Source organism: Plutella xylostella, chromosome 29 (assembly GCF_932276165.1).
Source record: "Plutella xylostella chromosome 29, ilPluXylo3.1, whole genome shotgun sequence".
In the NCBI taxonomy this organism is placed as follows: Eukaryota; Metazoa; Arthropoda; class Insecta; order Lepidoptera; family Plutellidae; genus Plutella; species Plutella xylostella.
The window spans coordinates 7,237,395-7,365,557 of NC_064009.1; the positions used below are offsets into that span (position 1 = coordinate 7,237,395).

Consider the following 128,163-nt stretch of genomic DNA (forward strand, 5'->3'; position numbering starts at 1 on the left):
TTAATATTGAAAGTACCTAACCAAGGATCGTGTGTGCTAGGCCTCGCCCATGATGAAATCGAAACAAGTGAGAACGTTTACTAATGAAGCGCCGGAGCCAAAACCCAATTAATTAGCCAAAGTGATGACGTCACCCGTGACGGTCGCCATGATTGATAACGTTTACGTGCAGATTAAAAACATGTTTTTTGGAGAAATACGATACCTGCTTAAAGCTCTGTTCAGACTTAAGCGATATCACTGTCAACGTCGTCGGTTGTGCTGCTGAGTCGGTATCTATGGTTAGACTATTGCGATATCGCATTATATACGGATAGGCTTTACCAATGGATACTAATTCAACATACAGAAACATATTATAATTTGTAAATATCTGGAAAGATACATTAACAGAAATAACGAATTTCATAAAGCTCAGATACACGGCTAAGTTTATTGGTACAGAAGTTTTATAAGAGGTGCTCCACTTTTATCATAATAATGAGATTATAATATCGAGCAACAGCTTAATAAACAGATAAAGCTTGCCAAAATAAAGCAAAATTGACCGCCTCTGGTGTGTAATAAATAAGTTATATTTTAACAGATTTTCGTGTCAGATAGGCAGTCGATGTCTGAGAGTAACGGATATAAATGAAAACCAAAGTCGGCTCAGCGCGCGATAGGCGAAACGAGAATAAATGGATAGCATTACATCACGATGGCCCGATACAATATTGAAAAAAAAAAAATCCGCGCACTCTTGAAATATTTGAGAAAGGTGTTAAGGTCATTGTTGGACTTGGTGCGGTGTCTTGATATACGAATAGTCTTAATACAATAATTATAATTGTAATCCTGCCGTACATTTATATAATATATTTAGCTATTACTTAGATAAGATGTATTTTTTGATAAATAAATGGTTAATAAGGTATCTTAAGGGTCGGTACTGGGGAATCGAATCGCAACTCAAGCATTCATGAAATGAATTACCTAATGCAAATCTCTATTACAATATTTATTTACCATTTAGTAGTTGACTCGGTTCGTTTAAGTGATATTTTTCTAGCTAATGCAAACGTCTAGTTACTTAATAAGTGGCTAGTTACATTTTTAAAATTAAAAATGGTACGTAAAACTTTGTATACTTAGAAGAAGAAGAAGGTTACGATGTATGCGTAGCAATTATTTGTAGCCGCGTAGCATATTCGTAGCAGGCTACGCGCGCTACGACGCGTCGTAGGCATGACCGTAGCACGTCGTAGTCAATACTGAAAACACTTTAAATCACGTTAATTTTATACTTCATACACGGTTTTGTTGAAAATATTATGCAGCAGTGGACATTAAAAATGATAGAGTTTTCGTTATTATAAAATTTAAATCAATAATATACATATATTGATGATAATATTCAAATTCGGAACAGTGGACCCTTAGCTATAATAGCTACTCAAATTTATTATTAGGTGATTCATAGCTTCATCTAAACTACTAGTTTCTATAGTCAAAGAACCCAAGTTTCTTGTGTTACAAAACTAAACCCAAAACTTGGCAGAAAATCTGGTCAAACATTACTCAAACTTGAACTTTGCGGCTCTGCTATTTATTTCAGTAAAAAATAGGGCGTCTCTGAATTACAGTGGTAGTCATTTATATTGTTAGTAAAATTTATGCAAACACTTTTTACTTCTAGGCATTAATGTTCTAGCCTCCTGACACCTGGCGTGCTATGAGTAGGACATTGAAAAAAAATATAATATATAGTTTAAAAATACCAATATTAAAAGTTTTATGGAGTATCCCTGTTATTCCTTTAAAGTTTTATAAAGTACCTATCCCTTAAACAATTTATACATTTATACCTCTCGGGGTCAGGAGGCTAGAGCAAGTCTGTGCCAAATCTGTTTAATACATAAGTTTTGTGTGTGCATAATTATGTAAAGAAAACCTTTTAACCCAATTATTACGGTAAAAATCAAAAAAATGCCAATGAAATATAAATTTTAAATACTATCTATATTTATGTAACTTATTTGTACACGTGTGTGACATGTTGGTACAGTGAAACTATAAAGTCCTGAAATTAAATGAGGGCACTGCTATCTTTCATGTAGCAACCCTATATAGCGAAACATAACTGACTTTGATACTTGAAATTTTGCCTGTTAACTTTCTACCTATTTATGTATTTAAAAACAACTTACCAACCACAAAAAAGCTCTTATACAAGCTAGAAGGTGTTAATATGAAGGCTAATAGTGAAACCAATAAATATTTATTTAGATAACGTTATTTAACTGTATAAAAAAACTGGATCTGTTGACGAAGGGCACACATAGTAAAGACATCAATTTCTCTTTTTGGACGGCCAATTCTGTTTCTTCCAGGAGTTAGAAATATTCCATATTTTGCCCTCTTTGGCACGCTGGTCCGATATAACTATAAAATAAAATAAAAAAATCTTTTTGAGTTACACAATGCCCCACAAATTCACACAATGTGAATTTAGTCAGTAAACAAACATATATCTTCAAGTATCAAAATGTTAAGGTTTGACTCAACTGAAACCAGATGAAACCTACAATCAGTGGTATGTAAACAATGTTCGACTTGGGCTCTAAACCTAGGTTTATCGATAAATGAAGCGTTGGTACTAATAAAAAATGAGTTTGTACAATGCTACATACCCGTCATAGACGCTGTACGAGCGTAAACATCCTCCAAATTCGACAAAATGTGTCCAGCTTGATGTTCCGCTAAACATTGTATTAAAACTCGATAAATAACTTCACTAGCTTGACTTCGAATTTTTTTCTTCATCTTCCTAATTGCAACCAAGCGTAAATTGTTGCTTTTATCTAGATTATCCTTATAATTAATAAGAAAATTCAAAAAAACAGCCAACCGCCTATTGACATAAACAATTGTTATGACTTTTATGTTTCTTTTCTAATGGTGCCAGGCTCCTGAAAATTTTAGTTCCTCAAACATTAATTTCAGGACTTTATAGTTTCACTGTACGATGCTCACGCGGAAAAACTTTTGTTTATATACTAACCCCCTTATTCATAGAGAAGTTACAAAACGTTTTAACTGATAAACTGTTTTGTCCCTCTCTGTCAAAGAACAAATTGTTCTTTGTTGGAGAGGGACAAAACAGTTTATTAGTTAAAACGTTTTGTAACTTCTCTATGAATAAGGGGGTAAACCTGTAGGTATAAAAAAAATATTTTGGATAAATCGCACCACACCATATTTTCTCCTCCAATTTGAAGAAGGAAGTTCATCATTCAGTTCAGTGGAAATTGGCTGCGCCACATTTAATAAATTTCTTGCCATTAACTTAAATACTTCTTTTAATATGACTTTTATGTGCTTTCGCTGAGTTTTAACTTTATCCTAAAAATCTCGCTACTATGCGTAGGTACTTTATAAAGTGTTGTTTACGGACTTTTCGAAGATTATGGCAAATGTTATAAGGACATCAATGGATCCCACGTCTATCTACCGCAAAAAAGATTAATTGTGTATGATAAAAATGATGCCATAAGTATAAGTTATTTTTTAATCATTTACAAAGTTATTAGGGAATTCGTTTTAAAACAACAGGACACGAAGCCTACTTGACCTCTCCTTGACTTGATGATTAAATGGCATTCGTAAACGGTTTTGGACAATTAGGGTAATTGTGGATTACGTTGGGCTTATTTTATTCCTAGTTTAGGTAGAGTACCTACAGGACTACCTTAACTGCCAAACAAAAGTTGACGCTTATTTTAAGTGTACAATAATTGACATGGATATAAGTAGGGCTTCAATGCATAAGATTAATATGAGAGTTATTTGTGTTCTATTACGACCTTCATTTCGTTAAATGATAAACAACAACATAAAAAAATGTACCTAGCTACTACATATATATATATATATATAATTTTTGTTTTGAGTGTTAATAGGAAACAGTGTGCCCAGTTATCAGTTCTTCCGCAAATTAAGGTAATAGCAGCAGATCCCTGTCAGAACGACCTCTAGAGAAAGTAGTTAATCTAAATTCGAGACAATCCCAAGGGATTGAATTAACCGACTGTACTAAAAAGTTCACTACAGAAGTAGGTCAGGTGTTTAACTAGGGTCTATCGGCGTAAGCACAAAACGTTGTAAAAATATTTGGAGTGCCGTTTTCATTTCTTAGAATACATAATACTTGAAACACTACACTTTATTGCCACGGACGAATTTTTTACACTTTAAAGATAGGTATAACTACCTACTTCAAATATTATAAAGCTAAACCACTTCCCGCTAGCTGTACCAATCTACATAAGTACATTTATTACTTATATGCAGCAAGTAGGTTAGTGTGCTTTGATTTATTTTTGAATTTACAAAATGTATTTTGATCAGCTTTTTTATAAATGGAAGAATTGATTCGAGAAAAGAATAATTTATTATAATTGAGTCCATGCGAAGCCGGGACCAGTCGCTAGTTAATTACTAAATATAAAATATATTATGTATCACGGATAAATGAAAAGCTGCTTACAACTCGTTAATATCCTCGTCGACAGGCTCATTATTTTAATGTGGTTTTATGTTCCAAAATACGGTTTCTATTTATAATAATGTTTACTTATTTAAGTAAGTTATTATTTTGACGAAACCTAAAATATACAATAATAATATTATAATCATAAGCAAAAACTGTTCTCCAAGTAATTGAAGCAGTTAAGAAGTTAATGTTCCGCCTACATTAACGCATATTTAATCTAATCTATAATTAGTAATATTGAAAGATGGCCACCAATTACCTTCAGGCTACAGACACGGCCGACCCTCAGGTTACAACCCCTAATCTGAACCATTACGCACAATTTGCGAGGATAGAGGATAAAGGCTTATGTATTGTCACACTACACCTACTCTTCTGTTCAGATATATAGGCTGTTAATTAAGGGCATAGTAAGCCGAAAGGGAGTGTGCCAGGGGGTCATTCTGAACAACTTTGTACTGTGATTTTTATAATATTGGCTATTCACTCCCTTTGCTTACTATAACTTTTTGCAACACCTTGTAGATAGAGTATAGACCACACTCGAAAACTGAACTTTTTACTGTACTTTACCCTTACGTCGTACATATTAACAAGGTTTAAAAGTACTAACGAGTTCCTACACTCTATGTTCCTCTGGCTCAATTATGTATCAGGGGTCGAGTTCTATGGTCTAATGGGGACAACGGAGGTAGGGTGACATTTAATTAAGGTTTTGCACGGTTATGAAGCTCCGTGATAAAAGAGATTTTTATTACCTTTTTATGAGGTTATTAATATCTATCTTCAACTCTGTTCGTTTTGTGGCGAATGGAATTGTGCGGGGAAAATATAATATGATTCATTTGTGTTACTAAGTCTACAATATGAGCATTGAATTGAATTTTGCAGCGTTTTGGCTCTACCTATAAAGTTATTTTTTTTAAATAATAGCCAGTAAAAGTAAATGCAAAGCTTTTATCAGTTTCAGCAAGCTAAAAACATTAGTTGCTTCAATGAAAACGTGAATTAGATTAAAGCACATGTTTGTTTGTCCCCGGTGTATTGTGTAGCGCTATTCTTGCTAACTATACTAACACAGAGTCTTACGGAGCTTTTGTGACTAATTTAGAAATTAGATTGTGTTTTCCTGCAAAGTGCTTCTGGCATATGCTTACAAAAACGTTGGGTGTAAGCTGGGAAAATGTACATTTAAACAATAGGTTTATAGTATAGCATTTGGTTTTGTCTACTTCCAAAATGAAAGCTCCTGGTGCCTACTAAATGGATTTTGCATTTATATTTTATTTTTATTGAGATGAATTCACCCATTTAAGATTTCTGACCTATTTTTATCAGTGCAGTAGTTTAAGGGATAGCTGATAAACTTTATTAAACGTTCGTCTCAGACGACGTGTTAAGGTTTCCTCAACGCAGGCTTTATCGTCCGTCCGGGGGTTAACCCGAGATCCGCGGTTGTTCGTGCGATGTAATAAAATCTGTTGGAGCCTCTCGCCGCGGGCTGACGACCCTGAGCGGGGCAGTTTGTAGAGAGGTGGTCCTCCACGAGGATGTAGCAGACGAAGAGGTTCGGCTAACTAAGCGATACATTGGTAGACGCTTGATGCTTGATTAAGAAAAATAATATTTAATGGAATTTGATATTTTCATACCGGTAACGATACAATGCAAACGTTTTAAACACAAATGGAAAAGTTATCGTGGAGATGATTCTGCGTAAATACCTGCCAAATGCTGGTATACTTACCAGCATTTGGCAGGTATTTACGTTAACAGAGAAGATTTTTTTAAATTTATTTCACACAATAACTAACTGTAAGTGCTGCTATGTAGCCAAAACATTCCCACCCTGTATTTAATAAATTAATACTTAAAAAATAATCGAAGTCCAGTGAAATTTCTGGCCGAAATCCGTCTCATGACCCTAGAGATTCGGCCAGATTCGGCCCGGCACTGACCCCGCGGTGGACTTATTTGGATTTCACTTTATAGCCGCAATTGGCCCGAGGGCTAAGGGTGACATTTTCTAAATAACCTCAGCTCCTCCAAATTTGGCTAAATACGCTTGTTTCAGCAACCCTTAATTTTAATAAAGTAGCGAGTATCTACCCAAAATTTAAACATTACTTTATTATTTTCACAAGAAATTCAAAACAAAATAATATGCTTTATAAATAGGGTGTTTGCAAAATTTAAGTACGAATTCAGTCAGTCAAATCATAACCCAGGAATTTTATGGAGAACCATGGATCTTTGAAAGAAAATTTTTAAATGAAGGAATCTGCCAAGACTAAGCGAATAGCGACTAGCGACCTACGCACCGAATTAACACTACATCAACACTTATAAGACCTGTCGCAAAATAATAGGCCAGTTTTTATAGCATGAAATAAAAAAAATACACTTACGAGCAATGAAAAAGTTCCAGGCATAATGGAACGTCAATCAGATGGAACTTTTTCATCGCTCGTGAGTGAATAAAGGCTCGTTGACACAGTGCGAGCTGCTGCCTGGCCAGTAGACAGCTACTCGGTTTGTGTACTCGTACGCCAGTAGCTCTGCTCGCCTTTGCTGTCTACACGACACCCAGTCCCATGCCGAGTCGAGTCGCGGCGTAGTACACAAAAAACACGGGTTCCACTGACAACTGTCCGGCTGGCACTGGCAAGCTACTGCCGAACGCGTCCAAACGATGCGAGCGACGGCCGAGCCGCTGTCATGGGCGAGTAGCTGCCGGGCGAGCAGACGAGTGAAAACAAAAAATGTTGAAGTAACTCGGATGCGAGCTACTGACCAACTCGCACGTACGAGTTACTCGTAAGTTACTTCCAAACAGTGCGAGTTACTGCAGTGCAGCTACTCGGAAGGCTGACTCGTACGCTAGCTCGCACTGTGTAAACTAGCCATTAAGCGACGGCCGAGCTGCTGTCATGGGCGAGTTGCTGTCGGGCGAGGCGAGTGAAAACAAAAAATGTTGAAGTAACTCGCATGCGAGCTACTGACCAACTCGCACGTACGAGTGACTCGTAAGTAACGTCCAAACAGTGCGGGTTACTGCAGTGTAGCTACTCGGAAGGCTGACTCGTACGCTAGCTCGCACTGTGTCAACGGGCTGATGCGAGCTACTGACCAACTCGCACGTACGAGTTACTCGTAAGTTACGTCCAAACAGTGCGAGTTACTGCAGTCCAGCTACTCGGAAGTCTGACTCGTACGCTAGCTCGCACTGTGTAAACTAGCCATAAGTAACTTTCGGTCCTCTCATATTGTGAGGAGTGTAGATGGGTATTTAAGTCCCAAGACCTGCAAACACAACATCATCAGACAACCGTACACTCATCACCTCCGCAGCCTCCCCGAGTATCGTCAGATAAGGTGTACGTTAAAGGTCACTTCACATATAAGCGTATCGAAAGGGATCGCCTCTTTTTCTTCTATCAGAACGCGAGCTCGCGAACGCATGGTGATACCTAAACGTTATGCTTATATGTGCTGATACCCTAAGGACCACGATTACTGTACGATGTACGTTGCTAAACGCACCAACTGGTCGTCACTTGCTCAACTGAAGTAAATTAATAAACGAAACGCCACAGTTATTAGTCCGGAAAGCGGCCATGCACGAAGTGCTTTCTACATGATGGATCACTTTAGTTATTATCGGATGCAAGTGTGTTATGCTCTATACTGCCAGTGTAGTTGCGGTGCTCAGCCAACCCAAAGCCAAAGCCAGTTCACCTTTAAGCCAAAAGCTCAAAGTTGAGCATTTGCCGCCGAATTATTGAGAAGGTTATAACTAGTTGGCGTTTGTAGGCGAAGTTTGTTAGCTGTATAAGTAACGAAATCTTCTTACGTACATCTGTTGTTTATTAATGTTAATAAAGATTGTTACTGTAATCTTTTTTTTGTTCTAGTTAAAACCTTATGTCTCATGATTACAGTGTTCTGTTAAATATGTTTTTCAAAAGCTTTGATAATTGACCTATAGACTAAAGTTTCCCATTCCTTTTCTTATTGCTAAATTTCACTTCCAATAAGGACACCGTATTAATTATACCAAAACACATACTTCTCAAAATATTAAAGTCCACCATTGGACGTACACTTCAACTAATGGTATGAACATGGCAAAACCACCTTCGTGCTCACAAAAGTTAGCAAAACTAAAACGGGTATTTTTTCCTATTGTACAATGTACATAAAGTATTGCTCCAATATTACCTTATAAGGTAAATTCTATACATCGAGGCTATGAAAGCCGACATAGCCACGTTGCAGCACCAAAGGCAATAAGTTAATGAGCAAAAGCGATGTGCATATTGTGCATTGTGCACACGAGGAATGTGCAATCAGTGGCATATTGCAGACACGGGCAATTTCATTTTTCATTTTCAGTGACTAACGATAACCGCCCGTCATTATTGTCAACCCTGTATAACTAGGTCACACAGGCCACTGTAGGTATGTATAGGTAGGTTTTTAAAATTCTAGTAATATTTCTAAGGAATTACGTAAACTAATTATTAGATTCATGTTTTTTGCCTTTTACAGTCCACTGCTGTAGTTTTGGAATGAAATATATTATGAACATTACATTCTAAAATCGAAGCGGGATAGTCTGTATAAAGAAAATCAATATCTTTATGATTTCTTTGAGAACTGAACCCAAATATTTTTTAATAATTTCATTTAAAAACAGGAAGAGAGTGCATAATAAAATAACGGAACCGAATTAACGCCAGATGCGCGCGGGAGTGACTGCTGGCGCCTACTGCTCAATTAGAATATGAGGAACAATCTAGTTTAAAATAGCTCTAAGTTAATCATAGTTCTATTTTGTGAATACACCTACATACCTATTATGCTCCTATTCCGAGATACCTTCTCACTCTTACTTACCTACTTCAATTATTATCCCCACTACTACCTACCTACCTACCTACTGTTTATTACTTGTATATATGTAGCAAAAATATGTGCAATAAAGGTAACGGCCACGTTCCTGTTTTGCTATCATGTGCTGTAAAGGTCCCGTAATTAGTCGGATTATGGTCGCGGCAGCGCTGTCTCGACGCGAAAAGGGCACAAATTATACAGCAATTCAGTGCTAAGACAGTCGAGTAATTGTGACCAAGAAGCTTAAATAGTAGGTTAAAAGTCGAGTAAAAGTAAACTGCACCCAATTTAGGGCTGTCATAGCAATTTTGTTGCAGCTTCTACACTAAGGGTGCAGTTACAGCGATGTGGTGCTCATTAATCGACAAATAAATAGAATTATAGCTGCCGAGTTGCTACAACTCTTCATTCTTGTGCGATAAATGCAACAAAATTACTTTCTCCCTACTATTTAGCTATATTTTAGCCACGCTGTTGCAGAAAAATATAAGGAACTAAAACTGTGGATTGTGTCTTCTCTATCATTTGAAAGAGATAGATATAACCGATTCCAAAAGCATATTATCTTTATTTTTTACTAAATGAGTTATTTCGAGTGCAATTTCTTTGGTTGCATTTTACACATTCGTATACGAAAAATCTTAAACGCATTTAACTTTATCGATAAAGTAATATGAATTCCTTAACATATGTTTAAGGGCTATGTTAAATCTTTCTGAAAAAATAGTAAATTTGATCAAAATTTATTAAATAATTTATAAAAATAAAATCATAGCCATCTTTGTTCGTATATTGCTATTACAGCACTGTTAATAGATTTTTGATAGAATAATAGTTACAATGTTGCACTTATAGCATAGCAAGCAGCCATCATTAAATAAATTTAGGGTTCCTCAATGTAAAACCCTTAACTTGACTAACCCGAGTTGGGATTAATCTCATTCGATGTCTATTATTAAATGTAATTTAATTACCGTTTGGTTAATTATACATACATATTTGCTTCATATAATACTTAATGATAATGAAATGAACTACTAATGTTCCCATAAGTCGGTTATATATCGCAAAGTTCCGTTCCCGTGGTAATATCGGAAAAAAAGTATCCTATGTGATATGTCCCAGATAAAAATCTCGGGGTAGATCATCTTCATCGAACGCGAGCGCAACTACCTAAATGACACTGTAGTTTCGAAACTCGAATCAACCTAAAGGAGTCTACACACCAAACCCGCCGACCCGCCGACACAGCCCGGCGGCTTGGTGTCGGCGACTTAGTTTCAAGAATCATGCCGGCGACTCGTACCCGCGCGTGCAAGTCGGCGGCATGGCCGGCGACTTGCGTACGCGCACGCCTAGTTGCCCGCCGACACTCCACGTTCGTAGACACTGCCATCACTAACTAAAAAAGTTGTACTGATTTCTTGCCGCCGACTAACTCACCATGACACATGTTGGCGGGTTGGCGGGTTTGGGTCGCCGACACCAAGCCGCCGGGCTGTGTCGGCGGGTCGGCGGGTTTGGTGTGTAGACTCCTTAAAAGCCATGCCGCACAATGTTATCGTGCTGGCTTATTACACCTTCCTAAATCAGTCGTCTTTCTTATTTGCCTTTAAAAATAAAAATATATTACAATAAAAATTTTATTTTCTTTACACGATAAAAAAATATTATATTGATTTTCAGAATAGAATATTATAGCAAACATAGGTCATTAAAATGGTGAATTGATTAAACAATTAAGAGTGATTTATTGATTGCAAAGCAAGCATGCATACTAATTAAATAAAGCAGAATAAAATTGTGCAGACATTCGATTTCTTCAGTTGTTTTCTGTGGAGCAACGGAAGTCGGAACCACTTGACGTTTCGGCCATCGCACTTGACGAATTTTGAGACAAATACTTTGTTTGACCTTTAGTTTTCATTTCTTCTATAAACGTAACCAAAATGCTATTACTGAATTATTTATCGAATTAATGTGCCACAATAGCATTTCAAATAGAATATTGAGCTATTACAGTTATTTGAGAGCTTTTATTCGAAATGTCGATTAATGAAGCTATAAGAGTTACAATGATGCAGTATAGTGAAATAAAATCTTTTATTCAGCTAATTAGATCCAAATAATACAATGATGAGTAATAGTTCTATAATAGCAACCTGAACAATCAATAAGCGAATTAATAACTCCTATAGCTCTTTTTCAGCACTAATGTGTGCGTTAATAAAAATAAACTAGCTTTTATAGAAATGTCGAATAAACGGGCTATATAGGTCGAATATTGGTCGAGTAGATGCGTATTCCACATTGTTACTGCGCAATTTAGATAAAAATGCTTATTAATAGCTGGACCACTTTTATAGCACAATCTAGTAAAATTTCAGCCATTAATCGATATTTATTCGATTTTAAGTTCTATAAATGGGCCCTTATTCGACCATTTTGCTTGTTGGCGAGTATACCTGTGCCTCTGTCTAATAAATATGATTTGATTTGATATTATGGCGTAACGGAACGTAGCGTCAATCTTCTGCACATAGAACAACGTGGTTTCGGGTACCTACAACGAGAATTCGGTGTACTGGTCTGGACCGACGACCTTTGACAGGCCGATGGTAGCTTTCTTTGGGTCACCATCTCTGGTCACCCTCGATGAATTCGTCGGTTGCTTTCAGTCTGCATCGTAGGTATACATCTGCGTATACATAGTAAAACCAGTGAAACAACAAAATGAATTTATCCCTGAAAAACAATGGCAGAAATCAATTAGTCCGGATGAAATATCCGCGGTGATTGACTACCAATGAAATTACGAGCAGGGTACAATTGCATATCACGCAGTCGCATGAGTCCCAGATGCTGAATGCGCCACAAATTACAATCGTCAGACATGCAAATGAAGTTTTCCCCAGAGCGATGTGCTTATATTTTCCCGCGGGAATACTTGTCTGTCTTTCGAAATTCGGTAGCTCAATTTAGGCCATCTGAGCGAAAATCAGTTGTTTGGTAAAATAAGCTAATTATTTAATTCCATTATAGCTTTTCTTAGCTATTTCATAAAGCATAAAAGTAGGTGCTATACTCGTACGAGTATAGACTGACACATTTTTACCGTCCATGCAAAAAGCAATTTACTTTCACGAATTCGAAGCAATCAAGTGATTGATACGATTTTAATAATATTTATTGATTTACAGGATATTGCTTGCGGCTCGATCGGAAATTTTCAATTGGAAGAAATATACGAGTACATACGTACTTATTAGGTTCTTTTTTTCATCAAACAGTTAATATTGCTGCTTTAGGGCATAATATTATGTTAAATATTTTATCAATGAAAATTATCTATATAGCTTTTCCATGAAATTTTCCTTACGTTTTAATTCAACTTCTCTCTCTCAGCCTTCTGTAGTCCACTGTTGGACATAGGCCTCTCCTAACGATCGCCACCCCAAACGGTCACCCGCCATCTGCATCCAGCGGCTTCCCGCTACCTTCCGCAGATCATCAGACCAACGGGTTGGGGGGCGACCGACACGCCGTTTGCCGACACGGGGTCTCCACTCCAGAACCTTTCTACTCCAGCGGTCGTCGGCTCTGCGGGCTACGTGGCCAGCCCATTGCCACTTCAGCGTGCTAATCCTTTTGGCTATGTCGGTAACTTTAGTTCTCTTGCGGATTTCTTCATTACGAATCCTATCTCGCAGGGACACGCCTAACATAGCCCTTTCCATAGCACGCTGAGCAACTCTGAGCTTGTGGATAAGCCCTTTGGTGAAGCACCACGTCTCGGCTCCGTAAGTCATCACTGGCAACACGCACTGATTGAAAACTTTTGTTTTCAGACACTGAGGTATGTTTTCAGTGAAGATGTGTCGTAATTTCCCGAACGCTGCCCATCCGAGTTGGATTCTACGAGCTACCTCTTTATCGAAGTTGGATTTACCTAATCGGATCACTTGTCCTAGGTAGGGATACTGATCGACAACTTCGATGGTGACACCTCCTACAGTTACGGGCGATGATGAAACATGTTCGTTCGACATGACCTTTGTCTTGTCCATGTTCATTTTCAGCCCAACTTGTTTAGAGGCATCATTGAGGTCTGTGAGCATTTCGCCTAACTCCTCCAGCGTTTCCGCCATAATAACTATGTCATCAGCAAATCGTAGATGAGAGATATATTCGCCATTGACGTTAATGCCTAGTCTTTTCCACTCTACAAGCTTAAAAACATCTTCCAGTGCACAGGTGAACAGTTTCGGAGAAATAACATCTCCCTGTCTCACGCCCCTTTGCAACTGGATCGGTTTTGTGCTATGTTCGTGTAATCGAACTGACATTGTGGCAGCATTGTACATACATCTCAACACCTCGATATAGCGATAGTCTATATGGCACCGCTGAAGGGATTGAAGCATCGCCCAGAGCTCAATAGAATCAAAGGCTTTCTCATAGTCCACAAACGCTAGACATAAAGGTAGATTATACTCCTCGGTCTTCTGTATAACCTGCCGAAGCGTGTGTATATGATCTATGGTACTATAGCCTTTTCGGAACCCGGCTTGTTCGGGTGGCTGGAAGTCGTCGAGTCTTTGCTCGAGACGATTCGTAATAACTCTCGAAAACAGCTTGTACACATGGCTCAGAAGTGCAATGGGTCTATAATTCTTCAATAGGGCTTTGTTGCCTTTCTTGAAGAACAAAGTCACTACACTTCTGCTCCATGCCTCCGGGCTTGTGCCTTCGAGTATGACGGAATTAAACAGCCTCCGAAGTGCTATTAAAATCGGTCTACCGCCGGCTTTCAGAAGTTATTATTCAACTTAGTTATAGGTATTTAAAGAAAAGTTCTAATTTAAAGTTGCAATAGCGTGAATTATATTAATGTTTAGATGCGATTGCGAGTCATGCCACAAAATAGCCACGACTCATGAAATTGCATGACACTAATCCGAAACTTCGTCCATCGTCAAGCTAGAAGTAGTAAAAATAAGTTATTGAACTAGGCTACATATAAGTTATGATGATTACTAGGCGGCGTAAAGCTAGCCGCACTTTCTGATTGTAGCTGCACGGTGTGATTTCTAATTTATCCGGTCGACAGTCGAACAGCGAAATGGCAGAAACACCATCACTAATTCGCGTAACGCGCTTATTAGCCCAAAACCGGTCGATGCAGCGATCCAATGTATATTTCATCCGAAATTAGAGGCCGCTTCTGAATAATTAAACGGTATTTGTGAGGCCCGCCGCGGTGCACGAATAATTGCGCAAGGATGCAAGCCGCTCTCGGTTTCATCATTTATGTTGTTTTAGCATGTGTGTAGGTATTATAAGGTAATGGTAGCAATAGCAATTAAAGAAACGAGTGACACGAGTGTAATCTCCAAAGAGGTAGTTAGAGGACTCAGAGGTAACTAGCGAGCGTCAGTCGCTTATCGTAGTAAGAAAATTAATCTTTTCGCCGTTGTATTTTAAAAATACCTTATTGATCATCTAAAAAGGAAGTATCGCCCACTTTCGTATTGTAAAGATTATCTGTAAAATCTGTTTTAGATACAAAACTTTCAATCTTCGGTCGTCGATTTAAAATTTAAATCATATCAGTCCGAGACTGTATCTCGAGACGATATCATCGGACCTTAATGTTTTATTGATGAGTTCTTTGATACTGTTTGCCTCGAATATTTTAAAACGGTTTCAGTATGATAGCATATACATATCACTTATTTTGAAGATATTTACCCCCGAATTCATAGACCGTATTGTACCTGACTAGTTATACATTGTTAAACAAATACACAAACCTCATTGTTTAATTACACGATTACTGTAAAGTAATGGTTTTAAAAGAGTTGAGGTACTTATTTTCTGACTCCGTGACGCGTAGTCAAGATGAGCCACGGGTAAGCTAGTATATTACTTACCTGAATTTATTTTTATTAATTTTAGACAAATTTTAATGTAATAATTTATTTATAATCAGATTTTTAGTTTTCCTTTAATAAATTCATAATGAGTAAATTCAGTATTTCTGTAATGAACTTTGGGCAGGCACAGTCAAAAAGCCTTTGATCGTGGATGAGCTGTGTTTCTTTGAGAGCTTACGAGAACTTATGTTAGGTATGTTTATACTTTGGTTTCAAAGGTTGAGAGGATTTACGGTGTACTGTCACATGAAATAACATTGTGAAATTGAACCCCTTTCCATTCAGGGGTGATTATAATATGTACTAGACGTGATACAGTATAAAATCACTACAAAATCAAAAGCTAGTACGCAACTACCCAGTAAACTTTACTGAAATGCATAGCTGGATTGCACAGGAGTCATTTGACGAACTGAGAGTCCTTATTTTGAATGAAGCCAAATATATACGTACAACTGTAGTACCTTTGATTTACTTAAGCCGGGTCCACATTTTAATATTTTTTTTCCGTATGAGATATCTGGACGCCAAAATGACGTCAAATTAGCGATTATACGCGCCGACACTACGATACGGATATCTGGTACTGGGAAATGATATACCAATGTGGGCCTGGATTTAGTAGTATCTATAGTCTTCCTGATCCATCACCATCGATATCCGACCTTCTTGTCATAAAGTGTCGCATGGCCCGTTGCAATGAAGATGTAACACATAAAGACGGAAAGGGGTTATATTTTATGAGCACGACTCGTTGTGAGCGCAAATGAAACTATAATAAAATCACTATCATAAAAAAATATAAATTTTCTCCTTGGCATGAGCCATTTTACTATGCATGTATTCTTCAGTAAACCCGTAATTGGACTATTTTGTAATCCTCCTTGCGACGAGCTTTAAGCTCCTTCGATTTAATTTAAAAATAATAACATTTCAGAGATAAAAGCAAGTACTTACATAAATAATAATATAGGGAAACACCAGTTGCAGGTTGGAGCAATGTGTGCAGTTGTGCAGTGTTGCCACTCCACCCAGTAAGGCCCGGGTCTCCTATTTACTCCGTAGGTCGCGTCAAGTGTCACCGCCGTAGGCCGCGACGCGATGCTCATACATCTACGCGCCAAACGTCGGCGTGTGAGGGAGACCGCATCAGTACATTTCTATAGTGAGCATCGTGACGCGGCCTACGGCGTGACGTTGGACGCGACCTGCGGCGTAAATAGGAGACCAAGGCCTTATACCCCACACACGCTCGGATGTGTGTGATGTGAGCTTCAAGTTAAAATACGCTGCACAAATGAGCGCGGGTGTTTAGCTGACGTGTTTGTTTGCTTATTGGCGTGGGCACCACAAACTAGCGTTTAAACCGCCTTTGTGACTACAATAAACGTTTTTTTCGCATCAGCTTTTGCTTTGAATGCTTTTGCCATCGCTCGCTGACGAACCTTGTGTTTATGGAATTCTGATGTTCGGTCAATGACCACGAGAAAGTCTAGGCATAATACACGTGTTTGCGATTAAGCTTTAGAAGGTGTTCTTTTAGTTTTATGATCTGTGTTTTCCTTACATAAGTTTATTAGACTTTAGACAATAAAGAAAATCGCCGCGAGTACTAAACCCAAATTTGGAAACAGCACTTAAAAAATCTTGTGATGATTGGATAATTCGATGGCGTATGTGTATCGTTTCTGAAGGAGCATAGTTTGAAGGTGATAAAATAAATTTGGATGAATAACAAACATTTTGTGTTTATTGATCTTTTCCAGATACTTTTTACATAGAATATATTATTGATAGATTATAATCTATCAATATCCTCAATTCACACTTGCCCACCGGAATTATTCTCTGCATCTCTTCGTAAATAAAATGAACACCATTAAAATTATACCTTGATCTTTAATTCGGCGGAATTCTGACAGTTATCTACTTTTGACATGTCAGAGATCACAAACCTTTTTTGGCTGAGCCCTTTTTTCAATACGAGTCTGGAGGGCCACTACCAAAATCGAACGAACGAACAAGAGCTCGGCTCTATCTCGTTGTATTAAGCGTGCCAATTGCGTGACAATTCTTGTTCGTTTGTTCGTCGATTTAGAGAGTGACCCCCCTGAACATCTAAGTCTAAACTACTCTATACATTTTATTTGTTAGTGAATGTATCCATTTTATTAAGTGCGGTGCTCCAAATTAAAAGGGGATTTACCTACGGTAAGTAATAATTACGTCCCTTTACATCACAAAAATAATATACTTAATTAAAGTATAAATTAATAAATAAATAAAAAATATAATTGATTATTAAAATATCTAATCGATTATTAAATAATAATAAGAGCGGTGGTAGCTCAGTCGGGTAAGCGCCCGCTTCTCACGCAAGAGATGCGGGTTCAAATCCCGGCGCTGACATGTACCAATGAGTTCTTTTAACTTAAGTACAATGTATACCATCGCTCTTACGGTGAAGGAAAACATCGTGAAGAAACCTGCATATCTAGATTTAGCACATGTAGATAATGTGAACCCAGTGAACCCACCAACCCGCAGTGGACCAGCGTGGTGGGAAATGGTCCAAGCTTAGGAAGGCAGTTTAGACCTTGGAGATATGCACAAAGGTTCCACTCGAGAGAGCCAGGTGCAGGTACTTACATCCCCAAAGAGAATAGAATAGAATATCTAATCATTATTAATACTAACCGATTATGATGAAACTGAGACTGCTCAATGTAAGCCATTAAAAAAAAAATAGTGGCAATCGGTTCAATCGTTTCGGAGATATGCGTGGACAAACATTATAAACATACCTACATCTATAAAATTTTGGAAATATATTTGTTTGTTGTGCAGTTCCAATAATCTTACATAAGTACATACGAGTATGTACCGAATAGAGAATCTTTTTTTTGAAATTGATTAAAAAGGTTTACTATCCCTGAATTTAGTAAGAAGTGATGCCAGCTAAAGAATAAAATAAAGTAATTAATATGAATTCGATACATTATCTGCCATTTTATTTTTTTATTGCCCAGAAATGGATCCAAATTTTTCTTTTTTTCGGTTAAGAGCTTTTTAAGTAGCATCACTTTTGAAATGTCAGAATTCCGTCGAATTAAAGATCCAGGTATAGTTCAGAGAATTAAGTATTTAAATCGGGCGTTTATAAAACCGCTTGTCTGTATGCCCCGGGCGTGTTGCGTGCACACATCAGCTGTTTGTCCGCCGGAGATTGGTGCATCGACGTGATAGACCAGCGGCTTCTGTTTGTACTGATGATGGGTAAAAGTCAAGTGCTTTGTCAGTTACGTACGTAGCTTTGGTGTTACCTTTGTACTTCGAGTTATAGAATAGATTACTTCTCTGATTTAGAGCTGTTTTTAGGGTTCCGTAGCCAAAATGGCAAAAACGGAACCCTTATAGTTTCGTCATGTCCGTCTGTCCGTCTGTCCGTCTGTCCGTCTGTCACAGCCGATTTACTCGGAAACTATAAGTACTACAGTGATGAAATTTGATGGGAATATGTGTTGTATGAACCGCTACAAAAATATGACACTAAATAGTAAAAAAAAGAATTGGGGGTGGGGCCCCCCATACATGTAACTGAGGGATGAAATTTTTTTTTTCGATGTACATACCCGTGTGGGGTATCAATGGAAAGGTCTTTTAAAATGATATAAAGTTTTCTAAAAAACATTTTTCTTAAAGTGAACGGTTTTTGAGATATCAGCTCTCAAAGTCGTAAAAAGTATGTCCCCCCCCCTCTATTTTTATAACTACGGGGTATAAAATTCTAAAAAAAATAGAGGTGATGCATGCTAATTAACTCTTTCAACGATTTTTGGTTTGATCAAAGTATCTCTTATAGTTTTTGAGATAGGTTGATTTAAGCTACGGAACCCTTTGTGCGCGAGCCCGACTCGCACTTGGCCGGTTTTATTTTTTTAATATACCTAAAATCTTGGGAATAATTTTGATATTTTCGTATCGGTTGTCTTAGAAAAAGCTAAACGTATTTAAATTTAAACTCATTTTATTTGAAAAGCGACATTTTTTTTATTTAAAATATATCTGTTTTTTAGTTCTGCGAACAGGTTGTTTGTAGCAGTAGTTGGAAAAATGAAAACAATAGGTAGTTAAGTACTTCCAAGAAAGGAACAACGTTCATTGCGAATTTATCTCTGAAAGGCATCAAAGTTACGTAACTTTGAAATACATTTAAACCTAAACAGCCTCTGGTCTTTCAGACATGATACAGGGTGTTGCAAAAAGGGATATATTTTATCTGTTCTTATGTCTAAGCCGAAATCAGCATGCGTAGCATGTTATATCTAAGCCCGAATCTGAATTCAGAATTTTGAAATTCTGATTTCAGTTTTTGCAACATCCTGTATATTATATCTGTTCTTATGTCTGAGCCTAAGGCGTGTATGTTGATACTCTTGACTCTGTCTGAAACACATATCAGCTGGGCGATATCTAGCGCCGCCGTCGGTAGGAGGTCGTAGTGTTAAACCAATTTTCCACATTGTTCACACCAACCGCTTCCGAACTAATATTTAGAGCCGTGTTGTACCACTGCCAATTTCAGGCTAGGAAATGGTCGGATACCGGAATTGTTTATTGAAGAAGGTAACTCATAGTACACGGGGGTGTAAATGAGTATCATAATAATTAGCCTATAGCAGTCCACTGCTGGACGTAGGCCTCTCCCAAAGCACGCCACTGGATGCGATTTTTAGCTTTCTGCATCCAATCATAAATGAGTATCGAAGAGATGTATTTCAAAGACCAATTTTATTATCAAGACACTTTTTTGGTGTGCGCGAGTAGCCGGCTCTACTCACCGACGTCAACAGACAAACTAACGTGATCCGTCGGTCTAGAGGTTTTTGTTAACCAACCCAGCATTGATGACTATTACACTACTGTCACTACTCCAAAGACTACTATTTAACAACGGGAGCACTACTCGACGTAAATTTGAATGCCGCGCTAGTGTAGCGCATGTACCGGGTAGCAGCTTTTCTGCGCCATAAAAAATCGCGTTTTCCTCCTTGTCACTACATGTAGTAATTACAAGACATATTGTAGAGATTATTATAATATCATAACTTATTTCTATTTCGCGTAGCCCATTCCGTGCCCCCAAGTAGAAAGGGCGTTTACCGCCATTAATTTCAGCCTCTTGCTCGGAAAGTCATTAAGTAATGTGGCGCTGGCACACGAGAGCCCTTGATAGAACACATAATGATATATATTAGGTATATAAGGTAGGTAAGTATATAACAAACTTAGCGCCTCCGGCAAAATAAGTTAACAACCTTTATAGGCTTACGGGAAGATAAAAGAAGCTCCAAAACATTAGATTTTTCTGCTTTATGTTCTCTGTTGAGAGAGATTTTGTGTTAATGATAATGTTATGTGTTCTTTTTATTGTTCTTTTTAACAGCACATCTGGTAGTGTCTGACCAGGTAGGTACTTACTTTAAATTTATTCATACAGGATGTTGCAAAAGCGCTATTATAAGCTGAAAAGAGATAACTCAGGGTGCTCTAAAAAACTTTTAAAAATTCGTAAAAACCAATCAACTTACCATATATTAGCAGGTATCCCGTGACCATAAAAATACTATTAAAAAGGCATTTTTTAAGAACCAAAGTTCACTTTTGTCACTTATGCCTACTACCACCTTTGGCCTTCTATAAGTATTACAATATAATTAAGTATATTATAAGTAAGTAATTATATTTATACCTATAGTTATTATTTTCCATGTTTTTTGTAAGATCTGAGTAAGATGAGCCACGGATATAGCCCAGCGAACGCAACTCATCCCTCGCGTATGAAAGTTTTCCAGAGCAAGTTAAAATGTAGGTAAATCTCAAGTTAGTTTTATAAGTGCACGTTATTTTTCCCCGTCACGACCACGATCGTTGCCTTAACTTTGTTGTACTTAGGTAAGTACTTAGTTGTAAATGTATATTTTTTTCAGATTGAAACTTTGGAACGAGAAAAGTTTGCTCAGACACCTGTACATTATACCGACCAAAGTATCTCTACTTTGGTCGGTAGTGGTAGTTTATTCATATTATACCTCCTACCTACCTATTTGGAAATTGCTTACACTTACTCGTTTTATTTGGCCTCCTGCCCGTATTTTGTTATTGGTCAACTGTAACTACAACTGCTTTAACCCTAACTAAAAAATATTTGTCGGATCAACAATCCTCTCCTAAATGTTGCTCATTATGTCCTCATAAATGTTTCATAGAAATAAAATAGCTCACCTATAATTAATTATACCAAAGGCATAGTGTACCTAACACATAAAAAGGAAGCCATACACAATAAACACACATACCTACAGTACCTAGACTACAAACTTATTTTAATACAAAGAGCAGGTTAGGTATGTAAATGTTCACCCCAATAGTATGCTCTACCTCTTGTTAAAACACGACAATGAACCCTTCTAAAATTGTACATGCATTTATAGCAGCATACATTTCAATGCCTTTTACCTGCAACTGAGTTGGATCTGCACACGAGTCCTTTGCAAACGCGGTGCCGTTTGTCAGGTAAATTTACGTCTAGAACTTTCGACGAGCAGATTCAATCACACACACTCAGATACGTTCTTCAAAGTTAAGATTGCAAACGAAGTTAGCGAATACACCGCTGCGCTTCGTGGGCGTGGGAGGCCCTGTCTGCTGCCAGACGGACGATGTGTTCGGAATTTTTAGATTCTTTAGTAATAAGTTTGTGGATTTTTGAGTTGCCCTAACTTTTTAAGTTGGCTCTATTGGTTTCAGTTGACAACCAGGGATTTCTGGAGACACTGTGCAGCATATCCATTAGAGCGTGGGACACCCTCTTTCCTATAAGCTTCGCATGTGTTATACATATACATAAGTATACTTTTTTAAATATATATGTATAATTCTCTATGTAATGTATTTTTCAGGTGGTCACACGGCATCGTCACCATTGCGGAAAGGCATAGTGGCTTAAAGCTGCTGCTCAGGACCGGTAAAGTCTGATTTGAAAATTTGAAAGATGGCTGATGATTTTGTACCTTTCTATGACGCATCCGCAACTACGAAGAGTAATAATACATAATATATTATGTTACTGTAATTATGTTACTCAATATTATTTTCATAAAGCAAGAGATCTACGCATGAAAACCACTACACAATGTGCATTGTAAAATATGATACATATTCGCAGTGGCTTTGCCTTTGGATATCCAATGTATTCCTTGTAACAGGCTTGAGTGCATTGACCATATTATTCTTCCTTCAATCTGGAAAACCCCTTTAAATCATGACAATAAGGTGCACGTTCGAATGAAAGTAAAAGCACTGTAGGTGTCGAATGGGAGTGTTGTGAAACTAATCTCATTTCCTTAGCTTCGAATGCAATTTATTCCATTGATGTCAGGTCTACAAGTTGTGCGTGGCGCGACGTCGCCGTATGTTTATTGTGCCTAGCGCATAATGTATTTATTTGTAGGTCACAAGTGTGAATATAAAGCCTAAGGTATTCATTTGTAGGTCGCAAGTGTTTATAAAAGTGTCTAAATCGTATTGTTCGTTTAGTTGTACGTAGTAAACATTTCCACGCATCTTGTTATCATGCCACGTGTTGAAATCGTCAATGGGAGAATAATATTTATTGGTTTGAAAAGTATTTACTGCTATTATATAGTAAGGGTTGGGGATGAGTCGGGATGACTCAGGGGGTCATTCTCATCAAATGTTGTTTTGTTCTACCACTGTAGTAAAACCTTGTAGTTTTTTGAATTCAAAAGAGGATTTTTCTAAATCACAGGTGAAATATTTGCGGTAAACTTATCTCCTTAATTTTAGTACTCTCAAGAGAAATGAAACACATATTTCAACATAACAATCCGTTTATTTCCCTCCTCCTCACTCCTCACAACACATTGTCGACGCACACCTCACAACACATTTTCTTCCTCACAAGACATCGTCGACGCACAGCGGCACGGGCTCGCAGCCGGGGCAGTGCGGCGGCAGGAACGCCGAGCACACCTGCCCGCCGACACACGCGTGCGTCGAGCACACGTCCAGCGACTGCAGGCAGGATCTGGCCGCTGGAACAGGAGAGTATGAGTTAGTGACTATATCAGGGGAATGTACGGTGGGGTAAATTAAGGGTCTGTTTAACAATGTCTGGATATGCCTATGGGATAAAAGACATGCGGTCACTCTCTGTAATTGTGTTTTAGACAGTGAAAGTATGTCTTTTACTTTATCCCACATATAATCAAAGCCCGCATGAAGCCATTGATGTCGATTCTGAAGGCAGAAATTCCAATTATAGAGCTGTCAAAACGTTAATTTCTTTCGACTCTATGAATGCCATTTTTTGTAAGTAAAATTTTAGCTTCCCAGCGGAAAAAATACAATTTTCTGCCTTCAGAATAGTTACCATTATTCAGACATTGTGAATCAGGCCCTAAAAGAGCCTTCTCGAGTGACATTTCACCTGTTGCTTGTAGACGTCCGGCGCACCCTAGCGAGCTGCCTAGTTAATCCTTTCACCAAGGAGTCGCATCAAATGTCGGTCATAGAAAATTTTCGGCTTTAGCCCTCGTAAGATGTTTATCTGTCACGATTTGCTTTTAGCATAGACATGAGATTAGTGAGACGTGTGTACTGTGTAGGTATTATAGATATTGATGCCGATGCCGTGCTCTGGGACTCTGGAATAATTGCATCTCACGCATCCATCTATCTCTTATCGATATTACCTACTATGGGCTTCTTCACAAAGTGTCGTGACGTGAATGCTAAGTATAAGCTAGACCATAAAGAATGAACTTTGATAGACTTTCTGGTTCACCTCTAGTAAATCTTAAATTGCTGCGCAAAAAGTGGAGGGGTAAGTCTAAACGTTTATTTTTAGTTATAAATATGAGTATGCAGTACCATAAGTTTAATGATTTTTTTATTCAGTTCGTTGTTTATAATACTCTTTTGTTTATTGCTAGGAAAACATACAATATACAAGACTTATAAATATACAATAAGTACTACAATTATAAATTATTATATGGTGTAATTATACTAATTATCAATATATCCACAACAGTAGATACTCATAACTGAACGCGATAATGATAATCTAACATGATTGGTTCAACAAGACTTGCAATGAACACAGTTATTAAAATTAGCTAGTTATTCCAAGTTTCCACGTTAAGAGTATGCTCCGTTTTAGCTATTGTTCGGATGCCACTCGTGACAGTGTATACGCGTGATCCGAATAGTCTCGGACAGCGATAGCCAATGGGCTCACTAGGATCACGCTCTATTTTCATGAAAACCTCACTTTAGTTGGCCACTGTCCAGGGTCCTCCGGGCGTTATTTTGAGTGCCAACGGTTGTAGGTTTACCTCAATTTACGCTGCTCGAGAGGCTTTTTTCATACACCCGGCATGTTTACTAAGTATAAGGAACATAGAGATCGATTTAAGCTCTTATGAAATCCCTGTATAAATAATAGCCACACATCAAAAATAATAATTGTAATACGATTGCCTCTCGGCTTTGTTGGCGGATTAGTTGCCGACAATTAATTGGGTTTCATGCAAGTACGTGTGTGTATTAACCTACCTCAGCGAAGTCAAAAGGAATGTACCTACTTATAACTTTACGTCACTATTTAGTAAACTATTATTTTGTGACGTATCTGAAAAGAACTAAATAGAACCAATAAAATCACCAGTAATAGCGGCTCGCCATGTACCATCACGAACCAATATTCTATGGTAACACGTTGGTATTGCTTCGATATAAAATCGGTCAGCATTCAGCTATAGTTGCGCCGACTCGGCTAGATACGCTACAAAAAACACATACCGACATACATACAAATTGAGAACCTCCTCCTTCTTTCAAAGTCGGTAAAAATAGGTAACACTGTAATGTTCCATCGATGCCGAAACATTAACTATTTCGCAAATAATGAATTTAAACTACGACTGGATGTTCCGAGGGATTTGTTGCGCTTTGGAAGGGTTTTCCCGTGGGATTTTTGGAAAAGTTGTCTATTAAATCATTCAGGGTGTCGGCTAACTTCGTGCCAAGCTTCGTTGTACCGATTTCGGATCACAGAATAATCAAGATAATTATTCTGAGTGTAGGTGAGCCTTAATATTGATATCGGCGAGTTGAGGGTAGAGGATAATATCCACGTAAGCGAGCAGCGCGTGGGCACTTTTGACTTTTTTGTGAGCAGCCGTGGTGAGCAGACGGTCAGATGGAGGGAGTGATCGGTGCCGTGGGAGCTTGAGGACCAGGCGCGTGGAGCCGAGGCGGAACACCGTGTGCGAAGCTAAGTCACCTTTCTACTCGTATTTACTTTTTGTCTCTCGTATATGATTGAGAAGTTATACCTACACTTTATTTCTTGAAGGACGCTAACCCACGGCTGCAATTTCCATCACACTGGTATAGGGATTAGATAGGTACACTAAAGGTCTTCTAACTCGCTCATTCAGTATTTAGCTAGCTAGAGAAAAACCTACACATTACACATTCCCTTATTTTAGCTTTGGTTCAACTTATTTTAGTTTAGAATAGGGACTTCTGGATAGATACAAATAGGCAGAAGCGGGCTGGTGATGATGATGATGATGATTATCAAATAACTAAAACCTGACAATAGATCTCACTTCAAAAATAATAAATTCTTATCAAATAAAAAATATACACCTACCTTCAAATTTGTTCTATGGTTCTTTGTTCAAATTATTGATTTTTCATTAGGTAAATAAATACTTCTATAGAATCTATGCTATAGTAATTATTCAAAGAATAAAGTAGATACATACTTAAATAAACTTTTCAAAGATGATTTATTGTAGTATCTATATGGCAGAGAAGATTATTTGACTTTGAGTTTAAAAACAAGTAACAGCGCAGGGAAAGAATTGATTGACGGAGAAATTTACTCTAATAAGTGTCAAGATATCACAAATAAGGGTTCTAGATACTTAAACTAAATCATTTCTGGTCCTATATTGCTCAATAAATACAAATGGCTTGAAGGTAGATCAGATTCCTGTCCAATTTGCATATTTTCAGAAAGTTATGTAAATTCTTACCCATAGAAGTGTTTGTTTCCTTGTTAAATCAATAAATTCTAATGTAAATAAAGATAGCACGGATATAGTAGGAATAAAGTTAGCTAGGATATATTTATTACAACTATTTATAATATATTTGAATAAGATTATATTATATTCACTATTATTACGGAAGCGTCCGTAGTCGAGCGGGCCTCAGTGATCGTAACTGATCGCTGAGGTTAAGCAACAACTGACACGGTCAGCCATTGGATGGGTGCAGTGTACAAGTACTTCCACCCAACCTGTATTGAGTTTGGCAGTAATAAACGAGTCATCGTAACTAGCGGTTGTTTCATTTACTACATTGGCTAACGAGGATCTAAAAGTACCCGCGCATTTTGTTAATTAACTAAAATTTAATTAAAAGTGTTAAAATGTCTTTTCTCGGCAATATTTCAAACTTCGATTATAAAAATGGTGATTGGTCGATATTTAAAGGACGATTAAATCAGTTCCTGTTGCTAAATAAAGTGGAAGAAGATAGGAAAAGTGCGTTACTAATCACACACCTATCTGACGATACCTACCGCTTGTTGCGAAATCTACTGCATCCTAAGAATATCGAGGAGCAGAAGTATAAAGATCTCGTTTCTGTACTCGACGAACATTTCAAACCAGCGCAGTGTTCATTTGTGGACAAAGCTAAATTCTATGGAGCTACAAGGGGACCGAGCGAATCCTTAGGAGATTGGGCAGCTCGACTGCGAGGCTTGGCCAGCTTCTGTGAATTTGGTACAGCGTTGGATATGAATCTTCGTGATCGTTTTGTTCTGGGCTTGGGGGCAGGCCCCGAGAGAGACAAACTCTTCGAAGCGGACGTCAACACTCTAACGCTGACGAGGGCGTTGGAGCTGGCAGGACAGGCAGAGAGTGCGAGGGAGGCCAAGGCTATGGTCACCAACGGAGCAGGCGTCATCATCAAGCAGGAGCCGGTGTACCGGGCGGCGGGCGAGGCCACGTGGGCGCGCCGCGCGGCTCCCCGCGCCGCCGCCGCCTCCGCCGCCGCCGGTGACCACGGCGATCCAGGTTCCCGTTGTCGAGTCTGTGGCTTAAAAAATCATAGTGCCGAAAAGTGCAGGTTTAAAACCTTTAAGTGCCAAAAGTGCGGTATAAAAGGCCATTTACGTAAAGTGTGCCCAGTGCGAGTGAATAATTTAAATACCGAGGAAGAAGATTCCGATGCTGGCAGTTTTGATTGTAAAGAATGCTCATTGTACAATATGAGGTATAGTACTTATGCTCCTATTACTTTGTCAGTTAAAATACTTGATAGGTGTTATTGTATGGAGCTAGACTCCGGCTCTGGAATCTCCGTTATATCTGAGGCATATTATAAAGAAAACTTTTCATCCATAACGTTGTCTAAATGTACAATTAAAATGTGTGTTTACAAAGGACACAAAATCACACCTCTCGGATATTTTACTATTAATGTATGTTACGAGAACAAAAGTAAACCATTATCATTTTACGTCATTCAAAATGGCGGTCCGCCGTTGTTGGGGCGTGATTTTATGTCTAAATTTGGTATAAGTTTTGTCTCAGTAAATAATAATAGCATTGATATTTCAAAAGAATATGTAAAAGAAATTCAAACATTGCATAACGATTTTCCTGAGTTATGGAAGGAGGAATTAGGCGAGTTTAACCAATTTAAAATTAAATTGCGATTAAAAGAAAATGTCGAACCAAAATTTTTTAAAGCTAGGACTGTACCGTTTGCTTTGAAAGAGAAAGTGGAGGGAGAAATCGATAGATTAGCCAAGTTAGGTATATTGGTTCCGATAACTTTTTCAAACTATGCCACGCCAATCGTACCGATTTTGAAAGATAATGGTAAAATAAAAATTGCAGGTGACTACTCGGTTACATTAAATAAAGATTTATTAATCGATAAATATCCGATGCCGCGAATCGAAGAAGTGTTTTCTAGGATAGGTGGTGGGGAGGCTTATACGAAATTGGATCTATCCAATGCCTATAACCAGTTTTTACTGGATGAGGAGTCGCAGGAGCTCACGACCATCAATACGTCGAAGGGCTTATTTAAATATACGCGCTTGGTCTATGGCCTGGCCAATGCCCCGGCAATATTTCAAAGAACAATGGAAACTCTGCTATCGGGTATTGATGGAGTGAGCTGTTGGATTGATGACGTCTGTGTGACAGGTCCTAATCGCGAAATTCACTTATGTAGGCTGAGGGAGGTCTTGACTAGACTTAGGGACGCCGGCCTCAAGCTCCAAAGAGATAAGTGTGAGTTTTTCCAACCGAGCGTTACATACTTAGGATACGTCATAAGTAAAAGCGGAATACAAACCTGTCCAAAGAAAATTGAAGCCATAGTTAATTCACAGAGGCCACAAAATATTCAGGATGTAAAGCGATTTTTAGGTATTATTAATTATTATAGACAGTTTATACCTATGGCTGCTACCGTCCTGAGTCCATTGTATGAATTACTGTGCAAAGACGCCCCGTGGGAATGGTCAGAGCGGCATGAGCAGGCATTTAATAAAGTAAAGCGCGAGCTGGTTTCCGATAGGATATTGACTCACTTTGACCCGACAGCACGATTAGTGCTGAGCGTAGACGCGAGTCCCACAGGGCTCGGCGCGGTGCTATCGCAGGGGGAAGAGGGATGCGAAAGACCAATTGCTTACGCGTCAAGGTCGTTAATGGCTAGCGAAAAAAATTATAGCCAAATTCACAAAGAGGCCGTTGCTATAATTTTTGGGGTTAAGCATTTTCACCAATATTTATTTGGCCGGGATGTACCATTCATTCTAAAAACAGACCACCGGCCATTGCTAGCCATATTTGGTAATAAAAATGGGGTGTCTGTGATGGCAGCTTCGAGGTTGCAGCGATATGCTATATTTCTATCGGCATACAATTACGAAATCCAATACCTAAGTAGTGAAAAGAATGCAGTAGCCGACTATTTCTCAAGAGCGTCCATAACAAACAATCCGAGTGAGCCGGAATGTTGCGAAGGGGGTTCTTATCTCAATTTCATTGATAATGACATGTTACCGGTATCATTTCATGATATAAAACAAGAGGTCTCTAAAGATAAAGTTTTGCAAACAGTTATAAAATATGTGAAAAACGGTTGGCCACGAAAAATAACGTGTAAAAATATTCTTCCGTATTTTAGATGTAAAAGTGAGATAGACGTCGAAGACGGTTGCGTAATGCGTGGTCACCGCATCGTAATTCCAGCCGTATTTAGGAATCGTATGATACAGGAATTACATAAAGGACATTTGGGAGTCGTGAAGACTAAGAGTCTGGCCCGGAGCAAGATGTGGTACCCCGGGATAGACGCGGACATCGAGCGCTGCGTGCTGGGCTGCCCCTCGTGCAGCGCCCTGCGCGCCGCGCCCCCGCGCGCCCCGCCCGCGCCCTGGCCGCGCGCGCGCCAGCCCTGGGAGCGCATCCACATTGATTATATGCAGTTTGGTCAGAAAGTGTATTTAGTTGTTGTTGATAGTTTCACTAAATGGGTTGAATGTATTCCGATGACGGCGGGTTTATCAACTAAATCACTAATACAAAAATTAAATAAAATATTTTGTATGTTTGGTTTACCCCGTTTATTGGTTTCAGATAATGATCCCAAAATATTAAACGAAGAGTTCGACATATTTTGTAAGTCGAACGGGATTAAACATATTACGTCACCGATATATCACCCAATTAGCAACGGTCAAGCGGAAAATTCCGTAAAATCTTGCAAAAAAAATGTTGAAAAGTATAGTCGAATCTAACGCGCATTTGTCATCCGAACAAATGCATGAGGCTTTAGATATGTTTTTGTATGAATATCGTAATTGTAAACATTGCGCGACTGGTGAGTCTCCCGCCAAATTAATGTTTGGCCGTGAATTACGTGGCAGGTTAGACTTAATTTTACCAAGTAAATCGCCAGAGGTCGACGCATTAGGAACAATAGCGGCTCGCAACTTCGTTATCAATCAGAAGGTGTTGACGCGATGTTATGTATCTAGAAAACCGGTTTGGTTACCAGGAACGATCGTAGGTAAATTGGGAACCCGAATGTTTAATGTTATTATCGAAGATCACGGTACGTGCAGGCGTCATGTAGATCAGATAAGACCATTTTATGAAGATGTTCTGCCCGTGGCACAACCTTCGTGTCATTCACAGCCTCTGCAGGACAGTGAGCAGAACATCCCATCCACTTCCTCTTCCAATGCACAAATAGATATGACAGAAACACAAATTCCTGAAATTATAAACGATGATTTTTTTGAGTGTGAATCAGATGACGTAGTAGCCCCCGCCACAGTTCACACGGAGCCGGAGTCTCGACCTTGTGTAGGGACAGATACGGATCATTCGAATTTGCTATCAGCTGATGACTTAGATAATAATAATTCGAGTGGAGCGTTGACCGAGCCCCGCTACAACTTGCGCCCGCGCCGTAATCGTAATTATAAAGAGTAGATAGGTACTAGTTATTTTATTTGTATTAGGATATCAATATGTAATATGTATATAATGTTAGTTCTTAGTTTTTTTTTGTGTTGTTAATTACTATGTAAATAATTAATATTAGAATATAGAAAGAGATAAGTACATGCACATATAAAGACAAAGTAAGCAAGTAGGTATTTGTTATTAAAATCATGCATGCATTTAAGTACATGGTTATATCAGTAAACTTGAATAAATTGCTGTAGATACCTAAGTTTATATACTCATACTCACCTACCTACATAAATAGTTCTATATGTATAGACTTATATGGGTGAATGATGATATTTGTTAACTTATGCCATCTGGTTATACCTACCTAGCTTTTAGTTAGTCATAGCTAGCTATGTAAGTAAGTTTTTTTTTGTTTGTTCTTACAGATCTGAAAATTAAAGGGGAAGGAGTGCAGTGTACAAGTACTTCCACCCAACCTGTATTGAGTTTGGCAGTAATAAACGAGTCATCGTAACTAGCGGTTGTTTCAATGGGTGACCAATTTCAAGTGGTGCTTTTCTGGACGCTTCCGTGCTTCGGACGGCACGTTAAGCCGTGGGTCCCGGTTGCAGCTTCGGCAGCAGTCGTTAAGCCTAGTCAGAGGCCTTCGGGCGGCTTGAAAACATCTGACAGTCGGGTTGCCCACTTACCCGACAACTCTCTCAGCACAAGCTTGCTTGTGTTGGGGTCCACCAACCCGCACTTGGCCAGCGTGGTGGACTAGGCCTAAACCCTTCCTTCATTGGAAGGAGACCCGTGCCCCAGCAGTGGGGACGTAATGGGTCGTGATGATGATATTCACTATTTCATAACAATTATCCTATATTCCAATAAGATCAAAGAATATTCACTATTTCATATTATATATTTAATCTTTTAAAATAATACCTAAATCACTTCCCACTTGGCTACAAAATTAGAGTCATATTATTATATTTTCAAATACTTATCTATAATGAAAATTCATGATTTAATAAAGTTACTATACTATAAATTATTGAACTATTCTAGTTTCAGTTACTTTATGATTATAAATATGATTGTCCCCTTAGCTTTGACAACATGTACTCATGTTGAATTATTTACATGAAATAAAAAGAAAACATGTAAATATATAAGGTTAGGAGCAAGGGAAGTGATTAATAAGTTGGTCGGAGGAATGTCCAAGTCAATGGTTGTGTTCCACGAGGGCTCTGATTGAATATTTGCTATTATTTATCTATTTTAGAGTCTTATATATTGATTCAATCGGGTGTAGTGATAAAGGCCTACAAAGCGTATGGAGGGGCTTCCCTTATTAACCAACTCCAAAAAACATTATTATCTATATTATTATATTTATGTACTTACCTGTAAATATGTATTTATCGTACAAATAAAAGTTATACATTAAAGTTGTAGTATATAGGTCAATAATTATAGACAGGTAGGATGTATGTAATCAGTTCTAGGTCATAGTTTTATTTAATTCACTATTCTTTCGTTTATTGGGTTACAACACAACGTAGGGTTTCCCTGGATGTTTCATGGCCAATCTAAATCAGTATTTGTTTCACTTTTATTTCACTCAAGTAAGTTTTGTTGTAGTTTCAAATATCTTCTTAGTAAATCCAATAGGTAGGAGTTAAGTAGGCAGGCGGTAGGGCGAAACGTTACAATTTGGTGCCGTGACCAGGATATTTCATCTCTTCATTTTAGGTGTCAGGCAGCTAGTTTTCTGTTCTTTTATCTGAAATTTTACAAGAAAATTTGATTAACATAGTACTTATTTACAAATAAATCACAATATTGAACACTCTTTTGCATAGTATATAGGTAACTTACGTTTGTCTCGAAAAAACATTAAGTTTTGTTGTTTGCCTTGCGATTAGTAAGTAAATATTTACTTGTTATGGTGGTTTTTACATAAAGGCATTTCTTTTAATTAATGTTACGGCTAGAAGAAAGTTCCAAAAGTTTGTTTTTTGTTGGAAAAACTTTATACATTATACAGCATTGCACCATAAACAATATATAGACAAAAGTTTTTTTTTTACAGAGTAACTTTCATTGCGTTCACAGACTAAGTAAAACTCTGGTATAATATGGCAGTGTGCATTATTTTACGTTCATGACAAAATCACTGCAAGTTATAATTTTTAACTTTACTAATACTTTCAATATGTTTACATTATAATAAGTCTCTTGCGTTTTGTTCGTAATGATTTGTTACATACTAGGGGTAGGAAAGTGATTATATCCTGGATATAATCACAATTTGTTGCCGTGGAGTGATCGAACTTATAAACGAAAGAAATTTAATAGGAAGCGCAAGAGACTAGGTTTTGTATTGGAACGGAACGTAATAAGGAAGCATTTGTGAAGATAGGTAGGTAGTTGATAAAGTTAGGATGAGGAAATGGAAATAATACATTTATTAAAATGTACTTAATAAGTAGGGGTTGTAGTAATGTTATGTAGCTCATTAAAAAATTACAAAATATTAGGGGTTGTATGTGGCTATGCTCCTCATGGAGAGGAAATAATAATCATCATCAGCAGGGGTTGTATATGTAGGTATTTAAGATATGCTCCTCGTGGAGTAAGGGGAAATAATCATTATCATCATCAGGGGTTGTTTGTGTATAAGACTATGTTTCTCGTGGAGTTAGAGGATATAATCATCAGAAGTTGTATAATATAATGGATTCTTATTCAGGACATTATCTATAAAATTTAATAGGTTACTTAAGGTAGGTACCTACTTACCTTTAAATAGAATAACATAAAACATAGTATGTAGGTCATAATTAGTGTTGCTCTGAATCACTATGAACGGTTCCTCTGATTATGTAGCTGATTAGGGAATTATAAGTGAATAGGGGTTGTAGGTAAAATAATGATATGGTTTTATTTTAGGTAAAAGCAGTAAAACATTTATTAAAATCAAAAATTATATTTAAAAAAAAAACAAATGTAACGAAAACGCGGCGAATTTTAGTCCTTATGAACAACCTTAAATGATTAGAATAGATAAAGAAATTCTGGCCGAGGTAGATGAGGGGTGGGGATTTTGGTCTGGAGGTGCGATCGGCTGCATCGGTGGATCGAGGAGTTTGCGTGGCGGAGCTTGTATGATTATTGCTGGGCTGGACTGGCCTGGTTGGAGGGGGAATCGGTAGTTATAGCAACTAGTCTATAATTATTAATTGTCCTTTTGGCTGGGTTGGTTCGGTTTGGTATTGATTGTATGAGTTTTGTTGTGCGGGTTCTTTGGTTTGTTAATGTGGTTGTTTGTGCTTCTGGATCGGATCTTTGCTCGTCATCGACTAGGCTACTTTAACTAGGCTCTTAATTATTATACTTGAATGTCTGAAAGAGTAGATATATTATACAACATTGATCATAGGAGTTGGAATAGAACTGTAACACTATCTATGCTATCATCCTAACTTAGAGTAACCGGAAAAGCCCAAATGTCTAATTATCAAATTCCAGAGAGCCAATTAGTAGCAGATGTTATCGGACATTTCCCTAAACAAATACAAGTATGAGTTACAGTCAATAAAGAAAAGAAAATTTAACAATAATCTCATTTGAAAAAAAAATTGCGATGAAAAGGTAGCGGTCCGACATAACAATAAATTTAGAAAACAATTAATGTGTAGCAAGTTACTGTTCTTGATTAAGTGTTAGACCAGGTGAAGTAGGCTAGGACCTCATTTAGTGTCAATATATTGTTTGTAAGTTAAGAACTATGTGGGTAGTTTAGTTGTTCCTATTTTGAGCGCGGTTGCAATTCACTTCTTCATCTGAGTCAGGATGTTTACTTCATAGTATATAATCTCAGAGTTTGGTTGTCAAATAAAGAACATCATCATCATCATCAGCATTCAAAAAGTATGTCATATCCTGAAAAGAAGAATAGAATTTAATTAGAAAAGCTAAGTATTGTGATGATTTACATAATAGGGAATATGCAAGTGGTTCAAATAAAGGTCAAATATTATTTATAATAAACTTTGTTATTTCATAACTACGACTCCATCAATATTTTTGGTTATAATTTATTTTTGAGCAAGTAAATGAAGTTGAAAAGTACAAAAAAACTTCGGTAAATTCTAACTTCAGAGAAACGTCACCCATTTTCTTAGGGCGGATGTGACGTCAAAATTCTTTATATATCAATCTCAGAATAGTAACTTCTTTGCGTTTACGGCGGAAGTTAAATAAATGTCAAGTGTAAACAAAGAAATGTTAATGTCACCGAGTGTTTGTGATGCTCGTTGTGATCAGATACGATGGATCACATAAAAAATCTTCCAATAGATCCTAGCCTCCTATAACCTCTCCACTTCTTGTTTGATATGCTTGTTTGTTTGCAAAGTTTAGCACTTTTTACATTTTTTGTTGGTAGTGTATGGGCTGCTACTAGTTGTTCTATTGTAATGAGGCGTAAACAGCCATTCGCTAGTCAACGAGCCACTCAAATATGCTCCATATTGCAACACAATAAAATTAAATTTGTATTGTAAGTATTATGACATGAACAATTAAATTCGGGGATAATCATGTAGCATGTGAAGGAAAGCATCGTGAGGAGGCCTCAGTATTTGGATTAGGCACATTTGGATGTGTGAGCCCGCCGATCCGCGGTGGGCCGGCGTGGTGGGAGGTGGTCCGGGCTTGGGAGGGGGGTTTGGACCTTTGAGATATGCGCGGTGGTTCCGTTCGGGGGAGCCGGGTGCGGGTTCTTGCGCCCCCGCAGATAATAGAATAGAATGACCCACTAACCCTAGTCTCTTTTACTGAGAACCAAAGTTACAGTAAGTACTTACATACAATTCAAATGTTACTTTATATTCATATTGCCATAATAGCGTAATATTGTGTACAAAGGTCATCTGGTTTGCGCGCTCCCATTTCAAAAGAGCTACTAGTAGCTATTTACGAGCTCCCATTACAAAACAGCCACTGGTCACACTTTATTACCATTACAAAACAGCCACTGATCACACTTTATACACTTCCTTTTTCGTTTGTTACCATGACAACATTGGTTTGTTGAAAATACAAAAGTACTCTGTGATTACTTGATTAGGTAAAAAATCTATGCCGACTGACGGGACTCATTATTCTGAGCCGTGAAATTAAAAGATTGTGACGTCACACCAGCCCGCCATCCTGACGGGAATTTCAAAGTGGTCGTGATGGTTGTAATTTTTTAACTTTCTTTAAAATACCTTAAATTAATTATTTTGGCGTTGAATTTTTTTTTACTATAATAAAGTGATGTAAAACTATCCAATAAAAGTATTAAAAAAAATTAAGCATAGTCCCTATTATAAAAATTCAGGAAATTACTATTTATTTCAATATAACTTAAGTAGACTAATAGGATAATACATTTAGGGAATGGTTTTATGAATGGTAATCAATATTGGATCTACAGGGGTATGATTTTCATAGCAATCTAACAAAATCTAAGTACAGGGTAGTATAATTAAAATTGGATTACAACATATGTAGAAAAGAAATAGGTACTTACTTATTGTAGAATAGTAACTTTGGTATATAAGTAGTGAGGGATTGTGAATGTTTTGTCACAGTGGATGGTTTGATCAGTGGTTTATCATGGGTTTTAGTTTAACAAAGAGTGTAGTTGGGTTTGCATTGTTATGTTTGGTCCTGAAATAAAACAAATAATGATATAGGTATAATTCAAATAAAATTATGTAAATATAGGAGTTCGAGACCAAATGATTAGGATAGGTACTTATTTAAAAGGTGAGGGGTTGACAATAAGTTAAAATATGTTGGTTAGTCTTGTCAGTATCAATTAAAAACTCTATGGGAGATATTTAATTGAGTTAGATTTTTATAACAATAGGTCTATTATAAACACAAGATCCGTAAAACAGAGCTATTGTATGTATAAATGACTAACAATTCAGAGGTTGTTTATTTTGAATCACGATAATTTGGGCATGAGGACTTAGTTTAGTAGCATGTATACAGGGTATTTGAAAGAATAATGACGCTTACCTGTAAGATTCACTCATTATTTTAGAGTTTCGTAAGTTTAATCGGGTAAACTTTAGATTTCTTCGTGCGATCGTGTTGTTGAACACAACGACGCATGCTTTTGTTTTGATTAGTGCGGAAAAAAAAAACAGCCAAACAGGTTAAGGTTATGTCAGGTTGACATTGACAGTTTAGTTTTAATAAATTTGACAGTTAGACAGGTAAGGCACATTTACACAAACAGCCTAGAATAAGGATAATGGAGACCGTGTTTTTAAAATAGGGGTTGTGAAGGAGAGTTGTAAATCTCAGAAATATTTTTAGTTACCTAGTAACATTATTTTCGACTTAGGTAGTTACTGAGGGTAGAAAATGGTTGAAGTAGAAGTAGTAGTTAGACATATTTGATAAAATAAAACTATTTATAGTATTAGTATTAGTGTAATAGGTTGTAGAAAAAAAACTAGATGGCGGTATTTTAATGTTTTGGTATCGATGGAATATTGGGGTGGATTTGTCTGTTACATGAGAGTAGGAACTTTCAATTTTGGTAAAATTGATCTGATATAATTTTCTTTTACAGAGAAAACAAAAGGGTAGGGTATTTACATAGCCATTTCCCGGGGATTATGTCGTGATTATAATGTTTCGAAAAATTGAAAGGGCAAAGAATGTGGAATGAAGAAAACTACTTTAAACGTCATTTTAAAGTCTGAATGATAAGAATGTTAAAGGTACCTGGCCAGGTCTTACATAGTTGATTAAAGGATGATGAAGAATGAAGTTTTACTTATTTAATATTGAGTGCGATTTATAATCATGACAAATACAACTGGGAAATGAAGGGTTTATTGATACTTCGTTCAGACTCACACACACACATTTATAAGGGAAACTTTGGTATATTGTTTCTGTAAAACTTGATTGAGTTACCTATTATATAGGTACTTATTTAGCTAAAAAAAAAAAGAAATTTATTCCAAAAGTTACCTTTATTTCACAAATATTTTCCAAATGATCAACTAATGTAGATACAAGAACTATTGCTACTTATGTAATAAGTATTTTAATAAAAATTTAAAAATAATAATATTGAGTAAAATTTTATAAGAAAAAAAAATATAATATTTTTATAAAAAATAGTTAATTTCATTTTAAAACTACTAACTTAATAATATGTGGGGACATCTCACACACGGCCATCCGACCCTACATTAGGCAGAGCCTGCAATATGGGTATCGGACCGTCAGTTAGTAGTGTGCAAATTGGTTCAAGTAATTTATAGTGCCACAATCTTATCTGTTCCGGTGGCGACGTCGCAGAGATCGAATCCAGTGATGCCATCGATAAAATTTTGCCTATTTCTGGTTTAAACGACAATGCATTTCTGCTATTACCTATTGTTTTAATTAGGTACATTCATAAGCATAAACAAATCAAAATATGGGGTTCATAGTAAATGAAAGTGGATATAATATATCAAACGACATTTGTTGTACCTATGGAAAATATGTGCACGGCGAACAGAAATAAAATTAGTTCTGATTATGTTCTACTTCTGATATAGGAGATTAAATCTAGATTACAATGGTATAAGTAATATATGTGGGTCGTGGGAATAACGAGATAGATAGACTTAAAAAAAACTATTAATTAAGTATTATTTTTGAACACTTTATTTTACATTTTCTAAAGTAACAAGAAACAAGAGCATACAATAAAAAGAAATTCAGACAGTGTGCAAAGGCTAATTCATCATCATCATCAGCACGGGTCTCCTTCCAAAGGCTAATTGCCAAAAAGCAATTTCTTTCAACCAACTCTTGATAGGTTGGGAAAACAATGACATGTCATAAATCATCATTATTTCGTCTAAAATCGCTGCAGGTGCGCGAAATTCTTCTTGGTATATTGCCTAAGATTTAAAGTATCATGTCACGTTCTCACACCTGTAATCAAAGAAAAATAAAGATTATACACTTTTCATCACGAGTATCACGACCCATCCCGTCCCCACTGCTGGGGCACGGGCCTCTCGGGAAAATATTTCATAAAATTACATGTGAGTATATGGGTAAAATTATTCGTCATATTTGGCAACACTAACCTGTAGCCGCTGCAACTCGATCTTCCAATTTTTCAAACGGAATTAAAAGCGCCTGAATACGTTATTCTTCCTGTATAAAAGCCAACATATATAGTACTACTTTTCTTGCATCACATTACAGCGCTTTTGGCAGTATTTCACCTAGAAAATCACAAAACAAATTAAATAACGTAGCGTCAGCTTCTTCGAAGAAATTGACAACTCAAATAACGCACAGAGTATGAAATGACGTTTGACAATGACGTCTCGTTGTTGCACATTTTGACCACCGGAACAGATAAGATTGTGGCACTATACACACCATACACTCTTAGTCTTGCTTTTGTAGTAAATTGGCGAAGAAAGGCGGTTCTACACGGGCACAAACGTGTACAAGTGCTTTAGTCGATTTATTATTTAAGTTAGCTATGCACGCATTAACACATAAGACGTCTATACAGGCTATAGATGTTTATACAAAGTACCTTTTACAGACTCCACACGACACACTACACTTTACACAAAAAAAAAATACAATTACTTTGAAACAATTTGCTTAGAAAAATACCTACATACCAAAAGTTGATCATGACGAAAAACAAATACACTTTACACTAAAACGCGTGGGCACTTTTGACTTTTTTGTGAGCAGCCGTGGTGAGCAGACGGTCAGATGGAGGGAGTGATCGGTGCCGTGGGAGCTTGAGGACCAGGCGCGTGGAGCCGAGGCGGAACACCGTGTGCGAAGCTAAGTCACCTTTCTACTCGTATTTACTTTTTGTCTCTCGTATATGATTGAGAAGTTATACCTACACTTTATTTCTTGAAGGACGCTAACCCACGGCTGCAATTTCCATCACACTGGTATAGGGATTAGATAGGTACACTAAAGGTCTTCTAACTCGCTCATTCAGTATTTAGCTAGCTAGAGAAAAACCTACACATTACACATTCCCTTATTTTAGCTTTGGTTCAACTTATTTTAGTTTAGAATAGGGACTTCTGGATAGATACAAATAGGCAGAAGCGGGCTGGTGATGATGATGATGATGATTATCAAATAACTAAAACCTGACAATAGATCTCACTTCAAAAATAATAAATTCTTATCAAATAAAAAATATACACCTACCTTCAAATTTGTTCTATGGTTCTTTGTTCAAATTATTGATTTTTCATTAGGTAAATAAATACTTCTATAGAATCTATGCTATAGTAATTATTCAAAGAATAAAGTAGGATATATTTATTACAACTATTTATAATATATTTGAATAAGATTATATTATATTCACTATTTCATAACAATTATCCTATATTCCAATAAGATCAAAGAATATTCACTATTTCATATTATATATTTAATCTTTTAAAATAATACCTAAATCACTTCCCACTTGGCTACAAAATTAGAGTCATATTATTATATTTTCAAATACTTATCTATAATGAAAATTCATGATTTAATAAAGTTACTATACTATAAATTATTGAACTATTCTAGTTTCAGTTACTTTATGATTATAAATATGATTGTCCCCTTAGCTTTGACAACATGTACTCATGTTGAATTATTTACATGAAATAAAAAGAAAACATGTAAATATATAAGGTTAGGAGCAAGGGAAGTGATTAATAAGTTGGTCGGAGGAATGTCCAAGTCAATGGTTGTGTTCCACGAGGGCTCTGATTGAATATTTGCTATTATTTATCTATTTTAGAGTCTTATATATTGATTCAATCGGGTGTAGTGATCAAGGCCTACAAAGCGTATGGAGGGGCTTCCCTTATTAACCAACTCCAAAAAACATTATTATCTATATTATTATCTTTATGTACTTACCTGTAAATATGTATTTATCGTACAAATAAAAGTTATACATTAAAGTTGTAGTATATAGGTCAATAATTATAGACAGGTAGGATGTATGTAATCAGTTCTAGGTCATAGTTTTATTTAATTCACTATTCTTTCGTTTATTGGGTTACAACACAACGTAGGGTTTCCCTGGATGTTTCATGGCCAATCTAAATCAGTATTTGTTTCACTTTTATTTCACTCAAGTAAGTTTTGTTGTAGTTTCAAATATCTTCTTAGTAAATCCAATAGGTAGGAGTTAAGTAGGCAGGCGGTAGGGCGAAACGTTACAACACCCCTTTTTTCAGCATAGGTTTGTTCTCACAAAATGCGTCTATAGCGTGAAGCGTAACGGAACATTAGAAGCCATAGACAAATGGCATAAAACGGAAATGGGGCCGTTTCCTTTTTGAAATTGGAGTGCCAGACTTATGTAGCTGCGTTACTGTCGTGCCGATGGCATTAGCGAATTAATTGGAGCTAAGCTCTGTTTTACTGCCGTGTTAAAGGTTAAAGGCTTTGTAGCATCATTGCTGACTAAACAATAACCCTAGTAGATACTAGAACGTTGGCATAGCTTTTACAAGTTTTGTTGCACTGCACTTCAAACAGCCATATTGTAGTGTCTTACCCCTTTAATTCCCCATGTTAAATTTAAATTATGTTGATGATAAGACGTGTAGTTACTTCAACAATTTCAATATTAAATACCTAAAAATAAGTTTTACTAGGTACAAATAAATATCGACAAACTCAAAAACGTTTGTAAAAGGTCTTATAAATCCGCAAGACACGAAGTCTTAATATCTCACACAATTTTACCGACTTATGTAATTTAATTCTTTGACTGCATGTACCGCATCAGGGCGTATTCGATCCTCATTATAAGCGTATGTTGTACAATTAAATACTTTAAAGTTAAAAAACTTACGAATGTTGAATGAAGGACATAAGTACCTATATATATATATATACAGGGTGGCCCAAAGAGTGACGTCCAAAGGAAAATGTTTGATTCCTTAGGTCAAGGGGTAGCCAAATCACCCCCATGTATGTTCAGCAATTTTTAGTACTTTAGGAGTTATGATTTTTTTAACTAATTTTCTACGAAAATCGACCTCAGTGGATCAATTATGTTTTATTATTTTTTTGGGTAACTTTTTGAAATATTTTTTTATTTTTGTGTCATCCTCTTAAGTTGTTATTTTAACCATAACAGTTTCAGCTTCCTAGCTGTAATGTAAGTTAGTTATTTTTATATCGAAAGTTCAAATTATATCATCAAGCTAGACTGCTCTGAACTTTCAACTTGAAATTAAAAATAGAAATAGATATTCTCATGGTCCCTTATTAATTTTAAAAACTCCGCAAGGTTCCAAAATAACATAAATATAAAAATAAACTATTGCTTAATGGGGTATTATTTGCAGAAAACAGCCTTCAAAGGTACTTGGGTGGAAATTACCTAATTAGTAAATTGTTTCAGAAAGTTGAAAGATTCCTGTTATGTCATTACTAAGGACTAATTCAGTTAGAAAAAGTATCAAATTAAAGGGAAAATAAAATTATTTACTATTTTTATTTATTTAAGTTACATTTTTGAATGTAATTTCTCAGTAAAATGTTTATGCCTGAGTTGTAAGATTTATGAGATAATTGTATTATTAATAATAAATAAATAAACTCAAATAATTCTTTTACAAATTTACTCACAATAAATTTTCAAAATGGCGACTACCACAGCAATACTCTACCTACATCTACGCAAGAAATTTTCTTTAAGTCAAAAAAGTGACAAATGTAAAAAATATGACATCTGTCAAAAAGTTAAACATGTCAAAAAACAACTTTTCTCAAAAATGTGACATCTGTCAAAAAGTGACATCTGAATGAAACAGAGAAGCGACTTAAAGAAAATTTTTAATATTCTCTACTCTTTCTATAATTATTTGAGTTTATTTCGTTAGTATAATACAATTATCTCATAAATCTTACAACTCAGACTTAAACATTTTACTGAGAATTTACATTCAAAAATGTAACTTAAATAAAAAAAAATAGTAAATAATTTTATTTTCCCTTAAATTTGATACTTTTTCTAACTGAATTAGTCCTTAGTAATGACATAACAGGAATCTTTCAACTTTCTGAAACAATTTACTAATTAGGTAATTTCCACCTAAGTACCTTTGAAGGCTGTTTTCTGCAAATAATACCCCATTAAGCAATAGTTTATTTTTATGTTATTTTGGAACCTTGCGGAGTTTTTAAAATTAATAAGGGACCATGAGAATATCTATTTCTATTTTTAATTTCAAGTTGAAAATTCAGAGCAGTCTAGCTCGATGATATAATTTGAACTTTCTATATAAAAATAACTAACTTACATTACAGCTAGGAAGCTGAAACTGTTATGGTTAAAATAACAACATAAGAGGATGACACAAAAATAAAAAAATATTTCAAAAAGTTACCCAAAAAAATAATAAAACATAATTGATCCACTGAGGTCGATTTTCGTAGAAAATTAGTTAAAAAAATCATAACTCCTAAACTACTAAAATTGCTGAACATACATGGGGGTGATTTGGCTACCCCTTGACCTAAGGAATCAAACATTTTCCTTTGGACGTCACTCTTTGGGCCACCCTGTATATAGACTTATACAGACCCCGTAAAACAAGATAAACCCCGTAAAACAAATAGAATAGGCGCCGTCATCATAGCCCAGTAGTCCGGAAAATGAGCAAGAAATTCCCGGCCGTGGCGTCAAAACATTTTCACATTACGGACCCACATGTAGATAAAACTATGGGGTTAACTAAATGGTAGCAAGAATTAGGATATTGAGGCGGATCTTTATGAGAATATACCTTGTAAAAACTTTTATTTACGAATTATTATATTTAAATTTAACACAAAATATAGGGTGTTGAATTAGTAGTGGCATTTCTGATCAACATTTGCGCTGCTCTTTATTTTAACAGCCCTGTATACAGGGAGTCTCAAAAGGTAGCGGGGAAAGGGGCTGATAGGGGTAGTCACAAGGGTCGTTGATATGGTTAATCAAGTAACTTTAGCCCTTGTAGCATACCGCATAGAATTGCCCTGGTGTGCTAATATAGTCTTTCGGTATGAAAAAGTATTTACGAATGGAAACAAAATTATGCTTAAAAAAACGTACTGTCAATGCATTCTCCATCGAAACAGCAGCCTCCGCAGCACTGCTCGTGGTCGACACACTGGAAAAAAATAATTATATTACATAATTAATTTTAATTATTCATCTAGTTTAATAACTTTTAGACGTTTAGTCTAGACGACCGAATGGCGTAGTGGTTAGTGACCCTGACTACTGAGCCGATGGTCCCGGGTTCGATTGCCGGCTGGGGCAGATATTTGTTTAAACACAGATATTTGTTCTCGGGTCTTGGATGTGCCCGTAAAATGGCAATAGGCCCGCCCCCTATTACATTGGGACTAACATAACACTCGCCTGCCAAGCGTGGAGATCATGGTCATAATCTTGGAGGATGCCTAATGCCTATGTCATACAGTGAATTACAGACACATTACAGACGATCGTTATGATGTGTATATTTAGTAATATTTACCATTCAAAGGACTTATCCATTCAACGCATTGTGATATTTCCAGGAAATCCGTTCTCTAGTTTTCACTTGAAAGAGTCTACGAGTAACAAACATCCTTTCGAGTTTTTAATATTAGTTGGATCCATCCTCTAGTCATCCACACCTCTGGGAACCAACAATTAAACTTTAACTTAATCAGTGATCAAATTCCTTGCAGTACAGTTTAGGAAATCATTTACACATATCAATAATTTACAATTTCCAATCCGTTAGCATCATAAACGCTGCCATTGCCTCTGGAACTGTCCTCAATTTAGTCACCGAGGCGACTAGGACGGCCACAAATGTAAATTAATGGCCACAAATGGCCACAATTTTCCGTCCTAGAGCACTTTTGATACGTCCCGACAGTTAAAGGTATTACTGTGGGACCCTGGCTTGTAACAATAACAACAAAGGAAAAAAGTCATTACTAAAATAACTCGGCCCGAGGGCAGTCTGTGGAGAGATTGCTGTAAGCTGCGCGGCGCTATTTTGTTAACCATCGAAGAAACTCTTTTAATTAAAACACCCTGTGGATTCATTTTTGTACAACATAATGAACAATAAAAAAACTAGAAAAAAAGATTAGAATCCAATCTCTGATTACGTACTTACATCCTAATCCTATCCTAACTAATATTATAAATGCGAAAGTAAATGTGTCTGTCTGTCTGTCTGTTACTCTTTCACGCCAAAATTACTGAACGGATTTGAATGAAATTTGGTATACATATGGTCTAGACCCTGAGAAAGAACAAAGGCTACTTTTTATCCCGGGATTCCCACGGGAAAACTTTTTAAGGCGAAGCGAAGCTCGCGGGAACAGCTAGTTATTTATAATAATTAAGTTTGTAGGTAAGTGTGTGTTACTTGATAACGCTGTTAGTTTTAATCATTGTTTATTTGGAGATTAATTTGTGAATACATATGCTGCTGACTACTTCATATTTCATATCGGCGAAAAAACACGTGCGCACGCTTAATTCATACAAAGTAAAAAATAGCTTGTACTTAGATCGTTTAAAAGAAATAAAGACAAATATATAAAAACGGATTTTAGTCTGATACTTTCAGTGTTTTTACTTAATTTGATTTGAAATTAAAATATCATACCCGTTTCCCTCCAACTTTACAATCCTGCGAGATGGAACAAGCAATCACAGCACTTAATAAAACCAAACATTTCAACATTTTCAGGTATTTTCATTAAGTTTCTTGTCATGGAAAATAAATGGTCTTTCTGATTTTATATTAACTAGATGATCTCTCGCAGTCGTGGTCAGATATGGCACTGTTAAAGGTGAATGCACACTGTTTATCACGCATGACGATTTCATGGTTGGTCTCTTAATTCAACATTTTTCTAATTAAGCTCTTTGAAAATTTTATTTTAAGGCTCTCCGTCCTCTGCTAGAGTCGAAGCGATATCGAGGCAACGACGGCGTCGCGGTGGTGTGCCATCGTATTTAAGACACAGGGAATTATGTCTCATTGATAATATCGATAGGTTATTTTAAAGGCGGGATTCTACGGGATTAAAACGCATAAAATTAATTAAACGCATTTAATTACTTCCCAATGTTATCTCTCTCTCATATAAATTCCCGTAAACTGCCTACCGAATAACCTATCGACAAGTTTAAACAATATTTAACATACAGCCACAGTGTGAATTGCCATTCCGTAAAGTACATAATGTAAACATGTCGAGTTGAGAGGAGCCAATAGCCCATATCCTACACCTGCGCGCGCGCAGCGGCCTCGCACATTGTGACCGATATAGCACACACACTGACCAGCATAGCTGGGACCCTTCGTACGTATGTATGTGGCACCTTTAGTACAGTAATGACCTAACTCAAAAAACGTCATTCATATGAAATTACAAAAATCAAGAGTACCACTTACCGACCGACCTAAAACTTAGTCCGATTTAAAAATTCCAAACTCCATATTTTTTTGTTGGGTTGATACTGTTAATAATATTCGATGTGGTGGATAACATATTCAATAAAAAAAATACATTATAGTAAAAAAATATACACTTATACAAAATATTTCAAGACATTTATTTTCATACTGAAAAAGATATAAGTAGAAAAATATCCATAGAAAAACGTCTGAAATTGTCCCAAGATTTCATGATACACACTGGGAGAGGTCATTTTAAGTCGGTCATAAGATTTACTTCAGTAGACACAAATGAATGGCATTGTTTGTGTGACGGAAACACATAAATTGTAAAATGTATTAGCATCATTGTTCTAAATGCACTATTTTACCGTCACTTAGGTATACCATCTGAACCCTTGTTAGCACCAGTCCAAACAAAGGAAATGTACGAAAAATTACCTTGTAACCAAAATTCTACGAGACATCGATTCACGAACCATTACGTCCCCACTGCTGGGGCTCGGGTCTCCTTCCAATGAAGGAAGGGTTTAGGCCTAGTCCAGTCTACTAGACATAAAACTTGTTAAAGAAAGACACTTACAATTTCATCTGAGTCCGAATCCTCACAGATTTGTGTCAAAACTCCACTAAAAGATACACAAACCACGAAAACAATTACAAAGACAAACAAATACGAGCGCGACATAGTTGCAAATTTCAGTTACAGCGAGTCGCGAGCGGTGCAATCAGACTTCTAGAGCAAAATCACAATGTTACTATTTTTGGAGATCCCCTGGTCATATATTGGTTTGAATCCAAGGATACTTAAATTCAAGGTTCTTGCGATTCGCTTTAACACTTTTGTAAAATGAATTCAATGTAACTGTTGTTTAATTGATTTGATACAACATTGACTATTATCCCATTAAAGGTTGAAATATAAGGGCATTTTAGTGCATTACGAGTACGTTGTGAATATGAAGTATCATTAACAATATAATATGATATAAATTACACGTAGAAAAGAAAATGATAACAAAATAAATATGGATCTTGAAAACCAACTTCGTATCCTGAGTTCACAAAAGAATAAATGAAACCATCAAACATATATGTATTTCAACAGATACTAACCCGAGTTTATAGAGTGAAAGGGTGCGTCAACCACTGACTGTATCAGTTATGTCGATTCATCCAATTTCTGCTTTACGCTTGACCCGAGGACCTCCGATAAAAACCAATGATCATTCACAAGGATCTCATTCTACGACTGACAAATGGAAGAGCTTACGATGTCTGTCGAGATCTAAAATATAGAGTCCTGTTTTTGCGATTTGTCGAGGAAATTCTTAAAGGTAAGTATGCCTTCGTTGTATTTCATAAAAAAAAGTTCCCTTATTCGAACAAGTTTATGTAGAGTCTAATATTGCTTAGCACTTGCTAAATCTATTATGTGAAATAAAGTAGGTACTTACCTGATTAACCTCAGCTCTCTGAGAAATAATTTAAAAAGACTATGTCTATTTTGAGGTTTCTGATTGGTAGAGCTATCTAAACGAGGATATTAATTATTAACTTGCTAACTACCTGCGAGTAAAAATAGAAATATGAAATTACATTTTAACAAAAGCGCGCCTTCGAATTGGTCCCTTCCCATAATAATGTCATAGAAGCCAACAAATAGTTAATAACAATCATATTTTGTCATTAAAGGGTTAATGAAATTGATAAAGTTTTATCCCTAGGGTTATCCATGCCCTACATAGCAAGTCGTTTACGTATGTTTTAATGTGTTTAAGTAATAAAGCATGTTGGCCAGCGAGTAGGGACTATAATACTGTCAAAGTTTCTGCAAATGGCTAAATGGAATAATGTTAACTTTGCTACGAAGCCGGTTCTTCAAGAAGTCAGTAACAGTATTACAGTAGACGGCAGGCGAAAGCAAACAAAAGTAAAGCGCAAAGGTAATCTACGATTTGAGGTAAGTCGTATGCAGAATGCACATGTGAATGTTATAAAATGCTCCTATGATATATTTACATACTGTTAGAAGGAATTATTCACAACAGCTTTGTGGCCGCACTCTTATCTCGAGGAATAGCACAGAATAGAAGAAAGTTGTCTATGACATGTCTTGTCTATGGACTGAGCGTTTTCTGACGTTTACCGGCATCTTGTTCACGGGGGGGACTCTGGCTGTATAAATCCTTTATCTTAGTCAATTAAAAAAAAAAAAAACCTTAGCATGCTGATTGGCTAGACGAAAACGGCTCCGCTCCCATTGGCTACTTGTAATTCGAGTGGAAATGATAGAACCAAAAACAATTTTTTTTTTTTTTTAATATAAAATATTTTTTCTGTTTTATCAATTTTTCAAGCTAAAAGACCTTTTGATTTTCAACTGTTGAAAATGTCCTAACTTTTCATCCTATTTAAACTTAAAACGGTGTATTTTGATATCAGTTGAAAGATCAGAATCGATCCCATAAAATATAATGTATTAAAAAAATACATGATTAAATAATAAGTTAGGTAAGTTATAATATTACAATATAATTGTTAAGTTATTTTTGTAAGTGAAAATAATTTATTCAATCTTGTAAGTTATTTATACGACTGCATCGAGAACATACTTTCTTTAATTTGTTCTGTGTACAAAATCAAATTTTCGCCGTTATTTTTCTATCTGACTGACGCTTGAATTTTCCTGGCTTTCCCGCCATTTTGTTTTGTCTCACTATTTCTATAGCGGAGACTTTACGAAAAAATTACAATTTGCTTACAATATTCACTTATTGATGCAAATTTTAATTCTTTTTATCATTGAAAGGACACTGTTCTTTTGCTACTAATCTATTTGTTTTGCTTGTTGTTTTTTGTGACTGATTACAGAACTTCGTCCAAAGTCAGCGTGTTAAGGTTTTCCCTCCGTTTGTGACCTGCGTCTTCCCTCAGCCATCATCAGCCTTGTGACCAGTCTTACACCTCCAATAATTTCCACTTTTCCGTAAGTTATCACCAAGTAAACAATACCCTCATAAGTTTAAGTAACCTTTGTATGTATTCTTGATTCTTATCTTTGATTGTCTTTCAGCTGTCTGACATGATTCGGATTCGCAAGTGCGTCGTAGATGGCTGCAAATCTGATGTGGGATCTAAAACCTCCCGGTGGCCGCATGACCCTCGAGTTTCAGATGTTTGGTTGGACACTCTCAAACCATATTGTTCCGGGTTGATGGGCCTACCTAGATATCGTCTCAGGGAAAAAGTTGTAAGTTTGCATTCTTATCAGTACCTAATATAACACATGAGGCTTATTATCTACTTATCTTATACAATATATAATGTATATTCATACTTACACAATATGCTGATGACTGTAGTCCCCAAAGGTGTAGTCAGAGGTGACTCGAAAGCGAGCCACCCGCTTTTCGCTGAATATTTGTACTAAATAGCCGTCTTTGAATGACTACAATGTACTTAGGGTACACAATCTAGACATATTATACAGGATTCCTCACAGTGTTTTCCTTCGCCATAAGATTATACATTGTATTGAAATTCAAAGAACTCATTGGTACTTACCTACCTATACCTATTGGATTTGAACCCACATCTCTGGTGTGAGAAGTGGGCGCTTACCGGATTGAGCTACCATCACTCCTTATCTTTTAGGTATATCAGTAAGATACATTTCATACTGGTTTTGGTGTTAGTGTCACATGTCCCCGGGGTGAAAGGATTAGCCAGTCAGATAATATGTTGTCACTGACTGCCCAGGGTGTTCTAGATGGCATGGATACATTTATTTAACATTCAGTTGGTACATCACCCTTGGATACAATCAATTTTTATGTGTAATACTTATGTCTAACATGATTGAAAATTTCAGGTGTGTTTGAAGCATTTTGAACCCAAAAGTTTCACAAGAGGAAGGAGGCACTACATGGCTGTACCATCTTTATTTACAGCTGAGGAAATTTCATCTGGCAAGCCAAAATATGAAAGTAAGTAGTAGTAACCTACTTACTAATATAGAGTCAATTAGAGTGAAATTGTTTAGTTAAAATAATAAAATGACTCACAGCATCAGTCTGCCAACATTAAAAAAAAACTCAAGTTTTGGTTAATGTAATAGTTGCCCATATGCCACTCACTTTCAAGGAGCTCCTCATTCATCACTTCCTATGATTCTTCCTTCATTATCATACCCTACTTGTAAAAATTTCAGGCTTGAGGGTGTCACATACTACATTTACCAGTATTTCTTTATAGAGCATACCACCAATGCAGTTGTAGATTTTATAAACTATGTTGAATCTTGTTTCCTATTGAATGATTATTATAATTATCATTGTTTTACATTTTATTTTATAGATTTCCACTCCATGCATGCTAAATGGGATCACGATTATGCAAAGAAAATACCTCTCAATGCACCTCTGGAAACTACCAAAAGACATCTGTCAGGATCAGAACGTATGTACTCGTAACATACTATTTATTACTTACATTATACCTAATTATTATCTAAGACATACCCTATCTTAATTTGAATTTTTGTTAAGTAATTGTTTATATTACAGTGGAAGACATTATAAAAGTGTTAAATACAGTGAACCTTGAGCATTCATATGCACTGCCACCCAATAAAAAAAAGAAGTTTAATACTGGTACTTCACTTTAATTATAATTACCTAGTAGTTGTTATTTTATTGTGTGTATGTATATATTTCTAGTATAATCCATTTGTCCTTACTTGGCACTAAAGGTAAACAATCTTAGTGTGTCTTTTTATTAGAATTTATTTAAAAATTAGGTTTTAAAATGAAACATAACAAACAATGGAATACTTACTAGCAAAAATGATTAATTTCGTATTTAACCATTTATTTTAATGTAGAGTACTTGTTTAATAATATTTTGATTAAAAGACACAATCAAAGTATGGTGCAATCCGTGCAATCGAATGTATTATTGTATGATAGTTATTGTAGTAAGCAGTGCATACAGTAGTGTAGTATTATAGTTAGTATGACCATTACCGCCCTAAGGCATGCGCGCGGCGAGACGGTAGGAGAAATCGGCTACTTCGTCTGGCACGCTCGTGGCGGCCCCGCCCCGCACATCCCCCGCAGTGCACAGCGGTAATGGTCACACTATAATAGTAGCAAGTATAATATAAAGTATATGCACTGAAAGAAAACTAAAGTACCTTAGAAAGTTTTAGAAACCTGTTTTTTAATCTCGGATACTAAGTTCAGGTGAAATATCGTTCGTTCGGTGACATATCGGCAGGACAATCGGCTGTTGATGAACCGTTCAGAATTTGAATCATTGATGAACCGACAAATCAGTATCCGAGATTTTAAAAAAAATATTAGTTGTAGCAATAGTTTTTAGCAAAAGACTTATGTTAGATAGAACAAACCTATTATTTTGATGACATTTTAGAAAAAACCTATTATTATAATCTTAATTAAAAAAAACTATTTCTAATTTTAGATGGTAACGACACTAATGGCTCGTGTGGTTCTAACTCGCAGAGAGAGTTAGATAATTTTAACATATCCGCAGCAACAGACAGTAAGTAGTTCATTACATTTTTTTTTTAGGTATTGCCAATTTCATATTTGATAATTAAACTATTGATTCAACTCAACTGCAACTATTCTAGGTTTTGCCCAAGAGCTTTGTTTCGAAAATCCTACATTAAAATTTGGAATTCGACATTCTACTTCTGTCGAATTGAACAATTTATTTCTTCCCAAAAGAGAGATTTAACTCTATTACTTCTGAAAATCACTGTTTTCAGTTTCAGGAACCATTCCTGATGATATTACGACCGCAGAATGTACTGTTCGTATTCCGGAAGTCATATCTCCTAGCTGTTCAAGAAGGTCCAATGTGACATTAGGTAAGCCTACGACGTAGAGTGATTTAAGTTTTTATGCACTTTTTATCCCAGAAGCGAAGCTGGCGGAGAAGTTAGTGTATTATATTTATTTATTAGAAAAAAACACTCCCCAATTTAATCAAAAATACTCTTTCAATTTAAGGTCCAGGTAGGGTATCGTTTTTTTTTTAAGCTATAAATCCGCCTATTATTAGTTCTTAGTTCGAATAATACTATCTAAAGGTATTTATTATTTTAAGTAAAATACTAAAATATTTTATTTTCTACTTTTCAGAAACCAAGACGGCAAGGAAAAGACTTATAAAAAGTGTACAACAATTAACCCCCAGATGCAAGAAAATGTACCAAAAATGCTCGACTATACTGAAATCCCGTCGCCGTATAGTTCAGTCATACCAGGAGCGAATAGAAAAAGCTGAAAAACTAAATCAGAACAAATCTTTTTCTGAGCTTGTAGAGAAACTGACTCCTCAAGCCAAGACATTCCTTAAAATGCAGGTCACGCTCGCCAATAAACACATAAAAAGACGGAGGTTCACAACTGAACAGAAACTCTTGGCTCTATCACTCCAAAAGCAAAGTCCGAAAGGATATAAATTGCTGCACAAGATATTTATCTTGCCTAGCAGGCGCACTCTAAGAAAATTTACTCATCATATTTCTCTTGCACCGGGAATAAATGAAAACATATTTACACAACTAAAGGAGTCAGTTCGGAATTGGGATGACAAAAAAAAGTGCTGTTCCATTGTGTTTGATGAAGTGGCGTTGACACCTCATTTGACATTCTTAGAATCTGAAGATCGCATTGACGGTTTTGTGAATTTTGGTGCCGAAGTGGAAAGGAAACTATGCGATCATGCCCTTGTTTTTATGGTTCGAGGTATATGCACTTCATGGAGACAGCCCATAGCTTATTATTTATGTGAAGGAACAACTCCAACTATTAAGTTGAAAAACATTTTAAAGGTACTTACGTATTTATTTTGAAGTTTAATCTTTAGTATTTTTAATTAAATTAAATTTTAATTTAATTAAATGACATCAAGGTTAAATTAACATTTAAGGTAGTTTCTCTCCAACCCGTTCAATCTTTCCGCCCTGTTAAAATTATGTATTGTAACAATCAGGGATATGAAGATACAACTTTAAGTTGTAATATTTAAAAACATTACTGCCATTTATAAATAAATATGTTTCCAATATTGCAGGAAGTAGTAACTGCTGTCTCTCAAACGGGACTTCTTCCAAAAGCGCTAGTATGCGACCAAGGGTCGACGTTTCAATCCTGCATGAACAGTATGCGAGCAGATACTCGCAGATGTCAATTGCTCCGTAATGATCCCCCAAGTAAGTACCTGGAATTCCTAACTGTCCAAAATATGACTATACACAGGTGTCTTACGGCCTCGATGCCACATGAAGGGTGTACAATATCTAGCAAGAATATAGATGTAGGGTACTAACTCGCGATAACCTCTCTTATTCCATAATTGTTAATATTGAGAGTGAGCGACAACTCTGTTTTAAAGTGGGATTTTGAAACTTTGCTGTAGTAGTTAGTGACCCTGATTGCTATCCCGAAGGTCCTAAGTTCGATTACAGACCGGGCCGGTAATTTGTTTTAATGTCAGATACTCTGGTCTTGGGAGTTAATATGTACCCATGTATCTGTTTAGATATATCAGCTGTTCGATACCTATATTACAGTCTCTCCCTAGTTTAGATGAATGGCTGTGTGTGAGATGTTCCTACACTTTAACTATAAAAAATCCTATGTCTTTTTCAGATAACAAAGTGGAGATTGATGGTCATGCGCTGAACATAATTTTCGACCCTCCGCACCTCATTAAAGGGATACGGAATAACTTTTTAAACAAAGATATGATGTTTAAAGGAAATATAGCTAGATGGAGTGACATTGTCGAAGTGTACAAAAATGACTGCCACGTAGGAGAAATTAGAATGCTTCATAAATTAACAGATGAACATGTCATCCCAGATAAAATAAGGAAAATGAAAGTTAAAAACTGTACACAAGTCCTCAGCGAGCGAACCGCTGCAATGCTCTTGTTTACATCCAATTATGGTTTGTATATTTTCGTTTATTAAACTACTAAAGACTTGTTATTTTCATCACGTCGATCAAATATCTGCAATAAAAAGTGTTGTTGTCTACTATAGGCTATTTTTCAAATATTATTCTAGTGCTAAATGGTTATTATTAGTGTAAGATAATAGGCAGATCATTAAACCTAGTCAGAGAAGGCCTTTGGGCAGCTTGAAAACATCTGGTTGCCCACTTACCCTGTAACTCTCTCAGCACAATTACCAACCCGCACTAGGCCAGCGTGGTGCATTAGGCCTAAACCCTTCCTTCATTGGAATGAGACCCGTGCCGGAGATGACGACCTGATGCGCATTGGTTTCTAACTTTTGACCGCTGTGCCAAGGGTTCTGAGTTCGACCGGCAGGGGTACATATTTGTTTAAAAAATCATTTTATAATTAATGTTAAGTAATTTCTCTAACGCGCCCGCCAAGCGTATGGACCACGAAAATTGGGTTATTTTCGGGGAGGCCCTAATTTCACTGTATGAAGATCAGGTATCATTATATGCACCTCGGTAGTGCTGTGATGGATGCTTTAGAGGGCATAATGTCATCATCATCGTCAGCTAATCCACTGCTGGACATAGACCTCTCCCAAGGAGCGCCAAAACACTCTGTCCCCGGCCTTCCGCATCCAGCCACTACCGGCTACCCGCCTAAGGTCGTCGGTCCAGCTGGTAGGAGGGCGTCCCACGCTGCATTTGCCTGTTCCTGGTCTCCACTCGAGAACTCGTATACCCTAACGGTTATCGGTTTTTCGGCAGATATGACCAGCAGACTTCAGATTGCATATTTGACAGCTATATCGGTAACCTTAGTCCTCTAACGGATAACCTCATTTCTGATACGATCCATCAGAGAAACCCCAAGCATAGCTGTCTCCATAGCACTCTGAGCTACTTTAGGAGCGCTATTAATATGTTACGATTAATAGCATACTAATTAAATTATATTTTTTCCCTCAGGCACGCATGCAGATGGTTCGTTGGTTAGTTCAACCATGAAGAATACTGCGGAAGCAGTCCTATTTTTTGATCGAGTATTTGACAGCGTGAACGGGTAAATACCTATATAAATATTAAAAATGCTATAGTAATAAGGGCCTGTTTCACAATGTCTGGATAATGGCCTGTCTTTTAACCTATCGGTTAAAAGACATGCTGTCACTGTCTAAAAAATAATGATAGAGTGTGACAGCTTGTATTTTAACCGACAGGTAGCCATTATCAGACATTGTGAAACAGGAAACATTTAAAAACCTATATCGCTAAAACTATTATAGATATCGAAAATATATCATAACATTGCTTTTGTATTGCTTTAACTTCAAATATTATTTTGCGCGAATAAAAAATATATGATCATACCAATTACAAGTTTCCTCATGGTGTTTTCCTCTTTGCCCACGTGGAAAAAATTCATAGGTAAGGTAGAGCGTCAAAATTTCATGAATCATGTACATGGATATAGTTTTGATATTTATCTGAACAATACCTACACTTCAAATATTTTCGAGAATAAATATGTAAGTAAAATTTGATAAATTACAGGTCCCGTGGTGGCTCGGCTCCCGGCAAGATGCGAGGACCGGTTAAAGAAATAAATGGAGAGTGCAAACATCTGGACTTTTGGAAGGAGAGTATTAGAGTTTTGCAGGATCTATACTATGTAGATACTAATGTTGGTGATCGAAAAAGGGTACCCAGTGTAAAAAACTGGATAACAACATTAGAAAGTTTTATAAATTTGTGGGTTGAGCTTAAAGATATGGGTGTAAGCTTTTTTTACACTCGTAATTTAAATCAGGACCCGTTAGAGAATTTTTTTGGCCGAATACGCGCACTTAATTATAGGAATGTTAATCCTGACCCTTATTCGTTCATCTGCTCCTTTAAGTCTCTGTTAGTGACTGATGTCCTCGGCCCACATTCTCCGAACTCTAATTGCGAGGAGGATATGGGGGAGGCTATCTTTAATAAGGGATTAATGTTCGAAGTCCATGGTGCTCCAGCTAGTTTGCCTGTTGCAGGCCCTTCCCGTGAGCCGCGAGCATCTCCGTCGCCGTCGCTGCTGCAGCAGGCGCGCGAGGAGACGCAGAACGTCCGCTCTTCTGCCTTCACTGCCGGATTTGTATCACGCCAACTTATTAAAAAGATACCTTGCACTGATTGTCGAAAAACAATGTTGACTACCGAAATTACTGATGTACATGACTGGGTTACACAAAGAGAGCGTAGGCTTTTAAAGGGAAGAAACTTAAAGTATCCAAATACTAAATTTATCATTTTGTTCCGGAAATTAGTAACTTGCATTAATCAATATTTAGAATATCATAGTCACCAAAAGAGTGTAGTAAAATATATTAAAGTAGAATTTCTAAAATCAGCAGATGTAAGCTGGTTGGGATGTAGTCAGCATTGTCGAGAACTACTAGATATGTTTGTCAGTCTGGTGTGCCGAGTTCAAATTCACAATTGGTGCAATTGTATCAATAAAATTATGAAAGGGTCATTTTTAGGCAAAATGTCATCATCATCTATGACCCCTATGCAAGAAATTGCATTTAAAAAATATACTACGTTAAGAGTTAAAAAGTAGGTTGACTTTATAATCATTGTTAAATCGTATTTTTTGTTTCAGATCGCCTAGCAGTATTAGTTAGTTGATATATTTTATAAGATTTTACATTGTTATTATTTTTAATTCACTTATTTAACATGAATTGTATTTTTTTAATAATAAGTTAATGATTAATTAGCTGTTATTATGTTAATGAATTTGAAGTTGTAAATTAATTTTAAGTGACTTTGTTAATGTCTTAACTGTATTTTTGTTTACTTACTATTTTGAATAACATATAATATATTTAAGTTGTTAATTCATTGTAAAAGGCACTTATTCAGTTTTTAAAGCTTTATTTTTGTACAAGCACAAATCATAAGTATTTATTAAATTTTGGTAAATATTGGCAATCGCTGAAGAATGTATTTTTTATAATTAGGTGATGTATATTTTTGTTTGTGCATTGTAAGTGGTAAATTAATTTTAAGTGCTATTAATTTAGTTATTTTAAAACTGTTTTAGTTTACTTAAGTTGTTAATTCATAAGTGACCGATATTTAGTTAAATTTAAAGCTGTATTTTTGTACTTGCTCTATTAATAAATTTAATTTAGGTAAATTGCACTATGGATCTTTAATATACCTATGTAATCATTGTTTTATTAACTGTTTTAACCTTATTGTACAAAATAATACCACAACGCTTATTTTATTATTGTATAGAATATTGATAAGTTAATTATGTACCCTCTTGTACAAAGAAAAGTTATATATTTTTGTTCCTTTTGTAACACTTATTCATGTAGTGATAGTAACATTTGTTATATTATTTATAATAAATTGTTGTATAAGTTGTACCTACTTTCGTTTCATTTACAGGAGATTTACAGCTTTGTTTTATTACTGGGTATAATAAAAACTGAAACAGAGCCATCTAGCGGCCACCGTAAAAAAAATAAAACAAAGAGTATATAATGCAATCATTTCAATGTGAGGGCTTAAAACTGACATCTGTCATCCAGGGTGGGGTGTACAAGCTCACTAACGACCGGACTGTTCTATGGCAGATACCTATCTGTACTATAGTACATAGGCTGTCTAATCTGTGATCTTGTTCTCAAGCATAAATTGCGCATGGCTTCATGATTTTAATTTAAGCGAATCCTAGAAAATATAACATAGTAAGTAAATATTTTAACGCTTAAAAATACCAACATAGGTATACGTGTATAATGTATACCTTTATATAGGTAGTAAATAAATATTACGTATAATCGTTAAAACGCAAAAGCGTCTTCTGTAGCCTGCTCTACCTAATGCGGCAAGTTACTTGGCGACCCTCCTTGCGGGGTGAAAGAAGTGGCGGGGGCGAGGTAGCACGACATGCTACACACGTAGAAAAGTGTGCCCGGATTAATCTCGCGATAGCTTGTAACTATTTCTGACGTAAGTAAAATTTTATTCTATGAGTGTTCCCGTAAATGTCATATTTAGCTTAAAATTTATAGTTTGACAGCATTAAAATTTGGATGTTTACCTTCAGAATATCTACCAATTTGAATTTATTTATGTAAAAGTGTTTTATTTTATAAATCAATTTCCATGTCACTTTCATGTTCACTCTCTGTTTGAACTTGTTCATCATCGTCGTCATCCGCATCTTCATCATCGTTTTCATTAACTTCAATTATAAATCTAAGACAAAAACCAATTTATGTTTAATTTACATTAAATTATAAATAAACAATAACATACCTGTCCAATACATCGTCAAATACTGTATCACATTTATAATATTCGTCTTAATTTTTTATGACATGGTCGTCACAATTTCTCCACTTTTCAGGCGAATAATTAGAGAAAAGCAACTCTAAGTCTTTTATCTCTTTATCTAAGTTAGAGTCAATCGACGTTCTTGCGAGCTCGTCTTTCACGTACCGCCACACAAGTTCAATAGGATTTAATTCCGGGTGGTATGGGGGTAGGCGAAGCACGATATGACCATTTTCTTTCAAAATTTCATCAATTTTGTAATTTTTCTCTGTGTTTTGCTCATTAATTACTTTCATTAAATCACATAAATTTTGGTTGCTTTCCTAGTTACAAGAACTGACAACTGACGCACTGTCATATGGACTCTTCGTCTTTGTTGTTTACTTTTTCGTATCTGACTGCGCAGTACCAACCTTTAGCCGCGTAGCATGACTGATCCGGTACGCTGTTCTACAAGAAGCCCCTATATTGAGACATTATACGATTTGTTGTTTTTAACGTTATTTTGTTGACGAATTATAGATACCTAATAATAATATAATGATAATATTAAAAAGGCCTCAACACTCATCCTAAGACTAATGGTCTCAGGATCAATGATCTCATGTGGGTCGCACTCAAATTATGACAGACTATATAAGACATGTGGCCGCCTCGGCTGCGCGGCCGAGACTGCCGTAACAATGACATTCAATGCACGCGTTGCCCTTCCCCGCTACCCTCCCGCTTCCCGCTGTCGTCTTGGGTACCTCGTCCCCTCCGCGTCTTTCACCCCGCAAGGAGGGTCGCCAAGCAACTTGCCAATCTATAGTTATTTGATTTGACATTGTAACCGTGTTAATGTAACCTAAATATAAAGTAAGAGCTATTAGGAATAATCTATCACTATCAAGATGCGGCGCGGCGCGATATGCCATCGCGAGACAAGTGGAAATATCTACTCCAGGACGAAAGCAGAAGATCAATCTTCTGTCTCTGTCACACAAGTTTATTTTTCACGAGTGGAAGTAAATTTTCATTGTTTACATTAGCTATGAAAGTAACAGCTTTATTGCATTTTAGTTATTCCCCAAGAGCTTCTGTTTGGCGCAGGATATCAGGAGTAGAAATTGACATTGGTATAGTTACTCGACAATAAAATCTATATACAGTGAAACCTGGTTAAGTGGGACCTGGATAAGTGAGAAACCTCCATAGCTGGAACTCATGCTGAGGTCCCAACACTTTGGCACTGAATTACCTCTCTGTTAGTGGGACGGAGCCTCTATAACGGGGATTTGTTCTTTCGATTTATCATAATAGTTACCTCTATAACTGAGACAGCGAGTAAATTTTATATACATAAACCTCTGTAACTGAGATAACATTGTTTGTATTACTCATTCTTATTCTACCCACAAATTCCACACGTAATTCCAAGTACGTAATTTGAGCTTCAGTTCAGTTCAGTTCAATGTATTTATTAATCAATTACCTACAGTTTTAGTTTCGCTTTACTATCATACAGATTTTTTAATTTTAAAATGCCAAAACGAAAGCTACCATCGTTATCATTACGTGAAAAACTGAATTTAATATCCTTTTATGAAAGTGCTGAATTTTCTCTTCGAGTGACGTATCCAGTAGGGCGAGCACAGGATTCGATACTAATTTTCGATACTACACAAACACATGGAAATCGACTATGGTATCGAAAGCGTATAGATTCGAAATTCATTCACCTATCGACTATGGTATCGAAAACGTATTCGAAATTCTTTGCCCATATAAATTTGACATTTTAGCGATTACGAACCCAATGAGCCGTTTTCCTTGACAGCTGTCAGTTGAGCTTTTGGGTAAGCCGATAGATGGCGTGAAAACGCAGGGTACCAACTGTCAAAAATTACATAGAGAGCAAAGAGTACTAAACTCAGAATAAGAACTCACTAGTTGTGATTAAATGTCGGGTGGTAGCGCGAGCCATCCTTCCGAGGCTCAGACTGCATGTGGCTTGGGATAGTGCTAAGTATTCTGTGAATAGTTCTACCCGCGCCGTCACGTAGTGTTCTTTTCTCTATGCGCGCCGTTTGAACGGGTGCTGCGTGCGAGAACTGATTTTCTATTTTTATTTATTGTATGATCCTGAATAAGATCCCAAAGAAATACTTACAAGACAAGATGAGAATGTGTGCCGTCGCAACTTGTAAAAATAAAGGACATCATAAATTTCCAAATGATGAAAGCCAGGCGCAACAATGGATTAAGGCGACTCGGATAAATGTGCGAAAAATTGATTGGAAACTGCGAAAACATTCATGGTTGTGTTCGGATCATTTCATACCAAGTGATTTTCATTCACGTTCTGAGGGTTTGAAAGTTGGTACAACCCCAGACAACGCCATCTATTTCTCCAAAAAGGAACTTTTTTTTTTTTTAACAAACGCCTCATTTGACGCATAGATTCGAACGAAATTTTATCGCTAGCGTTTTTGTTTGAATCTATACGTCAAATTGGTTTCACAATCACAAACGTCCATATTTGTTCATAATACGCATGGAAGTAATAATACAACAGGAATGCGCACTGCACCAAAAAAACGAGCCGACAGAGATAGTCAGCACGGAGCCCTCCATCTCTTTCTATTTTTGGTGACCATAATTTTAGGTAATTCATGAGACATCACTTCTAATCTATCATGTCGCGAATAGGTGTCGATGGTCTCAAAGTCACCTATTATTCGAATAATTCGATTGCAATGTAGGTACGAATGTATTTTGGTGATATGACAATTGAGTAAACAAATGGGGTGAAGGTAAAATTTGTATAGATGTGTTGTTGCAGCGCAAACTGCAATGTAATATTGATATGTTTTTTTCCATATCAATTAGATATTCCCAAGGTTTGAACTAGCAACAACAATCTGTCTTTTTACCAAATTCTACTAAGATGGACTTTATAGTTCGACTGTAACGATAATAAACATTTGCGATGAATCGGGATTTATCATCGGGTTTAAAATGATGAAAATTTGTGGGAATTACTTGGAACCACCTTTGCTATGTTTCTTCATTGGAAGGAAAGCTGAACAAAAAGTTCAATGAAACAGGTCCTAATTAATGGAAAGTGATTCAAAAGTACGAATGAATGGTCACCCTAACCATAACATCTCTCACAACAGTATAAATGTCATCCGTCATCTTGACAACTTCGGTCTTGTCGTAAAGTATTTAGAAAAACTACCAATATTTTTTATGAAATTATTATTCAAACAAATACCAAATATTTCATTAAAATTACATGTTTATACTGATTTATTATAAATTTGTTTTTGAAAATGATATGATATACAGTAGTCTATGAGTTAATTTAATATTTTTTTTGCATAACTCTCTTCGTACAAAATCTACCAAAGTTTACACAACTAAATCCTGGCAATTGTTAGAAAGAGAGGAAGGGCTCTGTGGTAACCCTCTCTATCGGCTCGCGGCCTCTTTCACTTCAAATATAAATCTTAAGGTGAATTCGTTAGGTCTATTTTTGTTTGCAGCATTTTGGTGAGTGCGCATTCCTGTTGTATTATTACTTCCATGATAATACGATATAAAATTAAAACAACTTTTAAAAATAATTGATAGAATTATTTTAATTTCACTTTGTTTATTTATTTAATTAAATAATATTAAATAATAGCACTTATTTCAACAATATTTTCATAATAAAAACAAAAAAAATGCGAAATTTAGGATATAATAAGGTTAAGACAGCAGTTTCTAAACGAACCTTCGAATCTCCTAGCCAACGCTAGCATTCAATGCTATCGATTTCGACTGTAGATTCGAATTAGGTATCGCATAGATTCAACGATACGCAACGTTAACGGAGGATCGAAACTTGTGCTCGGGCAACTGTTCATTATACAATTATACAGGGTGTCCCAAAAGTCAACGTCATCCCTTAAAGGGCTGATAGGTCAGCTCATGAGAGGCCAGAATATCACAATATGACCTTAGTAAAAACTCGATAATTTTCGAGATATTGACACTTTTATAAATATTATATATTATAAATATTATATATATTGCTGAAAATCGACACCTTGGATCAGTTTTTGCGTGCCGCCGGTACAAAAATCCATATTGTTAGAATTTGTTTGGTGTTGCATCATCCTGTATAGCCCTGCTATTGATCGCAGTCAAAAAAAATATCGAGTAATGCTGTATGTTTAATAAAAACACGGTTTTCAAAATCATAAAAGGTAATCGTATTTTTTTATAAACAACTTTGACTCTACATACTGTAAAAAAAACCGGCCAAGTGCGAGTCGGGCTCGCGCACAAAGGGTTCCGTAGCAGCAATTAAATCAACCTATCTCAAAAACTATAAGAGATACTTTGATCAAACCAAAAATCGTTGAAAGAGTTAATTAGCATGCATCACCTCAATTTTTTTTAGAATTTTATACCCCGTAGTTATAAAAATAGAGGGGGGGGACATACTTTTTACGACTTTGAGAGCTGATATCTCAAAAACCGTTCACTTTAAGAAAAATGTATTTTAGAAAACTTTATATCATTTTAAAAGACCTTTCCATTGATACCCCACACGGGTATGTACATCGAAAAAAAAAATTTCATCCCTCAGTTACATGTATGGGGGGCCCCACCCCCAATTTTTTTTTTTACTATTTAGTGTCATATTTTTGTAGCGGTTCATACAACACATATTCCCATCAAATTTCATCACTGTAGTACTTATAGTTTCCGAGTAAATCGGCTGTGACAGACGGACAGACGGACAGACGGACATGACGAAACTATAAGGGTTCCGTTTTTGCCATTTTGGCTACGGAACCCTAAAAAAATATACTACGCAAACCTGGCACCTTATTTGAAAAGATTGCTTACTTAATGCAGTTTCCAAAATGGTATGAAACGTTGCTATTGTTTCAATTAACAAAAAAGTTATTGCTATTTTACTACAAAACGACCTCGACGTAAAATTGTTTGAAGGAAATTTATCTGACTGAATTTATTAAGGGTAAGTCATGTTGGAATGAGTAAAAGTAAAATAGGTGGTGTGGCCGGGAGTGGGAAAAGAGACATCGTTGTCACAGTTACTAAAAAAAACGCATTTTGAATATCTTTCTCGAAAAAAGTGGACTATAGCACCTCCACATTCCCCATAAATGTAGCGCATGGTAACGTACATTCCTGAGTAGTGCTAATGTGTGATATTGTACAAGCAAAACGCTTACACATGTACATTGTACACCCACAGTATCCAAAAAAGGGATAGATCAGTTTGTCATTAACATTACCTCTAATTACTTGTTATTTATTTTAAAGTTATTGTTAAACAAAACTCTCAAAATTATGATTATGACCATTAATGAGTATTATTTTTTGCTGATTATGTACTTAATATAATAATGTGTTGTTATAATTTTGAGAAATATAAATTAAAGTCAATAAATGTTTGTTTTTTTAAAATAAGGTGTAAAAAACGCAAAATATGTTTTATAAGAGTTTGGTAAGTTTTTTCTTAGCTATTTTTGCGTCATCTATGTTGCCACGGCTGACCCCACCACCTTTTTTACTTTTACTCATTCCAACATGACTTACCCTTAATAAATTCAGTCAGATAAATTTCCTTCAAACAATTTTACATCGAGGTCGTTTTGTAGTAAAATAGCAATAACTTTTTTGTTAATTGAAACAATAGCAACGTTTCATACCATTTTGGAAACTGCATTAAGTAAGCAATCTTTTCAAATAAGGTGCCAGGTTTGCGTGGTATATTTTTTTACAGTATGTAGAGTCAAAGTTGTTTATAAAAAAATACGATTACCTTTTATGACTTTGAAAACCGTGTTTTTTTTAAACATGCGGCATTACTCGATATTTTTTTTGACTGCGATCAATAGCAGAGCTATACAGGAAGATGCAACACCAAACAAATTCTAACAATATGGATTTTTGTACCGGCGGCACGCAAAAAACTGATCCAAGGTGTCGATTTTCAGCAAATTTATAAAAGTGTCAATATCTCGAAAATTATCGAGTTTTTACTAAGGTCATATTGTGATATTCTGGCCTCTCATGAGCTGACCTATCAGCCCTTTAAGGGATGACGTTGACTTTTGGGACACCCTGTATACGTCCGGCGCACCCTGGGCAGTCAGTGACTGACGCTAATCTGAATGGCTAATCCTTTCATCACTTTGATAAATCCTAGTCTAGCCATTGTGTGTCATCGAAAAATAAAATAGTAAGAACTTATTTAGTTTCCGTAAGCAAATAAACCCCTGTGCATAAAACTGCAAGTTATTTAGCAAGATTCATTCAAGTTTCATGACATAAACAACTGAGTCTGAGTTTTTAAGTTGATGGTGCCACTTTTGCTTATTTTTAGTTAGTTTCATATGGCCACTATGGCCAGTGTTGGTAAAGTTTAACTCTATTTTTGGCTTTATCCTTATGAAACACAAAAAATGGAAAAAAAATCAAAGTCTACATAGTTCTAAAAGTACCAGATATTTGAATTTGAGTTTGTAGGTTGGGACTAACACAAATAAAAGCCCTTTGAATTCCTATTTTATAAATGCATATCACGCTGTCAGTAGACCTCAGTATAAATAAATAACTACAAGATTTTACTCAACACCCACACTCAGCCTCTTTTCTAAGAAATCGTAAAGTTTTTTGCAACATTTCGCATCCTCATCCTTCATACATCCCGGAGGATATCTGTAACGACACGAGTAAGCATCTGTCAATGTCAAGGTGTGTGAATCCGACCATCCGAATAAGACCACATTGTACATAATAAATTTCACTTACACGCGAAAAAACTCACGGCTCAATATTTGGTGTCTGCTGGTTGGTTAAAATGAAAACATTACCTAACCTATATATTTCTCTCTTATTAATCTCGCTCCCATCATATTGAACACAGCTTATTAAAGGAATTCAAAACTTATTTTAAAGTGGTAGGTACTACGCAAACCAAAAGCCGCACGAAAGCCGGCAGAATTGGCTATGATAAGTAGAGGTCATTTAAACATCATCACATATTATTATACATAAGTTGAACGTCCATCCTTGGTAATAGTTATATAGTCTTAATATAGAATTGATATCTCTTTTCGTTTATATCCTGTTTAATCAGTAGCACCAACTTTCCGGCAGCTTAATTAAAAACAACTTTATTTAAGTTAACTTAAGCAGCTTTAGTGCACTTAATTAAATACAAATATTTTTACAGGCTGTGATGGTTAGTTCAAGTATAGCTTGAGTCCGCAACGGACTGTATGTTTACTACATACCTACTCGTGTCATGTCATTTAAATCATATAGATCAAACAATCGAGCCATACTTAAAAGGTCAACGTTCGTTTCGATTTCACAGATAGACAAGAAACACACAAACATAATGAAAAATAGAAGTGCCATGTTTACTCGAATCCTGTTGAAAACAAATCATTTTCCTTCTCGGTATAAGAAAGAAAAAGAACCCAGTGTAGAGTCTGATGTTACAGAGAATAATACAATATTCATGGCGCGAACCCGCCAACTATTCGGGACCACTCATATCCGAAGTTTACGCGCTGTCACATAGTTCCGAAGGGAAAAGTTTTAAACGGTAATCATTGCTATTTGTTATACGTATACGACCCTTGGGATTACAACTTAGAAAAAACATAGTAAAAAGTCACCGCTGAAATCCCTTACGGGGTAGACAGACAGAAGTGCATCCGCTGACCGGAACAGAATACGTTTTTATTTCTCAATCTTTTTGTCTCATTTTACTAGGTAAGAAGGATCAAAAATATCGATTATTGTTGTTCTCGGGTGTTGGATGTGCCAACACCTACTAGATATTTTTAGTTTCAAGAGACGTAGTCTATATAATATAAAAATAATATAAACACTCACACCTTGTACTAATGTACCTACTCCCTCGCGGTGTAGGTAGAGGTGCATTGCTGCACCCACTTTTCGCCAGTGTTTATGTTAGTCCCAATGTAATAGGGGGCGGGCCTATTGACATTTTACGGGCACATCCAAGACCCGAGAACAAATATCTGTGTTTAATCAAATATCTGCCCCGGCCGGGAATCGAACCCGGGACCTTCGGCACAAGAGTCAGCGTTGCTAACCGCTGCGCCATCCGGTCGTCTATATTTACATAAAAACTAACGAACGGAGCTGTCGAGCCACGAAACTTGGTTTTTTGTTACTAACCTGGGAGGTCACTCTACCTTACGAAAATAAAGTTTCGGTGCGTTGTTACGCAGTTGCGCTACCCACGACTCTTATCTCGTTGTTTTTAAACGTACCAGCCAGTCCCAGCTTCCGTTATTTCGTTATTTGTAAAGTATAACGAATTCATAAAAATTCTACGCCTGTTATGTGTATATGTAAATGGTTTTCGCAACGGAATTAACAATAATTAATGAATAAGACAGTTATTTTTGTATGTGTAGAGTGTGAGTAAACTGCTGGCGTTCCATATTTAATAAATAAATAAGTAAGCTAGAATGACACATCATACGACGAAGCCTACGACGGATTGCGGTCATCAATTTGTAAGTGATAGCGCGGTGGAGGGCCATGCGTGATTGATCGAGCCACAGTGAGTCAGCTAGTCAGCTAACTTGTTGAGCGGTGAGTGGTGACATCTGCCGCGATCACTTTCAATGTGATAGGAACTATCATAAACTTATTATGCTGCGTACCTGCAGTCTGGAGGGAAAATACCTTCAACTTTCAAGTTAGCTCATTTTAATGAAAGGACAAATTCCTTTTTTTTTTAAAAACGAAACAAAGTAGGTGGCTTTTCCTAAAAATATTGTAGGTTTTGTGCAGATTTGCAAGCAGTAGTTCTCAAAATTATTTTCCCATGGAGAAAAAGTTCAAAAGTGCAAAGCGCGGCCATTATTATTCGGATGAACTCTACCTACCCGAAAATCCTGTAAGATTTATTTAAATGGATAGGGATAGATGTAACAATCACGGTATGACTGCAGGCAGGCAGATTTTTCATGGTGTCGATTACGTTTTACTTGGAATTTGATTTTCGATTTGAGATAAAGCATTTGATATTCGGTAATTAAGTAAGTAAAGGCTCCTTGCTTCTTCGGCATTTTTGGGTTCAAGTAAAAACTTCGGGATCGGGGACAACCAAACTCGTTTTGTTATGACATAATTAAGTGCATTCTTAAATACGCCCGATACTCATCCATCAAAAAGTTGTTCAGAAGAGATAATAATAATATGAGATAATAATATAATAATAATCTAATTCAAATGCATACTTACATTTTAAATAAGTGATTTGTGTTTTGTTTGGTATACATGTATAAACGCGGTATGCAATGACAGTGTTGATTATATTATTATTATCAAATTATGATCAATCTCATGAATTTAAATTAAAAACCAATCCACATTGCGCGAATACGGCATAAATTCATTAAATTTATTACAATCAAAAACATTTCTTATTTCCACGCATTAGAGCATATTCCCTGTGGAAATCTGAGCTGGTTTTGCTTCAAATGAAAATACCGGATGTCGGCTGTTCTTTTTTCCTTATTAGCGCATTGTGATGATAAATAGTAGAACAGAGACAAACTAAAATTACCTGTTTTTATTTCATGTTGCTGTATCAGTTAGCTTCGTAGTTTTACAATCAGTCTATGGGTTTTTAAGTAATACAATAAAATAAAATAAAATAAATATCACAATAATTATGCATGTTACTACTAATTAGTAATACTAATAGGCACACGAAGAGGATCTACGATTGCCGCCAATATAGTGGTTCACTGGAGGCCACCAAATGGCAAGAGCTCCCGCGGACGCCCTGTCCAAACATGGCGCTGAAGCGTCGAAAACGAGCTGCGAGCCGCTGGACTAAGCTGGAGCGAGGCCAAAAGTACAGCGGAAGATACGCGGAAGTGGCAGACTTTAGTGGAGACCCTCTGCACCTATGGGGTGCCATAGGATTGCAGCAACTACTAATAAGTTAGGTTTAAAAAAGTCGCTTCGAGTAGCACCCAATGACAATATATCTCGATAGACAACTATTGTTATTCCCAGAAATTCGATTAGGCTATATGTTGTTCGATAGCATTGAAAATGTTTAGAGTCGGCCTCACTATGACCATACTGATGAAATCCCGCTTTATACAAAGGATATCGAAGTAGTTTCCAGTTTTTAGAAACTCTCTCAGTGATTGTATACGAGGAGTAAACGATCTAAATAAATGAAACGACAACAACGGCTCCAACATAGTCGGGTAGCTATAAATTAATTATTTAGTATTAGAGCGAACCGAATTGCAGATTGCAAATGTACAGACAAATTGCAATTCCGTATTCCGACTTATACAGGCGGATTTGTTTGTGCGATAATAAAAATTGTTCGATTCTACATAAATCGAGTAGTCAAACCAATTTGAAATATTGCTAAAACTAATCCTAGTAATGCATATGGGATGCATGGAAGAAGCTTCCGCGAGTGACTTATCGACATCGACTATAATTTTTATGGTAATTGTCCACTTTTTGGCATCGTAGGTACACAACGGACGCATCGCATCCAGTATTCTTTTCATAGAAATTTACACAAGTGCGTCCATTTCATCGGCACCGCCGACGCCGTTTCTCCATAATATATTATGTATGTATGAATGCCCGTATCGTTTGATACTTACGGTACCGATATATATAGATTATGTCAAATATCACTAGTCTTCTTCGATGACCGATTGTGAACTAAATAATATAAGAAGTTTTGATGATGTTTAATAGAACACTCTGTATAGCAGTAGATGGTATCGCGACTAATTCTCTATTCAAGACACACCCTGTGTCTTTAATAAAGTCGAGATGAAGCACTCCTAGAGCTTAATGTGGGCTACAGACTTCATTGCAGTGCGGTAAAAATATCATTACCATGTTATACCAACTGTTTACTGTTTCAAAATATTTAATTTAGGCTGCTCGCCCTCGTCATAATTTTTGTACGACAACTCACAAGTCTGCTAATCCTAATGGATGTCAATAGATTCATAGTCATTGACGATTGGAGCCCTAACGCGAAGTCAAAACGAAGTAACATTTACAAAGTGATTAGTGTCAAATTTAATACAAATTGCATCCGAAATTCGTTGTCAAAAAAGTTCGCGATAGGGGGCCAGTCTCAATGTGTCTACAGACTTCGGGCCCAGACAGATAATCGGGCCGATTTTTCCTCCTTCCGTTCTTCTTTAATTTATGAACGGCTTTTTGTAAGAAGGTTGTGTTGTACTATTAACAATTTAATCTAAGCTATCGCTATCAGTTCTTATTATTTTCCAACACTAGCTCCTAAACTTTAATTGCATAGTTAGCAGTCTTGTCAATGATTTCAAAGGTTCTGAAAATTCTACCCTCGGCTCACCTTTCCATGAAGGGTTACTATGTACCTACTCATTTACTTTACACAATTACATTCGTAAGTCAGCTGTTAGCAGTTTGTGTTTGAGTTTGTCGAACTTTCTAAACTGTTTCGTGTATTTTCGTACGGTGAAAGCATTTCAATGTTGTTGCTGTCAAACTTTTGGTACCTAGCTAAGCTATTGTTTTTCATTCGTCGTATTTAGGTATTTGTAATTAAATTGAAAAAGCTGGGATAACTTTCTTATATAATTTAAAGGTGCACATATTGTATATAAGTATATACCTATTGTATACTTACATAAAATAATACACTTATTGCTTACCTTAAATAATACCTTGTTCAACTAGTCAGAAAATCTAAATACAAACATTTTCGACAGTACTATAGTTGCCAAATTTTACAGGAATACCCTATGAATTTTATTTACATGAGAGCTTCAAAATAGGCATTTCAAGCATAAATATTTTGTATATTTTTTTACGTTCACATGGAAGATTGATGTTTTCTCAAGGGATTATAGACTTGAATATATGGTAAAAATTTCAAACCGATATCTCCACGCATTCCCGAGATAATGGGCCTTCTTGACAGGCAGATGAACGAACGGATAACAAATAAACTAAACGAGTAGGCCTAAACCTTTCCTTCATTGGAAGGACACCCATGCCCCAGCAATGGGGACTTGATGGGTCGTGATGATGATGGTTCGAATATTAAGTTAAATTAACTTGCTTACATTTTTAAACATTGTAAAACACTTTGAGTATATATGTATAAATACAATGTATAAATATAAAAGTTGATAAAAATATCCAGTTTTCCCGCACTGCACCTATACTGAGGTTATTTCCGGACGAACCAAGCCACATCCGATCGTTTCCGCTTTCCCAAACTTGCCACTTGCAGATTAACTTTTATAATATTATTTGACTATATACATTTTTCAAGTTTGTTGCTGTCCTATGGTACCCCAGTGGTACAGAGGGCCTTTACAAGCGTGCGCCACGCCGTTCTGTCCTCAGTAACCGCTCTGGCCTCCGTCCAGCTCAGGCCTTGCGCTCGCAGCTCGCCGTCCACTGTGCGCCGCCATGTGTTTCAAGTTTAAGCAACAAAAACAATCGATATTATTATATATAAAAAAATATTTCTTTAGTATGGTAAGACAGTGACGAACAATGAACACCTCAAACCGAATGAATCTGAAAATTGTATTATTATTGATGTCGATTCTGAAGGCAGAAATTCTAATTTTAACGCTGTCAAACTAAAAATTTGCTCCCATAAAATGAAATTTACGGAAACAATCATAGAGTCCAATTTCAAACAAAGAAATTAAGGTTTTGACAGCTCTAAATTTAGAATTTCTACCTTCAGAATTGACATCATTGTATTGTATACTTATACTTAGGTATAACTTCTATCTGACTCATATTTTGACTTTATTTTGATCTTCTTAGCAAAGAACAATTTTCCTACCGGCTGATAGTATTATTCTTAAATAATCCATGCTAAATGCGAGACTAACAATCAGCAGATAGATCCGTTGTTTGAGGAACTAGACCATACTATATTTCGAAATCTATAGTAAAAGACGCAAGAACTATAAGAAAAAGGAGAAATACTTTATTCAGCAGCACCTAAAAATATTTCATTTCATCACTGTGACACTGACGAATTGATAAATAAATAATTAATGGACTTCGTATTAATGTAGCAGAACCAACCTGTTCATAAAACAGTGATCAATAATGCTCTACACATAATATACTTATTTATATATTTTTATGAAGGTCTGCTATTTTTCAATAGCATTTGTTTAGTCTCATACGGACTAAACAAAATTTAGATTTTTATACCTTGGAAATGACCTACCCTATTACACAAATAAAGGGGGTACAATTTTTAGAAGCATAAATTTGACCAGCTAAAGGATTGTTGACTCGTAACAGTAGAACCTTACGATTTCAATAGTGGTGAAAGCGATCGAAAAAAATCGGAACTAAAAAATGTAAGATTTTTTACATATACGAACAGTTTACTCACCATTCAATCAAAAATGCCGAGCATGCAAATGCATTTCGTTTATTTTTGCCTTCCATACGAGTTGTTGCAAAAGTGTTTTAGTAAGTCGAAAGGGTAAAATGATTCTAAACAACTTTCGTACATCGTTTTTGCGTATTCGTTAAAAATTAACCCCTTATACCCCCCGCGTATTGCATCGAGTTAAGAATCGTTTTTTTAAATGATATTTCCTTTTTCACGACTACGCGACACAATGCACCAATGGTGCCTCACACTTATCCCCACGTTTCTCACCCGCTTTCTGTGTATATGACGTGACGTGGGATCACAACGCTGTGCGTGGGATAGACATGGTGAGGACTTCGAGGGTAATAAACTAGTTACATTTCGGGCCATGGGGCCGGATGCAATACTTGTTAGAGATCCCGACAGGCTCGCAAACGAGTCAGGGCACACTTCCGCCAGCGCCTGGGGGTCACTCTCTGATCGAGACGAACGAACGAACTATAACTGTCACGCAATCGGTACGCTTTGCACAACAACATAGAGTTGTGTTTAGCGATGCAGTTTTGTTTTAACGAAACATCGGAACGCTGCGCGATCCACGGCTCTGTCTCGTTGTATTAACCCGCCAGTGCTCGCGTCAAATTTCGTGACACAAACAGTCGCATGTGGGTCTTTTAGACCCGAAAGTAAATTGATCTATTTTCTCGAAAAAAAAAAGAAAATTTAGATATTATTGTACATCAAACGTAAGGTTAGTAATAAATCTATATTCAAATCAAAATTATTTATGAATTTATGGATAAAAAAATATGTTTTGACAGTTTCAAAAGTACAATGCTTCATGTTCTTATTTATCTACATAGGAACATAAATGACAGCTTATTTTTATTAATTTTATATTTACCAATAAAAAAAACTTAGTTTTATCTAAACTAATAACCATTCTTCTCAGTAACAAAAAAATAATTAACTTTTTATATAAAAAAATAATCAACAATCAGCCTTCAAAGTTAACATAAATTTACATACAAAATTACTTCTTCCTTGTATTGATTAAGTATATAATTAGGTATTTTCTTCGGTATTTTCACATATTCGGATTACAATTAATGCATAAAAATGCAGTGTGATCTCTACAAAGATCGTCTAAAAGGTTACGTGACATTTCTGAAAAGAAAAAATAATAAAATAAAAAAAATATCAAAAAAATTATACTGACACAAAGCGTCGCTCATGGGTCGAAAAGACCCATACTCACTTTGAATATCCATCCTGCCCAAGTGCCGCGGGCAATCTGGTCGGGGTGGGGAGTGCGGCTAGCCTATATGGTTACTTAAAGGTACTAGGCACGCAAATTAGTAATATCAAATATTTTAAAAGTTATCGTGGTATAAATAGAGTGCTGGGTCTTTTCGACCCACGCGCGACTATCCGCGGGAGCGTGCCGATTGCGTGACGATTCTCGTTCGTGTGTTTGTCTATTTAGAGTGATCACCCTGAGTCTGGTGACCAGCGGGGTAGTGTGCTAGCGTACTGGAAAAGAGTCCCCAGGGCACTGACTTGGATACCATATTTTATACATAAGTGAGTCATAGGATTATTTGATAAATCGAATCGAAGGCGACTCGTGTTTTACAAAACACACATTTTTAGGGTTCCGTAGCCAAAATGGCAAAAACGGAACCCTTATAGTTTCGTCATGTCCGTCTGTCCGTCTGTCCGTCTGTCCGTCTGTCACAGCCGATTTACTCGGAAACTATAAGTACTACAGTGATGAAATTTGATGGGAATATGTGTTGTATGAACCGCTACAAAAATATGACACTAAATAGTAAAAAAAAGAATTGGGGGTGGGGCCCCCCATACATGTAACTGAGGGATAAAATTTTTTTTTTCGATGTACATACCCGTGTGGGGTATCAATGGAAAGGTCTTTTAAAATGATATAAAGTTTTCTAAAAAACATTTTTCTTAAAGTGAACGGTTTTTGAGATATCAGCTCTCAAAGTCGTAAAAAGTATGTCCCCCCCCCTCTATTTTTATAACTACGGGGTATAAAATTCTAAAAAAAATAGAGGTGATGCATGCTAATTAACTCTTTCAACGATTTTTGGTTTGATCAAAGTATCTCTTATAGTTTTTGAGATAGGTTGATTTAACTGTAATTTTGCTGCTACGGAACCCTTTGTGCGCGAGCCCGACTCGCACTTGGCCGGTTTTTATTTCTGTAAGATTGAAAAAAAGTAATCACAGGTAAAATTCGTGCACGATTGTAACCGATGATTTTTTATCACGGCACTCAGAAAATAGATAGGTAGGTACCTACATTACAACACGTTAAGTGAGTTTACAGGTAAGTAGATGAGGTACTGTCCGGTACTTCGGCCGTAATCCATAAATCCCTTGGTCACGGTATCACTACATACACGAGTAAAATGCTATTCGCAAATTCTTTTTTGGTGTGTTTATTTATCACATGAAGGTTCTTAATGGTGAAGAGAAGCTCGCAGCCAAAGGTAGTCCTCCAATAAAATTACCCTTCGTTATTTGCTCCCAAAAAGGTCGATTCAGCGGTTAACTGACAAACATACTTTCGAAGTGGTATGTATTATGTATTTGTATCGGCTAGCGTTAAGGTATATGGACTATGTTATATGTACAAATACTTATGTTGGGATCGCCTCGGGCCCTCACTGAAGGATCGAGGATAATGGCTGTTTACGTAATCTCTATGCACGAGTACTTAGATGCTAATAGCACAGGAGGGGGATCACTACGGAAATTGAACGAACGAGAGCTGTCATTCAATCGGCACGAAAAATACAACAAGATAGAGCCGTGGTTGACGCATCGCCTTGAAGCTTAGTCAAAAAGAAACTGCTGAAACCACGACTCTATTTCGTTGCATTAACATAATTGCGTGACAGCTCTCGTTCGTTCGTTCGTTTGTGCGATTTCTGTAGTGATCCCCCAGACACGGCCACCGTTCAATATTAATCTGTGTTGTATGTTTTCCATTAGTACGTAATTATAGTTGGCTGGATAGTTGTCGAGTGAGATGAAAGAGTGCAAAGTTATGTTTGTCTATTTATCTGTTTGATTTGGATTGAGTTAAAATGTGTACAAGAACTCTTGTTTTTCGAATTTCATCCCTGTTTATAATAACTAAGTATAGTTAAAAACAGACAGTTAAAAGCTCAATGCTACGAAGCGAGTATACAGCTACTCGCGAACTCATCGATTAACAGTCAGTAGACTAGCCCAGAAGCGTCCGTAGTCGAGCGGGCCTCAGTGATCGTAACTGATCGCTGAGGTTAAGCAACAACTGACACGGTCAGCCATTGGATGGGTGACCAATTTCAAGTGGTGCTTTTCTGGACGCTTCCGTGCTTCGGACGGCACGTTAAGCCGTGGGTCCCGGTTGCTGCTTCGGCAGCAGTCGTTAAGCCTAGTCAGAGGCCTTCGGGCGGCTTGAAAACATCTGACAGTCGGGTTGCCCACTTACCCGACAACTCTCTCAGCACAAGCTTGCTTGTGTTGGGGTCCACCAACCCGCACTTGGCCAGCGTGGTGGACTAGGCCTAAACCCTTCCTTCATTGGAAGGAGACCCGTGCCCCAGCAGTGGGGACGTAATGGGTCGTGATGAGACTAGCCCAGTGTCATCGAAGCTTAATTTATTGCATCGTATCTTCGCATGTACGGGTCCATAGCACTGAACATGACTAGTGCTTTCGAGGGTTACTCTAGCTTGATAAAAAAGTAACTAACAAAATCAGGTACGTTTATTACTATGAGAGGTAAGACTCCGGTTAAGGGTTACCGCAACAGCGCTTTGAAACTTCGTTTTCCGTAATCTAGAGTGACCTTACCTGGTTCGAAGAAGGCGACGATGGCGAGTTGACATGTCTGCGAAGAGCGTTGGCCGGAAGATATTCCAGGAAACTGTGTAACATTTATCTGTGCCTGTATCCGTCTGTAGATGACAGCTAAAGTGCTAGCCCTGAGCACCGGCGGCGGCGCGGCGGCCAGCCTTCACCTTCACTTGAGCTTCAGCTCCATAAAACTGCCGCTAATACGAATGCATTAATAGGTAGTAGTCATTGACTTATTACTAGCGCAAGGACAAACCCAACTGCTCTAGAAAATGACACCCTCGCATTGGCCCTAAAATCTCATAAATCTGTCATAATTTGTATGAATTAGGGCCAGCGCGCGGGTGTCATTTTCATTTGACAAAACGTTCTGACGGCCATATCCTTCCTTTTCAAATCAATGGTAGTAGTACTCATAAGTAGAAAGCTAAGACTTTATCTGTAATACGTACTTAGTAGAAAACTTTAATTAGCCATAACATGCAGCATTTGCTGAGCGTACCGCCTTTTTACTGTGTTCGCAGTGTATATTTTTTGTATATCCTTTGTCAATTTGTATCCAGGTGAGTTGTTTACACACAAGTCCATACTTTATTTAAGTATGTGCAGTGATTAAAAAATGTTATTTATTAATTAATTTTTAAAATTCTACATAATAATTATTTATTTAATACTTTATTGCACAAATTATGCAATGCAATAATTATGTTAAAAGAAGGCACGAAACTGACCTAAATATAATTAAAACGCTTCCGTTTTGAGGTGCGGGACCCTAAAAACAAATTCAGCGGACTGGTCCTTATTTCATTAGCATAGATTTAATAATAAAAGTGTAGAATGTTATTTTCTTACCGCGCTGTTCCTCTCAGAATACTTGAGATAAATAAACTTTATAAAGTGAATACATAATAAATTCCACAGTTTGTTCTTCTAGTTAGTGGACAGCTAACACGTTAATTCACTAAAGGTAAGGTAAGGCAAGGGTATTTATTATTTGCTTTATAAATTTACTGGTATTATGCTGGTATTATTATATTTTAGAGTTATGGTTTTAAGTTAAGACACTTATGAGATTAGACAAATGAACATTTTTTCAAACTGTTTGCATATCACGAAAAAACTGAACCATCCGCTTATCCTGATTATGTTTCATAAAAAATATGATATTTTTCACATTTTAACTTGTGCGTTTTACAAGGTACAATAAATTAATAATGTAGGTATATATCTATTATGAAGCAGTCAGCTCCTGTACTTAATTCTAATTTATAATCCTGAAACTCGTCATTTATTTTTATGATTCTATCTCGATATTTCAATTCGGAATCTCTAATGAAATGCTAAAATTTACAACCCTATAAAATCGATTTCTTATTTAGTATTATACCTTTCACCATCCTCATCATCAGCCTATGTCAAACCACTGCAGGGTATAGGCCTCCTCCATGTTATGCCAAGTCGGTATGCTACACTCATCCAGTTTGGTCTAGTTATTCTCTTAATATCATCGGACCAACGGGTGGGGGTCTACCGATTGATCGTCGCCCCTCCCTTGGCCACCACTCCGACACTGCCTTGGTCCATCTGCCGTCTTCTCGCTAACATCATCGTTTTCGTTAATCATTTAGGGATCTTCTACTTGAGTAGAGGGTACACCCAAGTCCTCGTTGTTCTATATGTGTGTAATGATTTATACTTTCAGTCATACCTACATAACCTAATTAATGTCTATTTTTTATCTGAAATACTAAATTGACAAGTGAAAATGTCAAGGTGGTATCTGAGGTAAGCTAAAATAATAGACTCTATAGATTGGCAAGTTGCTTGGCGACCCTCCTTGCGGGGTGAAAGACGCGGAGGGGACGAGGTACCCAAGACGACAGCGGGTAGCGGGGAAGGGCAACGCGTGAAGTGCATGTCATTGTTACGGCAGTCTCGGCCGCGCAGCCGAGGCGGCCACATGTCTTATATAATCTGTCATAATTTGAGTTCGACCCACATGAGATCATTGATCCTGAGACCATTAGTCTTAGGATGAGTGTTGAGGCCTTTTTAATATTATCATTATATTATTATTAGGTATCTATAATTCGTCAACAAAATAACGTTAAAAACAACAAATCGTATAATGTATCAATATAGGGGCTTCTTGTAGAACAGCGCACCGGATCAGTCATGCTACGCGGCTAAAGGTTGGTACTGCGCAGTCAGATACGAAAAAGTAAACAACAAAGACGAAGAGTCCATATGACAGTGCGTCAGTTGTCAGTTCTTGTAACTAGGAAAGCAACCAAAATTTATGTGATTTAATGAAAGTAATTAATGAGCAAAACACAGAGAAAAATTACAAAATTGATGAAATTTTGAAAGGAAATGGTCATATCGTGCTTCGCCTACCCCCATACCACCTGGAATTAAATCCTATTGAACTTGTGTGGCAGTACGTGAAAGGCGAGCTCGCAAGAACGTCGATTGACTCTAACTTAGATAAAGAGATAAAAGACTAAATCTATTTAATTTTATTTAACTTTGTTGTGCAAGACGCCCTTAGAGTTGCTTTTCTCTAATTATTCGCCTGAAAAGTGGAGAAATTGTGACGACCATGTCATAAAAAATTAAGACGAATATTATAAATCTGATAGAGTATTTGACGATGTATTGGACAGGTATGTTATGGTTTATTTATAATTTAATGTAAATTAAACATAAAATATTATAGGTGTACACTGAACTAATATGACTGGCGTACTCTAGTAGAGTATTTCAAAGTAGGTATAATGTTTTTTGGTTTTTGTCTTAGATTTATAATTGAAGTTAATGAAAACGATGATGAAGATTAGGATGACGACGACAATGAACAAGTTCAAACAGAGAGTGAACATGAAAGTGACATGGAAATTGATTTATAAAATAAAACACTCTTACATAAATAAATTCAAATTGGTAGATATTCTGAAGGTAAACATCCAAATTTTAATGCTGTCAAACTATAAATTTTAAGCTAAATATGACATTTACGGGAACACTCATAGAATAAAATTTTTCTTACGTCAGAAATAGTTACAAGCTATCGCGAGATTAATCCGGGCACACTTTTCTACGTGTGTAGCATGTCGTGCTACCTCGCCCCCGCCACTTCTTACACCCCGCAAGGAGGGTCGCCAAGTAACTTGCCACATTATAGGTTTACAACTAACAGCAATGGTCGTTAATCATGATAGTGCGGAATCGTAAACGACATAGTATAAGGCCTCTACAAAGTACTAACCTGTGAAAAATAAAACCAACTATAAACCCCATTGAAAATAAAACAAACTATAAACCCCATTGAAAATAAAACACCGGTAATACTTACTTTAACGGCCTTTGGAAAATTTACCGACTGTTAACTTAATATTGTTTTAACTTACCTTAAAGACGCTCTGTAGGGATGCCTCACAAGCACTAAAAGTGAAAATAATAGCCTTTATAGAACTAGGAGTGGAATGAACTGTTGCCTTGCAGAGTTCAATATTTCGTCACCTCGAGATTGTTTCAGATGCCGATTTAGTTTAGGTATGATAACATTGATTTTTATGTGTAACTGCGTAGACTGCATTTTGCAGTTATCTCTTAAGGTAACATTATTGAAACTGCTAGCTAGAAAAATATGTTAGCGGAAAAGTTAAACAATTTTAACGTTTGCTGTACTTATTGTGTTTTATTTTGTAGAGCGTAGATAAAACTTTTCAGCTAACGCACTCTGTTTCTTGAGTGTGATAAAATCTAGCTGCAACTGTCAGTCGCCACCTTTAAAAATATGTACTTGAGTGGTTACTCACCTGTAGAAAGATTCTAAACGTTTTATAAAAAGCGGGGGGTGTATTTTTGTTCCCATGTTATCTTGATGTTGATTTCACTTTTGTGCTCGTTTCTTATGAAAAAAGATCAGCTGATTATGTGCCTATTGTGTGGCGGGGTATTCAGGGGCTGGTCGCTGAATGCCAACATTATCCGGATCAGAATGTTCAGACATGCGCTATCCGTAAATTAAATCTTCTCAGCGTATTCGGTTTATTTTGTTAACATTATTTTATTATTTCACTCCAATAGTAGGCAGGTAAGTAGGTATAAGTACAGTGCTCCAAAATTGATAATGCGCATAGAAATCTTTGACAGATCGGTTGTTTTCGATTATGTGACACATGATATTGACTCCTATTTCTTTCGAACAAGGTGCAAAATGCAAGTGTTTTTTTAAGGCTCTTACGATTTAATGATTCGGTTGTGAAGATCTGCATGTGCATTATTAATTTTGGACAAGTGTACATGTATAAAGATTTCTTAAACTTACTCGGGCAATAACTGAAAAATTCCAGCCGACAGTTAAATCTTGGGTTTCCAAATTTTTCGAAATTTCCACTGCAATAGAAGAAGTATAGCATGGAGTATACCGCTCTTTCATGAATAAGAATCCTAATCCTAATCCTAACTAATATTATAAATGCGAAAGTAACTGTGTCTGTCTGTCTGTCTGTCTGTTACTCTTTCACGCCAAAACTACTGAACGGATTTGAATGAAATTTGGTATACATATGGTCTAGACCCTGAGAAAGAACATAGGCTACTTTTTATCCCGGAATTCCCACGGGAAAATCTTTTTAAGGCGAAGCGAAGCTCGCGGGCACAGCTAGTCCTAATCCTAACTAATATTATAAATGCGAAAGTAACTGTGTCTGTCTGTCTGTCTGTCTGTTACTCTTTCACGGCAAAACTACTGAACGGATTTGAATGAAATTTGGTATACATACGGTCTAGACCCTGGGAAAGAACATAGGCTACTTTTTATCCCGGAATTCCCACGGGAAAACTTTTTAAGCGAAGCGCGCGGGAACAGCTATATGAAATAAATGTGAAATGTACTCTGCGTATAGGCTAGATTATGATGATTGATTCCTCTGTGATCATAATAATATATTTTATCCTGCATTTTTAATAGTATTTCGCCGAACCCGGCTGCTTGCTCTCAAAGGACGTGTTCCAAATGAAGTCAAGCTACATACAAGTGTGGACACCATTTTCAACCACCCTTTAATCTGTCGCGAGCATTGAAAAAGTTGCAGTTTTTAAAAGACCGTTTGCAGTGTTGAAGAATATTTCACAGCGCATCAGAATATTACCAAAATATTTTTTGTGTAATTTGGGGTCAGGATTAGCAAGTGGAACTTTCTTATTGACCACGAAAGTAGATACTTATACTATTTTAAATACTGGGTCAGTGTTAGTCGCTGGGTTCAAATATGTTTGCTCTCTCCAGTGTCTGGAGTCGGTAGATTGTGGGCAAACATAACTTATCCAATTAGTCGTGTGTGCGGCACAACTTTAGGGTATCCTGCCCGTTGTCACATGTGCATCTGTTTGAGTTGTACTTTGTACTAAACTACTAGGAAGGTTAGAGGTACTCTATAAATGTAACAGCTGATACTGATGGAACACATTTTAAAATTGATATAATATAATGTACTTTTGAATGACTTTTAGTAAGTGCTATTCTACAACAATTCAGGCAATCACAACGCTGCAATCCATACTTAAGTTCTGGTTAAATTAATTTTCTCAGGTGTGAAACTGACAGACTACCTTCATGAAATATTTGTAAGGAATGAAATTGAAGATGCGTAAGTAATATTTCTTCGTAAAATCTTAATATGTAAGAGAGACTCAGAGCTCATGTTTATCAGAAAGCCTATTCCTATAATAATAATTAAATGTAATGTAAGGTAGATTTAATTTAGTTGAACATTTTTTCGGTATTATTATTGAGAGAGACTTATGAGACGATATGCCGCATTTTCTTATGTAATAAATTAAAAATAAATAATTTTAAAATAACAAATAAATCATATTTTATGTTATCACCGCTTTAATTCAGATAGGTATCCTATAACAATTGCACACATTTCTTGTCATTGACTATATTTTGACTAATTAAAGCTTTACATATAGAAAAATAAGTTTAGTCTAATTTACAGAAATCGAGTTACAGAATATCTATCAACACATTCAATTACAGGAATTGTTTAAAAGTTACATTTCAGTTTATTTACAAGTTTCAAAAAAGTATTCACCTCAATAGGGCTCAAGTTCCTTTAGGAACAAAATTGGGGTTAACACTTTTTAGCAAAATTAATAAGTTTTAAATATTTACAGATACATACACATTTTTACAACACTGTATACCCTACTTCGTGAAATTAATAATTAAATACAGTACCTACTAGCTAACTCCATCAATATTAATTATAATTGTAAAGTTGTAAACTCGTTCATCGACCTCTCATGTGTACACCTGCAACAAAAGACAGTCAATTAATTCTAATATTGAATCATGTAAACATTTCACTAAACAAATGAGACGAGAGTCGCAGACGATTATAAACTTATTTAATTTAGTCATACATAAGCATTTCGCAAACGTTTGTTAAAGATTTTAAAGAAAGAGTTACAGAAACCAAGTTTTTCGAAACATCGCACAATCGATATGAAGACTGGCCACCGGCTACGTCGGACGTAAGTTTTAAGATACGTTTACATTTGTTGCATTTTTGTGTATTAATACAATACAACTTTATAATAAATAAAAATACAGATAAACGAATCAAAATTTTAAACTTGAATTAATACAAAAGGCGCCCGCTAAAAGGATCATTTCCTGCAACCTTTCGGTGAACGAATGACTTTCAGAATAAACGTGCATCGCATCTCGCTAGTTTGATGCAAATAATACACTAAAATGTAGAGCTTTAATTTCAATCTAAACATCACATACAACGTGCAATCCGCCTTAACCTTATGAATACGTAAGTTCCTACATTTGTAAATAACATATAAATATATTCAGTATTAATTTTCTTCTACGAATTATACTTCTTACATATTTTGGTAGCTTTCACGAAATATCCTTACACGACCGTTAAAGCCATTAATATTTTAAAGATTCATGCTCATTCATTCGCAAATAAAGAACCTTTCAATTCGGGGATTTAACACCTGTTTCGTTAATACCTCCAGTTACTTAATACTTGAACAATTATGAAATTTGTAAAATTATTCAATGTTTTTCATATGCCAAGCTAGCGAATCGAATATACCTAAATATAAATGAAATGACTGAAGACTATTGCTGCCTTGCTTTTATAGTACACGTACCGAAACGTTATTGCAAAACTTTTAGTTTAAGTTGCAAGTACAATGTCCCAAAGGTATAGAGCAAACATGTAAATTCCTACCTCGTGCAAGAATTTCCATCATTAGGTGGTTTAATTGTATACTTAAAAGAAGTGTAAAATGAAGATAATCTGATTGGTTCATTAGCTAGGCGAGAGCCCTTGCAGTGGTGACTTTGCTTCCGTTTCTTTTGTAAAGTTGTCGGCACTGAATGCTCTAGAGATGGCGACTACTTTCATCAGCAAGGTAACGTTTTTAATTTCATTAATAATGCCAATTTGTTAGCTGCATCTGCTCAGAATTCCAACTTATATGAATAAAAAATAACCTAACAATGATATAAAAAAAACATAATATATTATGTAAAATGCACTTTTAAAGGAAAACGTCGTGAGGTAACTGCACGTGAGTCTAGTCTAGGCGCGTAGTCTAGATGAGTACGGAGTACGGGGTACCCTAGTGCATTGTATTCATTAAATAAAAAATATAATCCTAACTAATATTATAAATGCGAAAGTAACTGTGTCTGTCTGTCTGTCTGTCTGTCTGTCTGTTACTCTTTCACGCAAAAACTACTGAACGGATTTGAATGAAATTTGGTATACATACGGTCTAGACCCTGGGAAAGAACATAGGCTACTTTTTATCCCGGAATTCCCACGGGAAAACTTTTTAAGGCGAAGCGAAGCGCGCGGTAAACAAAAAACCCGACTGCACGCTAAAAAGATGAAAACAAGCCCCAGTGTTAATGGAAAGTATCGCAGGCGGGGACCAGCAGAGGGTTCACCATTTAGCTGAATGTTACTTAGATAGGTAGATCTATAGGTACCTTGTGTGGCGGTCAAGTTGGTCCCAGCCTGGGTTCTACCTTTTTTGGCCTAAGATTTATTTGCCTAATCTCATATTGCATAGTAACGTTTGGTCAAAGTCTCGTTTCGCCGAAAATCGTATGGCATAAATCTCTTTTGGTAAAAAGTTATTTCGCATAATCTTGTTTAGCCTAATAATGGTATGGCCAAATCTTTGTTTGTTTATAATTATATTTTTTTATTTGTAACTTTTTAGTTGTTTTTATTTTATGAAATTTTATGTCATAGATTTAGTTTATGAACATTTTTTTATTCAATAATTTTGGTGTTGTAATTTAAATACCTACAATATGCATATTTTTGTAATGTGCTAATCAAGCCCTTTCATTTGATATCCATCACGGCACAGTTGGAAAAATATTATTTTTTCGATCATCACTTTATGTCCTCTAGAGGGCGCTATATACATTTTAATGTAACATCACATAGCCTATAACCATCGCGCAATTATGTTATCACTTAACTTAGTAAGTTATCACTTAACTTAGTAAAATGTTTCTTCATTATAAAGATAGCTGTAAGTACCTATAATTAAGTGATCACTTTATTGAGTATTTTATTTATTTACCCTTGATGTATGTAACAAGTGTATCATTTGTTTGTCTTCAAATAAATAAATAAATAAATTAATACGCTTCTAACGATACCTCATACATCAAAATCTATCAAGCCGTTTAGGCTACAGGAGGGAACAAAGAAACAGACATACATACATACATACATACATACATACAATCGAAAAACATTACCCTCCTCCTTCGGCAGTCGGGTAAAAATTGCGATACAACTCGCGACCTATCACGTGAGTATACAAGACATATACAGCGAAAAGCGGGTGGCTCGTTTGCGAGTCACCTCTGACTACCCCTTGGCACTTTTTAGTTTTACTACTGATTTAATATATAATATTACTAGCTGTGCCCGCGAGCTTCGCTTCGCCTTAAAAAGTTTTCCCGTGGGAATTCCGGGATAAAAAGTAGCCTATGTTCTTTCCCAGGGTCTATACCATATGTATACCAAATTTCATTCAAATCCGTTCAGTAGTTTTGGCGTGAAAGAGTAACAGACAGACAGACAGACAGACAGACAGACAGACACAGTTACTTTCGCATTTATAATATTAGTTAGGATATCTGCTCTTGAAGAAAACTTGCCCTGAGCTAGGTGTATCAAGCAGTATGCTACAGGAAATCCGTGATCAATGATATCTTAAAACAAATAAATGCTATTTTTAAAGCAAACATTTGATAGCTGTGAAGTACATTATCCGTAAGTCGACGGTGAAGAATTTTTGTAAATATTTAATTGCGTCTTGTTAAAAGAGAACCTATTCATACTCATTGCTATTTCACGTATTTTCATCGTCTGTTACGTTGGTGGTGTTTTGTATAAAATAGGTATAATATAAGTAAGTATTTTCAAAGTACCAACAACAGGAAACCTGGAGGACCATGGATAAAAATATTCCATCAACATGTAAAAATATACTCGGCATTGCAATCGTGCACTACTATTCGATCCGAAAAAAAACAATAGCCGCGACTGACATATTATATCACCAATTTGTCTGCTAAATCTGTGATACGTAAGTACGTAAGACCTGCGATTAATATCACAAGATAACGATGGCATTATCCGGGGAAACGTGATGTCCAGGGCATCAAAAAGCTTTTCGTATAATGGCACTAAAGCGATCGCACATATAGCTCAAATCCCTGTAGAATCTTCGGGCAATAAATAAAGGTTATAAAATATCACGTCCCTAATGTGTAACGCAAATGTCTTTAACAAATATGTAACGTATATTGAGGTAATAAATAAAATTAAAGTGCCTGAATCAAATAAATCCTCATCTAGACACTGAAACTGGTTTTTTATGATTTAGCTTTAGATTTGTTCGTTCCGGGATCGACTTATGTTCGCGAAATCGCACATTATCGTTCTGTATTTTATGTGTTTTACGATCGTTAGCATCCGCCTACTCTCGGGTCGTATGGGCTGTACGAATATATATTTCATTTGGTGAACATCCCTGTCTTTATGAATTGGATTGGCTACGTGACTTTATTATCATTGTGCTGGTTAAGAATAACAAAATATTTACACTGCATTTTGGGAGCAGTTTCTGTAAATCGTCATGAAACTTATGAATCGTTAATACTTTTCACTGACATTTCCCGTGATAAAATATGGTTAAAGCAAGCTTTACGACAAAATGACTAATAAGGTGACGCGTGAGAGAGCCAAATATAAAAAGTACCGCGTATCTTTCCTAAATGTAGACATTATGTTGTCTTCCATTCCTCCCTTGCATGCATTGATTTGAGACACACAGAAAAGTCAAACTGAGTAATGTAAAGGAGAATACTCACTAGTGCCTAGAGCGCGGACACGATGGGCTCCTTGTCGGACGAGGTCATCGACTTGTCCGCGAACATGTACAGGTTGACGCCGTCGTCGCTCGGGCTGCGGTTCTCCTCGGGCTTCTCATCTGGACTTATATTATTCTCCTCATTCTCACACACTTTCACATTACTCTCATTATACACTTCATTAAGATCTAATCTGTAATTCACTGACGGCTTGTGCACCGCCGAGGTCAGCAACGATTCCTGCACTGTTTGTTCGTTGCCGTTGCAAGTCTTTTCAGATCGAAACATATCAGTCCTTTCACTCTGATTAAATTTTCTCTTCGACTTTTTCGTGACGAGAGCCCCCAGGCAGGGGAGGATTTGTTTGAATTCTTTCCTGAAGTTCTCGTTGAGCCAGGCGTAGAGGAAGGGGTTGTAGCACGTGGACGACATGGCGATGAAGTGAGCGGCGAAGAACAGCACCATGTAGTAGCGCCAATCCTCGGCGAAGGAGTAGAAGTCACTGCTGATGTTGATGAGGTTCAGCGGCAGCCACGACAAGCCGAATATCGCCACCATCGCTATTAGCATCCTATTTGTGCGTCTTTTTCTCTCTCTCTCCGCATCTTCTTTTCTCGTATTTTTACTACCTGGCCTAGATTTTAATCTATCGTTAAGTTTTATACTAACGCACGTATAACAGAAAGCCATAACTATGAAGGGTAAAACGAACTGCATTATAGTGGTGATGGCACCGAATGCCTTTCTTATATGGTCGGACGGCCATTTCTCCGCGCAGTAAACGTCTTCAAGGGCCATATAGTAGCCGTAAGGGAATGTTACTGATAGTGCAAACACCCATATAAAAATTATAAGACCGATACAAGTTTTCAACTGCATTCGCGGCTTGAATGGATAGATTATGACGAAGAATCTGTCGATGGCAATGGACGTTAGAGTGAGAGTAGAAATGTAGACGCTACAGCCTTGTGCGTAAGGCATGATATGGCACAGCGGTCCGCCGAATACCCACCGGCCTAGGAAGGTGTAGAGAGGAGTAAATGGAACCGCAAACACGCAGAGTAATATATCGGAGAGTGCTAAGTTCGTGATGAAGAGATTAGTGACGGTTTGCATGGCTCGGTTGCGAATGACGGCGTAGCAGACCAGGGCGTTACCGAAGATTCCTACGACAAATATAATCGTATAAGCGGTGCAGAATGCCGCCTGGATCGCCTTATCTTCGATCGGATCAGGAGGCGAGGTGATGTTGTGATAAGAGCTGCTGTTGCTAAATTCTGTTGCATTGTAAGCGTAGAGGTATCCATTTGTAGTTTCCGTCGGCATAGTTTGTTAGTTATGGTCTACGTGTCGATTATAAACCTTTCAGGTTTTGTATTCTCTTCATCACTATTTGGCTGGCGATTGGACGGTTTGTGTACCGATGAGTGATTTGACTGAATCTCTTTCATAGTTATTGTATGGTAGGTGCAAAAACTTGCAAATATTGAATAGTTTCGTATTGTATATTCTGCGCCTAAATGCCTTTTCTTTTCTTCGGAAGTTTCAGCATTTTGAAATTTGACGATTGTTTGTGTATCTGAAATGAAAGAAATGAATTGGTTAATTATAATGATCTTTTCTTTAGATATATGTGTAAACGGACATATTTACATGTATATGACAGAAACTGAGCCTGTAAGGTACTGAAATATGTGAATAAATTATTACATATGCCTATAAAATAAATGATTATAGTTAAGAACTTCGTACCTCAAAGTTTAATTAGAAAACTTTGTTCATGGTAATAACACGTTTAATCATATTAAAGGTTGTAAATGTTACTGCAGTTACAAAGTCATCAAGTAAAATATTTTTTGGTTATTAAAATGTAATCCTGGTAAATATGAAATCACAGTATCACGTGAAGGTGAAGGCTTTAGCAATAAAAATAGTTTAAACATATTTTTATGGTTGCTACGATAAGATACTATATGTATTAATGTTCATACTGTGTGGTATTTAGGTATTCCAAAATGTTGATACAGTGTGAATCGGTCTTTAGTCTCTTGATTGTTTACAAAAAGCGTTCCCGAAGCCAAATTACGGATGACGTAAACACCACCATCTATCATTTAGACGAGACTACAAATCATTACCGAACAATATAGCCAGCTGGCAACTACTTAATACTTCTAATTTCTTCTGATTTACTAGTAAAAGTAATTACGACCAAGAAAAATACATAGAGGTATTAAAGCGTGGTTTGGCTATTTTTTTTATATAAATCCACGAATTAATGCTTTCTATCTCTTTAGACGGTCGAATGGTGTATAGTAGTTAGTAACCCTGATTGCTCGTATGCCGAAATTTCCGGGTTCGATTCCCGGTTGGGGCAGATATTTGTTTAAAGACAGTTCTATTCTATTATCTATGGGGGTAACAGTACCTGCACCTGGCTCTCTCGAATGGAGCCTTTGTGCATATGCCCAAGGTCTAAACTGCCTTCCTAAGCTTGGACCATTTTCCCACCACGCTGGTCCACTGCGGGTTGGTGGGTTCACATATCTAGATGTGCTAAATCTAGATATGCAGGTTTCCTCACGATGTTTTCCTTCACCGTAAGATCGATGGTATACATTGTACTTAAATTCAGAAAAGAACTCATTGGTACATGTCAGCGCCGGGATTCGAACCCGCATCTCTGGCGTGAGAAGCGGGCGCTTACCCGACTGAGCTACCACCGCTCCTTTAAACCGCTCGTTTAAAGACAGATATTTGTGTACAAACTTATCTCAGGTCTTGGTTGTTCATATTTATATTTAATATGTATCTATCTATGTATTTGTGTAGATATATCAGCTGTCCGATAACCATATTACAGGCTCTATCTAGTTTGGGGTCGGATGGCCGTGTGTTATATCTCATATAGAAGCAAAGTCCTACAAAAGTAATACTGTTGACATATACTATCGACTGTTAAGTTTATAATACACTCGCGACTAATAAAAAGTTCCACCCATAAAATTCCGAAACTACAGGTCGGATTTTGATGTTGAATGTATCTTGTACCTTAATGTGTTTACTATGTAATCGTTATTTAACAGGCACTAATTGAACAATGGCAAGGGAATATTGTGTGTCAATTGACACATCTGTTAGAATTTCAATAGGCTTCAGTGGCCAGGCATAATTGAAGTACAATGGGACAGGGCTCGAAGTCTGCTAATATACAATAAGTCATGCTATTGACTTGACACACCATTGACACTGAACTTGTTAGTAGTACCTACTTATTACTTCATTAAATACTAACTACCCAATTGTTCTAGCCATAAGCCACAACATTCATTGTTACGATTGACCTAGAAATTTAAATTTTGGCAAGAGAGAAGATCTTATGAAACCGGCAATATTGCAAATCGAGTCTCACTGCTTTAATTCGCTTCAATGCGTATTTATTTTAGGAATTGTTGATTTCATATGTGTTTTCTGGTAAATCTAGATATACATTATGATATTGCTTTAGTCGCTCGGTTACTTATAATAGTCCAGTCAAGGAATGAGGTGTAGAGTGCGTGAGCAGGTAACTAAGCGATTCCTTCAGAAACTTGTTCAGGGGGCGTAGGTTATTAACATACCAAAAGTCCTGACTCCTAGGTGATGAGCGGGGGGGAGGCGGGGGGGGATAAAGGTACGAATTTTTGGTTTTTTGCTTATATCTCAAAAACGGTGCATCGGAGACAAATATTATGAACTAATAAAATGGAGCTCTTAAAATTATCTAAAACTTTTATATCATATGTTTTTTTCTAATTCCTAACCGTTTTCGAGCTATTACCCTCGGAAAAAGTTGAAATTTACAAGAAAAATGTATTCATGTCAAAAAAAATATAAACATTGCATCATATTGTCTTAACCTATTCATAAACGAAAAAAATGAAAAGGAAAGAAGTTGTAGATTTTTTAATTCCCTTTTAGAATATATTACATATGCTGGTCAATGTCCAACCCGCCTAAAGTTAGAGCTATTTTAAACTTGCATTTTGGTAAAGTCACTGACATAGCTCACCGAATTAGTAAGCTTAAGTGTGAGTAAAATAGCTGTAACTTTAGGTGGGTTGAACGTTAACCAGCATATGTGTATATATTCTAAAAGGGAATTTAAAAATCTACAACTTCTTTTATATAATTTTTTTTCATTTATGAATATGTTTAGACAGTTTAGACAATATGATGCAATGTTTATGAATGTTTTGACATGAATACATTTCTCTTGTAAATTTCAACTTTTTCCGAGGGTATTAGCTCGAAAACGGTTAGGAATCAGAAAAAAACATATACTATAAAAGTTTTAGATAATTTTAAGAACTTAATTTCATTAGTTGAAAATATTTCTCTCCGATGCACCGTTTTCGAGATATAAGCTAAAAACCAGAAATTCGTACCTTTGTCCCCCCCTCCTCCCCCCGCTCATCACCTAGGAGTCAGGACTTTTGGTATGTTAACAACCTAAGCCCCCTGAACAAGTTTCTGAAGGAATCGCTTAGTTACCTGCTCACGCACTCTAAACCTCACTTTGACTCATTTATTGACTGGACTATAAGTATAATATTTAGGACACAAGAGTACCTAACTATCGTGTGCATACATTTTTTGAAAAGTTGTACATTCATAAGGTCTAATTTTTAAGTGGAAAAAATTCTGTCGTTTTATAAATGATGCTATTTAAAAAGCTCTTCACAAAAAAAGGTAAAATTTGGGTCCATTTCAGGGCAATAAAAATAATGCCACATATTTTTTTAATGTTTTAATAGAAAAAGATAAATATTTATATTTATAAATATTTACTTACTCAAGTGAACTACTTAATAAAAAAATAACAAATATTTCAATATCACGACCAATATGTATCAAATTATTTTTAATTCATCATTACCATCAATCTAATAATCATCCACTGCTGGACATGACCTCTCCCATGGAGCGCCACAACACTCGGTCCTCGGCCTTCGTCATCTAGCCACCACCGGTAACCCGCCTAAGGTCCTTAGTCCAGCGGGCAGGAGGGCGTCCCACGCTGTGTGTTCCTGTTCGTAGTCTCCACTCGAGAACTCGTCTACCCCTAATTAATTTTAATTACTTTATTTTATTATTTTGCTGGCATCACTTCCTACTAAATTCAGGGATAATAAACCTTTTTAATCAATTTCAAAAAAAGATTCTCAGTTCGGTACATATGTATGAAAGATTATTGAAACTGCACCATATTCACATATGAAAATCTATAAGGGCTAATAAACAAATACCTATAGGTACAAAATTGTATATACCTAAGGTATGTACGAGTATGTACGAATATATGTTTGTTGGTATGTATGTTTGTCCACGCATATATCCGAAACGATTGATCCGATTGCCACTATTCTTTTTTTATTGGCTTACATTGAGGTTTCATAAAAATCGGTTAGGTTATTTTCAAGATATGGACGTGGAAGTGTTATGATGTTCTCGAATGCGCTCATATGTTCGTTTATAGACTCAGAGATGCAGACTCGTGTTGAAAAAGTGCCCAGCCAAAAAAAGTTTGTGATCTCTGACATGGCAAAAATTTATAACTGTCAGAATTCTTCCGAATAAAAAATTAGAATATAATTATGTTGGGGTAGACAGAGGTGAGTCGCATGCGTGCCACCCGATTTTTTGGGCAGTTCTATATATCTACCTCTCTACTAAGTTATAGGTCTAGGACCTAGACTCTAGGTTCATATTACGTCCTCTTCCGCAGGCTATTAATTAGTCAGCTGAAAGTGTCTAACGGTGTCGACCATTTAGTCTTTTTTTTGTAAGACGTCAAGGGTATTAGCACTACCTAGTCTCTTTGAAGTGAGCTAGATGTAGACCATAGACGATGCCGGCGACGGATATTGAAAAATGTAAGTAGATGGCACCCCCCCCGTCAGATGGGTGTTATATGGTTGAGTTGTGCGTTTGTCTGAGGCTCCGTAGCAAGTCAGAGTCTTCGTGTTCGCTAAATCAAGATGGTAGTTTTCTTCTTTCTCTGCATGGTCAGTAAAATAATGTAGGTACTTAGGTATTAATTTTTTTATAAGTGTAGCTGAATTTTTTCACCTGATTTTAGCGTGAAAGGCGAACAATCCTCCGCTTTCACAACAAGTCCTGGACAAAACGCAATAAGCAGTTAACGCAGTTCAGTCTTTCAACACTATCTGTGTTAGTGTTCAACACACAATTGTGAAGAAAAACATTGGAAGTGAACAAAGGACGACCTCAACGATATTACGAGTATATATTTTATGTTTAGTGAGAAAAGTTGAATAATATAATTTTGTATACCAAAACTACAACATCTACTACAGTACGTACCGATTGTTTTTATTATTTTATCTTATACTAGCTGTTCCCGCGAACTTTACTTCGCCTTTAAAAGTTTTCCCGTGGGAATTCCGGGATAAAAAGTAGCATGTGTTCTTTCTCAGGGTCTAGACCATATATTTACCAAATTTCATTCAAATACGTTCAGTAATTTTGGCGTGAAAGAGTAACAGACAGACAGACAGACAGACAGACAGACAGACAGACACAGTTACTTTCTCATTTATAATATTAGTTAGGAAGTTAGGATATTAGTTAGGATTAGGATACTCTTAAATACATATCCAAATGTAAAAAGCAGTGAATATATAACTGTCTGTAATGATTGTCATCAAAATTAGTAGGGGCTTTCATAGCTCAACGATACATCCATAGGAATAAATAAAAGTTATAAAAATGAGCTTATGAGTGTGGTTGCAACACGTATCCTGGTGCCACCTCATATCAACCGTGTCAGTTTATACTTCATCCGGGTCTTTGGACTCCAAAAAATGAGAGCTGATCTTTTTGTATGTCTTCCTAAGCACCTCACTGTACTTTGGAGGTTTAAATAGATTACCAGCGTCACATACCATTCTTTCTTACTGTTATTTAAATATAGACTTTATGGCGAAGGCAATAAAATTATAACTATATTGCGTCATTGTAGAGTTTAATGTACTCAAAGCACTTTGCAATGATAAGATTGCCAGCTATCGAGTAGGAATGTATTGGCTTTTCGATATGTTTTTTTTTGTTTGCATACGATCTATGAGTAGGTATTATCTGTCTTTTTGATAATAATGATCCGCAGATATGGCTAGATAAATAGGGAATTGGTTCATGTATGTTGTATGTGTCACGAGTTACATTCATAATCGTTAGATTGTGTTGTGTTGTGCCTTTTCTAATCTTAGTTGTCATTGGTAGCTATTTTTAATCAATCAAAAGGAAACTTAATTTCGCAAATTTACAATAGGATGGGGTTTCGTTGGGCAACAAACATTTATATCATGCTTACACCAGTATGAAAACTTTAGTAATCGCCTTGCTCTAACAAGTTAATTTCACTGACACGTGAAATAATATATATTTATAATATAATCAAAGACCTCTCTTCTATGTAGTCCAGTCAAGGAATGAGGTGTAGAGTGCGTGAGCAGGTAACTCAGCGATTCCTTCAGAAACTTATTCAGGGGGCTTAGGTTGTTAATATACCAAAAGTCCTGACTCCTAGGTGATGAGCGGGGGGGAGGAGGGGGGGATAAAGGTACGAATTTTTGGTTTTTAGCTTATATCTCGAAAACGGTGCATCGGAGACAAATATTATAAAGTAATAAAATGGAGGTCTTAAAATTATCTAAAACTTTTATATCATATGTTTTTTTCTAATTACTAACCGTTTTCGAACTATTACCCTCGGAAAAAATTTAAATTTACAAGAAAAAGTATTCATGTCAAAAAATTCATAAACATTGCATCATATTGTCTTAACCAATTCATAAACGAAAAAAATGAAGAGGAAAGAAGTTGTAGATTTTTTTATTCCCTTTTAGAATATATTACATATGCTGGTCAATGTCCAACCCGCCTACAGTTAGAGCTATTTAAAACTTGCATTTTGGTAAAGTCACTGACATAGCTCACCGAATTAGTAAGGTTAAGTGTGAGTAAAATAGCTGTACCTTTAGGTGGGTTGGACATTAACCAGCATATGTATATATATTCTAAAAGGGAATTTAAAAATCTACAACTTCTTTTGTATTCATTTTTTTCATTTATCATTAGGTTTAGACAATATGATGCAAAGTTTATGAATGTTTGACATGAACACATTTTTCTTGTAAATTTCAACTTTTTCCGAGGGTAATAGCTCGAAAACGGTTAGGAATTAGAAAAAAACATATGGTATAAAAGTTTTAGATAATTTTAAGAACTTCATTTCATTACTTGAAAATATTTCTCTCCGATGCACCGTTTTCGAGATATAAGCTAAAAACCAAAAACTCGTACCTTTATCCCCCCCTCCTCCCCCCCGCTCATCACCTAGGAGTCAGGACTTTTGGTATGTTAACAACCTAATCCCCCTCAACAAGTTTCTGAAGGAATCGCTTAGTTACCTGCTCACGCACTCTACACCTAATTTTGAGTCATTTATTGACTGGACTAATGCCTGACAATTCATTGGGTCTTTGGAGATTTGTAAAATATATTTCAATCTTTTCGTAATTTCTATGAAAAAGGGGCTCATTTTCATTTAGAGTTGTAATATATTATGTAATACATCGTCAACGCACAAAAGGTTCACTGCAAGAAATTTTTATTAGGATTAAGTTCGCCTTTGTACACCTTAATTTTTTATGCAATAAATAATTTGATCATAATAATTAATTTGAAACAAAATGCCTCAATAAACGAAAATAAATAGTTAATATAACGTGTTCATTGGACTGATCTTTCGTTCAGTATTAGAAATGTGACTTGACAAAGTGATCAAGTTCCAAGTAACAAAACAAAATGTGTTCTAGCAAGAATTTACTTCTTATCATTTACTGACATCTACTTAGGCGTTATTTTTTCCACAGCAGAAAGTTCCGTATTTTCAACAAAAAGGAAGGCGATTGTCGGACATTAAAATTAAAAGCGTTTTGTTTCTGTACCCACCAGAAATAATTCAAACAACAGTACATTTTTCATTAACTTTTTTATAAAGACTGCATTGTATAGGAAATATTAAAAGTGCTAATTAAAAAAGAAAAACCTAGCCCCTAAGTGTTTTATCAAAAAATATTTAACAATAGTACTAGTCTCTTTCTTATTTTCTTTGCAACAAAATCTAATTAAGTAGGTAATACTTTAATAATTATAAAGCCAGCTATCGTATTTAAATGATTAAACAAACACATTTAATGATCCGCCTTGCGGTGAGACATACACTGCGACAGACAAACACACAGACACATAAATTCACGTCAACATTTTAAAACACATAATTTTAACTTTAACCTGCTAAAATAATTTTAAGCTTACTGAAGAAACAATGCAGAAAATTCCATTTCAGTAAGTAGCGAGAATCTCAGAAGTTTGATTAAGACAAATGAAATAGCAAAGTGAGTCGCACTGCATTAATTACTTTACTTTACAGGGCAGAGCAGAGGTGCTACGTTTTCTTGATTTACGACACTTCAAGAGATCCAGATGTTACAACGTTATTTTTTTCGGGTTCCCTAGGTTTTTGGGTTTTGTTTGGTACGTGCAATCAGCACATTTAATAAAACAAAATAGAGTTGGCATAGCAGAAACTTAAACTCCGTTCGTGTTTCGTCATATAGAGTGATCCGCTGATACCAGGCGCTTCTATTCTTCTAGGTCAGTGGCCAGCAAGTTGAACAATAGCCACAACAGCCTCATCCTCCTAGGAGGAGGAACAAGGAAGAAGAGTAGAAGTAGAGCCCGGTGGCAGTGGAAAACGTTGCCAACTGGCTTCGTGTAAAAACTAAAATGATACTGATAAAATAAGGATGTCGAAAAGTGTGATACGTCTTTTAAGGTGCCTAATAAATATAAAATAATAATTTTCTTGTGGAAAGATGCTTAAATTTATGATTAATTGAAATGTAGCTTAACAATTTATATTTCGACAACTTTATTACAGTGAGTTAAGTACTTAATTGTATACTAAATTCTGCTAATTGTTATGCCCGTACATTAAAGACGCCATCCCGTGCTGGCAAGTCTAAAAAGGTCTAAACAAATGACTACGGAGTTGTTGCAAGAATATTAATTTGACATACTCAGGGCCACTTTTACCAAATGCTAAACGCATTAAAATTGTATTGAAATCAAATTTTAAATACATTTTGTACTAACTGATAGATGTTTGACAGGCTACTAACGTTAAGCGTTTGGTGAGATTGCGTAAATCGTCATGGAAATCATTTTCGACTATTTATGTCAGTCATGAAGTCACCTCACATAACCTAAACTAATGACATTATCGATCGCTATGTACAACTCTTGCAAACCAATAGTGAGTTTTATAAAATATCTTGCTGTTACTTTACTTTAGTGAGAGATAATAGAATACTTTCATAAATAATACATAATAATGAACATGTGACTATTACATTACTGTGTGAATATTACGTTACTTTGTTTTAATTTATTTAGCAGTTTGTGTTTTACCTCATTAAATGCAGCTTCGTTGTTCTGTGGCCGCCGCCGCAACAACAATCTGTGGGAAATATCAGTATGTACTCATTATATATATCTACATAAAAAGGGAAAATTTGGTGAATGTTATCTAGAATGTGGGCTTGTTAAAAATACTTATAAGAATTGTCTTCAATCTGAACTCGTCACAATCATCGTTATTAATATTTTTTTTACTCTTGTAAATAGTCAAATTTATCTGTAAATTAAAGTATAAACGTACATAATTTCATTAGCTCCAACATAATACAGATAAATCAGAGTGGTAATTGTATTATTTAATAACTTACTTATTTGTAAGTGAGTACCTATCTAATGAATAATTAAAATTTTAGCAAAGACGTGAAAAATATGAAATTGTTCATATGTCCCTTTATATTAAGTACATTGAGTTTAATGTATACTGAGCAAACTGTATGAAAAAAATTGTTGATTATATTATTACTTATGAATAGGCTAACACTAAATCACATTATCTTCAAGGAAATTCCTTCATTGTATAGGACTATTAGTGCATTGGGGTTTAACTCCCTTCATAATGTATTCTGTTTTTCCTGAGTAATCAAAATATAATCATTCCCTTTAACTATATACAATCCCCTCTATCGGAACATTTTGTTTATGCTTGCAGAAAAAGGCTGACCACTCTCAGGTTGCTTGTCTCGTAAGTAATATAAAAATAATAAAAAGTAGTATAAAGTAATATAAATAAGGATTCTGTTTTTTCTTTTTAAGGTAAGGAACCTTAAAAACTATGTACACTTTGCAATTATGATTATGTAGTAACACACACTTTCGTCCATGAATATACCTACGATACATGGCTATGTATATATTTTATGGTTGACGTCATAGCCATTGTATGGTAACTGTCGTAGATTGTTTTGACCTATCTCTTGATCTCAAAAACCCCAAAATATTAAAATACATTGCTCTGTCGTATCTCAAATCGCAAGTAGAGGTTAATTTGTAACTTTGTATAGGTGGTGACGACTGCCGATGCCGCCGCGCCGCGCCTAACAAATTCGTGTTTACTTTTCACAGCTCAAACATTGCATAAACTCACACTCCGCATGCAGTATTTCGATAAGTACAAAAACGTCAGTTTTGATATCGTTGGATTACTTCCTTAGTCAACTGTTTTCTACAACCTATATTTTGCAACTTAGAAGGGTATAGTTAGCAAATATTAAAATAATATAAAAATATTTTATATTCAAAGATTCCTGTGCACCGTTGCTGCTGTCGGTACCAATTTCTTTGGAAAAACTAAGCTGCTCCGCGCTAAAGAATTTTTAATTTTGAAATATTTACGTGAAGAAAATTAGCTGTAGTTTTTTAATCAAGCTCACCTTACAGCGTTATTGTGTGAAACCCCTTTTAAACTAATTATAGTGTGCTCACCGAGTGAAGATAAATATTATATGGTAATAAAGAAAAATATGAATTCCATTTTTTTTCAGAAAAAAACCGGCCAAGTGCGAGTCGGGCTCGCGCACAAAGGGTTCCGTAGTTAAATCAACCTATCTCAAAAACTATAAGAGATACTTTGATCAAACCAAAAATCGTTGAAAGAGTTAATTAGCATGCATCACCTCTATTTTTTTTAGAATTTTATACCCCGTAGTTATAAAAATAGAGGGGGGGGGACATACTTTTTACGACTTTGAGAGCTGATATCTCAAAAACCGTTCACTTTAAGAAAAATGTTTTTTAGAAAACTTTATATCATTTTAAAAGACCTTTCCATTGATACCCCACACGGGTATGTACATCGAAAAAAAAAAATTCATCCCTCAGTTACATGTATGGGGGGCCCCACCCCCAATTCTTTTTTTTACTATTTAGTGTCATATTTTTGTAGCGGTTCATACAACACATATTCCCATCAAATTTCATCACTGTAGTACTTATAGTTTCCGAGTAAATCGGCTGTGACAGACGGACAGACGGACAGGCGGACAGACGGACATGACGAAACTATAAGGGTTCCGTTTTTGCCATTTTGGCTACGGAACCCTAAAAAATGACAGTTTGCTAATTAATTTAGTGTTTAGCTATCAACAGTGTACTTGTACATAAATATGTCATTATAATCACCATCACTTAATATTTTAAAAAAATACTTAAGTTTTTGAGATTAACTTACATTTTATCCCAGAATTCCCACGGGAAAACCATATAAGGAAAGTGAAGCTAGTCAAGAGCTAGTCTTATATGTAAAAATAATAGACTACACAGCTACTGTTGCTTAATGGATAAATCGATGAGATAGCACCGAGTGTCTGTCTGGCAGGAAACAGATTACTCGTCTGGATTGTGTTGCGTTAAATTGAACACATTATTCTTAATAAAAAACAAACTATCGCTACGACTCTGGATTTAGGAGGATCTTGGCAAACATAGCGTGTGTGGTGAGGGTGCGGTGTGGTGACATAATATACCATAGATTTTTTTGGATAATCCGCCAATACGGTAAATAAACGTTTCAGAAAACTTCTTGGAAAGTTTGTGTTTATGACACGATATTGAACATTCGAGCTGGGCTAGCGTTATTTGTCACTGAAGTGAAAGTATAGTGCAGTAATTTCAGTTTTCAGTCTCTGACTGCCAAGGGGGCGTCTTTAAGGGTTTATTTCAATGAATTAAAATTATGTGAACCAACTGAATAATGTTCTAAAAATTTTACTAAAGTAGAAGCTCCCAGACACAGTTGGTAATAAATAACCAACTATTAAAGTGTGGTTTATCGACATTTCTGCGAAGCTAATACCATCAGGTTTTAAATCCATAAATAGTACAATGCTTGACCCAGCAGACTATAAATCACCCGCTGAACATAATTTCCTTAGACGTAGCAGCGTTTTAGTTGTTTATAGGCGACACTACTTATCCGTTATATACTTAGCCACAGGTAGAATGTAGGTTCCACAGTAAGCTTCTGTGCATACGTTTTCTCATCTAAGTTTATGAAAAAAATACATAAAATAGGTTCTGATTACATTTTAATTTCATTGTAGCCACATTTAAATCAAATTCGTAAGTTATGTTGTTAAAAATAAATTTCCAATATATAGGATAAAACTTATTAAAAATAACATGTTACTATGCAAAAGAGTAAAATGTTTTTATGCTCAAAGGTTATTAAATATTATTACACAAGTCAATAAATCGTCACCTGCAAGTGTTAAAAATGCTTCATATGGTATTTATTAATGTGCTAAAATGTTTCCACACGACTCAAGTGGCACTAATATACTACTCTGTGTAAAAAGTATCAGGATTACATCAATAAAAAAAAATGTTTGTTATTCATCCACATTTATTTTATCACCTTCAAAGTATGGTCCTTCCGAAACGATACACATACACCAAAGAATTATCCAATCATTACAAAAAAAAATTTAACGCTGTTTTCAGTGATGTGTTTAGCACTCGCGGCGATTTTTCCTAGAAATTTAGAAATTTGACATTATCGCATACTGGACAAGCAACAAGCAAGCAAACTGTATATGCCGAATGAGATAGACCCTTCTTAACAACAAATCGTAGATTTAAAACAAACCCGAAACTTGAAATTAAATAAGAGTTAATGAAACTTTTTTTACGCTACGAATTTAAATAATTTAAATGTGACTGTCTCTTGTTTGTTTTACACTGAGAATGCTATTGTGTAATTGTTTATGGAGTATTATTGTATAATATGCGCGTATTGTGTTTGCCATCCATATATTTTTTATATTATTAAAGTACATAGTTAATATACATGTGTTGCTAACTGTTTTCACCCGGATATAATTAGGAATGAATCGTTTTCGTATAAAATATTCAAGGAACATAAAACAGCGCAAACGTAAAACTGTTCCAGAAAAAACATAAAAACACTGTTTAAAATTACAGCAAAATGTACAATAAAAAAGCTATAAACGCAAAGAGTTTAATGGCAAAAGAGGTACACTTAAGGACAATGTCATTAAATGACATAAGTACTTAATGTTTTGACCCCATGCTATGGCCCGTAAAAAATATATTTAAATGTAGTAAATAACAATGCTTCAAATGTTTAAACTATTATTTTAATAGTAATAATCTTGGTAAAAATAAAGTTTTTATAGTAAGAACCTATAATACGCTTAAGACTTGAAGATAATCCTTTATAAAGGAGGAAGTTGAGAAGTTCTCATTGGTAATGGGAGATAATCACGCACTCACTTAGCAGACTAGAGAATGCGAGACGGTTCTCAAAAATTGGGTCAAAGAATCTACAACTTTTCTCAGTTTGCTTTGTGATCTTGATTATCTTTCACTTGTGAACAAACTAAGGATTTTTCTTTCTTTAGTATATGATTCAAATTACGTATTTAGGCTTCGAAAGTTCCATTTGATTTGCCTGCGCTTGTATATCACAAAATATTAATGTTTAGATAAATGTTATCTGTAGGATAAAAAATATGATGTCTAGATTTTTATCACACCGATAACTTTTGTGCCGACATCTGAAACAGGCTTTCTCTATCTCTATAATAATATTACATTGTACCTTTAATAAATAACTGAATATAAAATTCTAATGGAGAGGTACAATGTTTGTAATGTACCTCCTCTTGCCATTGTATTCCCCCTGTCTACATTTTACTTGTGTTTTATTATGTAATTAGATAAAATTGTTAGTGTCTAGCAATCGTTGTAATTTATTTGTCAACTTTACCCAAAAAAATTCCTCTACTAACCATAAATATAACTCTACCAAAGAGCGCCAAACACTATCCCTCTCATTAAAAACGTAGACTAAAGATAGTACTGGTTTAGAACCGGTTATAGTCCAGACCGTTCATACAAATTAGTAGTCTAATGCCGGGTTTAAACCAGAAATATCTTGAGTATTCGTTTTATAATAAGGGTATCAATATAATTTAATTTATATATAATCGGCCTTCCCTATCGCCGTCCCAGCCAGCCATAACTGGCTACCTTTGTAATGCTGTATGCGGGCCATTTGTACGGTCAGCATCATAAGTTGCTATACTCTTATGTATCTTGCGACTTGTTCAACTAACAAACCGTCAATGTTTGAATAGGCGGTTTGTAAGTTCTCTAAAAGGTATACTACTACCTACTTATGAAGATGACTACTCAGTTTTTAATCTTTATAATGTAATTAAAGTTGGCGAACACTTAAATCCTAGTGTCTAAATGTTAAACTACTATTAGATCCATCAAAGTATCACACTTTGTATAATAACAAAAGGTACCTAGATCTGAAAACTTATTTTCTTAGGGTATAATTTTCTCACTTGCGAGTCACCTCTGACCCTTCGGGGATTACAGTCGTGAGCATATAGGTATGTACAGGATATTGCTGCACATGTAGGTTTCGGCTTAGTATACCCTTTTTGCAACATCCTGTATATATGTATGTATAATTTTCTTCAGATTTTTTAATAGTTTGACTTGGATATTAATGTGTCTCTCCCTGACCTGTAAACCTATAGTTTCAATTAAGCATTTACCTACTTACGTTAGAAATAGAGTGGAGGGGAATGTTACGGAATGATTACATGAACTGTGTATTTACAGAACTGGGACGATGGATGTCGATGACGTCAGGAAAAATCAATCGTTCAAGTAGTAGGAGATATTTGCAAAGCTCTAAATCGATATAACGTAACCTAACCTAACCACAACTCAAAACTTCCGACAAATGAGTAAAAAATTCTCACGCGGCTTAATTGATTTTGATAAATTATGTCTAAACCGCATTTTGGCATCGTAGTCTAAGAATTTAGATTTATATACATAATAGACATCCAGATAGTGTATGTTCACAGCTATCAGTATGCACCATGCTGCCGCTACAAGCTTCGTTATATCAACGTAGATAGACGTCACTATATCGCTATTCACCATAAACACAGCGTTGTGATCGGTGGAACGCACATTATACGAATTTATCGACGTTGATAACGAAAATCCGTGTAGCGGCCGCAGCACGGCCCGTATAATTTTGACACTTGTCGATAAGTTGTTCGATAGGCGGTACACCGATTTTTGTATGCGTATAATTAATACTTTCACTCACCATCATTACCGACAGTGACAGAGGCGCTTATCAAGATCTCATTCAAATGCCGGTGAACAGCCTATTGAATAACCTATTCGGAAGAGCCAGAATTATTCAGGATCGCTAAACACTAATCTCTGAAGGCGTAATCAGAGGTGAGGTGCTGCGCCACTCACTTTTTGTAGTCAATTTATATCTGCTGTTAAGGTTTTATTTATTTATTCTTCATTGCACAATATACAAAAGTAATTATGTACAATCAGGTGGACTTAATGCTAAAAGCATTTTCTACCAGTCAACCTGCAGGAGGTACGGGGAGTTAATTGTATGGGAGTGCAAAAAAAAAAAAACTTAAGACAATTTTAGCAAAGAAAACTAAATATGTACTACTTAAATATAATATCCTACAACAATTTATAGGTTGCCTGTAAGGGATCGCTCTTAGCGATAAGGCCGTCTATTGTTCATTGATCCTATTTTATAAGTTTTCTTCAATAAACATATATTCTATGCTATTCTATTCAATACTATACTAGTTATAAGTAAAATCATTAAATGCACTTTATTGGTCAGTACTTAGGTAGTTTCCAAGAAGCGCTACTCTATGGAAAATACCTACATGGTATAATTTCTAACAATTAACTAGCCCCAGTAGTATAAAGAGGTACCGCCAGCATAAAATATTCTGACACTTTCGTGCAATACAAAAATAATATGCTCATTTATCAAAATATCGCGTTTTATTATTTCCATTTATATTAACAGTATAATAACAAGACAACAACCATATTAAAAAACCGGCCAAGTGCGAGTCGGGCTCGCGCACAAAGGGTTCCGTAGCAGCAAATATAATATTACAGTTAAATCAACCTATCTCAAAAACTATAAGAGATACTTTGATCAAACCAAAAATCGTTGAAAGAGTTAATTAGCATGCATCACCTCTATTTTTTTTAGAATTTTATACCCCGTAGTTATAAAAATAGAGGGGGGGGGGACATACTTTTTACGACTTTGAGAGCTGATATCTCAAAAACCGTTCACTTTAAGAAAAATGTTTTTTAGAAAACTTTATATCATTTTAAAAGACCTTTCCATTGATACCCCACACGGGTATGTACATCGAAAAAAAAAATTTCATCCCTCAGTTACATGTATGGGGGGCCCCACCCCCAATTCTTTTTTTTACTATTTAGTGTCATATTTTTGTAGCGGTTCATACAACACATATTCCCATCAAATTTCATCACTGTAGTACTTATAGTTTCCGAGTAAATCGGCTGTGACAGACGGACAGACGGACATGACGAAACTATAAGGGTTCCGTTTTTGCCATTTTGGCTACGGAACCCTAAAAAGGAAGCTTTTCTTTTGTAACAAAATATCAAATCGCTCGCCATTTTTCAGAAGCCTGTGGTTTTTAACATGAGAATAATTTCAGGAGTAGCCGGGCTCTTTTAGGGAAATTTGTTGGAACTGTTTTATACGTAAATTATGTAGGTTTAGTTATGTGCTGTTTTTTATAGTAAGTACATAATGTTTTTCCGGATTATAATAACATATGAAATATCCAAAATCACTAGTTAAATAAATTACATAAATCGTATTGCATACAAATAGTAAGTAAGCTTTTAAAAAAGTACATAAAAAATGGTATACACGTAGATATTTCCGAGTTATTTTTTATATATTTTTTTAAGTTTTTATCTAAATAATTTGTATTACACCCATACCTATAGTTAGAAGGTCAATTATTTTGTATGATACCATGCCAGTTTATTTAAGTACCTATTTCAGTTTTTCTAAATCTCTTCTCAACGTAAGTACTAAACTATCCCATAAAGTTTATAACTTATAAAAGTCAAAACAACATGTGACTTACCGTAGACCGTCTCCTCTTCCAACTTTGAAAACTCAACACCACTTATTTATATCAACGGTATCCAAAAGAAAAAATATAATTCTTAATTTGAATTTTCACTTTCCCGAACGAGTTTTCGTTGCGCAGCTCGCGACTAGTCGTGCGAGCGCAGCACCGCCGACCACCAGACTGCTACACCGAGACACTGATACCCACCCACAATGTTACAACACAACTTACTAACTGACTCTTTACCCTACAGAACAAGGCCCATTTTACCACCAACGAGTCACAAACATAACTTGGCAGTACCTTTATCACGGCGGACGTCGCAGAAATTTTCTCGATTGATTACAAATAAATTGAGATGTGTTGTGGACCGTTTCTGGACGCTACTTAAAACTCGCGTAATTCTTTGATTAAAAAACTTTTTTCGGTATCGAATTCGGCCGTCGTAACGAGACTTGTTTGCGTAAAGTTTAGATTTGTATTAATTAATACTGGAAGTTGTTAATTTGTTCACGTTTAAGTATTTATTAATTAATAAGTATCTTGTTTCATTTCGTCCAATAAGGCGCTATTAGGATTAAGAAGTTAAGAGATACGGCTTCTTTGATGTCGTCGCCTGTAATACTAAATTTATAGTTTAAGTACATTCTTATAGTGTTAGATTTGGTTTAGATTTAAACGCATAACTTAATCATTATTGTACATATTATATGTAATTATTAATATATTATCACTTACCTAATTTTTATACCAATAATACAGATTTTGCAACACATTTTATAACCCTTATGCAAACTGTTAATCTATTGACGATTTAATATTTTGTTTATTGTAAGACTATGAATAAGTGGTTACGTAAGCCCTAAAATATCTTGTATTGTAAATAAGCCCTAAGAAACCAAATGAGTAAATTGTTGAATTAAAGGTAACTCTAGCCTTATTGGCCTAACTGTGTCACCTGGGTAGGTACCGCTTGGCCGCATCGCTACAGACAGTTTGTGAACCCTGCATTAAACAATTTAATATCGCCGTTACAGGTGGATTAAAGGGTTGCTTTGTGTACAGATTTATGGTTCAGAAATGAAAATAAATTTGCTTGCAATATATTTGTAGGTAATGAATTTTTGTTATTAAAGATTAGGTATGGGTGAAATTTACATAAGTATACATAGAATTTGTAGGATCAATACCTATTATTTGTCGTAGTTAACACACGTGTACATACCAAACCATACATAAAATTATTGTATATATACCTATTATTGTATACAAAAAGTAGATGCATCACATGTAAGTATAAAAAATACGGAAAATTAAAGAGCAATTTCTTACAGACGAGTTAGAGGCTTTAGTCTTTTACCTACATCGTACTTTCATACAAATTTTTAGCATACTGAAGTTTTTAAATGAAATCGTTACAATCATACCTACTTCTATAAAAATCTTTCATCTTTGCAATCATTATAATATCAGTATGCCATCGCGTGCACAATTTACTCCCAGCCGATAACCTCTCGTGAAGAGAAATAAACAAACAAATACAGCTTATCTGTACACTATCTGCACCTAACGACTCAAGTGATAATCCGACGACGTGTGAATTGTGAAACCACGGCTAGGACGATTCCACGTCCCGTGTTTACAGCGATTACGTCAAAAATATCTAAAGACGGCCGCCATTACTCGTTTTAAGGTGAGCGTCCACATATACGTATGGCACCAAACGAATTTTCTTAGGCCCGGGTCTCCTATTTACGCCGTAGGTCGCGTCCAGCGTCACGCCGTAGGTCGCGTCACGATGCTCACTTAAGAAATGTACTGATGCGGTCTCCCTCACACGCCGACGTTGGCGCGTAGACGCCGTAGCACGTTGATCGAAACGTTAACGTCAAAGTCGGACGCCGCATATAGCATAAAATAGGAGACCCAGGCCTTAAATGTATGGAGAAATGGCGTCGGTGATGCCGATGTATTGGACGCACTTGTGTGAATTTCTACACAAATAATACTGAATGTGATGCGGCCGTTGCGTACGATGCCGAAAGGTGGACGCTTACTTTTAGTCTTACTTTGCAGTGTGTGATTTTGCGACACGACACGCGCACTGATAGCCGGAAAGCCACACATTGTGTCTCGAGTCTCGAGATGAAAAGCCAAATCAAGCTCTGAGACAAAAGAGGTGTGTTGTATTACAACTATTATTTTGTATTATGTAAAATAGAGGGTTGCTGGCCCCTCAAGTTGTTTTATTCTGATAAGATTATCTATGTCATTAAAATGGGCGTTTTCGCACTAAAACATAACAAGTACCAACTCGATTACTACACGATAACGTTTATAACGACCGATAATTCATTACGTAATTATGTCACACGTCAACGTTTATTTTGTAACCTAGTCGTTATCGTACAGTGTCCAAATCACACTACACTAATAAACAACACCAGTACAAATCTGTCATTAAAGTACCTAATTGCAAAAATCGGTATTACCGTGACTGACGGGCCTACCTCTACGATGGACCATACGGGTTATTACGGACGGTGCCGGCTCGTCGGTACGTATTTCCACGGCCCGTCGGGAGCCAGCTTTATGACAACATTCATCTGCATAATTATATTTTATCGCAACGACTGTAACACGCTTTTCACATTATGACGACGTTGTGCTGAGACATTTGTGATAATAGTTTTCAATGCGAGTAGGATAGTAGAAGACACACAAGAAGATCCCCTGAAGCCAATACAAAAGCAACTCTATCAACTACAGATTATGAACTATGGGTATTGCTTACAGAGTACCTACATACTCTACTCAAAGTATAGTATGTGTTATTTTGGCGTGTTTTTTCGAGTAATAATGTAAACATTTAAATTAAGTTGGTACTTAGGCACTTATACTTACTTATCTAATTTATTATAATATTTAGTATTTATGAGTGATCGGATATTTCATGTTTATAGCTCGACTATCAAAACAGTCGGTTAAAGTGGTTTGAAAATTAATCTCAGAAACCCGAGTTATTTTGCATCGTGGCTAGTCGGTGACCTACTTATTTCTCTAATACGAAAGATTGCGTAAATCTTCTTGACGGCCCCGAAAAATGGGATTATGTGATTAGTTATTACGTATAAGTATGTTTAGTTTTTGAGAAATACTTAAGTAAGTATAAGATTTTCTTACTGTAAGATAGAAATAATATGCACTAATATGAAATGGCAGATTGACTATTTAGCCCTTCTGGAACATAGGTAACCAATCACTCTCAAAATCCTGGCAGAGAATGCTACACTAGCATTTAATTCGCCTATGTACAAATTTATTTTATATTTACACGTTGAAAGCACCTTTTTTCAACCAAAAAGTATTTTCAACTGGAGTACAATATTAAATTCCTTCACTTGCACCTTTAGTTCGTTTTGTCGTGGACTGTCGTTGTTTGTGGAGTGAAGTTTATTAAAATGTTGGTACCAGAAATGGGGCGGGGGTCACTTGGACTTTAATCTTTCCTAATACATATGTAGGTATTAAGAGTTAAAATGTACAGCAAGAATTGACCCCTATAGAAGGGACAGTGCTACCTGAAAGACGGTAAGCTTTCTTTTGCCCGTGACGTACACAATAATTGTTATTATAGAAAATTACTAAAAATTAAAATTTACAGAATAATATTTGGTGAGCGTCCGTAGTCGAGCGGGCCTCAGTGATCGTAACTGATCGCTGAGGTTAAGCAACAACTGACACGGTCAGCCATTGGATGGGTGACCAATTTCAAGTGGTGCTTTTCTGGACGCTTCCGTGCTTCGGACGGCACGTTAAGCCGTGGGTCCCGGTTGCTGCTTCGGCAGCAGTCGTTAAGCCTAGTCAGAGGCCTTCGGGCGGCTTGAAAACATCTGACAGTCGGGTTGCCCACTTACCCGACAACTCTCTCAGCACAAGCTTGCTTGTGTTGGGGTCCACCAACCCGCACTTGGCCAGCGTGGTGGACTAGGCCTAAACCCTTCCTTCATTGGAAGGAGACCCGTGCCCCAGCAGTGGGGACGTAATGGGTCGTGATGATGATGATTTGGTGAGCTTATTAATGCTAATTCCCTTCATAGTAAAAACATTAGCACCAACAGATGTTAGGTGATTGGTGACCATAAAAAACCACCTGTTGTCCAAAGCTTCAGGCTAGGAAACTTTCAGCGAGCTTATTTCACACGGTAAGTGAAGTAAGGAGTGATCAATTTGTTCTAGTGTCGGCGCTAAAAGATAGATGGCGCTGATTTACATTTCACAAGTTTCCATTTCCACCACTACGAGGGAAAATAAAATGGTATGCAAATTCACCACTTTCCGGGAACCTTTTACAAAGGATATTTATACGTTTGATACAGCTTTTCTCAACCGGGGTCTGCTTTATATTCTATCTAACCTAACTATGTTTTGTGTTGAAAGTGCTTAGAATATTTTATCTACTTACATAAACGAAATAATACGCTTTTAAAAAGGGTAGTATAAAAGTTTGTGCTGCGAAAAATCTATCTACGGCTACGTTTAAAAACCTAAACCTATTTTTAAAAGTAAACCACGAAGTGGTGTTCGCTTTCCTGCAATACCTAAAGCTGAAAAACTGCGCTCGTAAGAGATAAAGTCTGAATCTACGTCGATAACATACCCGTGTAGCGGCCGCAGACTCTTATAAAACTATGAAATATTTCCTCACAAAGCCTGGGCCTTTGATCTTTGCAGTTAGTGAAACGGAGTATTGGTCGCACCAGGTGAATTGTTTTTTTCTACCAATATCGCAGACCGCTTGCGAATGTCAGACTTTTAATTAAAACAGTGGGCCTAGGCCGGCTATCGTGCGAGAGGCATATTAGAATCGCCGTCTATACAAACATGCAGGACAAAAGAAAGCGTGATAAGTTCCGTTAGTGGAAAATAAAATATTGATGTCATAAATGTATTGAGAAACGACGTCGGTAATATCTATGAAGTGGACGCACTTGTGTGAATCTCTACACAAAGAATACTGAATACGATGCGTCCGTTGCGTACGATGCCAAAAGGTGGACGAATACCTTTATACATCACCCACCAATCAATTCACATGCAGTTTTTAACGCTACTCACATGTTAAGTGACGTTTCTCAACGTAGATAAAGAAGCGGTGCAGCGGTAACAACTGGTATTAATAATAATTTACTATGTCTATCTGTGTAATCAGTATGATAATTATATACACATTCTATTAAAATTATATTCTTTAATACATTTTTTATACATTTATTAGAATAAGAATGCTAATTGCTTGTTATCTTAAAATCTCACTACCTACGAGTGTAATCCTCTTACCTTATTTTAATTTCAGCTAAGCTATTAAACCTTTGCTATCGTATAACAAAGAGGCAAGTGTTTTCATACGCCATTCGGATTAGACAGGTAGGCACCTTCTTATTTAATTTGTAAAAATATATATATCTGTTAACACATTTAGTGTCGGCAAACGGCTTGTAGGTCGCCCCCCAACCCGTTGGTCTGATGATCTGCGGAAGGTAGCGGGAAGCCGCTGGATGCAGATGGCGGGTGACCGTTTGGGGTGGCGATCGTTAGGAGAGGCCTATGTCCAACAGTGGACAACAGAAGGCTGAGAGAGAGAATACATTTAGCTGTCTTGCACAAAAAAGTTAAATAAAATTAAATAGTTTGTCTCTTGCGCTGACAGTATAATGTCATAGATTTAATTTTGATTAACTTTGTTGTGCAAGACGGCCGAATGGCGTAGTGGTTAGTGACCCTGACTACTGATCCGATGGTCCCGGGTTCGATTCCCGGCTGGGGCAGATATTTGTTTAAACACAGATATTTGTTCTCGGGTCTTGGATGTGCCCGTTAAATGGCAATAGGCCCGCCCCCTATTACATTGGGACTAACATAACACTCTGGCGAAAAGTGGGTGCAGCAATGCACCTCTGCCTACCCCGCAAGGGAGTACATTAGTACAAGGCGTGAGTGCGTGTTTTTTTTTTTTTTTTTTTGTTGTGCAAGACACCCTTACTCTACGCTGAATTGGAGTGACAGTAAGAAATTTCAGCAGAGAACCTGCAATAATTCTTGCAATTTTTTTATTAAGTATAATTAAGTAGGTACCTCATGTTGTACTAGGTATTATAATGTGGCAAGTTACTTGGCGACCCTCCTTGCGGGGTGAAAGAAGTGGCGGGGGCGAGGTAGCACGACATGCTACACACGTAGAAAAGTCTGCCCGGATTAATCTCGAGATAGCTTGTAACTATTTCTGACGTAAGTAAAATTTTATTCTATGAGTGTTCCCGTAAATGTCATATTTAGCTTAAAATTTATAGTTTGACAGCATTAAAATTTGGATGTTTACCTTCAGAATATCTACCAATTTGAATTTATTTATGTAAAAGTGTTTTATTTTATAAATCAATTTCCATGTCACTTTCATGTTCACTCTCTGTTTGAACTTGTTCATCGTCGTCGTCATCCTCATCTTCATCATCGTTTTCATTAACTTCAATTATAAATCTAAGACAAAAACCAAAAAACATTGTATCTACTTTGAAGTATAAAGTACTAGAGTACGCCAGTCATATTAGTTCAGTGTACACCTATAATATTTTATGTTTAATTTACATTAAATTATAAATAAACAATAACATACATCGTCAAATACTCTATCAGATTTATAATATTCGTCTTAATTTTTTATGACATGTTCGTCACAATTTCTCCACTTTTCAGGCGAATAATTAGAGAAAAGCAACTCTAAGTCTTTTATCTCTTTATCTAAGTTAGAGTCAATCGACGTTCTTGCGAGCTCGCCTTTCACGTACCGCCACACAAGTTCAATAGGATTTAATTCCGGGTGGTATGGGGGTAGGCGAAGCACGATATGACCATTTTTTTTCAAAATTTCACCAATTTTTTAATTTTTCTCTGTGTTTTGCTCATTAATTACTTTAATTAAATCACATAAATTTTGGTTGCTTTCCTAGTTACAAGAACTGACAACTGACGCACTGTCATATGGACTCTTCGTCTTTGTTGTTTACTTTTTCGTATCTGACTGCGCAGTATCAACCTTTAGCCGCGTAGCATGCATGACTGATCCGGTACGCTGTTCTACAAGAAGACTATATTGAGACATTATACCTACGATTTGTTGTTTTTCAACGTTATTTTGTTGACGAATTATAGATACCTAATAATAATATAACGATAATATTAAAAAGGCCTCAACACTCATCCTAAGACTAATGGTCTCAGGATCAATGATCTCATGTGGGTCGCACTCAAATTATGACAGACTATATAAGACATGTGGCCGCCTCGGCTGCGCGGCCGAGACTAGCGATGCGCGATTATAAATGATACTACATTAATTATTCGATTATTACAATCATTCGATTATTCGATTATCATTTTAGAGTATTACTAATCATTTACCACTACTTTTGTATCGCTACTTATTCGTCGCTACTTTTTCATTTACTATTTATTCATCGCTACTTTTGCATTTACTAATCATTTACCACTACTTTTGTATCGCTACTTATTCGTCGCTACTTTTTCAGATTATCAAATTATTTCTTACGTTTTAGTGGTTTTTTGAAGTCGGTTTTTAATTTTTTTTAATTATTTACATGTAACATCATTGATTCAGTATACTGTGCCAAATTATGGTAGGAAAGTTGTTTTTAGGAATAGATGAATGAACTAACTAAGTACTTACCGGTATAAACCCTGCTTATTTTGACATTTTGTAAATAGTCCGATTAAAAAAACTAAATCAATTGAAACTACCTATTAATTTTATTTTATTATATTATAAGTAGGTACTTACATAGGTATATTATATTTATAAAGAAAAAAACTAGGTAATTAATATATAATATAACACTGCTAAAAACATCCCTTAGGTACCTAGGTACTTTCACAGATTTATAATGGTTTAAAAACCAAACTAGTTGTTATTCGATATTCCCACCCCTAGTAGTGTCCGTTAGACACCCCGTCTTAGCGGCGCCCTGGTAGATGGCGCCATAGCTGACCGTCGCCGGCGCGTCTGTGTTCAACTCGCCGCGCCCGCGCCCCTTTCATACGTCTTACTCATCATTACATTGTTGCAAATAATCGAATCGGTCATCCACCGCTACTTTTGCATTTACGAATACAAGTAGCGGTCAAGTTAGAATCGATAATCGAAGTAGTGGTGCTTATTCGATTATTGCAATAAGTATATCGCTACTTTGATATTCGATTATGGAGAGTAGCGGTAGTGGTGTATTCGATTATTGATATAAGTGATAATCGCGCATCGCTAGCCGAGACTGCCGTAACAATGACATGCAGTGCACGCGTTCCCCTCCACCGCTACCCCTCCCGCTACCCGCTGTCGTCTTGGGTACCTCGTCCCCTCCGCGTCTTTCACCCCTCAAGGAGGGTCGCCAAGCAACTTGCCAATCTATAGTATGAAGTATCTTATAAATATTGCAATTAATTATACCAGTTTATGCGCTGTTGCTATCAAAAAGTAAATGATTAGACTACCATTTCAAAGGTTCGTTTTTTGAATTTTCCGATCGAAGATCTATTTATAGGTGGTATCCATTTTTAGAATGAAAATGATTAATATGCAGAACCGTTTGTCTTACTAAATTAGTTCCCGAAGTCAATTTATATGATCAAAGAGGGCTTAAAACTCAATCTTGCGGATAATTCCTAAAGAAGTGTCCAATATCGCCGAGCTTACTTTATAACTTTGCCGTGGCGCGAGCATTTACATAAAATTCTGCAGACTATACAATGGAAGGTTAGTCTAGCTTGACAAAAAGCGAACAAACGAAAGCTGTCACGCAACTAGATATAGAGTCGTGGTAATTCAGTCGTGCGTAATCCTGCATAAAAATTGAAGCCAACGAATAGGAATCATATAAGTTTAGTAAAAAACTTTAAGGTAAAATAGGTAGTTCTTTCGTTTTCTGTAAGCTATAGTGATCCCCGTTGGAATTTTATCAAACACGTATTCTGCGTAAAAACAACTGTACTCGACCAATGTAGAGTACAGTTGTTTTGTTTTGTCTCACAAACAATGTATCCAAGAGAAAAGCCGTGTTGAAAGCATATTATTTTTCCTGTTACATTAAGTAATATACCTAAGTAAGCTACATAAATATATATATATATAACTAATAATTTTTCATGTAAAATCAATTTAGGCCTTAGTAAAAGTCAAGTTCTGATTGTGTGTACCTAGGTAAGTACTCATTTTTGTGTCTCATTGTCTTAACTTTTTTCTTGTAAAGAACATAATAATGTACCATAAGGTTTAAAATAATAATTAAAAAATGTAGACTTTTTTATATTGTTTAGCGATATAGCGATCTCACCATGTCGCACTTAAATCTAGTGGTTTCAGCGCATGGTTATTGTACTTTAACTTTATGTAATCTTACATGTATTAAATAAATAAAGATAAAAAAAAAAGATAAAAAATTATCAATTTTATACCAAATAAAAAATGTTGTTGTAGGTCGTAAACGGTATTTCTGTTTTTGTTCAAAAGTATTTATTAACCGGTTCAAAGGTTTCGTTGTCCTTTGGTATGCTATGAAACTTTCAAAGGTACAAACCCGTTTCATAATAATATCTGGTGTCCCGCGATTTGGTAATCTCTTCCTAGAAATTCTATTATTTAACAAGGCGAACAGGAAGGCAGTGTAGCTGATAATAAGTTGGTAGATTAATTTACAGAATGCTCATTCTCAGTAGCTACCGATTTGATTATTACTCGCTTCGACGAGGCCTCGACTGAAGTGGGTATCATTAAAAGTTCCAGTTGACGCTCTTTTTCGCTACAACTTTTTGTCGTGATATCAAGTGAGAAAAAACCGGCCAAGTGCGAGTCGGGCTCGCGCACAAAGGGTTCCGTAGTAAGCACAATAACTTAACCAAAATTACAGTTAAATCAACCTATCTCAAAAACTATAAGAGATACTTTGATCAAACCAAAAATCGTTGAAAGAGTTAATTAGCATGCATCACCTCTATTTTTTTTAGAATTTTATACCCCGTAGTTATAAAAATAGATGGGGGGGGGGACATACTTTTTACGACTTTGAGAGCTGATATCTCAAAAACCGTTCACTTTAAGAAAAATGTTTTTTAGAAAACTTTATATCATTTTAAAAGACCTTTCCATTGATACCCCACACGGGTATGTACATCGAAAAAAAAAAATTCATCCCTCAGTTACATGTATGGGGGGCCCCACCCCCAATTCTTTTTTTTACTATTTAGTGTCATATTTTTGTAGCGGTTCATACAACACATATTCCCATCAAATTTCATCACTGTAGTACTTATAGTTTCCGAGTAAATCGGCTGTGACAGACGGACAGACGGACAGACGGACAGACGGACATGACGAAACTATAAGGGTTCCGTTTTTGCCATTTTGGCTACGGAACCCTAAAAATTATATACGGTATCTTGCAAAAAGAGTAGGTATATTAAGCTAAAAGTCATTCTGTTTTTATTTTATTTATACGACTTTTACAGATTCGAGTCAAAAATTCAAGTCCCCGTAGTAAAAAAGACACGTGACCAACAAAGTCTCTATGCAGAAACAACATCATGCATATTTTAAAAGTCTTATAGATATAAGAAGTTGTTCGGATTAACCCCCCGATACCTCCTTTAGGTTTATTAATGTTATTATTACTTTTATACAACACCATGTACTCGTATAGAAAGACGATTAAAATTGTGTGAAACTTTTATTGTTCGTATAAAATATTAAATAATACACCGCAGCGTATTGGGTAATGTCGTTGACGTAGCAGCATAGTGCACATAAACATTATAAGTACCTAGTTAGGTATTCTTTAACCTACAAACATGTAGTCAGTGGAAGACCTTATTGGAGATTTAGGTATTTATTTAAAAAAATAATGAGCTAGCATAAGGATTTCAGGTAGCTTCCCTCCAGGGTCCAATAGCTTTTCCGCCCTGTAAACATCAAAATATGCTACGAAAAAAATTGTTTAAATAAATGTTTAGCTGGAATGGATGGAGTACACGGTATTAAACAACCTGCGAAATGTATTTGACGGCACTAAACTAATAGTCTACTATTTTTCGTGGTAAGAGTATATATTTCGTGGTATATTATTTATTATAAAACTAAATTCATAATCGAACCCATCGGTTGGAAATTGTGTAGTGAACCGTGGGCGTCAAGAGATGGCGCTAGTAGTCACATTTGAAATCAATAATTAGACTAGACATTCCATTCTGCCAAGTGGCGGGTAGGTGGAGTTTAAGTGGAGAAATAAATGTGAACGGACACGATAAGTTTACGTTGTGCGATAATTTGTAATTTACGTAATATATCGGCCATTATCTGGGATATTGGACATTGTAAAGTTTAGTGTGATTATTTGCTGTCACGGGGTAAGTTTTAAACCATAAGAAATCACCGTAGCTTTGAATCAGTTGCCTACGTAATTTCGGTACTTAGCATTTGTGTTTTATTGCAGCCTATCGCAACGCCCTTTATATAATGAAGAAGATCAGTGCCTGGTGAAGTGATGACTGATGAGATTCCCTTCTTGAGTGATTTTAATTAAATACTCTCGTCATCCAAATAACCCGCGGTGATGCGACATCACACCGCGGCATAAGAAGGCTGAATTCGCACCTGCCGATAAGTCACTCTCGGGTGTAATCGTAGATGGCTCGACTAGTAATAGCTGATCTCGGGTTCGATCCTCACCTCGAGCAAAGTTTCCTTTTGTGTTTTTTTATTTTATTATAAACTCATCTATGGTTAACTCTGGTTCGATCCTGACTACGGGCAGAGTTCCTTTTGTGTTTTTTAATTTTTAGTATTAGTCAACTTACTTGTAATAGTTGAACTCGGGTTCGATCCTCACCCCGAGCAAAGCTTCCTTTTTTGTTTTTTTATTTTATTGTAAATTCATTCATGATAAGTTAACTCGGGTTCGATCCTCACCACGGGCAGAGTTCCCTTTTGTGTTTTTATTTTATTGTAAATTCATTCATGATAAGTTAACTCGGGTTCGATCCTCACCTCGGGCAGAGTTCCCTTTTGTGTTTTTTTTATTTTAGCATCAACTCAATTTAATATTGGGAAGACATCAGCTTCTTGCTAATTGGCTATTCGTGTTGTAAATAATTAGTTAGTAATTTAGATTAGTATTGCCAGTCATAGGCGTATCTTTAAGGTGCATGTTAGATTAAGCTTAGCTATAACAAGATTAAGAGCTGCCTTGCCGGCGTTGTGTCATTATACTCGCCTTATTACAGTGATGTACTTCAACTACAACTTGTCTCATTGAACTCCACGATAAATCCCGGTCATTACATTGGCGCCCAACGGGTTAGTGGTTGAAGTACTAACTATTTGTCATAAAGCCAATTTATAATAAAAAATAAGACGAGTGGATAAATATATATACATAAAAACATATTTTTAAAAAAAATGTATGGGTGGTCTTTCCGTATAAATTTATGTTAATTTAATGGTATTTAAGTTAAATAACTTTAGTGACGTAATAGAAATAAGAGTAACTAAGTACATTGTTTGATGACCATAGCCTTGATCAGTTGTTTGGTTTTCCTGGCTAAGAGCTATTAAGCCAAATATATACTATTATTTCACTTTAAAAAAAAAATAGGTGTTTAAAATGGACGTAAATTATTTATTAAAGGATGAACTTGAGTTTGAATTGGCATGTCGAGGCATATTCAATATTGGAACAGTACCACCAATGAAAAAAATACTAAAGGAAATTATTGCTCAAGAATCTACTGGTGATCTCTCTATCAAGTTTGAAACTCCCCAAATATGCATCGATGACCCCTTATCTCAGATAGTGACTTGTGAAAGTAAAATTCGCGTTTTATCCGACTCACTTAAAGAAATTCTCGCCAAACCGGATGCCATTACTGTTAGACGCATAGCAGCCAGAGTTTTGCATCTGCGAAATCGAATAAAACTCGTACCTATTTTAGATGAACATAATGATCGCTATCAGAAATTATGTGAGGAGATAGAATATTGTCACAATTGCCTTCAGAAATTAAATGATGAAGAGGAAGAATATGAAGAGTTCTCAGAACACGACAAGGAAATTTTACAAAAATCATTAGGCTCAGACGCCATAAAAATTATTGAAAAATTACAATTATCAGACGCAAAAGTTCAACCAACCACATCTACAACCCGCAATAACAATGAAGCCCATGGCCATTATATTGACAATGTTTTATCTCGGCGAATGAATTACGCAAGATGCTCAACAGAAGACACTGAGAAATTTAAAAGAAAGCTAGTACCCATAAAGGACTGGGGAATAAAATTCAATGGGAAGGATAATATGTCAATCAATGCATTCCTAGAAAGAGTTGAAGAACTTAAAGATGCTAGAAATGCAGAAGATAGGGACTTGTGGACATATGCCATAGACTTCTTTGAAGATGATGCTCTCATTTGGTTTAGAGCAAATAAAGACCAAGTTGATAATTGGAAGGACTTGTCCTGTTTATTAATCTCAACATTTCAGAAGCCATTTTATGAAGACGAACTTCTAGAAGAAATTCGCAAACGCACTCAAGGGAAAAACGAAAGCGTGGCAATATATTTAGCAGTCATGCAGAACATGTTTCATCGTCTGTCACAGAAATTAACCGAAACGCAAAAATTAAACATCTTGTTAAAAAATTTACAACCTTATTACCAACTCGCTGTTTGCCGGGATGTATTTCAATCTGTTTCAGAACTGACGAAGATTCTTATTATCCTTGAGCGTACCAAACTCTTATGCGATAACTTTCAAGAACCGAAAAGCAAAACTAACTCATTGGAACCAGACTTAGCCTATAATAGTAATCACGCAAACAGTGAGCTAGAACTACAGGCTCTTCGGAATTCGCCATATAATCGCATTAGTGGACCAGAGAGCACCAAGACAGCCACCATGAAATGTTGGAACTGTCGATCCACCGGGCACAGTTTCAAAACTTGTTCTATTCCCCGTCAACGGCTATTTTGCTATAGATGTGGCAAATTTGGAATGACAACGATAAATTGTACGTGTAATCAGTCGGGAAACGCAAGAAAGGAAGTCATAACACCTGCCGGATGCCTTCCGAAGTAACCTCAAGTAAAAGAACATCTACGAAGGATTGGCAGGATTGGCTCAAACTCATATCAAATTATTTTAAGTATAATGAAATTTGCAACATCACATCAAAAATAGGAGACAAACGTTACTACGCTAACATAAAGATTTTAGGAAACAAATTTATTGGGTTACTGGATTCTGGTGCCACATCATCAGTTATTTCTAAATCTTTCTCGGCCAAGTTAATCACATTAGGATTCATATCGCAAGAGCTACCGACTACCACTCTTTCTACGGCCGATGGTACAGCACACAAGATATCCTCGATGATTTATTTACCAGTTGAATTTAGTGATGGTTATAACGTTGTTGGATTCCTTATAATGGATAACTTGAAACACGACATTATATTAGGGATGAATTTCTTCGAATGTTTCAACTTGTCCATTAGACATGGCATAAAAAATTATGAGATCTTAGAGAGTCTCGACATTCATTCTAATTCAGAAATGACGTCAATGTCTACTAAACATTCGGTAATATCACGGGAAGAATTGTCTACTGAACAGAAATATGAATTGGATGAGGTCATTGAGGCAATGAGAAACACAATTGGCATAGGGTTAGGCCGAACGAAGCTCATCGAGCACAGGATTGACACAGGAGACGCTTTACCCGTGAAACAGAGGCAATACCCATTTTCTCCGCCCATTATGAGGGAATTAGAGGCAGAAATAGAAGACATGCTAGAGAAAGATGTAATTGAACCTTCCTATAGCTCCTGGCGCTCACCCGTATTACTGGTCAAGAAAGCAACAGGCAAGAATAGGTTGTGTCTAGACAGCCGCCAACTAAATAAACTAACCAAAAAGGATTCTTATCCACTCCCTAGGGTCACATCAATTCTAGATAACCTAAAAAACGCACAACTCTTATCTACAATTGATCTTAAATCAGCCTTTTGGCAAATACCACTAGAAGAGACAAGCAAGGAAAAAACGGCGTTTGGACTCACGGGAAAAGGCTTGTTTCAATTTAAAGTCATGCCGTTTGGTTTGAACAATGCTTCTCAAACCCAACAACGACTTATGGATAGATTATTTCCTCCAGAATATGAAGGGAATATATTCACTTACTTGGATGACATCGTAATTTGCAATAAGTCATTTGAGGAACACATCAAGTGCTTAAGGTGGGTGAAAGATCAGCTGCAATCTGCGGGACTGACCATAAATCTGGAGAAGTGTCATTTTGCCCGGCCTTCCTTAAAATACTTGGGCTACATAATAGACAAGGAAGGACTACGCACAGATCCAGAGAAGGTGAATGCAATTGTTGATTACCCTAGACCAAATAACTTTACGGAGTTAAAAAGGTTCATTGGCTTAGCCAGCTGGTATCGCCGTTTCGTCGAAAATTTTGCTATAATTGCAGCCCCGCTGCATGAACTTACGAAAGGCGGTAAAAAAGGGGGTTTAATACAGTGGAACAAAGAAGCTGAAGAATCTTTCCTGAGGTTAAAGACTGCTCTTACCACAACACCTGTATTGTCATGTCCCGATTTCAATAAGGAATTCTCTATTCAATGTGATGCATCTAACAAGGGCATTGGTGCAGTCTTAATCCAAGTTGTACAGGGCATTGAAAAACCAGTCGCATACACCAGTCGCAAACTCACAGATAGAGAATGCAAATTTTCAGCTTCCGAGAGGGAGTTATTAAGCGTGGTGCATGCTGTGGAGCAATTCCGCCCTTATGTTGAAGGGAGTCACTTTAAAGTAATCTCAGACCACAGTGCTCTGCAATGGTTATATAAGACAAAAGATCCTCATGGTCGATTGGCCCGCTGGGCAATGCGGCTTCAGCAATTTGACTATGAAATTATACACAGGAAGGGAAAAGACAATGTGGTTCCCGACGCACTGTCCAGGGCAATGTTAGTTGATGAAATTAATGTAATTGAAATTAAACCTGAAGACAAAGATGAGTGGTATAGATCTAAAGAAGAGTCGTTAAAACACAAACAAGAAGAAGACTGGCTAGTTAGAGATAACCTTTTATGGAAGTATTTAAAATTGAAGCAATTTCCTGATGAAAATGATTCGTGGAAGCTCGTCATTCCTGAAAAATTAAGACATAATGTTCTGCTTGAGTGCCACAATGATCCTCTTTCTGGACATTTTGGTGTCAAAAAGACAGTAAATCGAGTAAGGCAGCGATACTACTGGCCTTCTCTCATTAAGGACGCAAAGGAACATGTCAGAAAATGCGAAACATGTGCTAAACATAAAAACAGTCAACTGGCACCTAGTGGTCATATGGGCATACATAAAGACGTAACAGAACCGTTCCAAATAATTTCAATGGATCTAATGGGACCATTCCCAAGGTCGAGAAATGGGAATACCATGTTGTTGGTAATCTCGTGTTGGTTCAGTAAATTTGCACTTCTCTTCCCTTTAAGAAATGGTAAAGCGTCAAATATCACAAAAATTGTTGAAGAGCAGGTTTTCCTTATTTTTGGAGTGCCAAAAATAATAATATGTGACAATGGCAAACAATTTGTAGCCGAACAGTTTCAAGACCTCGCTAGAAATTATGGCGCTGAAATTATGTACACCCCATATTATCATCCTCAGGCGAACCCGACTGAACGCGTCAATAAAGTCATTGGATCAGCTATTGCCTCTTACGTTCAAGACAACCACAAAGATTGGGATAAGTACATTTCCCATATTGGACACGCCATTAGAACTGCTGTGCATGAAGTAACTGGGAAAACACCTACATATTTGTTTTTTGGGCGTGAAACATCTGTAATCAGCCATCAGGGAAAGTCATTCGTTAAGGATCCTTTAACATTTGACAGAAGCAAATATGAAGAAAATTTGAAAATTAGACAGGAAATTTACAAAGATGTACAACATAGGCTCAAGGCTTCTTATGAAGTAAATAAAGAAAGATATAACTCAAGACGAAGAGTAACTCAATATCAAGTCGGGGACATTGTCTGGAAAAAAACAAAATACTTATCAAATAAAAGCAAAAACTTTATGGCCAAATTGGCTCCAAAATTTGAAAAGGCCGTTATAACTGAAAAAGTATCTTCAGATGTCTACATGCTAAAAAGCTTACGTGGTAAAGATTTGGGAAAGTGGCATTCTGTAGATCTAAAAAGATTTGTTTAAAGAACGCCATTATGACAATAATTGGGTGAGAATCAGATCCTACTTATATTATGAATTCGGGTCGAATTCTATCTGAGGAGAGGGGATATTGTAGTGAACCGTGGGCGTCAAGAGATGGCGCTAGTAGTCACATTTGAAATCAATAATTAGACTAGACATTCCATTCTGCCAAGTGGCGGGTAGGTGGAGTTTAAGTGGAGAAATAAATGTGAACGGACACGATAAGTTTACGTTGTGCGATAATTTGTAATTTACGTAATATATCGGCCATTATCTGGGATATTGGACATTGTAAAGTTTAGTGTGATTATTTGCTGTCACGGGGTAAGTTTTAAACCATAAGAAATCACCGTAGCTTTGAATCAGTTGCCTACGTAATTTCGGTACTTAGCATTTGTGTTTTATTGCAGCCTATCGCAACGCCCTTTATATAATGAAGAAGATCAGTGCCTGGTGAAGTGATGACTGATGAGATTCCCTTCTTGAGTGATTTTAATTAAATACTCTCGTCATCCAAATAACCCGCGGTGATGCGACATCACACCGCGGCATAAGAAGGCTGAATTCGCACCTGCCGATAAGTCACTCTCGGGTGTAATCGTAGATGGCTCGACTAGTAATAGCTGATCTCGGGTTCGATCCTCACCTCGAGCAAAGTTTCCTTTTGTGTTTTTTTATTTTATTATAAACTCATCTATGGTTAACTCTGGTTCGATCCTGACTACGGGCAGAGTTCCTTTTGTGTTTTTTAATTTTTAGTATTAGTCAACTTACTTGTAATAGTTGAACTCGGGTTCGATCCTCACCCCGAGCAAAGCTTCCTTTTTTGTTTTTTATTTTATTGTAAATTCATTCATGATAAGTTAACTCGGGTTCGATCCTCACCACGGGCAGAGTTCCCTTTTGTGTTTTTATTTTATTGTAAATTCATTCATGATAAGTTAACTCGGGTTCGATCCTCACCTCGGGCAGAGTTCCCTTTTGTGTTTTTTTTATTTTAGCATCAACTCAATTTAATATTGGGAAGACATCAGCTTCTTGCTAATTGGCTATTCGTGTTGTAAATAATTAGTTAGTAATTTAGATTAGTATTGCCAGTCATAGGCGTATCTTTAAGGTGCATGTTAGATTAAGCTTAGCTATAACAAGATTAAGAGCTGCCTTGCCGGCGTTGTGTCATTATACTCGCCTTATTACAGTGATGTACTTCAACTACAACTTGTCTCATTGAACTCCACGATAAATCCCGGTCATTACAATTGCTATATTACAGCTACCTTGTCATCACCGACACATTAGCAATCAACATTCAACCGCCAAACGTCTGTCAGATGCATAGAAGTTCCGTCAGATTTGACGGATAAGCTGCTTCGATTAATGAGCCGTTTTCCTTGACAGCTGTCAGTTGAGCTTTTGGGTAAGCCGATAGATGGCGTGAAAACGCAGTGTATCAACTGTCAAAAATTACATAGAGAGCAAAGAGTACTAAACTCAGAATAAGAACTCACTAGTTGTGATTAAATGTCGGGTGGTAGCGCGAGCCATCCTTCCGAGGCTCAGACTGCATGTGGCTTGGGATAGTGCTAAGTATCAAGGGAGGAGGAGCAGATAGCTCAACTACAACTCAATTAATACAGGAGAAACACAAGGAAACTGAGAAAACATGAAAAGAACGGCTGTATGCACAATCGCACTGAACGCTGAAGCAACAGTGACATCGACATCATAGAGAAAATAATACTACAATTCTGTTGGAAAAAGAAAAGTTTACAGTTTGAATTTAGTATGACATAATATTATTATGATCTATGGAAACTGTCTTCGCCCCGTGTTCTAGCTGTCGTGTGTGTTGCAGAAAATAAATATTATTATTTATCAGAAATCTCAAGTTTTACTTGCAATTCCTTCAAAACTCAACAGGTTATGGGCCCAGGAAGCTCTGAAGCTTAGAGAAAAGAAGAAACAGCTAAGAAAAAGAAAATTATTAGAAAATTATTGTTTGGTGAAAAATGGCGTTGACAGCGGCACAAACTATGAATATTGAAAAATTTGATGGAAGTAATTTTCGGCAGTGGAAGTTTCAGATGAAGTGTGCATTGCAGGCAAACGGAATAGACATCTCCAAACCAAAACCAGCGACTAAGGAAGGTGATTGGCTCAAGAAAGATGGTATGGCTATGTACATTTTAACGTCCTCAATGGAGCTGAAACAAATTACACTCATAGAAAATTGTGAAACCGCTCAAGAAATCATGTTGAAGATGGAATCAATATATGAGCAGAAGAGTGAGTTGAATAAAATGGTTCTTCATGAAAGATTTTACCAATACAGAATGTCTTCAAGTGAAAGTGTCGCGGAGCACATCTCCAAAGTAGAGAACTTGGCTCAACAGCTAAAAGATAGTGGTGAGAATGTAAGTGAGTTGGCCATCATCACTAAGATACTTGGAACGTTACCTGCCAAATACAGATCGTTACGTCAGGCATGGATGTCATTAGATGTCAAACAACAAACGCTGAGTAACTTGACTGCTCGTCTGTTGGATGAAGAAGCCAGCTTAAAGCGTGAAGAAAAGCACGAAACAGCCCTATTGGTAGCAAACAATAAACAAAAGAATGCGAAGGAAGCCAGTGCTGGTAGCTCAATGAAAAACAGAATAAAACATCGGTTTGAGTGCTACAACTGCGGAAAGAGAGGCCATTTCTCTAAAGAATGTCGTGCCCCGAGAAAGGGTAGCAGGAATCCAGTTGGTAAGAATATGTTGGCTTTAAATATAGAAACCAATCTCAGTGAAGTTGATGACACTTGGATATTGGACAGTGGTGCGTCGGCACATATGAGCTGTAGAAGAGATTATTTTGAAGAACTTGTTCAATGCGAAGAAAAATTGACATTAGCAAATAAGCACAATGTAGAGGTGAAAGGCATTGGAAAAATAAAGATAAAGAGAATGGTTGATGGACAGTGGGAGCAAAGCATGCTGGAAGGAGTTCTGTACGTGCCCAGCTTAAGAAGGAATGTAGTGTCTGAAGGTGTCATTCTTCGGAAAGGATACACTGTCATTAAAAAGCAACCCAATGCAATGATTTATAAGGAGAATGAGGTGGTGATGACTGGTAATATAACAGAAAACAACTTGTTTGAATTAAAAATCCAAGTATGTAGTCAGGAAGAAATTAACATGGTAGAAAGTTCACCAGTAAAAAGTAGTGACAGCAAGAGGAAGTGTCAAGAAATTGAAAACAGAAGACCGTTTGATTTAGAAGTCAATTTAAGATCACAAAGAAAAGGGAAACTTGAGGAAAATAATGCAGAATTGTCGCAAGAGGCAATAGAATGTCCACACAAGATAGAATGTTCAGGATCTGTGAAGGAAGAACGAATCGCAGTAGAAGAAAATGGAACTTGGTGCAGAGTTGAAGACATCGTCATCAAGAAAGATGAGAAAGGTAGAGCTACACGTAGATGTTATAAAGCTCGTCGTCGTCGCGGTGACTCTCGCCCGTGGTGCAGTCAGAAACAAAAGACGGTGCCCTCTACTACCGAGGCAGAATGTGTAGCGGCTCGTAATTCAGCTAAAGAAACATTGTGGCTTAGAGATGTATTGTTAGAAATAGGTGAAAATGATATTTTTGATTGTACAGAATGACTGAAATAGATTTAGATTAGAAGACGTTTTAGAAGCAGCTAGAAAGTATTAGGTTGTTTTGTATTAATATTATGTTGGTAAACTTTTAGTGGGAGTGTTGGAAAAAGAAAAGTTTACAGTTTGAATTTAGTATGACATAATATTATTATGATCTATGGAAACTGTCTTCGCCCCGTGTTCTAGCTGTCGTGTGTGTTGCAGAAAATAAATATTATTATTTATCAGAAATCTCAAGTTTTACTTGCAATTCCTTCAAAACCTCAACAAATTCTACCTACCTACGTCACTTTCACATTTCGTTAGCCTCACAGAATAACATATTGTGATCTGAGTGTGTTCTGAGGGTTTGAAAGTTGGTACAACCCCAGACAACGCCATCTATTTCTCCAAAAAGGAACTTTTTTTTTTTTTTAACAAACGCCTCATTATGTTCTGTTGCCCGAGCACAGGATTCGAAACCTCCGTTTATAGCTGAACACAAAAGAGTAGAGATTAATGTTTTTGGAACTAAACAGATTTAAACCTGGCAATAAAAAAAAACTCGTTATTTGTGGTCTGTTTCTATGGTTTGAATGTCAAACTCACCCTGTTCCTGTATAAACAAATCGAATTTTGCTTAATTTTGGAGTTTTGTGGATTGTTGAGTTTGTTCACGAGGTGAAAATGAATAAAACCATTTGCAGCGAAGCTAGACAGATGATTTACAGCGTTTACCTACGATGTTTGGCGGAGAATGAGGCTGGAGAAGTATTAGTCAATATATACGATGTTTATGAAAGAGCAGCGTTTTATACTGGTGAGTAGGTACTTAATTTCTAACCATTAACATACATTGCTTATATTTCTTGTAAAAAAGTACTATTTTGATGTAATAGAATGCCTTTCAATGTGTATTTGTTATTCTTATAGAGGTTAGAAAATACTAGTGTCAAACGTTACATGACATCACGGTCTGGATGCTAATGTTGTTAAAACATCAGGTCTAGATACTTTTTTACTAACCCCCGACTCAAAAAGGGTATCGATAAGTTTTACAGCTGTAGTTGTCTATGTGTGTCGGTCTCTCCGTGTTAGAGTACCTATTGTAAAAATATGTGTAAGAATATGGAGTCGGTATTAATTCCCCAGACATAATAATTTGCGAGTCACTGCTTTTCTGACCAATTAAATAATTTGTTGCAGGAAAATCGGTAAACACAGTTTTAGAAGAATTGCCGTGGCACATTTGAACTTTTTCCTGAGCAAGAAAAAACTGTAAAAAAATATCGATGTGTGATACTATCACTTTTCTCCTATAGTAATTACATAATGGGATAACCAACACGTGTTTCAGTGCAAAAAAACATTATGAAATACACAATGAAATAAAAGTTACAGTTGATTTGATTTAATGAAATTCATTCAAGACTGCCCCCCTCTCCCCTACTAATTTCTTCTCTTAACATAAATCTCCCCAAAAAGTGGCATTTTATAATTAGTAAATATTTGAAACATTTCTCGTTTTGATTTTTTCTGCTAAAGTATCGTGATACTTTTGTCTGTTTTCTATACTATAATAGTGTGGCCACTTTCTTAGATTGCCACGCCCTCAATTATTCTCTACTCTTTTATGTTCAGCTATACGTTGCGTATCGTCAAATGTCACTGTCAAAATTTAAGGCAAATTTGTTAGTTCCAAAAGTGGCATTTGTTTTTTCCATGTTAGGTGGAATTTCACCAAACGCTAAACGTATTTAGTAGCCTGTCATACGTCTGTCAGTTAGTACAAAATGTATTTAAAATTTGATTTTAATACGTTTAGCGTTTGGTAAAAGCGACCCTTCGTGTAGATTCGAAAATAGTATCGAATCCTATGCTCGCGCCTCTGTAGGAGTTACGCTGGAGTAAGTACCCAAGTACTTAATTTTAAAAAGCTTTAGAATCTGTGCATATTATTATGATCACAACTGTAATCCCCAAAGGGGTAGTCAGAGGTGACTGTACATTTGTACTCACGTTCTAAGTCAGGAGCCGTATCGCCGTTTTTG

The 128,163-nt window shown here is 36.3% G+C and overlaps 3 protein-coding genes across 8 annotated transcripts; 2 read left to right on the top strand and 1 right to left on the bottom strand.

The window, feature by feature from the left end:
• Positions 1–23,335: 23,335 nt before the first annotated feature.
• Positions 23,336–105,335, bottom strand: LOC105395452 (prolactin-releasing peptide receptor). Of its 3 annotated transcripts, XR_007268053.1 has the most exons (5): positions 105,149–105,335; positions 97,179–97,227; positions 86,640–88,218; positions 44,155–44,212; positions 23,336–23,483 (listed from the first exon to the last, which is right to left on the bottom strand). XR_007268053.1 is itself a non-coding variant. In XM_011567405.3 (4 exons), exon 3 carries the CDS (start codon positions 87,963–87,965, stop codon positions 86,646–86,648), a length of 1,320 nt encoding a protein of 439 aa, XP_011565707.1. In that variant the 5' UTR covers positions 87,966–88,218; positions 97,179–97,227; positions 105,149–105,335; the 3' UTR covers positions 82,077–82,520; positions 86,640–86,645. The 3 variants fall into 3 exon arrangements, 2 of the variants coding, with proteins under 2 accessions (XP_011565707.1, XP_037973290.1); XM_011567405.3 differs by lacking the exons at positions 23,336–23,483; positions 44,155–44,212 and adding an exon at positions 82,077–82,520; XM_038117362.2 differs by lacking the exons at positions 23,336–23,483; positions 44,155–44,212; positions 97,179–97,227 and adding an exon at positions 82,077–82,520.
• LOC119691579 lies at positions 26,747–31,500 on the top strand. The gene is made up of 2 exons (XM_048631840.1): positions 26,747–27,750; positions 31,409–31,500. Exons 1-2 carry the CDS (start codon positions 26,900–26,902, stop codon positions 31,419–31,421), a joined length of 864 nt encoding a protein of 287 aa, XP_048487797.1. The 5' UTR covers positions 26,747–26,899; the 3' UTR covers positions 31,422–31,500.
• On the top strand, positions 49,044–57,944 carry LOC105382375. 4 transcript variants are annotated; one of them, XM_048631841.1, is made up of 12 exons: positions 49,044–49,505; positions 49,593–49,769; positions 50,391–50,505; positions 50,876–50,977; positions 51,085–51,171; positions 52,004–52,084; positions 52,314–52,415; positions 52,690–53,384; positions 53,627–53,765; positions 54,205–54,504; positions 55,492–55,585; positions 56,077–57,944. In XM_048631841.1, the coding sequence occupies exons 2-12, from the start codon at positions 49,602–49,604 to the stop codon at positions 57,122–57,124; spliced, it is 2,931 nt and encodes a 976-aa protein (XP_048487798.1). In that variant the 5' UTR covers positions 49,044–49,505; positions 49,593–49,601; the 3' UTR covers positions 57,125–57,944. The 4 variants fall into 4 exon arrangements, with proteins under 4 accessions (XP_048487798.1, XP_048487799.1, XP_048487801.1 ...); XM_048631842.1 differs by having other exon boundaries at positions 52,320–52,415; XM_048631844.1 differs by lacking the exon at positions 51,085–51,171 and having other exon boundaries at positions 49,045–49,505; positions 52,320–52,415.
• Positions 105,336–128,163: the final 22,828 nt, after the last annotated feature.

Bases quoted from the DNA above. Each gene is read 5' to 3' on its own strand.
- LOC119691579 (XM_048631840.1), top strand. From the start codon at position 26,900: ATGTCTTTTCTCGGCAATATTTCAAACTTCGATTATAAAAATGGTGAT.
- LOC105382375 (XM_048631841.1), top strand. From the start codon at position 49,602: ATGATTCGGATTCGCAAGTGCGTCGTAGATGGCTGCAAATCTGATGTG. The intron at 50,978-51,084 runs GTATGTACTCGT...TTTATATTACAG, and splicing joins ACATCTGTCAGGATCAGAAC to TGGAAGACATTATAAAAGTG. The intron at 55,586-56,076 runs GTAAATACCTAT...GATAAATTACAG, and splicing joins GTATTTGACAGCGTGAACGG to GTCCCGTGGTGGCTCGGCTC.
- LOC105395452 (XM_038117362.2), bottom strand. From the start codon at position 87,965: ATGCCGACGGAAACTACAAATGGATACCTCTACGCTTACAATGCAACA.